The 144179-nt window shown below is 33.9% G+C and overlaps 5 protein-coding genes across 5 annotated transcripts; 2 read left to right on the top strand and 3 right to left on the bottom strand.

Moving 5' to 3' along the window:
* Positions 1-28902: 28902 nt before the first annotated feature.
* Positions 28903-84492, top strand: LOC148309939 (G1/S-specific cyclin-D2-like). Its single transcript, XM_088259304.1, has 5 exons — positions 28903-29611; positions 44815-45036; positions 68954-69116; positions 80077-80222; positions 81015-84492. Exons 1-5 carry the CDS (start codon positions 29354-29356, stop codon positions 81207-81209), a joined length of 984 nt encoding a protein of 327 aa, XP_088115430.1. The 5' UTR covers positions 28903-29353; the 3' UTR covers positions 81210-84492.
* A 6007-nt stretch (positions 84493-90499) lies between these two features.
* LOC148309938 (uncharacterized) lies at positions 90500-107124 on the bottom strand. Its single transcript, XM_088259307.1, has 11 exons — positions 106996-107124; positions 106517-106694; positions 104674-104836; positions 103085-103249; positions 102165-102346; positions 101847-102045; positions 100542-101759; positions 99616-99723; positions 92502-99489; positions 92144-92298; positions 90500-91901 (listed from the first exon to the last, which is right to left on the bottom strand). The coding sequence occupies exons 2-11, from the start codon at positions 106661-106663 to the stop codon at positions 91822-91824; spliced, it is 9405 nt and encodes a 3134-aa protein (XP_088115433.1). The 5' UTR covers positions 106664-106694; positions 106996-107124; the 3' UTR covers positions 90500-91821.
* A 1553-nt stretch (positions 107125-108677) lies between these two features.
* On the bottom strand, positions 108678-112522 carry LOC148309937 (uncharacterized). The gene is made up of 3 exons (XM_088259296.1): positions 112141-112522; positions 110126-110311; positions 108678-109832 (listed from the first exon to the last, which is right to left on the bottom strand). Exons 1-3 carry the CDS (start codon positions 112342-112344, stop codon positions 109383-109385), a joined length of 840 nt encoding a protein of 279 aa, XP_088115422.1. The 5' UTR covers positions 112345-112522; the 3' UTR covers positions 108678-109382.
* A 684-nt stretch (positions 112523-113206) lies between these two features.
* Positions 113207-120152, top strand: LOC148309936 (uncharacterized). Its single transcript, XM_088259274.1, has 6 exons — positions 113207-113381; positions 114825-114985; positions 115228-115364; positions 115449-117282; positions 117371-117556; positions 118289-120152. The coding sequence occupies exons 1-6, from the start codon at positions 113345-113347 to the stop codon at positions 118529-118531; spliced, it is 2598 nt and encodes an 865-aa protein (XP_088115400.1). The 5' UTR covers positions 113207-113344; the 3' UTR covers positions 118532-120152.
* Positions 120153-122165: 2013 nt separating this feature from the next.
* Positions 122166-143821, bottom strand: LOC148309935 (neurotactin-like). Its single transcript, XM_088259305.1, has 7 exons — positions 143652-143821; positions 128750-129037; positions 127729-127933; positions 127156-127403; positions 126403-126484; positions 126136-126286; positions 122166-125995 (listed from the first exon to the last, which is right to left on the bottom strand). The coding sequence occupies exons 2-7, from the start codon at positions 129017-129019 to the stop codon at positions 124585-124587; spliced, it is 2367 nt and encodes a 788-aa protein (XP_088115431.1). The 5' UTR covers positions 129020-129037; positions 143652-143821; the 3' UTR covers positions 122166-124584.
* Between the last annotated feature and the right edge of the window lie 358 nt (positions 143822-144179).

Genomic DNA, 144179 nt, shown 5'->3' with positions numbered 1-144179 from the left:
TCGCGGAACATATGGACGTCACCATTCTGCGATTGGGCTCGGTTACACGATACCAAACCAACAAATTGTAACTTTATTTTCTGACCTTTTAACAAATGAAGAAGAATATGGATGTCTAGGCATTTATGGGGCTTACGACAGTCGTAGGCTGGTTTAAGTTTTTACTGTACACACGTGTAATATTTACCAGTTCTACCCATGATTGACAACCACACTACTCAAATTCTTGGAAGTTTTAGAAATATTGATTAAATAGAATAAAATAACAGCTTTGTCGTTTTTCCACAAGCAACCGGGTTTTGTCTTAACCGACATCATCATACTGGTACGATAATGATGTCGGTTACGACGGAAGATCATCCAGATTTTGGAACACACTCAAGTTAGTGTCAACATTTTACTTTTTTTTCAAATAAATAATTTAATATACTTTTTTGATATTTTATACAGCGCCATTTTCGTTACATAATACCTCAAGGGCGCTTTGTAAACTATATACGTGTTTCACTTCCATGCATTAGGGTTGATATCAGGACTCCATTGTGCACCGCTAGCTTAGCTTCTACTCTCAGGCTTTTATTTTACACAACTGGTCCCAGTTTTTTTCATTTCTAGATAAATAAATTCATACATATATTGTTTATCTCATATTGGTCTTATATTGTTTAACATCGTAAAACATTGACACATACTCGCCAATCTGGTTGAATCCAAACAAGAACAACCTCCAAGAAAAAGCTCCAAAGATATTTGGCACGTTTCAGCTTAAAGCTCACTCTGATTTCTTCCTTTTTACCTAATCTCTGCTTTTATTTTATCGTGTTCATTTCCTCTCTTTAATAACTTTTATAATTTTATATAAAACGAGTTAAGTTAGAATGGGTTTTTAATAATCCAACTTTCAAAGCAATACATTCGATGTATTGGGAATTTAGAAATACAATAATATATATTTTTAAATATGAAAATACGTGAACAAGTTTTATAAATCAATAAATTGTTAATATAAGTAGAGTGTGGTTAAGCTTTATATTATATAAATTGTTAAAATTTATAATAAAATTATATTCTTATTATTCTTGTTCAGTAATATTTTTTTTAATAATTTAACCCTTACCAGTTGTTTATATTTATGGATTTGGCGTTCAATTTGTTGAACTTCATTTTAATTTATATTTTGAATGTTGAAATCAAACACTGATTTTTTTAAATTTACTAAGTCGTATTTTTTTATTAAAAACGCATAAAAGATAAATTTCATTTTACATTACCAGTTGGGTTAATTCTTTAACTGTGTATGGACAAAAAATCTTTACCCTGTTGATTATATGTCGTAACCCCATAGTAAAAATACAAGTAAATGAATCAATATTTAATTAAATTTTTACTTGTTAAATACCACTATTTCTTAAAATTTATTGTGACTATCTGTAAAAATGTTACGAAACGTATAAGTCTAAATTTAAGAGTCATGTCCTTGGGACGTTGAAGGATGCAAAAGGGGAGGGGGTAGGAGTTCCTTAACCCGATGGTTGCCAGAGACGAGATATCTCGGCAAATGGCGGAGTGCCCGTATGGCCAGAGACGAGATATCTCGTCAGTACTTTTGATGACGTATTACTGCGCAGTTTTAACTCATATTGACAATCTGTCAAAAACGGAACATACATTGCCATCAGTTGAAGTTGTCACAAAATATTTTATAAAGTTTTTAAATACTTTTAAGTGATTTATCGGTATCACTTTCAGCTGACAGTTGACAGATGTCATTAGGGCTACCACTCAAACCACTTGAAATATTGATTATTTTAATCGATTGTTTTGAACGCCAGGGGTTTTTATTTTGCTCAATTTTTTTTGTGTTTTTCTTATTATTTTAAAATATTCCATTGATAAATAATAGTTGTGTGTTAATATTAAATTTAATAAAAACTTGCGTGTGCGACTTAGTGTGACAACCCTGAAAATTTGAAACTGGTTTAACTTCAAGAATAAAACTCTAACAATCGATGCGGGATATAATATTTGGTAAGTAAATTATAATTCAATAAAAACAACAAAAAAAAAATCTTTAGACAACTTTTTTTTTTCAAAAAAATACTTGGCCTGTTGAGCACTGCCGCGTAATTTATTTGCGGCTATGAAAAGGTTAATTTTGTTTATCACTTATCACAATCGATTTTAAAAATAATTATAAAAAAACTAAAACTTAAATTATTACTAGTAATAAATGTAACCCTAAAGAGGGCAACAGGTTGTTGCCGAAACTAGTTGGTTTAATAAAAATGTGAGTGGATCAGAAAACAAAGTATTTTTATTTCTCGAAATAATATATCAATATGATCCACAAAGTTAATGCTTTCAATATTCAAAACATAAAAATTTATAGATATTACCACAAAGTGACTGCCGAATCAATTAATAAAAATAAATAAACGAATATTGAAAAATCTAATGATACTATTAATTACAAAATTTGGGCATATTATAAACCAATGAGTGACGTAATGATATGTTTTTAGTTCGATGATGTTTATTTATAACAGACGGAAAAATACCTTTGACTAAACAAACTTAATAATTATTATTTACAAAGATTATTTTACTATGAAAACACGTTCTAAATTGAACATGCTCTCACTATTTGAGTTTTAGATGTAATGTTATGGTATTGTTTCCATAACACAGGGTATTTCCAAGATAACTAGAATTTATATATATATATATATATATATATATATATATATATATATATATATATATATATATATATATATATATATACATTTCAAACATCAGACAAATTTCATAACCGTAAATAAGATTTTTTTTTTTTGTAAATGCATGTTTTTTAACGCAATGAAAAATCCCAAAAAAATAAAACAGAAAAAATGAGTTTCCTAAAACAGTGATTATCAATTTCCCTCATAACAAGGGGTTGGTGGTCCTAAGGGTGAATAATAAATATAAAGTATTGTAGAACAATATATAGTTCCGACCATTTTTATTTTGTTGCCGGCGAAGGACAATCAAAAATTGTACCAAAGGCAAAATAATGGAATGGATGAATTATCAAGACTGAATGTTGTAAAAATTGCGCTACAGTTTTTTTTCTTTTCTTGAGTTGATTTAAAAAATATAGTATTTAAAAAAACTTCACCGACAAGACACATAAGGTGCCTTGGTGGGTCTCAGCAAAAACAATATGGTTATTATGTTCATGAATTTATTAATGCATTTTAGTATCCACGTGTACCTGTATATGTATTCAACAAATAAATTAAATAATTTTAAAAAAATACTAAATAACTAACTAACAGAAGGGTTTCCAAAACAAAACCAAAATAAATTAGCCTGTTTTTTTTAAAGAGATCTCTATTTTATTACGAAAGCAAAAAACAGTGGAAATAGCCTATAGATAATAGTAAACATGGTACATTCCCCAATAACCTCGACCTTTAAAAATAATTCTGTATGAAAATCACACATTTCGCCATTGGTCAATCTGCCACAAGAGTTCATTGACTGATCTCTAACTTGGAAATAATCTACTAGGCATAAATTTATTTTATGTTTTTTTTTTTATTTCAATGTGATTTATTTATATGTATGTACATTTGTATACATAACTTAGAAAAATAGCTAGAGCTTTTTAATGGCTTTAAAAGCTTAACCAATATATTACTATATATAGTTTTAATGAGGAGGGAATGAATCATATCATAAGTTATCATAATTGCTAACCAAATGTATTTTTAAATGCTCCGATTTATTTAATTGAAAGATTTTTATTTTACTAACGTTATTTTTTATCTGTTTATTTTTAAAACAGAAACATAATATTAGTTAAGACCACACAGGTTTTTTTTTTGTTAATTTGTAAATTGTAATACTCAGTTTTCTGAAGATAAGTTCTGATATTCATGGTGTTTAAAGAGATCTCTGAATTTATTAAATAGAATGGTCGAATTCATAAAATAATACTTTGTTTGGTGAAAGACTTAATTGTACCACATTTTTGAGCTTATTTGAATATCGGCGAGTACCTATGTGAGGAAAATGCATGAATGTGAGGCGAATATTATTTTTAACGATAGATTATGACAGATTATATAACGACAGTATGGTGTTCTATTCTCTCTGCTTACCCAGGCGGAGAACTGGTTTATGGTTAGTTATTTAGTATCGGTTTAGTTATTTTAATCCCTTATTTTTCCTTTTTGCTCAAGTTTGGAAATAATAATTATTATGTAAAATTAGAGTGTTAACCAACATTTTCCTTATATTGGGAATAATAATTAAAAGTTGATAAGTTTCGATTGGCCCACACTAGTTTTTCCCTCCTTTACTATATATATATATATATATATATATATATATATATATATATATATATATATATATATATATATATATATATATATAAATGTGTGTGTGTGTGTGTGTGTATGTATATACATCATATACGAAATATGTAAAGGAATATATAAAGGAATAACAACAAATCGATCCATTAATTAGCAGTTAGGGTCAGCCAGGACTCCGGACCCCGATGTTATGCATTATGCAAGTCACTTGACTTACAAGGCATAGTGTCCTGTTTCCGCAACATTACTGAGGTCGTTTCTGCTTCCTGCCAAGCGAATATATGAGCGCACTTCCGAGAACTTTTTGACCGTTTGGGCTTTTTCAAATTCATGTAAACACGTCGGCGCCTGTGAAAACAGAAATGTTGACATATAAAGCAAACGCGTATTTGAATTACGCCAACTTGAAAATATGCGGAGATGATCTTAGGCAACTCTTGAAGCATTATAGTGATCATTGTACGCAAATGACAACTTCCGGTGAAATGGTCGGAAACGTTTTACAATATACACGACTTTAAAATCATCAATTTCAAATTTATGGTTTTGAAAACATGATTTCTTAATACGTTTCTCCTTTTTACTTACGGTATTCGACAATACGCAAAACTGAACATTTTAGTTCAGAAATTTTTGTCAAAAATGGTAACTTGATTCATCTTAACCCTGAATATTTTTTACTATTACTACTACCATTATGCCGTTTCACTGCAGGGATATGCAGAGACGATGGAACGCTACACTTAGTGTACAAAACTTAGTACAGTCAACATAAATTTGACACATTCGAAAAATAACTGACACATAAAATAAACTGCCTAAAACATAAATGAAATTTTAAAAAATATTGAAATTTTCAGACGTCTCTTAGTGTGTAAAATAAATCAGGAAACACACGTATGTAGGCTTTTGCTTATGTATTTTTTTATATTATAAGAAAAAAAATTTCAACAATAGATGTCACCGAAGATGTAACAAACAGAAGATATTTTTAATTGAAGCATGAAATATAACTTCCGAAATTTGAGAAGTGCTGTCGTAAATAATGGGTAGAATGGTACACGTATATTAAGTTAGCCCTGCAAATGACTAGATTTCCATAATCGATGTTGGGATATCAATAAAAAAAATCTTTCAATAAAGTAAGATAATTTAAATAACACAAACAAAGCAACCAGTTTTACAAGAAAATTGGTGGAATATACAATCTGTATAAAAACTTAAATACACCATGAATACTACACGCGTATTATAAAATAATCTTGATGTTGGAATGAACGCGAATAAGACCAAACAGGAAGTATGAAGACGACCCCACGCAGAGTCTGAAAAAATGACACATTACACAGCGTACATCTAAATTCGTCTAGACTTTTCACCTTAACTACTGAAAATGTAAGAACCAAGTATTAATAGTACGATGCTCTTTTAAATAGATGTGTCAAATTTCGCGGAAAATCGCGCATTTTTTTAGTAGCTACTATGCTAATGTGGGTCACTCTCACCAATGGAAATAACTCTCAGTGGAAAGGTGCCAACAGTAATATAAACATCGCACGTTATGGAGGTGGGTTCAAAACCGAGTCAAAGAATAATAATTAGAGCTGGATAACAATTCATTGTGCATTGGCTGGATTTGTCGTTCAGACATGACAGTTCAGGGCAGAGGCAGTGGTGGCGAGTGGGAACATCGTGTGTAAAAAACATTCGATCGTAAATATTGTTATCATTCTATGTTTCAAATATAAGTTTAACTTGGTATGTACCACTGTTTTTTTAATCTATTGTGACACGTGTTACCATGCATTCTGCATCATTTTCAAACACCGCATGTGAAGCTGATTCTAAATTGTATTGTTTTGTCTTTGGGATTTTGAAAGTTGAAGAAGATGTGCCAGCTGTTTCTTATTTTATTTATTTTTTATCAGTAGGAATAAAGACAATAGGGGTGAAACTTTAGTCATTGTCATATTGTTAACTATGGGTTTTTTAGTTTTTTTATTTTTATGAATTTCTATTGTTTTAAAATGTTGCAATTTATGACTTTTCGTAATAATTGTTTTAGGATTTCTACGTTATTTTACGTCAAATTTGTGGTCAATATCTATAAAATGGTTAGCGAATTCAATATATATATTTTATTATAAATGCATCCTTTGTTATTTGTGTGAATAACTAAAGAACTAAAAACAAAGGGATACTTATACGTATACATATTATAAAATACGGTAAACCCCCATAAAACATCTCGAAGTTTTCGAACACGATTCGTTAAGGAACCTATTGTTTTTACACTTTTTTTCAAGGCGCTATTTATGGAGCAGAAAGCAACGTTCACAAGGCACGGCGGCGACTGTCAAAAAGTTTTGACTTAATAAAATATCAAACATTTGCAGAATGTCAACGCATTTGGCGCGCCGAGCAGCTGCCTGCCACGCGGATAAATTGCCTTTTTAGCTGCTCATTTTTTTCAGGCGCGCGCATGTGAGACGCCAATGCGTAGTATTGTACCCTTCAGACGTACAATTACGATTTAAATGTCCCTCCAGATATCACGTGTTATTTACGAGTGTTTCGTACCCTTTAATTTCCAACTATAATCTCTGCACCCCTTCAGCCAGGGATCACCACTTCGGAATACATCAGTATTATATGACAATGTCAATTTCAAACGTGAATTACTTGGGCATACTTAAATACATAATGTGTTTTGTATTTTAATGGCATTATTAACATTGTGGTATGGCAATTTAACACTCTGATTATCATCCTTCGTTCACTTTGTGTAATACCACTTTAAAGCTCTTACTACAGGACTCCCTGTTTCGGAATAACCAATCCCTTATCAGGTATAGATTTTAAAGTTCACCTGATGAGGAAACCGGTAGTCTTGAAGAAGAATATCTAAGTGGTATAACACAAAGGGAACAAAGAATGATAAGGAGAGTGTTAGATACATATAGTATATATTTAAGGCCCGGTATTCATTAAGACGAATTTATTTTTGCGGTGATTGAATTCTGTATTAGTGAGTAAAGCCTTAATTACAAAAAATATGGGAGAATTTATAATCATAAAACTACATATATAGTTTTTCCCACTTTTATTTTATTTGACCTGTGACCAGGTTTCGTCGTTACAGACATTATGAATGGCAAGTCACTAGTGAAATTGAACGTTTTTTTTTTTAATTAGACAGAGGATATTTGTAATATCTTGATAAAATAGTCAAATATCACGAACTATTATATATATATATATATATATATATATATATATATATATATATATATATAATTATATATATAATTTTACTCTCGAATTTAAAAAAACATGTGTGTTAAGGTTTTAGTTTTTAAATATTATTGAATATTTAGAGTATAAATTTTTTCACTTTAATTCGAATTCTCATAAAAAAATTGAAAAACTGCGAAAAATTTGACGTTGTAGATGTTAACTTTTAACGGTACTATTGTCAATGAAGTGTCTTTTTTAACATATTAAAGATTTTCGATGAATCCTAAATGAGTCGTATCAAAGATCGCTGTATGTCAAAAGGATTCTTATAAGTATGTTAGAGAAGAAAAAATCTCGAAAATGTACTCGTACTAATCTTTTCAGGTTTCTTAACTCATCGGTAGACAGATGCTATTATCTAATCGATATTAATTACAAAATCTTTTCAGTTTTAACATATGCTACCAAAGAAGCATATTACATAGAAGTACGCACGTGTTTAAAACCACGCTTTGCAAGAACGCCAAGAGGATCGTTGAATATTGACCCGAATCACGATACGTCGGAATCTGCGTGGATCGCAGAGTAAGCCTTTAGTAAAAAATAATTATAATGAATAGTTATATTTTCGTCAATCGGCCGCCAGGGAATGTGATGCCTCTTGTTAATGACCTCCCGAAGGCCACCGGGGCCTGGCCTGACCGACGTAGGGTCAGGGTTCTAATTTTTACTAGTGTTTTCGAATAAGGCTCTCGCCGGGAGGGAAAATGACAGGACACCGGAAAAGGCGGGGCCGCTTTGGAGATTTACAAACGAGAAATATTTATGTAACAATTGCGTCATTCGATCATCAACATCTTAATACTACACACGATGTGTGATAAAGCGACTGGGGAAAAAACGCCAGCACATTATCTAATTATCTTTGTATGTCTTAATGATCATTGTACGCTCAGTACTTAACCTTTATCGTATTATGTGGCTTTATTCTTTTGAATTTAATGTTTTTTTTTCTTACGTATATCGACTAAATTAAGGTTAATTAACATTTGGCATAATTACTTATGAGTTAATAAATTGCCTGAAAATTATTCATATTATACTTCAAAATTCAAGTACATATCGATCTCTATAGTGTAACACGAACGTTTATCTATGATTTTTGATGCCTTGGTTTTCATTCTAACCTCAATCAATACAAACATATATACATATATACATATATACATTTATATATATATATATATATATATATATATATATATATATATATATATATATATATATATATATATATATATATATAGATATTTAAATGTATAATATATATTTATATAAATAAATTTAAGCTTAGTTGGATGTAACTTATAACTTAGACGCGGTTCTATCTTTTTCATTCAAAACACTTGTGAGAAAAAACCAGTTTTGATTTTAAACGTTTGGGCCTCCCGATAAAATTGTTGTAGTATTTTGTGATTTACGATAGCCGATATCTGACATGTAATACGTTTTGTGAAAACGAGAGTTCCTAGCAGTTAATAGGCTCTACATAAAATTATATAGCTAAAAGCTATAAAAATTCCAAATAATCTATGAGAAATTTTGTTTCAGGTCGAGTTATACAACATACGTAATACTACTTAATTTTTAACATTTTTTTATCCAGGGTAGTAAGAATTTGGCCTTAAAAATTATTTTTTATAAATAATTATAAAATGTCAATATTCACCAAATTGCATATCCCTTGAATTAAATTTTATAACCTTTAAAATCACAATTAATAAACCTCGTTCTTCATTTTTTTCTCTCTCTGTGGTGGAATTAATGTATGTATTTATTTGGGAATTATACAGCTCATACATTAAAAAAAATAGTGAGATTGACAATAATAAAAGCCAATTAAATAATTCCACTTTTGGTAAATGTTATGAATACTATGTTGTATATTATGACAGAAAATAGTGCAAATATTATATTTTACAAAAAAAATAGTGTAGAGTAATTAAAGTACACAGTATAACTTACTAGTGGTATGACTCCGTTAGGAATGAGGACGTGAAGAGATCAACCCAACAGCCCCTCATACTGGAAATCATGAAGAGGAGAAGGAAGACATGGTTGGGACATGTCCTTAAAATGTCACCTGAGAGCATTAACCCCTCATACCTTTTCTATGACGACTATACTCAGCGGAACTACGGTATGCTGGACTGACCTGGGAGGGTCCAATGAGATGGCGTTAGCCATATGCTCCACCTATGGAGCGAACATGAGAAGAGGAAGAAGTATAAGTAACTAACTAACTATCACGCCACGTACCACGTAGGCAAAGAGAAAATAACGTCACCCCACTCCAGTCTCCCAGTCTTTGCAAACGTACTCCGCCTCTTCCAAATTCATGCACCTCCTCACTCATACCCGATTATTATTCCGACTCCTTACCTGAACACTTTCAAATATTTAAATACTTTACCATGCCAGGTTTTCCTCGGTCTTCCTCGGCTCCCTGATCCAACAACATTCGCCTAATAAATTTGTTTTACCGTTCTTTAATCACTCATTCGTTCAAACCTATCAGCCAATACAGTGGCGCAGTGGAGTAGACGCTCGGCTACAAATTTGGCGTCGCGGGTTGATTCAAAGAAAAATAAGATCATAAAAAACTTGGGTTTACACGAATCCATTTAAAAGTTAAAATAAAGACTGTCTCCCAGACGGAAGGTGGTGAAAGCAGATATTGGAGTCAAGTTTATTATTTCTCGGAAGCTGGGCTCAGATGAATGAAAAATAGCATAACCTTGGGTAGGTTTGTTTTGGGCAATATATCCGGACCCATAGGAAGCTTCAATAAAATTTGCCGGCACAAACCGAAGTTACCGGCTAATATAATATTTCTTGAAGCACGTGAACCCTTAAAACAGGGGTTGATAATTTTTTATTTTTTTGTTACAAATTTAATATTTATTTATTTAAACATATTACATACGTAAGTCACATACATAATATTCCTGATGAGCAATTTCCATTACTTATTTTGGAACATGGGATTTAGGTTAACAAGACTAAAAAACAGATAAGAAAGTAAGAAATAAGAAAACACAGGGCAAAATGTTAAATATAAATCAATAAAAGCTACGGTAAAAAGGCATAAAAACGAAAAGGTAAGAAGTTTGTTTGGAGGAAAAAAAGATACAATTTAACTTATCACTAATACAAATATCGATCCATAAAGTATTTTTTCAGTTCAATTATTTTGGATCCATGACTAAGAAAGATTTAAATATCAAGATTTTTACTGATAAGTAGAATGGAATTCTGGGCACTTACGGAGCTGAAGAACTGTAATCGGCTGATTTAAGTGATCACTTTTTACGCCTTGTAATATTCACCATGTTAGATGTTAATGTTTATCTTAATGTATTCAAATAATATGTTAATTTTAATGTTTATAAACGATTACGTTTTTAAATGTTTATCTTAATTTATTATTAGATTAAAACCAATATTTTTAGCTTTTCCACTTTTTTGATGATTTGACTCTATCAAGTGGTTTGCAAAAGTTTACACTTTTGCAAACCACTTGATAGAGTCAAATCATGATTTCGATAAAAATTTTAATGTAAAAATCTTACACAAATGTAGTAAAGGTAAAAAATTAGATAGGCTCGAAATTTTGGAAATAAATAGATTAAAAAATTGTCATAATAAAGACATATTAAATGATCAAGTAACACACATTCATTCTCCCTTACTTTACCCATTAGAAAAGAAACAATAGATGCCTTAATGTCTTGTCGATAAGAAATGACTGCCGGGAAATTTACATTTCAGAGAACTTCGGACTCCCCCCGGACAACTACAGCTTAGTGGAAGGAGCCGTCAACCAGCATTTCCTGATACCTCGTTACATAATTTAAATTCATTTACAAAAAATACAAATCTATTTTAACTTTATATAAAATCGTGCTTTCAATACAAAAAACCTTTATAAAAAAATATTTAAAATATCATACAATACTTAAATTCACTAAAATTAAATTAATTTCTCATAAAATTATATCAAATCATGGTTAACAACTCCTGCCTTCTTTTATATATAACATACAAATTTGTAAAGCCTCTCACCAGTCTGATGATGTCGGTAACGACGAAACCCGGTCGCTGGTCAAATAAAAAAGTGGAAAAGCTAAAAATATTGGTTTTAATCTAATAATAAATTAAAAATGCAATTCCATCACGAAGTGTCAGTGGATAATATAAATCTATTAAAAAGTTTATCTTAATGTTTATAAACAATATGTTTATCTTAATGTTTACAAATAATATTTTTTATCAAATACTGCACGGTGTTTAATAATGATGCTGAATGCAATAAAACGCGAGTCACAATAAATTTTAAGAAACAGGTTTTTAGGTATATACCAAGTAAAGTTTAAATTAAAAATGGATATATGTTACTACAATGTAATAGGCGAATAAATTCACGAAATACCTACTTAATGTTTATACAATTTATTCCCTGTTTAGTCACACCGTTTCTCCGGAGAGGTAGGCAGAGAGGATGGAACGCCACACTCTTCTGTCCTAACATACACTCCTCGCTTCCTTCACATCCATACATCTAGTCATACTTGCCCTCCAATTACCAAATCTTTTTCGCCCGTCTTCGTTCTGTTCTCTCGCTCACATTCGCCACATATATTTTCATAGTCTTTCTCTCGTTATCCATCCGCTCCACATTTTTTTTGTTAATGCTGTTAGCAAATTATCTTCGTCCTTGCATTACATTTGTTTGTACCGTTTAAAATCATAAATATTCACTAACAATATTTTAGGACCATTGCAATAGTTGTTATTTTATTACCAAAATGGACTCAAAGTTTTGAGATTTTATGAGTTTAGAAATATGGAATATTAGGGAAACGGCTTAAGTTGTCTGATTTAGTAACTTGTCTGGCAGACAATTCGGTAATTTACAGAATTCCCTGATAATAGACAATACATTTTTCTTCTTCGTTTATTTTCTTTATTTTTCTATGGCTTCCATATATATATATAAATTTCGGACAATTTACATAGCGCCATTTTTGTAAGAAATCACCTGAAAAGCGCCGTGCAATTAATGGTGATTTAAATATAACAACAATGAAATAACTTAATAAATTATTCTTCATTATCATAAACCATATTATCCTATAATTTTTAATAATCTTTTGAAGATAACAAGGTGCTTGTCAAAACCGACTGGAAAATAGTACCAAAAATGGAAGTGATTAAAAAAAAGAATTTTATTTATTTAATAAAGTTTATAAAATATGCCACAAAAATAAATATTCAACAAATTGTACTAACACTTAATGAAAATTAATAATCTAAACCTAAATAGACTTATTGTAAAATTTTGCGTTATATATTTGTATATCATATCGCTCACTCCTTTCAAGAACGTCATAAATCAAAAATCGACAATTTTGAGTTATGTTTTCGGAATGCTCATAAAATGTACTATATCCCAGCAAAAGCGGCATATTTTTAACTTAATATTTACCCGCTACAGGGCAGAAAGTGTCATTTTTGCATTTTGAAGAAAAGGTATTGCTTAAATATTTTTTTAAATATACTAAATATTTTTCAAATACAGAAAAAACCTTCAGGGTTTACTTAAAAAGATCTGTTGCACAGTAAAAAGTTCAAAAAATGGATTGATATTTATTTTTAATACATTGTATTATATTTTTAAACTTTAAAAACGTTCTCCTGAAAAATCAAATTGTTTGATTTATGACGTTCTTGAAAGGAGTGAGCGATATATAACATAATGCTTTACGATTTAATGCTTTGAACATTATGTAAAGATAAACTAATAATATACATAGAACTACCAGAAATAAGATATTCATAGGAAACTATGTAATTTAATACAAATTATTTATTGTGTATTTTGCAGCCAGTATCGGCGTCCACCTTTCAAAACTTATTAATTTTATGACCAATATAATGCTAGTAGGTACCAACCACGTAATGCTATTTCATAGTACTTTTTAAGTCACGATTTTTATTTAAATCTGCTAGCTCAACTTGCTAGTTTAAGTTTTTTTCTTAATGAAAAGTAATAAAAATATAAAAAATCTACAAAATAATGATGCAATCAAAAACATGCCAAGTGATAGCAGCTGTCACGTTGTCTACCAAGAGCAATGTTGAGTATTGCGTGTGTTGCTGTTTACTCAACAGATGGCGCTGCCATTACGGTAAAACGTGTTTTCATTTATGTTCTATATAAAAAGCATTCTTTACCTATCATTACTTTTTGTGTCTAAATTTCAAAGCAATCGGGTTTTTTGTTAATATCTCTTCAACACAGATGAAGAAGAATATGGAAGTCTGGGTATTTACAGGGATCAATTATTAGCTGCTTTATGTGATCACTTTCTGCATTGACTAACATTCACCGTACTGCTCATGATTGACAACCACACTTTAAGAAGTTATATTTATGTTTTAATTGAAAAGATCTACCATATGCTTCCATACTTTTCTTCATCTATGTTAAGATATCAATTAAAAATATATTATATATATATCTCCTAATTGGAATAAATCCATAATTTGTAAACAAAAATCTAGACAAAATCAAATATTGTGAATATAGAACAGAACACAACATACTATTTCCAACAAAATGAACACAATCGTGTTCATTTTGTTGGAAATAGTAATTTTTGTTGAATTATTAAGGTATGTTAACTCCCTAGTACGAAAATGGTCAAATTATAAAATGATTTATTTATTTGCTTCCTAGTTTGGTGGTCCAAATATCGTTCTATTGATCGGGCGTTCTAATAACCATACTCGTATAGCGCCATCTCAATTCAAGCGGTTTGTTACCAAACACCTTACAACAAAAAATCTCACATCCATTTTTTTTAATATTAATTACTCATTTTTTGTACTTCTTTGTATATATTTTTTTTACTAATATTTATTTAAATAAAAAATTATTTATTACTCAAAAATATATTTTTTGCCCAATATGTACAAGTTTCAATGAAAATTTAAGAATAATCAAACTAAATCATGGAATTTGTAGAAGTCGAAATGCGATCCCTCAGACGAAATTTTAAAATAATGAAATGAGGAAAGAATGCAAAGCTAAGATAAGCATTATCGATTAATAATCGCTTTGACATTTTTTGCCTTTTACTTGCTTTTACAGTCCATAATTCTCCACAGTAAACCTTAAAGTGATGCCCTTATTACGATATATTATAAAAATAATAGAATGTGAAAAATGCTCAAGTTTAAAGTATGTATTTATGTATGAGGAGATAAATGAATGTGGAAAAGGCTTAGATTATTTGCAAAGACAGATTGGTTTGGCGTTTTAATCTCTCTACATAACCCTGCTGGAAGCGACGTGACGGTTAGTGTATGGAATGTGGGTATGTTGGTGACACATTTGTGACAACAACCCGCATACTCTGACAAGCGCACTCTAGATTTGTCTCTCCAGTAGTAACCAGTCACTCACTTAGAGCAACCTAGTAATACTAAATTATAATTTACTAATGTCAAATTACTAGCGAGTTATTACTGATCACCTTAGTACATACATAACAATTGTTGGGTAATATTTCCAAAATTAAACACGGTTATTGGATTGAATTCTACTTTTATTTACATGTATATGATAAAATGTTACGCGTTTCATCTTATTAAGACTCATTATCAAAAACTGACTAAAAATATTTACAAAATGTCCTTATATACTAACAATCGCGTCACATATTATCATATCCATGTATGTAAATAACGCGTCACATATTATTATATATTCAACAATTAAAAATGGAATTCTACCAACTGTCTGCAGTTACAATAAATACATACATAGTATAAAATATTTTAAGAGAATCGCAAGAAAATAATGGAGTAAAAAAAAACAGAAAAGGGCCTTTGTCCAATGCTATCTTCAATTATATAATGCCAAGGCCCGCAGATACGAGTGTTGCTTGTAGAGGCAAAGTATAGGTGGCGGTAATCGTAGCTTTGATCGTCCCGGTATAACACGATATTCGTTCATATTTACCCTACCATAATTCCTATCGATTATATTGATCGGTGCGCGGTGTTACATCGATTAGGTGGCGTTCCACTTCAACATTGATCTTGAATACCTGTTTTAATTAGATCTCTTTGATTTAGGCCTCTGTCGAGGTACCAAGATTCTTTGAAAAATATTTTAATTGGTATCTTTGTATGATAATAATAATAATAATAATAATAATTTTGGATAATTTATAAAGAGCCATTTTGTTAAAATACTACCTCAAGGGCGCTGATACAGGCGTGAATTATGACATGAAAATGATAATAATGGATAAAAAAATATATACAAAACTAACTAACTAATTACACGCCGATTCTCAGGGTAAGCAGATAGAATAGAACGCCACACCACTCTGTCTTTGAAAATATCACGCGCCTCTTCCACAGTAATGCACCTCCTTATACACACCCTCTGATTATTTGGACTTCTGACCCGACTGCTTTCAAGTATTTGACGTACCTGATAATGACGAATTTTCCTCGGTCTTCCTCTGTTCCTTTTTTCAATTACATTTGCCACATAAATTTGTTTTACCGTTCTTTTCTCATTCATTCTTTCCACATGTCGTGCTACCTTTTTCTGTTATTTTGTTCGTGGTATATTTTTTCTGCATTCAAATATTTTTTTTACGTTTGTTCTCGTTTTATCAGATGCAAAATATTAACGAATCATTGTTTGACAACTCATGTCACCTCCCCTCCGGGTGGGGCAACTTTTTTACTTTCGGGGTTACATTCAATTAATAATATACATATTTATCATAACATATGGGATCAAATGCAGAGCGGACACCGCAGTAACACAAAACGCGCTAAGAGTGTCAGAAATGAAGACTCTAAGGAGTATATCTGGCAAGAATCTGCCAGATAGAATAAGGAATATCAGGATAAGAGAAATATGGGAGATCGAAGATGTCGTTAGGTGGGGAAGGCAACGAAAGAGACAATGGTATGCGCGAGTGAGGAGAATGGAACCATCCAGACTCCCCCACATCGCACTAACAGACCACCAAAGAGATGAATTGACAGCTGGGAATCAATACCTTCTTAAAAACAGGCCACAAGGTTTACACCAAGCAGAAGAAGAAGTGATATATGTACATGTTTAAAAAAAACTGATATGCGGATGGGTTAAACAAAGATATCTATTCTTACAACCCATAGTGCCCCACAGTAGTACGATCAGTTGTAAAATGATGTGGGTACACGTTTAATTTGGGGCCGCACCGAGACGTGACGGTAGCGATTCGGGGTCAACGTCTGGGGCCCTCGCGCCCCGCGTCTGGGGGCCCGTCTGGGGGCCCGTCTGAGGCCCCGTCTGAGGCCCCGTCTAGCCTTGGGGCCGGGGCCCAGTCCACCCAAACATGGCTGATTCACAAATTCACATTCCCTATCAGCGCAATTAGATACAGTCTATTGTTTACTTACTCCATAGGTAGCATTGTCTTATTGCGGACAATTGGTGGCAGAGATGCCGACTTCCAATTGAACAAATCACACTCGGACGACGTACGACAACTATCAGATGTTTAACGGTATATAAAAAAAATACCGATAGTAAAGAAGACCTGCAGCAGCTGGTGTCAAAGGCATATGTGGAGACCCTCACCAAAGCGTTACATTTCCATTATATGTAAATTATTACATTTCCATTTTAAGTAATCAAGAATTCCGTTTTGATACGTTTAATGATTTTATATTAGTTTAACACAGGATTGGTCACGTTTTGTCGTAACTTTAATTAAGATTTCAGTAGAATATAGACATATGTCGCTCACTCCACAAGAACGTCATAAATCAAAAAACTTGATTTTTCAGGAGAATGTTTTTAAAGTTTAAAAATATAATACAATGCATTAAAAATAAATATCAAGCCACTTATGAAACTTTTTACTGTGCAACAGATCTTTTTAGGTAAAACCTGAAGGTTTTTTTCTCCATTTGAAAAATATTTATAATATTTAAAAAAATAATTAAACAATACATTTTCTTCAAAATGCAAAAACAACACTTTCTGCCCTGTAACGGGTAAATATTAAGTTAAAAATATGTCGCTTTTGCTGGGATATAGTACATTTTCTGGGCATTCTGAAAACATGCACAACTGAAAATTTACAAATTTTGATTTATGACGTTCTTGAAAGGAGTGAGCGATGTGGAAGCTGTCACCAAAGCGTTACATTGCTATTATTAATTATTTTAAGTAATCAAGAATTCTAGCTTGTAAAATTGTTACGTTTGGGTACGATTTAATGATTTCATATTGGTTTAACACAGGATTGGTCACGTTTTGTCGCAACTTTCATGAAGATTTCGATATAATACAGTAAACAGTACAGATTTGTATTTAAAGGATTTTTCGTGCAATATTGGAAATGTAACTTTTTGGTTAGGACCTCCACATATAATGTATGCAAGGAAAGTGATTTGCTAGAATGTTCAAAAATCCAATCGTGGTTTTTTTAAGAGATAGATGTAAAATAGTAGCAAATGGAGAAATTTTAGAAAGAGTAGGTATATGATTTTGTATATTTGGGAAGTGTGCTTATTAGAGATGAAATATTGATAAAGATATAGAAAGGAGAGTCAATTCTGGTAACATGGTGAATGGTGCACGAATCAGTTATAGCAAATAAAATCCTTACAGCTTAAGATAAACTGGCAGTGCAAGATGGTTCCAATCCTAATGTATGGAAATGAAACATGAAATTGACAAAAGAAGAATGAAAGTATGTAGACTGAATGCAGTAGTAATGCGATCTCTGGTTAGTTAGTTAAAAAAATTTGAGAATATTTTTTTTTAGTTTGATGTATTTTTTTTAATTGTTGTGCTTTAGAATAGAGCCTTCAATAATTTAATTGATGTAGCACACATTATATCAGGACTCAAAAATACATTACCTGAAAACGTTAATGATTAGACGAAAAATGTAGGCTTACATAGTAGGTAAGTATGGTAAAAAATTATCAAATGATTACTGTCAGACTAGTGTTTAAATTTATTCATTATTTAAATAAATCCCAATAACTTTATTGGGCATTAAACTCTTGCAGTTACTAAGTAGTACGCTATTATTACCATATCAATGTGTCCTTATCACAATATGCTATCTATGTACACATCTTAAACATTTGGAAGAGTCATCGGCCCGGAATGTATAGGGTGTTTTTTAGAAGTAGCCAAATTCGAATTTCCCGCAATAACTTGATGGTGGCACGCATCGTGTGGCATGTTGCGCCATCTTGTTGAAACCACAGCTCTGTCACATCAATGCCATTCAACTGAGGTACGGAGAAGTCTTTAAAAGTGGTTCAGCTTCATGAACAGTAGGATTCTGGCCGGCATCGTCTTTAAAAATATATGGGCCAATGAGTCCAACTGCCCAAAAAGCACACCAAACAGCGACTTTCAATGGATGTAAGAGCGTCTCGACAAAAGCTTCTGGGTTTTCTCCACTCCAAATTCGGCGGTTCTGCTTATTGAAATAGCCATATAACCAAAAATTTACCGTATCGGTGAACAAATTTTTGCGTTGAAAAGATGTTCAAGCTGAATATTGTTTTCGGCCCATTCACGAACCTACGACGCTCGTAATGGTCATTCTGTCTATTCATGGTGATATGGCAAAACGTACTGACTACAAATCAACTGCCAACTGCCAAATTGACAGTCTGTAGAAATACAGTTGATTCGATTTGATTTGACAGAAATACATAAATATAATATTTTATATACTTATGTATTTTTAAATATAAATATATATTATTTTCAATTTATTTTACTCAAACAAAATATATTTTCAATTCATTACATTGTGTTATCATCACAACATTTCATAGAGGTCTCCGCTAAACAAAAATGCTTGCTTAACTCAACCATTTTACTATATATATATATATATATATATATATATATATATATATATATATATATATATATATATATATATATATATATATATATATATATATATATATATATATATATATGTAATAAAATAACTAGGTACCTACCTATACATTTTATTAAGTACTTACAAATAGTACCTACATAAAACAGTTCTACCACCAGATGCCGCATGCGTCGCTCACAATAAAACAAAAGACTTCCGATAATATTATTAACTGTCAGAATCAGATAGATAGATAGATAGATAGATATAAAAATTATTATAAAGATAAATTAAGAATAAACTTTAATTACAAAGCAACACATTGTTTATTTTATTATTATACACCCACTTTACATATTATTTACACTTAATTTTCAAAAGGAAAATATTACCACGTTATAAAACGACAATTTTGTTAATTGGAAATGGATTATGAAACATTAGATGTATTAAAACAATTACTACAATATGTTCGGAGTGAGAGAGAAAAATTAGAAGATGATCAAAGAAAACAATTAGAAGATAATCAAAGAAGACGTGGAAATCTAAGAGCTAGTGATAAAATTAAAGATAAAAGTCCATGTAAGATTTGTGAAAATTTAAATAAGGGAACTCGATATCACCCTGAAGCAACGTGCTGGTTTAAAACAAAGGAAGATGATAAGATTAATAATAAAAATGAAGATTTACAAATTAAACAGAAACAGTGCTTGAAGAATGAAAATAAAAATAAAGTAGAAAAAAATACTACAAAATATAAAATAAAATATACTCCAGAAAAGAAGAATTTAGAAACAGATTGTCTAAAAAAGAATCCAGTATTAGAATCGAAGGAAAATGCAGATGAACAATTAAAAGTTGTTAATTTGGTTATATTAGAAGATATTTTAAAAGATCAGAATAAAAATGAAGACATACAAAGAACACAGAAACAGTGCTTGAAAAATGAAAATAAAAATAAAGTAGAAAAAACTTCTACGAAAGATAAAATAAAATATACTCCAGGAAAGAAGAATTTAGAAGTAGATTGTCTAAGCAGGAATCCAGTATTAAACTCGAATGAAAATGCAGATGAACAATTAAAAGTTGTAAATTTGGTTAAATTAGAAGATATTTTAAAAGATCAGAGTAAAAATGAAGACATACAAATAACACAGAAACAGTGCTTGAAAAATGAAAATAAAAATAAAGTAGAAAAAACTTCTACGAATGATAAAATAAAATATACTCCAGGAAAGAAGAATTTAGAAGTAGATTGTCTAAGCAGGAATCCAGTATTAAAATCGAATGAAAATGCAGATGAACAATTAAAAGTTGTAAATTTGGTTAAATTAGAAGGTATTTTAAAAGATCAGAATAAAAATGAAGATATACAAATAACACAGAAACAGTGCTTGAAAATTGAAAATAAAAATAAAGTAGAAAAAACTTCTACGAAAGATAAAACAAAATATACTCCAGGAAAGAAGAATTTAGAAGTAGATTGTCTAAGCAGGAATCCAGTTTTAGAATCGAATGAAAATGCAGATGAACAATTAAAAGTTGTACATTTGGTTATATTAGAAGATACTTTAAGAGATCTGAATAAAAATGAAGGAATTCAAAAGAAAAAAACAAATGGATTGATAAAAACTGTGTCTACTTTAAAAGGGTCAAGAAAAAAAAATACAAAAAAAAGAAAGAAAAAAAAGAACGGAAAAAAGAAAAAAAAAGAAAGAAAGGAAAAAAAACAAGAAAGAAAAAAAAAAGAAGGAAAAAAGAAAGAAAGAAAAAAAAAAAAAAAAACTTTATCACATCACTAAACTTATACCAGTCCCTTCACTACAAGGAGATGATCCGGAGGACGAGTGAAAATTTTACTATGAATTTTCTTCCCCAAGGGGGGAGATGTAATAAAATAACTAGGTACCTACCTATACATTTTATTAAGTACTTACAAATAGTACCTACATAAAACAGTTCTACCACCAGATGCCGCATGCGTCGCTCACAATAAAACAAAAGACTTCCGATAATATTATTAACTGTCAGAATCAGATAGATAGATAGATAGATAGATATAAAAATTATTATAAAGATAAATTAAGAATAAACTTTAATTACAAAGCAACACATTGTTTATTTTATTATTATACACCCACTTTACATATTATTTACACTTAATTTTCAAAAGGAAAATATTACCACGTTATATATATATATATATATATATATATATTTTTATATATATATATATATATATATATATATAAATATATATATATATATATATACAAGGTCCAAAATTTTGAATAATGTAAATTTGTACTAAAATTTAGTTCTCAATCATGGTTAGAATGGTGAATGTTACACGTGCATTATAAGTGATCGCTTATACCCGCCTATGATATGTCGTAAGCCCTGTAAATGCCCAGACTTATATATTCTACTTCGTCTGATGTACTTCACAATAGTTTACATAGTTTTATATAAATTATATTTACTATTTATGGGCGCATAAATTAATATTACATAATTCTGAATAAATTATCTTGTTCGCATCAGGTTACCAATTCACACGATTTTTCATTATTCCAATCAATCTTCTTGAAACCTGATTACCAGGCATCAAAATAATTTATTGTTCTTTTCAGACCTATTTAAAAGGTGAATCTATGGCGAAGAATATCTCTCGCCTACGCTACTCGTAGTAGGATGTTTACACCGATGGAGTTCATTGTTTTGATTTGAAGTCAAATAGCCTTCATACTTCATTTATTTCCTGATAAATAATTATACATCTTCAGATAATTTATATGACTTTTCACACTATAGTAATCACGCGTACACCGCACCCACAGTGCGTAAAAACGATAATTAACACATAGCTTGGAGGGATTATTTAAATTAGTTTTAATGAAATATGATTACTTTAAATATACAAATAAATAGGGGAAAAGACCAGGGTAACAGATGTGACTCAAAGAATCTCGGAGCTAAAGTGGAACTGGGCAGGTCATGTGACACGTACGAGTATGTCTGAAGATAGATGGATGAAAAAGGTGCTTGGATGGAGGCCTAGAACGGGTACATAAGCGTGGGTAAGCCCCAGATATGATGGACCGAAATGTGGAAGTCCAAGAGGGAGGCTTTTGATCAATACTGGACACAAGAAGAAGGCTGAAGTAAGTAAGTATTTAAAATACTTAAAACGGACCGTCAGACAAGCGTCTAGCTTTATTTGAGACCTTTAAAGATAAAAGCTGGAGACGCGTTGCAGGATCCGTGTTAGTTCATAAGAAACTCTCACAAGAAGTGGTATCAAATGCGATAAAAATAGTGAAGGACATTGGTACCATAAACCAAGCTAGGACACAAAATTCCAACCCGTCTTCTAGTGGAACAAAAGGACTGTTGACAATAGTCAACAGGACGACATCTCTTGAGGAGTTTTACGTGGTTTCCTCTCAGCAATGAGCAAATGCTGAGAACTTCATGATTGGCTCACACTAGTTTATCTCTCCTTTTCCTAACACAGATTAAAATAAAACATTTTTTCAATAAGAAGAAACAAAAACACTTAATGATCTATAAACCGTGTACATAATAAGCAAGGTAAATAATAAATCCGACTGCCAAATAAAAAAGGTTTTGTTCATAAAAGTGTTCTTATTACTCTTCAATAGTACATTTAATGTCAACACGACATTTTAAAGGTTGCATTTTATAATTTTTAGATGCATAGTTTTGTATGAAAAATGCAATCAGTCCAATAGATCAACAGGCAGGAAGACATTTTTCATTTGTCTATATCCACCTTCATTGTGGATCATGCGGAATCTACTGTCTCCAGACTTTTCTGTTGGCTGCCAAATCCCTTTCATCCTTTAAAGTCAGATCTGCATCCTGAAGTTCAAGCTAGTACTGCCGACGGATTGTCAGCTGTGACTATCCCGGGTAGCGGAAACCTGATGCCTTGTAAAAGAGGCAAGCTTGATGGCGGCTCTCGGGAGGCGTACGAAGCGCATAGCCTAGCAAACTAATCGGCTTTTCTTACAGTTGTGACCATGGATTACTGTGTCCTCGTTAAAATTTAAAACACATCAAAATACTATTATATTAGTAATTTATCTTATTATTTGACCTAACAAACCGCAAAGATATAAACCTTCTGCATGTCAATTATTGTTCAGAGGCAATTTCGGTACACAAAATGTCGCTTGTTGGGGCCCCTCAATTTTGCTAATAAGTTCGCGGTCAAGTTTAAAGGCACAACGTGGAAAGGAAACGAATCATTAGAGCTGAAAATTTCGCAAAAATTCAAAAGATTTTCATTTTTTACTATGATGTGTTGAATTTAGTATTCCATTTCATCAGTTTCATCAAATGCTAGTGAACAGTGTGCCCATCTAAATATAGCACTTTGGAAGAAATAAAGTGGCGTCGAACTATAACTGAATGGATGATGTAATTTGAAGTCATACGCAGGCGGATATATATTTGAATAAAGATATTAATTTTGTACGAAAAAATCAAGAGGTCAAACGCTACTTTTCCTTTTAGTGCTACTCTTGACTATCACACACACATGTATCTAATCCTCGATCATTCCTGTAATGAAAGTCCTGTAAAACGCATCACTCCATCCAAAGGTTAAAACATTAAATCCAATATTTTCTTCTGCCGTCATTTTGAATTGGGATAGTAGTCTTTTGTGCTCTTAGTAACATATGGTGAACAGAGAATTAATTAGGGTAGGCAGTAGGGGTAGGTAGTAAGGTAAGCTAGGTACTGCTTACTAGAGTAGGCAGTAGAGGTTGGTAGTAAGGTAAGCTAGGCACTACTTACTAGTGTAGGCAGTAGAGTTAGGTAGTAAGGTAAGCTAGGTACTACTTAAAGTAAAGTAAAGTAGGGTAGGTAATGGTTGCGTTTTTATGTCACCCGGGTAAGTAAGGATAGGCACTGCTTTTCTGCCTATATTGAATTCACACCCTTGATAGTGAATGACCTCTCCGTATTTGAATGGATCCTGTGTCATCTTCAGAGCTTCCAGAAATGAAATCCTATAACTAACGAAATGGTGCGCATTAGATAAATTAGTTACGACTTTTACTCTCGATCGTCTTCCTTACCATACCGGTTACAACTCTTTCTATGTTGTCTGTGGAGCGTCTAGAACCTAAATCTTTTCACTTTCGGTGTATAACAATTTTGAGGAACTTGAAAAATAGGTCGATCAATGGTTTACCTCAAAAGACAAACAGTTTTTCTTACAAGAAATTGATAATTGATAATTTACCTTACGTATTTTGAATAAGCAAAAAATACATTTCCCTTGAAAATAACGAGTTTTCTTCACCACGAAAACCGCCAAAACCTTGCATACATGTGGTATACCTATATAGTATGGTATGGTTATGGTATATATTTATTTATATATAGAATATACACAATTTCTTTATAAAGCCTTTTGAACTCTACTTTTTCCTAAACCTTTATGATGTAACATTATGAACGACATAAGTGCCCTTGAGGTAGTATTTTAAGAAAATGGTGATATATAAACTACCCGAAATTATTATTTTTATTATTCAATAAACGCCGAAAATATTGGCATTAGAAATAAATTTTCTTTTTTATTGGAAAATACAATATTCATTGAATAAGTAAGATAATAACGACAGCAGATGATTGCGTATTGCTATCAAATGATCTAAAAATATAAGGCATGCATCTAAATAAAAAAGAATTTACTTTACTATACTGTAATTTATACTGAACTTTTTTGCCAGTTTTGATGAAAGCAAGTTAAATTAATTTTCATATTTGATTTTACACGCTTAGTTAAACAAATAATAAAGAGAGTTTGGAGTCCATAAACTAGGTTTAAAATAATCCTTTTTTTATTTGGTTCGTTAGCTTAATATTAAAACCGGTTATCTTTGAAATTTCATTGTATTAATGGAGAAATAAAGAATTTCATAAAATGTATTTACGAAGAATCCCAGCAGGAACATACGATATAACTACATATACGCTATATAAATTATTACTTTTATAATTACTTGGGGGGATTAAAAACAGTAAGGCACATCATAAAGTTTTTTTTTAATACCTTGTAATTAGTGAAAAAACCCTCCAAAATCAGCCGACAATGACCTGTCATAACAAGTTTGTTTCGGTAATATACTACTACTACTACCATCACACCGTTTCCTTGCAGGAGTAGGCAGAGATGCACTACTAGCTTCCTTCACGTCCTTCCGCCCATTCATGTATGTCCCATTACGTAGACTTTTAAATGCGTTCAATTTGCTTACTTTTAGCAAAAAACGCCAAAAGACATTGTACCGATCGGAATTGTTTCTTGTGATTAGTATCTTCAAGCCCCGATGGTGCATAGGGCACAGCATCATATAAACACAGTGTTATCTTGATCGTTAACAAATGAATGACCTTTCAGCCCTCCGCTTCAGGTAATATTAAATAAACATTAGAGTGAAAAAATCATTTATATTTATTTAGCCCTCCTGGGAATCGAACCCAGGACCTCCAGTACGGTAGCCGAATGGAGTAATGTACTGAATTGATAAGTTCCAAAAATCAGAATCTGCAGCGATTGTAGTCGAGTCGTTTTATTAGGTTAAACGTTAAGGTCATAGAATAAGTCCATATTAGTTTCTCAATATACTAAGTAGCAGCAAACATATTGATGAAGACATTTGAGTGAAATTGAAATTACTACGATACAGGAATTTGTAATAGATATCATGAATGAATGACGTCTAACGATGATCGAGAATTTGAAGAATTCACAACACAAATGCACTCCTGCTAACCGGCATAACAGCTGATTCAGTAACCGAGCCACTGCAGTTGAAATTTGTGTCGCCTACTTTCAAAATCCGCCAGATCCATGTAAGTCAATTTTCCAATAAATGCAAAATTCTTTGGGTAACATTTATGTTTCAAAGATTTGTCTATCTTTAGATAAAATATTATGAAATAGAGAATTTTCCCATTTTTTTGGATTTTTTTCAGTATTTAAAAAAAACACGAGATACAAACCGATTTTGACTTCATCTTAATGTTTGACCTTTCCTCGCTCTGTTATTGGCCAATATTGGTCACAAGGCAAATTCCACGAATATAGAGGAATTTGAAATACAACGCTATTTTTTAGTATTTTTTTAGCAGGATTTTTAAGTTTATAAATATTTTAAACAATAAAACCCACAATTGGCATTTCGATAGAGTACCTTTTTTTAAATCTTATGAAAATGGATCTGGCGGATTTTGAATGTAGGCGACACGTTTTATTACTTGTAAAACGTCCGGCATTGGTAGAATATTTCGCTTATGAATCACGAATCTTATGGGAATTTCATATTTAACATTTGCAATGTCACCATTATGTTACAGACATGCAAGTTAACGGACAAATCATAATTCGTAATTGGTTTGATTAATAATTATTGACATATTTGATTATTTTTTATTACTAACTCAACACAACGTAGAGCCCTTGAGGTAGTATTTTGCGAAAATGACGCTTTGTAATTTTTCCAAAATAATTATTTTAAATAATATCTAATCCAATATAAAAATATTTTTCACATTGAATATAACTCGAATTATAAGAGTATATTTTATTTTTTGTTATATTTAACTTAATTTTAAAGACATAAACATTTTCTTTGACTATCCTAAAACTACAAAAATGTTTTTATATTAGTTTAAATAGTTTTTCAATGGAATTTTTTTCCATTGAATTCCAATTTTAGCGTCATACCTTTAAAAACAAAACAGCAGAAAGATAACAATTTGAAACATAAAAGTCTGTTCCAAAAATAACAATATTATAAACACTATTTTTTAAACTTTAAAAAACTATATTTTAGTTTCAATAATTGAATAATGGTAACAAACAGTCAAATTGTTTTTTTGCAGGATTCATCAGTAAATAACTTTCCTCCCTTGCACACATTATACACTTTTGTCACCAACATTTGCAGGTCTTCTTTGTTATCGGAAAAAAGAACAGCAAAATGTAAGTCAAATTTTTCATTCTAGCTCCAACATTTAAGCCTTTCAGCTCTTTCATGCAGTTATCCATTTATAGATTAAACAGCCAAAGCGACATTACACATCCCTGTTTGACACCTTTTTTGGCTAAACCACGATGAAAATTAACCACTTACCCTAATGAATGCACGCAGTGCTATCCTCGTATAAGGCTACGCCTTGCCGTGAATAAGTTTACTGCTTATTCCATACTCATACAAAAAAGTAGTTATATTACTTTTAATAAAAAATACTAAAGTAAAAATGACTAAACACAAAATAAATGCTTCAAACATTAATAATATTCAGAATAAAATAATTATAAATTAGCTTGTAGTTCTTTAAGGTGGTATGGACAAGTGGAGCGAATGGATAACGAAAGAAACTAAGAAAATAAACGTGGTGAATGTGAACGGGAGAACAGAACGAGGACGGCCAAAAAAGTCTTGGCACGATCAGATCTAACAGACCTTATCTTACAAAACAATTATTTTAAAACTAATTTGCGAAATGCATGTTAGCACTGAAGAGTGCGTTTTTTTTTTAATTACCTAACGTCCAAGTGACTCTGAAATCTAGCTACGGGTTATGCAACACCGCTTATCATGACCTTACTCAGGCTTCATCTTTTTAAGTTTCATAGCCTATGCCTACGAGTGGATTTACTCTTTATGTTTAAACTAACTAACTAACTAACTAACCATCACGCCGCTTCCCCGCAGGGGTAGGCAGAGAGAATCGAACGCCACACCACTCTGTCTTTGCAAACATTCTTCGCCTCTTCTACATTCATGCATCTCCTCATACATACCCGACAATTATTACGACTTCTGACCCGGCCGCTTTCAAGTATTTGATATACCTGATTGTGCCAGGTTTTCCTCGGTCTTCCTCTGCTTCTTTCTCCAACTACATTCTCCTCATAAATTTGTTTAACCGTTCTTTCCTCACTCATACGTTTTACATGTCCAAACCATCTCAACACACCGTTCTTAATTTATCGATAATACTTATCTCAACCTTGCATTCTTTCCTTATTTCATCAATTTCATGTAATTCACGAGTGAAAATTCTAGGCAAAAACACTCGCGACAGAAGAGTGCGGCGTTCCATCCTCTCTGCCTACGCGACGTTAGTCGTCCCGAGCCGCGGGCCGCGGTTGGTCCTGCCCGCCGCTCGCCCTGCCCAGCCGTGGGGGGGATGGGCCCGAGTGGGGACCGTCCGCACTCGTAATACCGCCGTCGAAATCATTTGTCAGAGTCACAACTCTCAGAGGGGATAACAGACGCTTACTCGTTCGCAACAAGAAAACAGCTGCGAAGAAACACGTAAACTGTTCAGCGACAATATTTTTACTAATGCAACGAAACTACTTCTTCCGTAGCTTTAAGTTTTATTTCGAATACTAGTTTAATTTCGAGTGCTTTACTAATTTTAATTTATCGTACTTATTTTTATTAAATTGTCAAATACGCGCAACTAGTTATAGTTATAATAAAGAGATCACCGTTTACGAAGTATTATTATATCTCCAGTACGTAGACTTCGACTGTGTTATCGTACCAAAAGTGCATTTAATTCGTTAAAATTAAAACGAGGACAATAAAAAAGGACTATTGTGAAATTATTGTGATAAACTATCGGAGATTTTGGTCATCTGTGAAACTGAAGGACGCGTTAGAGGTACGTTAGAGTTTGTATCGGATGTGCAGTCGGGTCTCTGGCATGGATCTGCTGTGCTCGGAGACCGTGGGGCCCAGCTCGGGCGCCGGCGGCGGGAGCCCGCGCGCCGAGCGGCCCTCGCGCCGCGCCCTGTGGGACCCCGCGCTGCAGGACGACCGCGTGCTGCACAACCTGCTGGCCGCCGAGGAGCGCCTCGGCCCCGTCTCCTCCTACTTCGGCACCGTGCAGACCGACCTCACCGCGCACATGAGGAAGATCGTGGCCGAGTGGATGCTGGAAGTGAGTACCGCTTTACCATTACCGTGACATTACCCGCGGCACCTCGGGAAATTTACCCAACATTCTCGGTCATCTATAAAAATTGACCGAATATTCCCGGTCATCTTCAAAAAATACCAGATATTCCCGGCCATCTAAAAAAACTTACCAAATATTCTCAAAATATTATTCCATGGTCCTAAAAAAATGACCGGCTATACTTGCTGTAATTAAGCAATTATATCTAACAGAATTTTCTATATTGCTGTATATTCTGTATCTTCTATTTGAGCGTTGAATTTTGAACATGCCAGAAACATTTAAACGCCACACTGTATGATATTTCCACGCGAGCAATTTATACGAAATGAATTAATTTATTTTACTCAATATTTAGTGATACATTTGTGACCCTACGTCTGAAAAAATTAATAAATAAAATAATAAAACTATTTATAAACACCTCGTGGCGACCACTTGTAGGTTATCCTGCGAAACGTGGTTCTAAAAATTAGCTTTCGTGCAATCTGTAGTCTGTAGCCGATAATCCATCTACCAATTTCCAATCGAGATTCACTGAGGAAGAATGAAGGTCGTTAACCCATCAATATTCAACCTGGGATGTATTGGAGAATCGGACACATAGACGTTTCGGAATAGGTAGCGACATTAATTTCGGCTTTCAATGTCCCTTTTTCTTGTCGTATATAATAACAAAACTATCACGCATATGCAAACGTTTAGGAAAAAATGATAATCCTTATACTCGTATGCCTAATTTCATTTCATTTCGTAAATGTAAGTTTTTTTAATATTGTCTCAATAAGAATATCTCAAGAATAATGAAATTAATCACTTTAAAGAAGATCGTGCTCTGAGATTCCACGTTTCAGCTATTACGGTGTATTTATGGTTTCCGCAAATACGTGACGATGGCAAAATTAATAGCCAAATATCTTTAAGTATAATGTCATTAAATCGAAATGTTCGCTAATCACTAACTGGAGAAGCTCGCTATCAAACCGCAATAACTTCATACGACTATTACCCTCCGGTGGCTCTCATGTGTGATAAAAACCGTATTTTTGGTTGTACACGAATTCTCGAAGATCTCCACGCCAACGTCGTGTTATAAAATTGCCGACACGTCACTGTGGCCTCTCCTTTTGAGACGTTCGTCCCGACACTTACCTGTCCAGCTGCTCGGGACACCGCGGACAGGACTGTTCCAGAAGTTTGTCATTCGTAGACGGTGTCCGTCGAGTTCACTAGACTTTAATCGTGTAAGTGCGATTACCATTACCCACAGATACTATCAATCGTCAGAGGAGCTACTAGTAATTTCCTATTCCACACACGGCTATTTTCGACTAAATTGTTTCCTTATAATAGGTAAATACGTATATTGATATTCATGTATACGCTATACATATTCTCGGAATGATAATACCTTCTTTACTTTGGATATTATTTGACTTTGACCGCACGGCTTCGGCGAGAAGATTAATAAAATTTACAGTTTAACTTCAGGTTATCGTACCTAGCTCTTGTAGAACCGGTAAGGGAAGTAAGATCGAATATCTTTCGCGAATGTCGCGATATATTTAATTTAAAGAAAATAATTATACAAAAAATCCTAGCTATATTTCCTGGCGGTCATATCAGACTCGCACGCTCAATTCTGTTGACGATAGCTTTATCAAAACATAGGATGTGGTAAGACTTTACCTCCTCTTCGTAATGTTAGTAATGATATTTCACCGATTTACCCGTGGCTATCTCGGGACCCGGCAACACGTGACTGTCGAGAAATGCGCCACGTAATGAAATCCGTGAAAACTTGAAACTGAAAAGTGAAAACGCGATGTGTGGCTCCTTTTAGTCCGGGACCGATGTCCGCTGGCGACCCGAGTGCAACCACTTCAGGCTGATCCGACCACCGGCATAAATATTAATTATTTTACCATAGGAAACATCGTGTTCTCTTCGGGCCTTTGGATAAGGCAATAATTCTCATCGGTGCGGTTAAACGAGGATTCTCTATACGAGCTTGAAACGAATCAAAATTCTGCAACGTGTTCTGGTATACTCGAAATATTAGTATGTGTGAACTATTCACTAAGTTTTAGGTGTGTAGTTTTTCGATGTTATATTTAATTAGTATCGTTCTTCTATCAAAACCGCAATCGCTGCGGTGTGAGTCCATTTAGGTATACACATTAGATCATATATGTTTAAACACCTTGGCTAGAAAAACCACTAAGTATTTTGGCAATACGCACCATTCAATGTTTAAAATACACATAAAACATTGAAATACATATTATTTACATCAGGTTTATCCTTTTGTGTAAATCGCCGATTCACAGCGTGAGATATGAGCGATTAGAGCGTTGATATTCAGAATTTGATTATTTCAACTGTGTAAAAAACCTATTATGGATGTCGGTACGGTCAGTACCCCGGTAATTACGCTCGTTATTATTAGCGTATACCTACACGAGTTGTAAAAATGCAGACAGAAAACTGTAAAAAAAGTCTGCGAATAATATGTATATAAAACTTTATTTAGAAATAGATCATTGCTTGGTTAATCACAGAGTCATTGCGTTTCTATGACGTTTTGATATTTTAAGCTGTTTTAAGTTTTTTTTTTATATTTAAATAAAAACAAACCGTACTATTAGCAACACTGGCCTCAGAACGTTTCTTAGTGGCGTAGCAACTGATTCGAGAGGCCCCACAATTTTCCTCCGCCACTTGTGTAGTTCCATTTCAACTTCAGCGAACGAATCGAGAGGCGACCACACGATTATACTGCATAAAAAATAGTGTACTCCTACGTACCTGTATTATTACAGAATAAAGAGATGTGGAATCTATTTAATTTACATGAATGCACACATTCGCAGATATGTGCATTATGATGCATGAACCTATCATATGTTTATCATATGTTTGAGCAATTTATTCAGTGGTTAGGTATCAACACCTCTGTTTATCTATTTTTGCAGAGGTTATTTAAATACTGATGTAAGTTTATCGACTGGTCCAATTATAAAATAGATTTAGCGATTGATTTTTCATGTAACGATTTTATTTTAAACGTACGCTCGTCCTAGTCATCCGATAGTCAGCTGGTACCCGCTGTGGAGGGTCATTTTTTCATGTGCTACATGATATTCGTCAATGTTCGATGCATTTTGATAATAAAAAAATATATGTGTTTCATCAAATGTTTGTCAATAATCGAAAATAAATTAACATGGGAATTAACCAAAGTAATTATTAATGTTTAAACGTATTTTCTTACGATACGCACGCCATAAACCTTTCGTTTGGATAGTAAAAGTAAACTAGAATAAAATCAAGATCAGGTTATACCTACGTAGAGTGATATGATCATAAATTTACTTATAGAATAGTGCATACATCATAGACAATTCATTGAATGTTGCACAAATTAAAATGGAGATAAATTATTATTACTATAACTAATCGTCATCAGTAGCCATATTGAAGACACATTTAGTTCTTATTTCGTTTATTGCACATGGGTTTTCACAATTAAATTAGTATTCTAAATGGATGGGAGCTGTATACGGGAGGTCAGGGATGTTTAGTCTCTTTTGTTGTATTTTTAAGGCCAAACTTATCCAAAATAGCCCCATTTATCCGATATACATTTCTCGTTATCTTCTGTACACACTGGCAAATCTAACCTCATTGAACTGAAATTGGAACCGTTTTACAATGAAAATGAACAAGACGGAGAAATTAGAATATTGTCTTCAGACACACGATACTATTCAATCTTCTAAATAATCAATATATTTTTTTCAAATAATTTGGTGTGAAAACGACGTACTCGTATATTTTCGTACAAATATTTTTTCAGGGGTTAAGTGTCTGCACTATGATATAATTTTTTGCGAAAATTTTGCAGCATTGACGTCAAGCGACTCTTTTTCAAGTCATAAGATGAAACAAATGCAATTTAAGTCATTTTATTGCTTCAATATTTACTTGCTGCATATTAGTGCATACGTGTCGCTCCGATTTAATTTCATCTAATTTCAAATGAGCTACGATTCTGTTATATATCTGATGTATCTATTGAAAGATGATTTCATGAGGAACACCTACATCGCCATTTCAAGAAAGAGTGTAGTCATCGAGACCATCTTAATATTCATGCAGATACTATAAACCAATATAAATATCAATATTTAAGATAATTTATGTTTGTATTATTATACACTTTTCTACATCCCACTAAATTAATTTATGGAAATAATTATAATCGTGTTGACTTATTGTGGCTGGGAACAATCGCGGCTTTGTAGATACGTCCTAAAACCAATGTTATTATATGCAATTGTTCACGAGAAATCTAAGCCTTGTACTTACATTCATTAAAACTTTTTAAAATTGAATTTAAATTAATTAACGAACAGAATTAGAAATAAGTGCGACGAGTAGATGATTTTGTAATATATTCAACCAGCTTCCAGGAAGTGTTTTTGTTCTAGATTTAGGTCGTTTCATATGTCCGACACCTTCTCAAACATTAGACAAAGACATGTTTGTAAAGAGTATAAACAACCTGCTTTTAATAATGAAACAATAAAAATATTTTATACAACCCTAGCTTCATTAAAATAACGTGGATTTGTGAAAACAATCTCGCAACATTGCAAAGGACAGAATATTTTGCACGGAAAAGAATAAATTCAGTAGCACACATTTAATTTCGCATACTTATATACATTATGTTTACTTCACAAATTTCTCAACTGGTGGCGCCCATGGTATAAAATTGCTCCAACACGTGGAAGGTAACTGAGACCATTGCATATATACAGGTTTCAAAAATTAATCAATTTGGATGTTAAATAATGGGATGAATGGTGAACCTTACACGAGTGTACAAAGTGATCGCTTAAAGCAGCCAAATGCCAGGTCGTAAGCCCTGAGATGCGCAGACGTCCATCTTCTTTCATATATGTATTTTATGAAGATCGATAGATGTTTCATATACTGTTAAGACACCTATACCTAATAATAAAAAGTTGTTTTAATTTTAAATACACGTCATTTTCATATACATAATAAATAATATAAGTATTTGTACATTTACCGTTATCAGAAAGTAAAATCAATGAGTAGAAAAGCACCTATTTAGCGTATCGAGTAAAATGATTAAAATATTTGACAAGAAAATCATAAAAATCTCGGTGTGTGGATATATACTAATATTTCTAATAATTTTGTAAAAAAAATAATATACAAAAGTAAAAATGACTAACCACAAAGTAAATGCTTTAAATATTAATAAAATTGAGAAGAAAAAAAATAATGCCCGCCGTCCTTTTAGTATAATAAAATGGTACTATGTATAATAATGTGCGAGTCCAATACACGTATTTCCATGCGCCGTTTGCGCGGTGGCGTACCCACCGATAGCGTCACTAGTCTGAACACCCAATTCCGCCTCATACAAAGTATTTTTAAAACAGCTGATTTTGACATAAATACAGGCTGAGGCGGTAGATTAAATAGTTCGGCAATCTGCCCACTTGTCAGTACTGGGCGAGCACTCTCCGCCAGTCATCCTTGCCGTAACATCGAAGTAAACAGAAATGAGACCTGCTGATAATGAAATTAATTTATTAATGAGTTTAAAATGAACTCTTTGACGGATAAATTTATCAGCCGGCGCTACATCGTTTTAAATCTTAGCAGGGCCGGGATTTCTAACGGAAGATAGAGACTTAACAACGTAGTGTAGATAACTTGAACTTCAAATATGGACTTTTATTTCTTATGAAGTATATATACATATATATACATATATATATATTTATATATATATATATATATATATATATATATATATATATATATATATATATATATATATATATATATATATATATATATATATATATATATATATATATATATATATATATATATATATATATATATATATATATATATATATATATATATATATATATATATATATATATATATATATATATATATAAATGATATCGGCAACGCAACGTAATATATTTTTAGCCGGCGACTTAAATTGAATGATAATGATATACATATATATATATATATATATATATATATATATATATATATATATATATATATATATATATATATATATATATATATATATATATATATATATATATATATATATTTATATATATACATATATGTATATATATATATATATATATATATATAAATATATATATATATATATATATATATATATATATATATATATATATATATATATATATATATATATATATATATATATATATATATATATATATATATATATATATAAATGATATCGGCAACGCGCTAACAAGCATGACGTCAAGCACATTTTTTGAGGGACCGTTGGGTGAATAAATTGTCATCGTATTGCATACCCAACCATGTTATCAAATCTGCATATTATTCCCACGAGAGAAGTGATTATGCTTGCTTTTTTATTATTTTGAATTAGCTTATTTTAAAAACCCTGACACATTTTTTTTTATAAACTGCATTCAAAATAAGCAACACTAAATTAATATTTTGAATTATCAAAAACATTAATTTATTTTTTCGATTGATGTGTTTTAAGCACATTATACGCCAGCGTTTAAATATCGTTTTAAATTTTGGATTTATTTCTTTTGTAAGGTTATTTCTACTTGTTTAAACGATAACAGTTAGTCATTGTGGCATAAATTATCTAGAAATGTAGCAAAAAATTGTCAGTCGACATTTGAACAGATGCAAGTATCTAATATTTATTTTTTAGTTTTCTGGGGACACACGATAATAACTCTAGCGGTCATTCGATGTGCTGTCTGATATTTACACCAGATTAATACTATATATATATATATATATATATATATATATATATATATATATATATATATATATATATATATATATATATATATATATATATATATATATATATATATATATATATATATATATACATATATATATATATATATATATATATATATATATATATATATATATATATATATATATATATATATATATATATATATATATATATATATATATATATATATATATATATATATATATATATATATATATATATATATATATGTATATATGCTCCGATTAAACTTAATAGCTCGTAAGTGGAGCAAATCTAACATTTGTGAACTAAAATTAGAACTTATTAAGAATCTTGTGTATAAAAATATAGTTTAAATACCAAATCCATTGAATATTTTTAAGTGTATCCGAAAATGTTTCTTTTATCTGAAAATATGGGTTATAGGGGTTACACAAATAATTGCCTTTCTGGCGACAGTATTATCACAACCTGAAATTCGGCATCAAATTTTCAGCGTTGCGCTGAATGTGTTTGAAACCTAAAACTGGTGATTCATCCTCTGAGCTGTGAACATTGACTCTTTCTAGTACCCGCGACAGTTAAATAATTTACATAAGTGTTCAGGTGGCGCCTAGACTAAGTCACTGGTATTATTAAACTCGAGTGTGAGTTTTCCTCACATTCACGTCGTCAAACGTCACAGCAATGTCACATTTCTTTCTATTACTAAAAATTTTATATGAACAATAAATAAGTGTCTGAAGAAAATAAAGATAAACAAATTTAATCGATTGGCAATAGGAAGCAGAGGAAAAACGAGAAAAACTTGGCATGATCAAGTGTTTCAAATACTTGAAAGTAGTCAGAAATCGGCTTAATCGGCGTGTATGTATGGGAAGTTATATGAATGTGTGCGAGGCGAAGATTGTATGCTAAGACAGATTGGGGTAGCGTTCTCTTCTCTCTGCCTACCCCTTCGGAGAAGCGACGTAATGGTTAGTAAAAAAAATAAAACGATTATTAAAAATATGTCATATAAACTTACATACTTGCATGTTATCTTGTAGGTACTCTCTTTTTTATACCATCCTTGTAATAACTGAATATGTGTATTACGTAATAAACCAAATAAATAGGTACAAACTATCGATTGTAAACATAAAGAAGAATGCAAGTGTAATATAATTGTATGGATGTTTATTAATATAACTTTAAATTCAATTGAATATAATAAATGATAAATATTAAGGAAGTTCAAGAGGTCTACGATAACAGTGCATACCTAAACTTTCTTTAAATATCTCATCACTATCTGAGAGAGAGAAAAAACTATTCACTTACCAACAAAAACGCTTTGTACAGTTCCTTGAACTCGTTGACAAAAATTTGGCTTGGGAAGGATTATACATTCCTAAAAATAATAAATACGCTTCGTGTAAAAGAGGAACGCAGGTATGTGAGATGTATAATGGCAATGAGACAATGAGGATCATGCAGGTATGTAGTTTGCTGGCATTAGGAGTTGAGCCAACGCCGCAATGTCGGCTAGATAATTTTATGCTGACTGAAATAGCGGAAACAGGTCTGATTCTTAATTGCAAAACTTCTATTCCCGAACGTTTCCCCTCCACCGATTTCTGCCTACTTTTCTCCGTACTTTGTACTCATTTAGTATTCTCTACACCCTCCTTCCACCGCACATAGCGTCACGTGTCGGCCTTTTAACTCATCTCCGGCGTTTTAAAGTGATATTTTACATTTTTTTCCACCATACCCAATACTTACCTGCACATAGCGTTGCATAAACACAGATAAATACAAATATTAGCATCTGTTTTTATATTCTATTGTTATTCGTTTTCACCTAAAATATTTGCACATTGGAGTCAGAAAGTCGGCTTTATATACACGAGGATTCTTCAGATGCAAGTAATATAATAATAACAATAATAATTTTTATTCCAGCTTGACTAAGTGATGGGTGAAATAATTAGTCACCTATATATGTTTCACAACTATAGTATTATATTATGAAATTAAAATAATTAACAACAAAAATAATTAAAAGTTAGAAGATAAGCTCGCTGGCAAACGCAGCACTGTGCTCCAGTGCTGCCACATGTCCAGCCCCCATCTGTGCTCCACAAGCAGCTTTATGATGACGTTGGAGCTCTTCATCAGCCTCATCAGGAGTCATTAATTTTTTTTTAAAACAATTACTACTAGAAAAAAAATTAATAAATAATTATTTTAAATATTTTCTTGATAGTTTCAAAAGAATTGCGAGACTGAATTATTAAGCGGGTACGCGGTTTCTTGAAAGAAAATTAAGTGAATATACCAACAGTCGTTTTAAAAAAATGTAAATTTGTGACATGTAAATTTAATTATCATTATCATTAATTATTTTTTACTTAAAATATTATAATATTAAGGCAAAAACTAAGTGCTATATACATCTACGATATGTTTTAGTAAGGTCATAAAGTACTTGTATTTTTTTTTAGTAAAAAGCAATTAATTTTCCTCAATTTTCGGTCAAATGAACGTTTTCTTGGAGTATTATAAACTCACATGGTTGCATCGTTATGCATCGCTCATACCTACATATTTATTATAATATAGTTTCCAGCATGACGACAGTACTTCTTATCATCACGAGGTGTCGGGTTGAAAAATATACATGTTGAATCCGTGTGAACATTGTACTCCAAATGCACCGAGCTGAAAAATGCGACTGTGGGTAGCGCGCTATAATATTACACCTTATATGTAATAGCGTCATAAAGATTGTTATATCGCAGTAGGTAATATTTTAACGCCTGTTATCAAACACTCCGAATACCTACGAGCTGTAGACATACTGCGGCTCTATAGGCGTCCTGAAATATTGGGACATCAGAAAATAAACAGGATGAACAAAAATACATTAAGAAAAAACTTCTTTAAACCTTTATCCGCACCCTTATGGTGCATAGGGCACTACGTCATATAAACCCAGTGTTATCTTGATCCTTAACACATTAATGAAAGGTGATCAGCCCTCCACTTCATGTATCAGTCCAGGGTAATATTGAATAAATATTAGAGTGAAAAATCATCTTTATTTATTTTTACCATTAAAATCGAACCAGGGACCTCCAGAACGGTAGCCGACTATTACACTACGGAGGCGGACAAAACATCAAAAGAACTATATACATCGCTAAATTAAAACACATTAAAAATATTTTTTCAACTCTAGATTTCTAGTTATATACTCACATGTATATTTTATTATAATAATAACATTTTTTAGCATATTTTCCAAGTTCATTATTTTTAAGTTATAATATTATTTTTTTAATCCGAATAAAACAGATTTAAAAAAAAAAACTGAATAAATTATATTTAATTTTATTCCGATTTAATTTTCATAAAAATCTATAAAAGTTGAAAATGCCTGGAATCAGTTACTCAAGTCCGCTCGGAGCGCTCGTAGCGGAGCCCGCGCGAAGCTGTTTGACAGATATCAGCTGAGCAACCGTGTAGTGAAGCGCCTAGCGCCAGTATGTCAGTGTCCCGCCAAATGTCAGGCGGAGATGTCGTTCATGAGTGGGTTTTGCACAATTTTTTTTCACTATTAAAAAAACATTAAAAAAAATATTTTTTACCCATAAATAAACAAATTTATGTTAATTTTAATAACGAGTCGAAGTTTTGGATTAATTAATTACATTGTAAAATAATCCTGTTCGGATATTTTGAATAAATTATCGTTGGTCTAATAAATTAAACGTGGTCTCTCCTTGCTCTTCAAATACATCACAAACTGAAAACTTGTTCTTTTCTCACAGGATTGTATTTTTTAAATGAGTATTTAAATTTGTCATTTTATTATATTTACCTTACAATTTACATTAAAAAATACGGAACTAGGAAAACAAATTACAAAATTTATTTGATACATGTATAAAGAAATTGCAAGATTTTTTTTTCTTTGACCTCTATCCACACCTAGATGGTGCACAAGGCACCGTATCTGATCGATGTGGTGTTTGCTTGATCCATATCAAGGTTATTATCACTCCTGCACTCTAAATTTTTGGATATAAGAGTGGAAGATATTTGATCGAACACAGATCACGCAATAAAATGACATCAGTACTAAATGGGGAAGGAAATGTAGGAGGAATTGTAGTTATGAAAAATAGTACATCGGCGAGGTCTTGGGCGCTCGGGGTTCCACACCCGCACTCGTACAAGCTTGTATAATATGATAAACGGTTATTTTTTGAGTAATGATATAAATATATATTTATTTACCTATACTTCTTTAGTATGCCTTTTTAAAATGGGATTTATACATCAATAAATAAACTGTAGAGTTTATATAAATTAAAAAATAAAAACAAAAAAACAATACAATATGAAGTTAGTACGAGTTGTCTTATCAAATACATAATATATATATATATATATATATATATATATATATATATATATATATATATATATATATATATATATATATATATATATATACACATATATATATATATATATATATATATATATATATACATATATATAGTGTGTGTATAATATACATTTATGGTAAATGTTATATTACTTTTGCAACGAGTCTGTAGAACATGAAAAGGAAATCAGTGGGCGTATAATTTATAGGTACCTACACATAGCTACGGTTTTTTAATGTTTGTTTTTTTATAATCTATGCGTGTTATTGAATTGAACTCCGTGATCGATGGTTTGGAAGTGTTTAAATCCTCTATATTCATGAGGTGAAGAACGTGTATTGTTTTTTCGTCATCTAGATCTGTGATAGCCGCCAGTGGGAAACGGATTCGCGAACTGCCAGATTTATTGCCGAGCCCGCGAGGGCGCGGTGGTCACGAAACGTTCTCTCGTGTAAACCCATTCCGGTCCCTGAAGAACGAGCTTTGTCGAAGTGACTTCTTAAAAAGGGGGTTGGCAAATGGGTCTGGAATGGCGGGGATGCGCGAATATGACTCGGGCTTTTTGCACGGAGCCAGCCTACTGGGAGGAGGTCTGGGCTGAGGACTTTGCGCCCTCCGAAACGGATGCCAAACGAAGGCGAACAATGGACCGATTCATATCGGCCGCCACATAATTGCGGCCCGATCCCTCGTACCCGAGCTCCGTGAGACTGTTCACCGCTCACTCTCTAGCCGGGACTCTCCATTCACTTCGATCTCCTCTCTCCTCGCCTCCCCTAGGAAAATTGTCGCCAGACAAACGATAATTTTTTAAGTACGCTTTTAAAATAATATTTATAATTGGCCACTTTATCGCTCGACTAAGACGAGCGCCTAGCAGTTTTTATGAATGAGATCATGCTAATTTGACGACATTCGGTCTTCGTTATTTCTTTCATCTCATTTGACCTCCTCGATATGATAATAAAGAACGTAGTATATACAATTTAATATATTATACATACCCACATGTTAAAGGCGAACGAAAAAAAATAAAAACATTTAATAATATGTTATACTACGTTTGATACGTCAGCGATCATTCTTTAGTGAATGAATTATACGTTTCGGCAACGATAACTTCGAGATGAAAAAAAATATTCTCAGAAAACCCGCATCATTCGCGATCGATTTTCAAACAAAGAAACTCGTTTTTCTTCCTATTTGGAATTTTAGGCGCGCATAAATTCTTTACATAACGACACATATTTTACATATTGCGACATTCGCAGATTGCCGTTTGGCAGTAATGTAAAATAATGCAGGCCGCGACTCGAGCGCCCATTGTGAAATGTGAAGCCGGCGCAGTTTATGCTCGAAATAAGAGAACGAGAAAAAGTGCAGTTTCGAGCGAGCGTCTGGGCTCGCGCTGATCCGGGCTTTGTGATAAGGACGGATTCGGAGAGCGGCTGTCCCGCGACCCCCGACCTCTGGCGCACGTGGGCGCCTACCCGGCACCTGCGCCCTGCCAGCGCAGCGCACTCCTGCGCCCTCCTGCGCGCTCCTGCGCCCCGGATACCGACCCCTAAACGCTTCCTCGTCCCAGTATCGGTGACCGGACATTTGGCAAATTACTCACTTTGCTGATATTCTCCGCGAGCGCTGGTGATGTCACCGAGGCTGGCTCCCAGGCCGCGAGTAGCTCCGATAATTCCGACTCCACTCGGCATCCTGTCCGAAGCAACGCCATTGTTATTTATTCGCTAACGAGATTAAACGAAATTGCGTTCCTCTAAAGTGAAATGACCCCTTAACAAGATGTTCCGAGAAGGATTTTAATATTGCGACCGACCGCTGTTGATGTTGCTCCGAGATCATCCGAATGAATAATGAAAATTTTGTAATAGCGGTTTTCATATGATTATAAGGATGTCCATGTTATATTAATGTAGTTTAAAAATCATACTTATTATAAAACGAGGAAAGAACTCGTGATTCGACAAGTAATCTAACATGTGAACGATCTTGCGAATTGAAACGAGGTATAGTTACATCAATGCGATAACGTCCAGAATGTATTTTGTTAAAAGCGAGAAGAAAATAGTGGAAAAGTATTCCAAAAAAACAACATCGCGACGCATCCGGTTCTCCAAATATCTTTATAATATAAGATCATTTCGTCGGAATGATGCGTATCTCTTCTCTAAATTCCTTTTCGTTCTGGAGACGTTAGTGGCCTTGTTACGAACTCCTCATGACCCGAGGGTGCGGCACCTCTCAGATATACCGCCATCATCCTCCAGACGTTATTCCCGAGAATCGGTCCAGCCCTGTCGGGCATTGCGATCTCATTTTATCTTTTAACATTTTACGAGCAAATTGGAAAATTTTCGCAATATTCAAAGTTCAATAAAACTCGGATTTGGCTGTCTTTCATAAAATGGGTTATAACATGTATTACATTGTATTTCGGACCAACAAAATTAGAATCGAGCGTTTTATAATTTTTACGATATCGCGTAACCGTGGGACGATTGTCACGTTGATTGTTATCGATTATTCGGCACTGACACCCCAAATAGCCTCATCATTTCCATCCTAAATATCGTTTCTACGCGATTCGGAAGATAACATACCTACAAACATATTAAGCAAATTGCTCGAAAGATTTTATGGTCTGATTAAAAATAATGATCGGTTTATTTAGGCGAGCATTATACTTTAAACCATACAAAGATCAGCTAGCATTCATTCCGTTTTTTATTCACCTACTCCGAATAATATGGTTCACAAAAACCGAACGAAGCATTCATAAGCCACAAAACAACAACAAAAAACAAGTTCCCGAGATGAGAGGAGCCGTTTAGATCCCGACTTTATTTTTAACTACCAAAAATATTAAATTAGAAATATTTTTAAAAATATATTTCGAGAACAGAAATCGGATAGTAAACTTTTTTAATTGTATACAATATTAACGACGACTTAAAATCATTGAATCCATCGAAAGGAAAATGAATGGCACTAACAAATTAAGCTCAATTATTGGAATAATTAAAGGGTAGGATTTAAATACCCCACACGGCGTTATTATTTGCAAAAAATACGAATAAATTATCTCGAGCGTCGTGCGATAGAGATACCTATGCGAAATATTTGAAAAGTCGGTTTATGCGCGCTCCGCACACTTCGGCTGGACGCGTCCGCATACGAGATGTTCTCATTACCCATTCATGGTGGGCCGTCTCCGGCGGATAAGTGCGGAGGACAGCCGCTGGAGCGCTTGATTTCTCTCTCCTCGACTTACGTGCATGTCCGTAATTATTGCTGATCTCCCGAAGACAGGTAAATGTTTACGTTCGGCCTTCGAGCCTTTCATCCCCCCTCGCCGGAACCCCCACTTCCTACCCCTCGCCGCCCCCTGGGCGTTCCTCTTGTTCTCGCCTCACCTCTCGACCGGCGCGATCTTCAAAAAGAAGAACTGGCTCTTTTGTTTCGAGAATTAATTGGATAGCCGGCCGCTCTCTGTCAACCGAAATACTTAGCAGATTAGAGGTCTCGGGTTTAAATGCGCTCTGGAACACACGAGTGTTCGTAATGGTCGTTATTAATTAATGGATCCTCGTATGTATCAACTCGGCATTCACTATTCCGAACTTTGCCATGAGCCTTAAAAGATACACACAAAGAATGCTGTCGACACTGTTACAACACGATATCTTATTCGGTGAATACAATACCCGCGCGAAAGATAAGGTTTCCAAGTGGTTTCGGACGGCACGTTATAATATAACTTTGCAAGTAGAGTTTTAAAACTGCAACGAAGATATCTCTAAAATTTCCATGAAATCTAATGAGGACTGTTTTTTTCCTAGGTGTGCGAAGAACAGAGGTGCCAAGAAGAAGTATTCCCCCTAGCCATGAGTTTCATGGACAGGTTTCTCAGTACGTGTCGCATAGACAAGAATCACCTGCAGCTCCTAGGAACCACCTGCCTCCTTCTGGCTTCCAAATTGAGAGAACCCAGTTCGAAAGGTCTTCCTGCCGATATCCTGGTCTTCTATACGGACAATAGTGTCACAATTCCCGACTTATGTGTAAGTAATGCTTATAAATCATAATATTAATGTTACTATTATTTACGATTTATTTCGGTTGTTTTTCTCATTCATTAGGCGCTTGGTATATTTATCAATCTTTGATTGTATCTTATTTTTTCGCTCATGACCATTCATCATCGTTTAATCCTAAAACCTGCTCACTACCTGACTAAAGTGTTCAGTATACTATCTTATAATAGTACGTATATATATATCGAAGGATTTTTTACAAGTTGAATTCCTCCGCAAGATAAATGATCCGTAATATTGTCACCCGTTCCGTATCCTAATGATCCTAATGTTTATCTTATATTCGTGAGAAAATACTAGGACTCTTGTTTTTTCCGCCACCAAGATAAATATAGCTAAATCTTCAATTAATTTATGTAAAGCCTAGGGAAAGAATAAACCATGTATTATTTGGAAATATAATTAACACGTAACATGAAAACAAACTCAGTACCGTGACCTTTAAGCCTTGAAAACATTTCATTCATTCTTTGCTCTCGGTCCACGTCACCGGTACAGGAATGCTTTTGAACAAAATATAAAGAAACAATCGGCACTCTTGCCGTGTTGCTTTATATTTATTGTAGCAATATATCACGGTGATTGATTTGAATATTGTGTTTCTACGGTGCGAACGGATTATACCTACCTGACCACTGCCTCTGGCCTGTGACTAGCACTCCCATTGATTAGCAAAATGACGGTTGGCGGATATAGACATTATACGAGTATTTGAACGAGTTTTTTTTAGAGATGTTCTACCTCGCATGTATGCGGTGGTTTGTAATGATTTGCACCTAACATCTGTTTACTTTACAACACTTAAGCATTTGATAGTCGTACGAACATTTTTAATGCATCGACCAAATAAATTACACGAATTGAATTTATTATTATTTTACACTAAGGGAGCGAACAATCCTGAGAAAAATCCGGAATTTACATCGCTTGTCTTTGTTGAGCAACGTAACACAAATTTACGATTTTGTTAATAAAAATTCATATTATAAAATTAAACCTTTTTTTTCAAACTGATTCATTTCTTTGGTTAAATCCACTTTTTAAAAGGTACAATTCTTGTTTTCTTCATCTACATTTTATACATTATCTTTTTGTTATTCTCTTTTTACAGTATTTGTAACTCCGCATAAAATTATTTATTTATTGAAAAAATTATTCATTTTAACAAATCATTGAGAGTATTATGTATGTACAGAAATACATATGTGTAATATGTTAATATATATATTTTTTATAAATTCGTAAATTAAAAATATGATTGTTATTGAGATGACTTATATGCCAAAATGTATTTTGCAAGTTTTTTTTCGAATTTGACATTTTTGATACCTCACACTACTTATGCCTCCCTGGTCATGTACTCTTCCTAATGCCTTGAAGGCTTGCACGAATGATTTTCGCAAGAGTTGGTTTACAGTGAATATTCATCTTCTGACTATCATAAATTCCATTCTTTGTGTTATATCTGTTCGATATCTTTTCTCTCGCTCTTTTTCTTTAAACAAGGTAGAAACTCAACGTTGTGGAGCAGTAAAGACTAGCACCGACAACGTTTCAATTACCTCGATGTAAGAATAGCCGACATAACTGGAGAGTCATAAAACTGTGTTAAATACTAGACGCCTGAAAGCCCTGTAAAAAACATTTTATCACGTAGTTCGTGTTTATCGAAAGTTTAATACCACTAAATAATAATGTTATCAATTCGAAGAGGATTTACGATTTGATCTCAGTCAACCGTCTCGATTATATCGGGACGCCTTCGTAAATAATTATAATACACACATATTTGATCAGTGGAAACGTGAGAATGCTACGTTGTTTATACAACTTCTCCCTGCTCGTGGGCGTAAGGCGAAAGAACAAAGTATGGACATTATTATGTGTTAATTGTACAGTCTCTCGCCTTATGCAATGAAGCTTCGTCTCCCGCTCCACGTGGCAAAGGTGATGGATCGCGAAACATACTAATTTGCATGGACGGTTGGTATGCCCGCGGATCGTGCGGCGAACTTCCTGTGCAGTGGCGCCTTGTTGCACGCAATATGCATTACACCTCTCTACGCTGCACGATCTACAATACGCATTCGGCGTAGACCTAACTGAAATATCAACGCAAAAGGAATCTCCCCAAATTAATCGCTATTCGATACATTTTACGATAAATTGTATGCGCTGGCGCCATATCAGTTAAAGAATTATGTCATGCAGATAAGATAATGATACGACAGTAACTGATAAAATATGTGGGATACATAATTTAAGAGAAACGGTACATAACATTAATCACTTATACAGTCAATTATATGTTAAATGATATTTTGAGATAACATTGTTATTTAATATGTCGGCTTCTTCGTTTAAAAGATTATTAACGATAAAATTATTTATAGTAAAAATACTTAGAAGTCATTTTTGTTGTTATTTTTGGTCCCAAAACTTCATGAAATAGTCATTCAGTATATATTACACTTCATCTCCGATTGAGAAAAGAAACTGTTCACTAATTTAAGACATTAGTTATTTTATTCTATCTATTGTATATGGATCAGAGACGTTTTTCTGGTATTTTAGTAGTAATCAATTCCCGCGATGCTATGAAATATCGCCGAAATGACATCTTGTCTCGAATAATTTAGTTAATGAGTCGCTTCTAGCCGGCTGGTTCCCATCACCTCTGGGGCGACCGTGACCTTGGCAAATGACGACATCTATTCATCTGTCACTGGCCGCGCGCACAGCCATCTCGCTTCTCGGTCCAGGCCGCAGGACAGTCGTGACATGCCCATTCCTTCCTATAGCAACTCGGCGACTAGACACGCGACCTCAGACGTGAACCGTCATTCACTAACAACTTCCATAACAGCGACAATTTTTACATAAATTTTAATGGCTTGTTTTATTTTATTTCTCTGATTTCCATCGCGCAATACTTCCATACCGAATTTTTTTTTAATTTTTTTTTTCATTAGCAATTTTACAGTTTTATACCTTTAGGTTAATTATTTTAGTACCTATCAACTTTCACAGTGTTAAAGATAAGTTTAACAATTTTATTTTATTTACAAACACACACCCGCGTTCTCATTAAGAAGCATTGCCTTTAGAACCCCTTAAATGTCAATTATGTGTTTTTTTTAACCATCTGTGCTGAGAGTCGATATATCGACTCTGTTATAATTTCCTAAACCGTGGCCGTCAATATACCGACGACGACGCTGCTATATTTTAGCGGAACGTGCGCGTTTCAAAGTTCCGACTCGTCAATAATATTCACATAAAATTACTAATTGTAAAACGAAAAACAGTATTAAAAAAATGTAAGAACCTTAAAATGTCCACTTACTTTGAAATGAGCGATTTAAAAAAAAAAGTCTTCGTTAATTGGGAAAAAAATCTAAGCACTTAAAAGAAATCCATTACCGAATAATAAAAAATCAACAAAACAATTCAATAAAATTTTCCAGCACTGGTTCGAAGACCAGCCTGTTAAATCGCAATATTCCCCCCCCCCCCCTTTCTCGTCTCGCCCGAAAGAGACTCCAGCTGATATTAGTACATACATACATGTATATAATACAATGTGTAAACAGCTGTGGCCCGAAGTCCCGACGCGGCGAGTCGCGGCTAGACAGTAAAAAAGGCACGATTTTGCCGAGTTAGACAAATACTTTAGAAATAATTATACATATTTACACACAAAAAAAAATATTTTCTACTTTAAGGCTCAGTAATCGTTAAGTCGCAACATAATTTTCTCTAAATCCAGGTAAAATTTTACGTAATAGATTTTTTCTCGAAACACCGTTTTTGATTGAATAAAAAAAATTTCTTCGAAATATAGTTTTGAAAAGAAAAGAGTTATTGAAAGGTAAGGAGTTAAAAAAAATATATAAAAATATTTTTTCAATATGTATTCTAAAAATTTACAAAATACATTCTTTAAAAAACATCGGGCGTGAACAGACATGTGACCTCTCCATAACATAACATATAATTGACACAATATGTGATATGGATACGGAAAATTAAGTAAATATTAATATGGTGTAGTGAAATCATGAAAAATATACCTTTTTTATAATTTGGTAGAAGAAATTATGAGTACATATCTGAAAATTTGATTTGATGCAAAAGTTGTATTCGATTGCAATATGCACATTGACCGGGTAAATCCGCATTTTTCCGTCAAGCAAGTTCCCAGCGAAAACCTGAATTTCAGAGAACGCGTTGCATGCAAAAATAAAACGGTTAGCCGAGGATTTCTCGGAACCGCCAAGAACTACATATTTTCGAAATCTAATCATTGGCAATGAATCTGCATTGAGGAAATTAAAGGTGAGAAATAGCTTTTAATGTTGGTTTTAGCACCTAATAAACGACCATAAGTCATATGGTCGAAGGGTTGGATGATGATGTCAAAATATTTTATGAATTAAAAAATATTCTTATTTTTTGTTGAAAACTGTCTCTTTGTGCCTTTTACATATTTTACGTTGTAAAATTTCCCTAAAAATCGATTGCTTTTGTATGGTAATTAAATCCCATATATAACTATTAAAAATTATTTTTTATTCGATCTTCTTCTTTATACATTTTAATGTATAATGGTACAGAGGGTATCATATTTAACTTTAGAGGTTTCGTTTAAAGGTGAATTGTGAAAATTTACAAAGTCTTTTGTTTTACCAATTAGAAATCAATACCAACAAAAATCTGCCATATTAGCCAACATGCCAACCATCATCCCAAGATGAGGTTTTACATGTAAATTATTTTTAAAATTTTCTTCACACTTGTAAAAATATTAGATTTATTACATCCTCTCGTGTTTGTTAAACAATCAGACCATTTTACTGGCGCCACGGTCAATTTATTGTACCGGCATCAGAATTAGACTCAACTAACTCCGATTCCAGGTCGTTAGAAATGATTTGCTGGGCGTCGGTCACCAGTCAAAATATACATAATCATCACCTCTAAGGCGACCATAAAGAACTTTAAACTTTCATAAAAGCCAATGACAAATTTCAGCTACAAGTTTAAATATCCAAGCTGTTTTGTCCGTTAACTTGCAGATTATCCAGGATCGCGTATAGAATACCAATTATTTAAAATTAGTATACATTTTTATCACGTCTGCTTATATTATGTCAATTTCTAAGAACACCAATAATGTGGCGAGCAGAACATACGATTATGTCAAAAAAAAGTCTTTTTTATTGAAATGATACCCATTTTACTTAAAATTCGTGTGACATTTTCCACATTACTATTAAAATCTAATAATCCGACTATCGGCTTTTTAATTAACTGCCGTTTTAAAATGAATCAAACAAATCGAGAATTTAAATAATATGGATATCGTATTTTATCATTCCATAACATTTAGCGATTCGAAGATATACTGATTTATCTCGGAAAATACAAAGTGGACATTGAAATCATGATAATTATACTAATAGTAGTAAAAATTGTTAGTATTTTAAAACATAACGTAATAATAGATAAAGCAAATTATATGATGTCCATATCTGCTAACTAAGAACATATCTAATTATTCTCTTTGGCAGCTGCCATCGTGGTTTTTTAGTCCCATTAATTAAAATAACCATGTATTAAGTATTTGATGTCCCTCTATTTTAAGAACACTTAGATCATAGACAATATCAATAAGAAGATATACTTAATGACGTACTAATACATTATACCTATTTTAATGTATAAAAATATAATATGACAAGAGTAAGTCGCTCTCCATAAAAGTGGTATAAACTCATCCCGTTTATATTTCGGTCAAATTACTTGTTATCATAAGCAATATAAATTTATCATACATTATACATAATTAATTCATAAACCTGAGTCAATTTATTAATAAAATCCATTCATTTATTTTTATCTGGGTTATTCAAAATTATTATTATACAGATTGCAATAGACCTCTAACCTCTTGTTAGAATGAATGCTTTGTAATAATTTTGATCATCAAATAATACAAAATACCCCACTAAGTGAAGACAAAAGCAATTTCAATTAAAATTAGAAGTAAAATTCTTAACTTAGTCCCCTATCTTCCGTGAAGCATGCGGGATGTGCAAAAAACGACGGCTTATCGCTTCGGAATAATAATTATTATCGTTGCAGAGCTCCCCTTCAAAGTCTGAGCTATCATTTTTTGCACGCCACGATAATGTATTTAAAAAATAAACTTGGAGTTAGTAAATAGCACAAGTAAATTTTGCTGCATAATCGTAATAATAATTACTTCACTATCGCCTTTTAAAGGTGTTTATTTTAATTTTCTGGGTAACCTTTTTATCATTTTAACTGATAGCATACAAGGTCTCGCGGGAATTAATTGAATTATAAATTGTAGCAATTTTTGAAGAACGAGCGATACTATAAATTCCTATAATAATTATAAATATATCCATTTACGTTTCTATTCATCAGTATATATCAGGGAACCACGCCGGTCGAAGAGATCGCTCCGAGCTCCCGCGGGTACGAGTGCGCATGCACCGGCTGTTGATGAACGAACCTTCGAGGATTGCGTGACGTCACATCCTGCCATCTCCTTGAATGGCCAGCCCGTGAAATATGAAATATTATTGGCCATGTCATTTTTGCCGGTCACGTAGATGTTTACTTACATATTATAATATGTTCGAGAAAGACACGAATCGTCGCTGCAGCGATGCCACAACTTAAACTGATTTAAAAAAATCTAACGTTCATTTTTTATTGAATGACAAGTGCATATTATTATTTTTTAAGCTAAAAATCAAGCACTCGATCACGATATACTCGTCGAAATCACTTATGTTAATATTTTTTACTACACTATGGCAGTATTGTATATCGAGTGCGATATTTCACGTCTTTGCCGATCGCAGACGCTGAAAAGTTTATTATCGCCGGCATGCGGCAACAGTGCGGTTCTGGGGCCCCTTTGGGGTGGTGCCCAGGCCACCAAAAGCGCTTCTATTGGCGCGAGGCGCTCACCAGGGCTGCCATAAATATACCCAATGAATTCAAGACACTTATATCATTAAAACTAACTCGCACAAATTAATACTTTTGCAGTGCAATGATTGGGAATAATAGTCCAAATTACCCTGTAAGTTTCTGGGAATTTTATAATTCGCCTTTTTATATAATTTCGATGGGTATTGCTGATCTTTAAGCGGACCTATCTAACTACCGCTCAATGTCCAATCTTCCCGTAATATCTAATTTATTAGTGATAATATTATAGATTCACTTAGTAAAAAGGCGATATCTGATTTCTTTTTCGGACGTTACATAAGTGCTGCCTTCGACTCGGTAAACCGCAATATTCTGCTAGCAAATTCGAATAAAATACGACAAAGCCCATGCTTGGTTTTGCTATAATCAAATTTAATCGAGGTAATATTTTACGAAAATTTCGCTTTGTAAAATATTTATTTTTACCAACCCTAGGACGGTCTATCGTGTAGACGCCTTAGTTGAAAGTGAAAACCGTTCGTCTGGCTTCGCCGTCTGAATCCACGTTTAAGCTCGACCATTATTAAAGTGTCACGCTTAACGACTTTTTTCGCGTCAGCGTGAGGTTTCGAAAGAATCCCATAGAACCGGCCATCAGATACAAAATGTAGAGCTCGCGATGTATCGTCCCGTTGTGATGACCCTCGACAGTTCGATATTTCTGCAAGAGACATATTCGCACAGCTGTAATCAATATTGATGCGTTAATTTGAATCCTCGCATATATCGGAATTCTACGAATTCCCAGCCATTAATTAATCTTTTAGTTTTAGTTAGCTCACGCGAGAAATAAATTGGATATTGTAAAGGAAACAACCACATCCGCCGTGTTGCACGAACTGGCGATGATTACATAACTTTATATCAAATTAGAATATAAGGATATTTTATGTGGGATTCTCCTAGATATATTGAAAGGTAATTTTCCCGAGGATAGTTGTCCGATGTCAGTTGTAATTCCGGCCGTGTTCCGCATGCTACCAAGAATGTCACATATCAGCATCGAGTGGCGATGACATGAGCGCACTTCTCCAATTTAGATTCTGGAATGTTTGCAGACCGAGGCGCTTTCGGCGACGGCCTTTTTGACCGGCAATTAAGCTCTGTTAACCAGTTCCACGCGAGGAGAGAAAAAAACGAAACCGCCCCAGAGTGGGCAAGCACCGCCCGCCTTTATCGAATGTGGAATTCCACGAAGAGATATCGATAGCGCTGCTCCGTTGGCGCTTCCGAGCTCGGGATCCGACCCGCCGACTAGTTTGGTATCGTTAAATACGACCTAACAGGAAATATGTTTGGCGACTTTATGGCCACGAATAGGGGATACAATTATTCTAGTTTCGTGAGTGTTACGGCCGCGGAGATAGTTCCTCGCTATCGGCTCTAAAATAAAATAAATAAAGAGCTTATCAAATTCCTTTTATCGGTTCGCTGCTATACATACACATCTAACGTCGACGTATCTAAGTCGCGACGGCAGAATAGATTTACGATGTTATCTCGGAAGTTTTTACGGCGGTGCGGAGCCTCTGTCGTCTCGGCGGAGTCGCGAGGTGGCTGCCCTCGTTCGAATCCCGAAAAACCAGCCCTTCGGGCCCGCTTCTTCTCTGACGCGTTTCGGGAATTCCTCTTCGGCCTCTCTCCATTCCTAGTTTTTGTTCCGAGGAATCTCCTCGCTCGAACCAGAACGGAATTCTCGATCGATCGAATTCTGAAAGGGTTTACGAACTTTCACCCGACGGTGACTTTACGCCCTCTGTAATTCGTGTTACGAATCGCATTTCTCTCGATTTTTGAGCTACTCGAACTAGATCTCAAATCGTCGAGCTGATGACTTCCCGATTGCAGAACTACGCTCGGATATATAAAAGCGCTCCAGACGAAGATGTATAAAGCTCTCCCAGGGACGACACCTCTCAACTTTAATTCCGTTCCTTCTCTTTATGCCGGGGCATCTTTAACACTTGTCGCAATATGCAACGCAAATGTCGCCAAGTCGCATTTTTTAAACTTCGTTTTGCATTCTCCGACCGTTTCTTTACATGTTACTCGCTTGTGCATCATGCCCCGCACCCATTCTCGCTGATGAATGAATGACTTTTTGTTGCCATTTTGTCTCCGACACTTTTGAGTGCGCCATGACACGTGTACCTACATACTGAAGAGACACTGCTTGTGTAATACATTCGAACAGCCCTCGGATTCCTCGCTTCGTTGGTGCAATTCAATGGAAATGTTTGTGTTGAATAGTAATTACAGCCTTCGGAGAAGAATCCTACTCTGTCCAATGCGTAAATATAATCTGTCTTGTAAAAATACTAAAAAATTGTGGCGTTTTGGAATTCATAAGTCGTATGTTGACGTAATTTTGCAATTCACAATTATTTTCTGAGAATACTAAATGGGCGGTCTTCTTGTATATTTTCACTAACCGTTTATAAAATTTGATATACCCGCAAACAAAAGTATCACTTCTTTAATTTAAATATAGCTTAAACAAGAAAAGAAACGGAGGAGATAAAATAACACCGAGTGCACAGAGTTTCATATTCCACAATACATCACGGCCAGTAGGTGTGCGTAACACATATACCGTACATGTGTACTATGTACGTACATAGCTGTATGCGAGTCGAGTGTTATAGATTGCAAGTCAGCTGTGAACAGCTGATCACACTGAAGGAGTCTTATCACCAATGTTTACATAACTGTCAGCGGTATCTCGCTAACTAAAATGTAAGAACAGATGAAGAATACAGTCTGAATATTCTCGAAATACATGTTCCCCGAACCGAGATATATACTCGTATCTACCTACCCGACAACAAAATAAACTGGAATTACATAATTTAAAGATAAGCCGTATTTATGAATGAAAACATTATTTCATTCAAGAAATAGAGTAGTAAATTTATTCGTCTACTGTGTAGTTTCGTAACAAATTTCTATCATTTAAATTTATAAAATGAAGCGTATTTACATATCAAATTTTTTAGCGTATCCTACAGAGACTCTTGTGTCTTACGAAAACAAATTACCTTAATAATCATTAATAGCTTCCTGTCTGAATAAAACCGATGCAGACTTCTAATTAACATTTTCCAGACATTGGTTTTAAAAATCGTTAAAATTAATACGTTTTCCGAGTTAAATTATAATTTCTGCAGTAATAAATATTATAGATATACTACTTGCGCCAGTGTGTCGCCATGTGAATTCAAGCAAGTATTTAGGACAATTGGTTTATTTGCTTTTTATATCAGCTGTTTGATGAAGTAGTCAGATAAATATAACATAACCCGTTTTTACATAGTGGTAACTTCATATATATTTTACATATAAAAATACACGTTTATAGCTAATTATTTTTTGACACGTCAATTTAACGCCTTAAAAAAACCTAATTTAATTTTTTAAACAAAAACGTATGTTGTATTACTCTGTTGACTTAAATCTCCCAGCTGAAAATCTATGGGGATGTTATAGAAAATTCTCTAAATAATACTCATTTACAGAAATGGGCGATAGAATTGAAAAACAAAATTAATAACGAAGTGTTTACTTAATTCGTTTTTCTTTATTCCATAATTTTATGTTAATCATATCAATATGTGTACAAATTTGATTGCATATTGCGTATTTCTAGTTCCTAATATATTGGACAATTTACATCAAAAACTTAGGCTGGAAAAAAAACTAAATGTAACGAATACCATCCCAATCGGGTAGCTGAAAAATCAACGATTATTTATTACTTACATACATGTCTACTCATTTTACCAACATTACAAAAAAAAACTTGTGGTATCGATAAAAGTAACTTATTCTTACACTATTTTTTACGCACAGTTAGCCATAGATTAGGTATATACATAAAGGAAATAACTAACTTATCTCCCTGTGAAATATGTATTTTTCCCTTCGTCGTGGTTAGGAATTATGAAAATAAAATTAATGAGTTATACTCCTAACCAAGTACTATAATAACATTGGCGTGCGAGCGCGGTAACCCATAATACTGTCCAGGGCATTGCCGTCCGCTGAGGAATATTTGCGCTTACTGTGGGATAACTAAACACGCGGGTAGGATCAACAAAGTATTGTCAATCTCTGGAATTCATTGTAAGCAGAACGATTCGCTAAGCTTCAAAGATTCGTACATTGTATATTGTTTCTATACAATTATGAGATGACTGAACTGATGCAAAAATGAGCTTACAAACAACGGTTTCCGATTACATTAATTGAATCTCTTTGTGTATTATCTAGCAATATCTTATTCAACTTTTACTTGGTATATACCTGCGCATATTTATATCTATTGTGATACGTATTTCGATGCATTTAATATCGAAACACGTGTCAAAATAGATTTTAACAATTTACATGACGTACTAATTTATATAAAAATAAATTTAAAATACTTACCACAAACGACTATATTTATTTCAAGTTTCAAAACTCTAATTTTGTGTGTTTTGTCGCTGAAAAATAACCGATAGAATTATAGTTTAATTTTTTTATATGTTTTTTGTAGTATGACCACGCATTTGCTTCATCAATGCAGTTTTCCATATTTTACTAAAAAAATCAGGTAGGCACTGCATACGTTCTGGATAAGTACCAATAACGAGGAAATATAAACAGTTTTTAATAAAAAGACGGCCTGTATATTTCGATTTTTTTTGTTTTTGAAAATCCCTTCAACGTGAAGAGCGTGTGACCTAAATTTGATTTGTGAAGCCTCCTGCGTACTCGCCACTCGCCACCAACCTCCGGGTAACAATGGCTGCCGTTTTATGTGATATCGACCTTTATCGATTCAGGAAACGGCTGCCATAACATGTGAACGTTTCACAATTAACTATACCTTTTATGGGTGAGTAAATTGTGGATCTTATTGAGTTCAACTATTACACAAGTGCAGGTAAAAGCGACAAGCCCTGATAATAAATGTATACACACGAATAACTGTGAAATAAAACAGCACCGATTTCCTTTTCATTTTTCTTTATTGGTACATGCCACCTATCACAGCTAACATTTCTCTAGTATAATTTATATGTTTTCAATCAGTAGTTTTAAAAGTATAGTACCTACTTTTTCCGATCCGTTTAAAACCCGTTTTCTTTGACCCCTATCCGTTCTCAGATGGTGTACAAGGCACCGCATTGGGTTGAAGCGGTGTCCAGTTGTTCAATGAGCGCTACTCTCAAGATTCTTGGATCTGGAGTGGAATATATTTGAAGACGTACAGATGACGTAAGTGAAGAAGTTTCTAACTGCTGGTGCAAGAGCATTAGGTGGCAGATCATGCAAGATCACTTTGCCCATGTCAATTGTTGTAGCCGATCGAATGGTGAGATCTCTAGCAATAAATTCGTCTTTATCGTCCCATCTTTATCGGATCCCCAATCCATAGGAACCAAATAAAATCTAAATTTTCACCTTAACTTGTATCCGTAGACACTCATTGCATTGCGCAACTAATCTAGATGTGCTCATAAATTATAAAATACCCTTAAGGTATTTTTCACGATATCAGCGCTTTGTAAATTGGCCATTCTATGTATAAGTATCGATTGAAGGCATCGGGAGGGGAACAGTAGGTAATAAATTGAGAGTTATAATACGAATTTGATATCCCAGCGGTTCGATGTCGTTCAACTTTTTATGAATGGGGAATATTATACATTTAATATTCACAGCTGTGATATGGTACCGGGCCTAACACTGGTAATAATCGGATAGATAAGGTTTGCGGTTAGTGGTTTGGTATAAAAATATAATTATTAACGTTTCCGCGGCCGACTTCCAAATTAACATTTTTATCTCGGGATAACTTCCCTCAGTTGTATTTTCCTTCTTGCTTCACCTCACGTTTATCCTGTTCTGTTTGCTATTAATTCACAATATTCTGATTACGTTTGTAATGATGATAGACATATCCGCTACACAACTGGAACGGTAATGCAAAGTAAAATGCAAATTACATATGCATATTGTAAACAACGAATCAATCTCCTAAATAATTCTTCAGCAACTCTAACGATATGTACAACGGTGTTTAAAAATGATGCGAAATGTATCGAAGTAGATTTTAAGAAATAGTGGTATTTACTACATAAATAAAACTTAAATTAAAAATAGATTGATTTTATCACAAAGTGACTGCCGAATCAATTAATGACATATTTTTATAATTTATATAGCACAGTTGTGCAGTCGCATGGTTCATTTCAGGTACCTACATAATGTATTATCGAAGTTGATAACTATAATACATTTAAAGTCATGATTTGACCGGTTTTATACATCTCAATCTTTCTCGCATTCCTATCGATGCTGCGATGGTGCAAGTAAATAAGTAAAATGTTTGTAAAATAATCGGGTTAGTTTCCCAGAGAGTTCATCGTACTCGTTTGAAGGAATGTTAGCAATGCAGACTTTTCGAGAAGTCAATTATGTATGCTAAATTGAAACATACCAAATCAAATAATGGCTTCCATTACCTCAGCCTTATGCATAGGCATGTGTGATTTATAATTTATGTCATAATATACTTCCATTTGAAAAATTAAATTAATAAATCAATTTAATTATCATGCTTTATTGTGACACGTGTTTGAGTGAATTAAACATCATTAGGAAACACCGGTAATATAAAGGACATTTCGGTACAATAATTAGTGGTTTTTACCAATTTAACGTTAATTTTTAAAGTGATTAATATAATACTAACATTTTAAAGCAAGCAAAGCGCTTGACGACCGGTAATAAAAAAATATATATATATTTTGAATATTGTATACTAATCACAACAAACCATACAATAATTCACTACTACTCGATGACAAAAGTAGTCGTTTATGAAATTATAGGCTCACATCGAAAAAACATGCTGACTATAAAATATTTTAAAAAGTGACAATTTTGCAGTGGAAATTCGGCTCAAATTAATCAAATTTTAACCCTCTTTAAAAAAAGATATTTTTATTTGAAAAATTAATGGAATATTACTGTTTTTTGGTAAGAATAAAATTTTAAGCATGTTTGTATGTACATATATATTAGCATTAATAAAAATATATTCGTCTAAAAACGTTATCACTATTCAAGAGTATAAAAAAATATTGCATCAACGTCTATAATTTTAAAGACAAATGCTGTTAATTTACCTAGTCCAAAAACTGTAAAAACAAACATAAATACGTGTAATATTTTACCAAAATGTCGTTACATAAATTCCACGAACTATTATTATTTCATATTATTTTTTGACATCTCATCAAAGATGAAGAAGAATATGGAAGTCTGGGCATTTACGGGGCTTACGACCGTCATAGGCTGGTTTAAGTGATCACTTTACACACGTGTAACATTCACCAATTCTACCCATTATTGACAACCACACTACTCAAATTCTTGGGAGTTCTATATATATGAACCAATTTAGAAACCTTGTTCACGAATAACTAAAATTCACTAGAGACATCTATTGGTGAGATTTAAAGAAGCTTTTAAAGAGATAATCCAGATTTTGTGAACAAGTATTTGGACACACTCAAAATGTTGTAAATAAATTATCTGGTCAAATTATAAGCTTAATAATAAAAATGAAAATGGTATTTTCTGGCGTTTCTCATGTGTGTGATTATAATCCGGGATTCGGATCTCACATACTAATATAAGAGTTTCTGCTTAATAAAAAGCTTCTTTAAATCTCACCAATAGATGTCTGTAGTGAAGTTTTAGTTATTCATGAACAAGGTTTCTAAATTGGTTCATATATATAGAACTTCCAAGAATTTGAGTAGTGTGGTTGTCAATAATGGGTAGAATTGGTGAATGTTACACGTGTGTAAAGTGATCACTTAAACCAGCCTATGACGGTCGTAAGCCCCGTAAATGCCCAGACTTCCATATTCTTCTTCATCTTTGATGAGATGTCCAAAAATAATATGAAAATAACTCCTGTAATTGGAGATAATCCAGATTTTGTGAACAAGTATTTGGACACACTCAAAATGTTGTATTATTATTTCTATGAAAAGTATACTAATATTAGCTCTCGAATATCTTGTAGTTTTTTACAACATGCCAAATATCCCATTTGAATATAGATTTAGATTAGATTCTCTTTGGTTCTGATTTTTCATTCCGAACTTAAAGTACACCACACACGATGTTGAAATTTCAATTCATACTACCTAATTTAAAGTAACAATAATAAAGGACTTATGTAAAAACACGGCACTGGAAAACATCTATAAGGTAACAATGACTTTTTTATGTTTGATTAAAATGTATAGGAATGTTTTGAACATCATGTTTATATTATAGGAATATTTCTAAGCATAATTTACATACGAATCTAATGTTGGAGAATATATTCATCTCACGTTCAAGGATATTTCATTTAAATTTGACGTAGTATTAAAATTATAATAATAACATTCCTGTCGAGTAGCAGATACGAGTTCTGAGATCTTGATTGTATTTTAATCTTATAAAAAATATTTAAGTCATGCAAAAAGATTCATAAACATCGTGTATCATTTTATACACACAATTGACTGAAATGTGCTTATTGATATTAAAGTCATTTTACGGGAAGAATGCTTTTTTTATTTATTAAATTACATATGTATAATATGTATATGATACTTGATAGTATTGTATAATGTTTTAACGAATCTTTATCCTTCAATGATTCGTATTAAAACGCTTGAATAAATTAATTTCTCGACGTTTATATTCTTAATTATAGTTTAGTCCGTGAGAATATTTTATATTGGAATGAAGTGAACATTATATGATAATGAAATTATTTTATATAATATGTATAGGAGAATACATACATATGAGTCAATTAGAGCGGCAACACACGTAAGACGTTAAACCAATAGGTAAAATTTTAATTAAAACCTGTAAATATTATTTTAATTAATGTTTTTTTGGATTGCGATTATATATATTTATATATATATATATATATATATATATATATATATATATATATATATATATATATATATATATATATATATATATATATATATATATATATATATATATATATATATATATATATATATATATATATATATATATATATATATATATATATATATATATATATATATATATATATATATATATATATATATATATATATATATATATATATATATATATATATATATATATATATATATATATATATATATATATATATATATATATATATATATATATATATATATATATATATATATATATATATATATATTTGTATGTGTGTGACTGTAAATGAAGTAATCATATTACCTACGTCATTTATTATCGCCATAGTAAAAAGAAATGGGAGAAAGTCCAAAGTGTTACAGTGTAGATATACGTAATATATAATGAATGTAGATAAAGGAGACATCTCGCATACGTAATATTGAACACTTGTTTGTTTCCCTCCGCTGAACAGAGATGGAGTCACAAATAACGATCAGCTGGTTCATTAATGAATGCGTGAACTTGCGCGGGTAGGACGAGAGACGAACTCTTCTATGCGCAACACTCCATTGATGAAAAATGTGATCCCTCTAGTTCAATAACGCCTTAAGCCGCAGCGGTCCGCGCGAGCGAGTATGAATATTAAAACAACAGCGCCGACACGAGCTTATGGCGTGCCAGCCTAGGTAAACAGAAACCTGTTTGAGGATTATGTCAAGATGGTAAGGGTAAATCCGGAGACTATGGCTATGCAAATATTTTCACATATTTTATCAACAAAAAAAAAGAAATTCTTCGTACGTACTCAAACGTTTACTGGTTTCGTACATCAGGTTATTAGTTGTGAAGTAATATCAGTATTTATGTGTGCTACATTTTATTAACTTAATTTATTATCGACCACAAAGTTGGTGCGATGATACACTAGTGAACCTATTAGGCGATATATGCGATTGGCACTATCCGAATGTAATATTCGCGCTAGAGGGAAATAATAAATTATCACGAATACATTTCAATTAATGGCCATTCTTAAACCTTTGTTAGGTTTGAAAGCAACCAATAAATTTCCTGTTATTAAATTTAATTCAATTTAAACTGAATAAGGACGTAATAATGTTTTCTGCGTGGAACAGAATGGCGCGAGTATTTTATCAAAAGATTCTTTATTATTCGTAGCATCGTTATTTTTGCATTTCGCGTTGCTTGTAAGATTTATGGCTATAGAATAGCGAAGTACCTCAAGGGTCGTCAGTGGGACCTTTCGCGCCTTGATTTACTCCGAGGAGTACTCATCGCCGTGTTGGAAGAGCTTCTATGAAACGAGGTGACAGTAATTATTCATACAAGAGAACCGACGTGCAGGTGATATTACAAAACACGCTGCAATCGCGAACGGATACACAATGAACACACGAGGCCCTGTAGCGATACACCAGCGCTACGCAACTACATGCTTCGCATACCTGTACACCGCACACCGCCGAGTCATCCCTCTTCTCCGCTTTGCCTCGAATACTAACAAAGTTCTCGAAATAAAACTAACTTTATATTCCTCGCGAGAAGAGTAAGAACCGAGAACCGCCGTCGGTTTGATCCTTTCTCGGAACACATTCCTTTCTGGAGGTCCTTGGGCTAGGATGCGAGAGATGATAATATACTCGCGTTTCCTAGATTTATAGGTGTTTTTCGACTCTAATTGTGTGAAATTCAATGCGTAAAGATAACAAATTATAAGACGGTTCGGGTAACTTGTTTTTGTACTCTTTATAAACTGAACAGGAAGCAATAGTGGTTTGTCCAGACCGGACAATATCGTCTGTTTTTATTATTCCTCGTAAATTGCACTTTTTTTACCTAACAAGTACATTGGAATATAATAGTCTTTTAGCTTTTTGAGTTCACGAACAAAGGTACTAACTGTTCAATTGCTCATTTACAATAACGTTTTGTTTCCAGTTAAATAAATCATGTACAATGTAAAAACATTAACAATTTATTAACAAAATCTCCGTACATTCATTCATGATGCACTTTGGTCGTACGTATATCTATCGATTTGGGTTTGTGTTTGATATGTTCAACGTCCAGCAGAGGTACGTCATTTATTTATATTTATTTTAAAAGGTGCATAAAAATCTTACCAAGATGAAAGATTTATTGCTTTAAAAATAAGCTTTATTTATTATACCTATTTTGCCGAAAGATAACGAAAAGTTAATAACTTCGTATACATTTTGTTAAAAACCTCGGGGGTGAAAAAACTAATGTACCGTTGGAATTGGAAAGGTTTTCTTAGAAGGATGGTCCCGTAAGGGCAGCACCACATAAGGGTAGTGGCGGCTTCCTCCTCTAATCTATTTCAGCCGTGCGGCGACAGTGAAGGCTTTACGCTAACGTTCCCAAGGCCTTTTCCCACCCCTATTTTCATAGAGCTGGAATTTGGGGATTATTTTGACAGTCATTCGCTTCATTGGGCTCTTGGAATTTTAAATTTAAGAACGTGTATCATATTTTCAAATATCGTCCAATCATTAGTATCGATATCAGATATTTGGAGCCATATATAAATACATAACGATACAACCACAGTACTTGCGTTCTCATTTCACTAATGAACAAAGGAACCGATATCCAAATCCAACGTATCGAAGTGGCTACATATTGAATGACCACACAAATCAATACCCATTATGGATTGCATTTCCATTGGAGCCAGACAAAACCCCTCCGAATTAGTGACGCCATTTTTCAAATGTTTAGTATTTTGCGAAGGAATGTGTCTAGGGGGTTTATTGATGGTTTAGCGCAGCATCTTCTGGAAGAGAGATAGTGTATCATTAAACAATTCTCAAAAATGTATTTATCATAAAAATTTCTACCTGTTTGAAAAAAAATCCCAAGGACCATAGTTTAACAAAGATTCTGCTCGCGATCTCCGCTACCTGCCAATTGACTTTATACGCCTTTGTTTGCCCAGACTGGGAATAGTAAAGGCCGGTCGAGATTACAAAAGTCCGTTAAATCTCCAAAATGGCCCTACGCGTTCGGGTATGATTTATTAACCGCGCTTTTTAATCGGAATCACCTGTCGGGCCTTTATCGGCATATCGGCAACGGCAAAAAACGTAAAGATTGTAATTTCCTAAAGCAGCTCCGGCCTCGGAAAATTCCCAGGACTCGCAGTAAACCCCTGAACCGCGACGTTTTATTACTCGCTTTCATTTCCACTGTAATCTTTTTTTGTGTCCTCGATCATAACATCCATCATCACCGCGATTGATGATATCTTACCGCCACTTTATGCTCTTCGCAACATACACTTACTTGCGCTACGGGCGCATACGTACCCGTAGCATCAATCACGGGTCACGCTGTCTCGAGCTTGTTCTTCATGGCTGCTCTTATTGGTTATGAATACGTACACGGTCCCTGCGTTTGCGCATCTGATAGAAAGGTTCATATTTCGGCTCACATTTCCCATTTTACGTTCGATAGTACGTCCCTGCCAGTAAATACGTCGGGAAGCCTCTTCATCTCGAGACAGAAAACACGATCACCGTATAACAAACCCGTTCGGCATCCTTACGAGACACAAAAAGCTGCGGCGGAATGGATCTCTGTTTCGAACCGATCGTCCTCGGCGAATCGTGATCGCCCAACCCGCGCTCCTCTGTTTTCTGTTGGCGGACTGCGCGATGTTGCATGTTAACCGTAAATGTCCTCCCATGAAATATTCCTTCGGGCATGAAATATCTCTTCACCTCCTGCGCGCCTGATACCTGATGCGGTTCCGACCTTTTCGGTTCTTTTATTTCAATTACATATTCATGATGTCAATGTTTTTGTTCGATTATTATCGATTACTATAAACAACTTTGCAATAATTCATCACACAATGAATTACGACTGGATTCCTTTTTGCGTGTTTATATTTTGAAATACTGACTGTTACATCGAAATATTTCGTCAAACCGCCGAAAGTGCGTTCAGATTGCCATCACGATGTGCGGTCTGTTACAACTTTCGTCCGGGACGCTAAAATACCACACGCGAGTTAATTCCCTCCAAATATTCAACATCTCAATTGCGAGGATTTTTCGCTTCGTGAAGAATTTCCAGCATCACTTAAGTGGCAATATGGTGGGATTAATATATTTATCACTTCAGAAGTATTAACCTCACGAGGCGGCCGAATAATATTTACAAATTTTCACGATTGCACGTTTTATAGCCGGTCGCGAAAATGGCATTTGATGCTCAATAATTTATTTTAATTGGTATTTTATACATGTTCACGTGTATATCGACGTCTCTCCGGCGGGCTATTAGCCCTTTCTCTCTTGCATCGCGTCTCCGCGCATTTCCCGACCTGCCTCCTGCTCTCTTGTTCCCCCGTTTTGTCTCGGGAACGTCGTAATCATTGTTCGTTATTATTGCAACAAATTTTATAGCCGAATCGAGTAGTCGTTAATTGCTACTTTGGCGGTGCTTCTTTATTTCGCCCTGCTGCGTGCGTATCGGATCCCGATCAGGTATATAAATATGGAGGCGGTGATTCGAAAAGTGCTTTCTCACCAACTTACATTCCGAGCGTTAAACTATCGAAGTCGTCTCGTACCTGGATCCTCGGAAAAGAGTAATCTCCGAGTGAAAACTCAATATTGGCTTTGGGGACAGTTTTCGCGAATTCGCGAAAATTACAACGCCTCAGCTGTGCGCCTGTGCTCCTATCGTGGAAAGGTCGCCTTGCCGGCTTTTTGTGTTATTATTCATTTGCGACACTGTAGAAAAACGCAAAACAAGCGAAATCCATTCACATATGTTGGAAAAATAAATATACTAAGCCGTTCTCCTTGGTGTCGGGCCTCGTTAGGTTAGCTGAGGTAGCGAGTGACCTTGCCGCCATTATCTGCACCACTGTCCCACGGTGTCTACTCGCCCCCCCCCCCCTCGCCCCTCCCCCGCCCCGCGCCCGCGCCGCCCACCGGGCTCCTCTCCGACTACCGGCGGGGTACTTCCATTCCATTGCGCTGCCCTTACGGCCGAGGACGTTATACCCGAAAATATCATTACACTAGAATACTATTTGGAAATATCACTACGCAAGAATACCACTTTCCCAAGTATCACTTCGCAAGAATACTACTATTTGGAAATATTACTACTCAAGAATACCACTTTCGAAAATATCACTAAACAAGAATACTATTTGGATATTTCACTACTCAAAAATTCCACTTTCGAAAATATCTCAACAGAAAAAACTACCACTTGAAAATATCACTATGTAAAAATACCACTTCCGAAAATAATGTATCTGTATTAATTTTAATGGATGGTGAGAAATTATATTAGAAAGGGATGCAAAGCTGAGTGATAATTGAAAATATTAAGATATCTTCTTTGTGGTGGTATGGACATGCAGAGCGAATGGATGGAGAGTAAATGTATGTATTTGGTAAATGAGAATAGGAGAACAAAACGAGAAGGCCAAGAAAGACTTGCCACGACTAAATCAACCAAAACCTACAATCTAGTCATGTTTGACTGTAAAATTATAGTTGTGGCAAGGAGCATACGAGTTTGGCCTTCCTTTTCTCTGCCTACCCCAGAAGAGAACGATAATACTAGTTGTAGTTGTAATGTTCGTGTATGTCTTATAATATTCCATCGTAAAATATTCCCCCCTGGGCGAGAGAAGATAAAATTTGCGAAGTGCTTTTAACGCATCGCCGGTGCTGACCCGGCGTTTACAAAAATGGGGATTTTTTCAATCAAATAAAAGCTCTGGTATTCTCCCACTAGTTATTATTTAAGCTACGTTAATTATTACTGTCGTCATCTATCATTTCTTAAAATAAATATAACGCACTACCATATAATCTTTTAAATTTTGTATGTACGTGTTAAATTAGAACATCCGTCCCTCCCATTTTGCTTACACATCTTACTCGCCAGAATAATATATTTTCTCATTATAACTTGTATTTTTCAGTAATAATAATAAGTTATTATTTCCAGTAATAGTAATAAGTAAAAATTTCCAGTAATAATAATAATAATAAATTTCCAGTAATAATAATAATAATTTATGTAGCACCATTTTCGGAAAATACTACCCTAAGGGTGATTTAACAACTGTTAGGGTTTCAGCTACTTTTTTCTCTTAAAATATTATATTTTCTTTCCTTCCACAACACATTTTTGTATTTTTTTTTTATTATAATTACTTTTAAATACTCCTACAAATGTTTTTCTCGACAATCTTTCTAGATTGTATAAAAAGCTCTCAATATTAGCTATTTTTATATATTTTAAAGCTCTCGCCAGTGATACCTTACTCGACCCACGTAGTACACATCATTTTAAAATTTAAAAAAACTTACCTACTTTCGATTTATGCCGGAAAATATAACTGTCTCAATAAATACTTAAATGATATTTCTTAGTTTTGTACTGACAATTCCTGGTTGAACTGCATTTTATATAATAAAACATCAACTGTATACTGTTTTGCACTTTTCTGTCATTGGACCAGTGTCCGAATTTCTTCGAGACTCAGATCGGTAACGATGAAACCCGGTCATTTGTCAAATGAAATAAATGTGAAAAAAAACATATTCTTGAATAACTATTTAATACATGTAAGGTATAATTATTTTTTTCTAAGCATTTGATATTTTTTATTCATAAAATGAAAACTGATGAAGTAAGCAGAATCTAGATCAACCTGTGTATGATAATATCTACTGATTTTTAGATGATGATTATTTCTTCTGGTATTTTAAATTAAGGCACATTGTTGCACTTTCCAACGAAGCTGTTCTAGCCGCAAGGAAGTGTCCGTTGACCCCAGTTTTGCGGAAGGCCTGGATTTATGTAGCGCATCACCATTACATGAATAAAAACCCATCACTGCAAAATAAGAAGTAATTAAACTTAATTATGCGCATTCGCTTAATGCGTGTTTTATGGGTAGGAAATCTTTTTGAAATAACGAGGACTAAGTACAAAAGTACACAAATTGTCTTGTACCTATGTCTTTCAGCGGAAACGCTTTTGTCAGCAATAATACTAGTAATATTAAATTTTATGTTGTTTTTATTTCGAGCCGAGAATCCCAGTTAAGTTTACTAGCAATTAGCTTCCGCTTTACATTATTATAAAATACCTAATCAGTACGCTGATTATCAAAAGCATTATCACATATTGCGTGAATGGGGGAATATCTTACCATTTTTTATAAATATATTTGTATTCAGTTCACTGATTTCCTTTGTTTCTCAGAACACAATCTTAAATTAAATCAAACAAAAGCTAATCCAAATATGATTGCTTCATCACATGTGTATCAACCATACATATTTCTGCGTCAGTAACTTTGCACAAATATATAGTTTTTTCGTGGTTGGCAGTCCTGGTACAAGCTCCAAAGGAAACCATGGAGTTGGCAACAGAAGCGTAGACTGAATGCACTCAGAATGCGATATCTCGGACGAATATGTGTCAAAACCATGTATGACAGATGTTCGAATGGTGAAATAAGAAAGGAATGTCAGATTGAGATAAGCATTATCGATAAATTAAAGGAAGGCGAATTGAGATGTTTTGCGCACGTGGAACCAATGAGTGAGGAAAAATCTTTAAAAAATATACTAGGCGAATGTGGTCGGCACAGGAAGACCGAGTTAGACTGATTAGAGAAATAATCGGCGGGTACGCGTGAGGAGATGAATAATGTTTGCAAGAAAGGGTGGTACGGCGTTATGTTCTCTATACGGAGAAGATAGTAAAAATATATTGTTTTTGTACTAACGGGCAGTTTTTGTTATTGTTGCAGAAATGGGAGCTTTTAGTACTTTCCAAACTGAAATGGGACATGTCCGTGGTGACTCCTCAAGACTTCCTCTCCCTGCTGGTAGCCAGATTGCCTCTGGGCGGTTTTGTTAAGACCAACATGGTCATCAGACATGCCCAAACCTTCATCGCGCTTGCAGCCAAAGGTAGGTTCATTTTCCACTTCTTCGAGTACCTGAACGATATATTTTATACATTTCTGCTGATAAAATTATCTCATGATTCAATTATTTAGATATAATTCTCTACTGAAATCAATTTTGTCCACATTACCCTAATTTTCAGTTCACTGTGTCAATTCCATCCCGATATGCACATTTCAACGAATACATTAACTTTTATTGCGTTATTTTAATAAAAGTGTATCCACGCGTTCTAACATGGCCCGAATAAGTTGTCACACTTGTTGAACACTGTTTCTCGATATGCCTACAGTCTCGCTTTTCTTTAATGATAAAACTTCGGGTAATAAAAAGGCGAGTTTTACGAGACTGTTTTAGGCATTTTTGTGATGTCACCATCCTTAGCTGGAATACTAAATACAACTCGCTATCCGCTCGGGTTGACCGAATACAAGGCCATTTGGCTATGTGTTATTAGGTACCACTGCACTGAAGGATGTCATCTAAGCTTTATTCTATAGGCGATATAATGGGCGATTGGTCACAACAAAGCACCGAGCATTTTGCGTTTATTTAAAGCGACACGTGACAATTCTTAAGGATAACGTGCATTATTATATTCTGCAAATTTATTTGCTTTTCCCTTTTATCTAGTCACTTTTTGAAATTAAGTTTAATGATAACTTATACATTTTACTACGCTTTTTGAAAAATTCCGCCCTTTTATATATTTTCCAGAAGCAATGGCCTCGCAAATAGCATTAAATCCAACTATTTTAATATTGAATAGAGTTTTGTATTCACGCAATACTCGATACATGTGAAAACATTTTCAAATAACGTTTTCGATACGCCGGCGTTTTATAGAAGCATAAATTACAAACAAAATTAGCTCGTAAATTTTATGTGCGGAGAAGAAATTAATATAAACGTAAAAATTCTACTATAACCTTAAAGAGGCCATCCGAAGCGCGGGATTGAGCGACTATCGGCTATCCACAAGCATAACGCGCATACCCATATATAATACTAAAACCGAAAGTGTTTTTATAGCACTAGATAATTATATTAACAATTTGATTGTATCGACTCTCTGCCGCCATTCGAAGGAACATCGGAACGTCCCAAAACGTTAATAATAATAATAACGTATTCACTAATAACGAACCCCCTCTCCGCGGGCCGCGGTATATTCCCAAAGCAAACTTTTTGCTCTTGCTCGGAGCGGAGATAAATAAACCGAAAGGATTTGGCACCTCGTTATTGGCAAAGGCCATTACATGATGGATTGTTCAGATAGCGATATTTTACATTCGGACGATATATCCATTCTTCGGATCGGCGTTACATAAACTCAACACCTCTAGAATCCTAACCACGCTGTTACATCGCGGATAACGAATGACATTTTAAGCCAAACACTTCATAAATGAGACCAAAGAGACATGATTTCACAAATTTTGAGATAGTAGGTTCACTTTGCTTTTTTATGCTTTCTCAAGATAATATCTGTCAATATCCTCAGTAAGTCCGTAAAAATTGGAAAGGCTCTACGGGGTAACATACGAATTACTGATAGCAGTAACGCGTTGAATGACTACCCAGCGAGATGAGCTACATCCTGCGGCCTGTCATTACCATATTATTAAACATTGCCTTAGGCAAACGGATCCATTGTTTTGATAAATATTTCCTTTGTATTAAACTTAGATGTGTAACTTTCGCAGTTATCTCCAGCTGTAACCGATCATTCGGAATATAATTATATTATTACTACATTTCTAAGTTATTGTTTTGTTGAAGATGCGCCGTAACAAATATAAAATAATATGACGCAAGTGTTGCAGACTTATTTATTACGTCTTGGCCAAAAGCCTGCTGCGATTTCCCACACGGCTGAATGCATTCCTTCAAGAACTGAGTAGGCTCGAACAACAGCCACGGGTATTGTAATACTGCCATTATAATGCCCGGTGCAAGTGAGAAATGCCCATTCAATAATATAAATACATCGACAAACCGATTCTGTGCGATCATAACCCAAACACAATTACTTCTTAAAGAAAATTTGTTTGAAAATACAAATAATGCGAACACGACCCAATGCCAAAAAGAAGGAAAACCAATGCTTATTAACTTATTAGGTTAGAATACTCCGGGGTTATACTCCTTAAATAAAAGACATAGTTTAGTCAGTTATGATTATCCTACAATAATTAAAGAAAACACTTCGTTTTTTACCACTTGAGTTTAATTATAGACTACATGTTTCAGAAGCTAAACTTCCATCATTCAGGTCTGTATAATAACTAAAATATAAAATATAAAATTGTTCTATAAATAAGGATAGGGGGAAAGTAAGGGGAAGGGGTTAGTCAAGGAACGGAGTTTGAAAACAAAGGAAAAATTGAAAGCAATGGCGAAGAATTTTGAAACAATATATTATTTAATAAATTATTATTAGAATTCAGGTTTTTTTGTATTTCTAAATTTTCAAGATAATTCATAATTTGGCCTTTATATGGAACAAGGTGTAATAATTTTAATTTATGGGAGTGAAATGAGTGATTAGTATCTATTATATGATTTGCAAATTCCGAAAAATAATTACTAACAAGACCGCTTTGACGTTCTTTAATTCTAATCTTTAAATTTCTCGCAGTTTGGCCAATATATTTTCTATCACAATCTCCACACGAAATTTCATAAACACCACTTTTTTGTAATAAATCAATTTTAGATTTTGAGTTATCGAGGATTTTATGTAAATTATTATTTGTATAATATGCAGGTTGGATATGGGAGGGTAAGATTTTCGAAATATTTTTAGTTATTGAACCCGTATATAAAATTTTTCGCCAAGATTTATTTTTTATTGAATCATTATTAGGTGCTGAATATATGTATTTTTTGGTAAAATTATTTTTAATTTTATTTTTTAACATTTTATCTATTAGCGCGCTATTATACCCGTTGTTTTTTGCTATTAGTTTAATTGTGTTTAATTCACGATTATAATTTGAGTTACTGAGGGGGATATTAATTAGTCTATTTAATAATGAATGGAAACTGGCCATTTTATGTGAAATGGGATGAATGGAATCAGCTGGAATGACTGTGTCAGTGTGTGTTGGTTTACGATATATATTAAAATCTAATTTATTATTTATAACTTTAATCGATAAATCAAGAAAATTTAGGGTATTATCGTCATTTTTTTCCACGGTAAATTTAATATTACTATGTAAAGTGTTGATGTGGGTAAGGAATGAATCTAATTGTCTATCAATTGTAATTATTTTTCGGAATTTGCAAATCATATAATAGATACTAATCACTCATTTCACTCCCATAAATTAAAATTATTACACCTTGTTCCATATAAAGGCCAAATTATGAATTATCTTGAAAATTTAGAAATACAAAAAAACCTGAATTCTAATAATAATTTATTAAATAATATATTGTTTCAAAATTCTTCGCCATTGCTTTCAATTTTTCCTTTGTTTTCAAACTCCGTTCCTTGACTAACCCCTTCCCCTTACTTTCCCCCTATCCTTATTTATAGAACAATTTTATATTTTATATTTTAGTTATTATACAGACCTGAATGATGGAAGTTTAGCTTCTGAAACATGTAGTCTATAATTAAACTCAAGTGGTAAAAAACGAAGTGTTTTCTTTAATTATTGTAACATGTCTTACCACAAAGTTAATGCCGAAACAATAAATAAAATATGATTATCCTAAATATTAAATATAAATCTGTACATAGCTCGAGGATAATTAATAAACCAAGTGATGAACTGTGAGAACGTCTCGCTCGTTCTGTAATAAATTTACATAAATCTCGGGCAGGACTAAAGGGACCCCGAGGAACCATTCATATGTCACTCTTAACGACGAACAAAGTGCGAATAAAATACCATATATTCAAATACAAAATGCGATGCAACACAACAAAGCCGAGCCGCCCTTACAACGCACAAAAATCATCAATTTAATATACCTATAATATTCAATTAACATGTGATTAATAGTGTTTTACGCTTAATGAGTTTTGACGTAAAAAAAATTAATACGCGGCGCCAATCTAAATGACTCTTATCAATTATCTTAATTATAAGCGGGCAAAAATATTCGGAGTAATCACTTTTCATTAATATCCGACGGTTGATGTAGTAGACATCGATCGTACGACTGTCGCGACGTGTGACTGAAATATTTTGATTGAAATATTAATTTTCATTCTCGAAGAGATTCGGCGGAAGATACGATCTGTAATGGAAAATTTTAATATTTGCACCAGGGTAAAATTGTATAATTTGTCGGCAACCCACAATGGGCCGCAACCGGCAATCTGCAGCCTCCGGGGCCCTCTTCCCTCCCTGTCAGTTTTCCGAGGCTTCTCGTTCATTCATCACACTATATTTATGTGCACAGACTCGCCGCCCGCCCATACTCAAATTTGTTAAGAAAATTGCGAAATCGCTATTACACGCCACCGATCAACGAACCCGGCCCGACGAATTTGCATCGGGGAGGTTCGATAGCTAAAAAACACTCATTTTATCTTCAATCAGAATCGAGATGTGTTTATAACTTTACGTTAATCTTGCTTACGTTTTCACCGCTACAAATTTATAAAAATTATTGGGGCCTCAAAAAAATTATCAAAAATCTACCAATTGTTTTTTTTCTATCCGACGGCACAGTTAAATTTGTCACTTTAAAATACACATAAGATTTTGTAGGTTTTTGGTATTTAAAACCGTAGATCTAACTAATTTTCCTTTACGTGGTTTTATAATTACGAACTAGTGGTCTAATAGAAACATCTCAAAGGCCTTTCGTAGAGAATGTGACGTGTTGTAGGCCTGCGCCCCTCCACAGAGTGCCCCGCTGGCACGCAGCCACGGAGCGCATGCCCCAGGAATGTTGATAATGCGGTCTTCACGAAGAACCAGTTTGCTTCACGCCCGAAATTACTTTAAATTACACGAATACTTAAACCCTCACATGAAGCACATCTCCAATGATAGACCTATTATCTCCCTCCTCCCCAGGACGAGCGAATCGAATTTGCCAAATTGGATCCTTGACGGGAAACATACGCGAAAATAGCCGCAATTAACATTCAAGTGTAGTAAATATTGTTAATAAGCTTGTTATGACAATTAAGTAGAAAGCGCTTGAAGGATTGGAAACACTATTTATTCTACTTACTTATTACAAGAACAGTAGGTACGTAATTTTCAGAAAATATATTTTCTCGTGAAAATCTGAAAAATATCTAACCTGCTCAGTGTCGTGTTACTAATATTCCATTAAACGATAATTAATAATTATGAAAAAAATAGCATTTTTACTCAACTTTCTTTACACTGGCGATTTCCGCCACAGGCTTGGCGCCGCGCAGATACCAGGCCGGCAGAACTCGCAGGAGTCATCAGGCATTCAGCTCGCCCCACGTAGACTGAACAGCGCCAGAGGAAATAATAATAGTGAGAAGATGCGCAAGCGCACCGCGACCTGTGTACATTCCTGCTCTTCTGGTACGAAACTCCTAATCTCACAACCCGAACAGAACGCCGCACACCTCACCGAGAAAGCTCGGTAAAGCTCGTAAAGACGAGAGAAAATATTTTATTTTTGTGCTGATTCTTTTAAAATTGATGTTGCTTATAATTACATATCTGTATCCAGGTATCAAGTAGTATTTGCTTTCTCCGTAGTGAGAGCTTTCGTTACCACAGAAAACAATGCTCTCGAGACCTCCGTGTTGCCGACGCCGACGGCTATGCCACATATGCATTTCGCTCAGGTCAATGTAACTCGGGTCGACTTCACGGTTTCAGCTTTACCATTCGTATGTGCACATTAAATTATTTCATTGAATAACAATACCACCGTCCTGCAAAGTCAAAGTATTCCGATACGTCTCGACTTCATAACAACGCCAGTTTGAATTCTTTAATTTTTCATGTTTCTTGCCACCGTTCTGGAAGCAGTATATTAAAACTCCCCTAATTTGAATCGCTCCCACATGTTTCGTATACCTTTCCGTATCTCAAATGCAAAACCGCGTATAAATCTACATAGTTTTCGCGTTCATTCGCACATTACCTACTTATGTTCTCAAAAATATTGCGATAGCTATGGTCCAATAACCTTAAGACCTCACAAAACAATAGTTTCGCAATAATTGTAACCGAGACTTGAATAATTTTACGAGCAAATATTTTTTGTAAGTAGTACAATATTATGTATTTGTAGCGTCTGGATGTTATTCCCCCCGAGTCATTAAAATTTTTACCTCGAATGTCTATTGTGGTTCTTCCTTTATTGTAATATCTATTGTATACAGTTTATTGACTCTCAAATACGTATTTAAATATATTTAAACTTTTATAAAATGGTTCAGGTTTATTATTCAGTATTGCACATCGATACCATCCTCTCGACATGTCGATATTACGCTTTATTTTTTCGTGAATTTAATCTTTAAAAAATCTCATATGCTTCGAATATGGGCTTATTTTTTCGATCTCGCATTGTCGCGAATTCTTAGGTCATGCTCTTTAGGGTTAACGTGAACCGTTGCGTCTCGAGCCGACATCCGGTGCCGACTGTTATCTGTCTGCCGATGCAGTTTGCAAATATTTTGCAGATGAAACGAGATAGCGAAAGTCATAGCGAGGATGTGTTTCCTCCGTGATGTTACTTTAATTGTATCATACGCATATGCAACATCCTGTGCCGAATAATGATACGTGTTTAGTAACCTATTTTCTTCAAACAACGATGTCATCTTATATAACCTATCTTTTCTATTTACACTAAGTATGTACTTTCGAAAAAAGTAAACATACTCTTTTTTGACCCCCAGCAATCTTGCTATCCAGTAATGGTTAGCATTGTTAAGCGCTTATCGCTTATTACCTTTAGTAAATATGTTTAGTGTATGTACGACCATTGCACAAATAATTATTTACCCTACATGTTGGTATGCTACTCACTGCGAAACAATTTCATTTCGCGATCGATGTTTTATTAAAAAAATTGTTAAAATAAAATAAAGTAAATACAAGTCATCGGTTTTTTGTTTTCGTAAAATGTTATTTTCTGTTTCATTTTAATGGCCGTCTTTTGATAGTGCGAGGAAGAAGGTATTGTCTATGACAACTGACTTAATAACCGACGCGTCGGTCGTCCCGAGCATACGAGTCACACATTTCTTGGCATTCACTAAACTTGTGAATAATGAATCTGTCAGTCGGCCATGCTAAAAGTTCAACGAACTATCACAACGAGGACCGGTCGCTAAATAATACTAAATAGATATTTTCCTATGGCGCAAATACTTCCCGGTTTTTATCTTAAGTTTTAGGAATTTTGTGCCAAGCACTTTTTTAATCGCTTAATTTATGTAATAACGTAAGCAAACGTGACGTAAAATCGGTCGTTAAGCGAAGCTTTCCAATTTCATAAGGGTACATAGTAACTACATAATGTGTGCTCGTTGCAATATTGCGAACATGTGTTCGAAAGCCTTCTGTATGACAGATTTCAAATGTACTAATTTTAGGCTGTTTAATTTAACGCCCAGAACTGCCCAGCTCGGAACATGTCTGGCAAAATATTACGTTATTGTTTAAAATTTGAAGGTTATACAAAACATAACATGTGGTAGCCTTGTGCGACCATTTTTTACAGCTGAGCACTGAATAAAAAATTATATGTTTTAAATATTATTCTTATGGTATCATATTTGTACCTATAGACTTATTTTTAATTTAATTTACTGCGCTTTATATAATACGTATTTCATATAAAATCGAAAATCAAACGAAATTCTGAAACGAGCTTTTGAAAACACCTAAAAAATATCAGAAATTTATATTACCGATGTAAGGACAAACATTTTATTATCTGTTTTGACACAAGAATGATGAATTTCAGCTTAGAGTGCCTCTGTATTGTTTTTGAGCTAATCTCAAATTACGCTAATTCCTTTACGATATTACATTGATCTTGAAAAATTGTGGCATACATTTGGGCTAAGTTAAATCTGTTCGTGTTGTTGCAACAATAATATACTGCCTGTTTGTGTATATTATCAGTGAATTTTAAAACAATTTTGTTCTGTCGAAGAGACAGGACAAAGGAATGGACCACCGTTGACGTTTATTCCGTGTATAATCCGCATATTTAAACTTCCGAATTAATATAAATAACAAACACATTTTGCTTTGCTTTTATCCTTAAAACGTATATCTATAATTGATTTTTTCAACTGTTTCTCGTCGTAAAGTTTTTAAGAACCTGCAGTTCGTCGGAGGTTCTGCAACGCGGCGCAGCTCGGAACGTTGCAACTCCAATAAACATAATTTAGCGTTACATTCCGCTGGCAACAGTCCGCCATAAAAACATCAGTCATAACTTTGCCGAAGCAATGTGAGAAAAGTGTTCGCTCGATTCAAGACCGACGGCGACGGTCGAACGATGAGAAAATTCAACGTAACAATTGTTTATTATCGTAGAACTAATCCTAACTTGAAGCGAAACGTTTCACTCGTGTTATTATGCAATATTTGACAAACCTTTTTGTGACATAATACGCGGTGGCTTATGACGAGTAGGTACCATTTATTTACCGCGATGCGTCGATCATGAGGTCCGCTAATAACGCGATCGAGTGCCGAAAGTCGCTCGGGCGCTCGCCGTCTCTGCCGTACTTGGTCCGTGAGAAATATTCGTTCGGCCGCGGGGAGGGACAATGGCGTCTGGTCCCGAACATAGGGAATTACTTCGCAAAGGACCCGACGGCGATCATCCACTTCTGCGGCCGGTTTTAAAATCATCTCCCTATACCGGCATACCCCCTCCGCGTATTTATCTACCTACGTCTGCGCCGGCAATCATAACACGACCGTTGGAATCGAGTTTCGCAATCCACAAAAAAGGCGAATCCAATCTAGAGCCCATTCGGCGTGTAGATAATTTCGGATGTAATAGAGCTATCGAGGTGGCACATAAATGCGTAAGGATAATGACTGTTGCCTTAGGTCCGGATCTCGTGGGCGCATATCGCAAACTGCGCCTACGACGTAACACTTACTTCCCCTCTACTGCATTCGCGCGTAATCTTCAAACAGTATTAATAAATTTTATTTTTAATATTATTTAATATTTACGTGACAAATAAGGTCAGTCTACATTTGTAAATAGACGAAGGTGATGGATGTGGCGCCACGAATCTAATCGCGATACTTAATACCTTCATATTGTGGGTACCTATACATATTAAGGTGCTATCGGTGTTTGCACGAATGCAAGTTGCATAAACATTGCGGCTTATTTTCTCGAAAGTTCTAATTTGCCGTCAGTCAAATATAATTCCACATGCATGCGAAGCTAATAGCGTTATCGATTCCTCGTGTTTTAAAAATCCTTAATTTTGAAAATTCGCGTGCGCCTTAAATATTGCGTGAAGTAAGTTTCGGAACACCGGGGATTGGATGGCGGTATCCAAATTTATATTAACCGCGAACCTCGCGGTTAAATAAACTTGTTCGAATGGACACCAATATTTATTATAGTGTTAAAATTATATATTGTTTTTAAATCAAACACTCTCGACATAAAAGGGTCAATTTGTCATTTAGCTTGAAAAAATTGTAGGTCAAACTTTATACTGACAGTGAAAATTCATTTTAATCTCAGGATTGTTTTAAAAATACGACATTTTGGACGCAGGATGGCAAGAGATTGATAACAGCGAAGGGCTCTCAAGGGCGGTGGAAGAGATAGTGGTATCTGAGGAAACCACTATCGAAAAAACTATTTCATTCATAACATATAAATACTCTGTTCCTCTAAGGTTATCGCGTGTAAAATATCAGTGCGTAGGCGAATGTAACATAATGCACATTGCGTTTTATTGGTTGTAGCAATCGTTGTTTAATAGTGACTTTTAGGTAAAACAACAACGATCGGACAAGAAACAAACTTAAATCCTCGGATAAAACTACCATATTTATGATAAAAACTTCCACTAATTCTACCATCACGCTGTTTCTTAACAGGGATAGGCAGAGAAGATGGAAAATTACACTCGTGTGTCAGGACATACACTCTTAGCTTCTTCTACATCATTACAATTAGTCATATATGCCCTCCAGTTACGTATACTTTTGACACTACCAGATTGTTTTTTGCTTGGTCCTGCCAAATCTTTTTTGGCCGTTTTCATTTTGTTCTTCTATTCACATTTTCCATATATATCCTCTCAGTCATTCCCCCGTCATATATTCACGCAATCAATGTAATTCAAATAAACATGGAATTATTTATATGGCTTTATAATATTCACAAATAACTTGCCATCATTAGTAGTCAGTACATTTCCTGAAAAACTTTTTTTTGTCTACCTACGGTTTAAAGCTTCGTATGTGGAAAAACGTATGTATGTAATAAATACGTATGTACATTCATAATACTATCTACGTTTGAAGACTGTAATCGTATTGTCCCCAAAGTCACACCTTTATTTGAAGTTTAGTTACCAATCTAAAAGTACATCGGTTCATACATTGTAATGATCTAATAAATTTCGTAATCCAGTGATAAAATGATACCTCTGCGCATTTATTAAATTACCACTCATTTTCAAAATATTATTTGGAAAATTAACAGAATAGTTACATTAAGTTATAGGTACACATATACGAGTATTAGAAAACAAGTACGTGCAATGTTTCAATTACAAATTCCATATTTGTAAAAATACCTGGAAGAGGGTCGTGAGGGAAGAATTGGGGAAAGATCAAAGCTCAAGTCAAGGTCAAATTATAAATATAGGAACTTTGTTTAGAGTTTGTTATACTCGTGGGAAGCGCTAAGTTGTCAGTTGCCCTGGTGATTCGACTGGGAGCTCTGCGAGCTAAACAGTTTCAAATAATTTCTTTCTTTTTGCCCACAGATTTCCAATTCACAATGTATACCGCGAGTACATTAGCCGCCGCCAGTATTGCTGCAGCCCTCCAAGGCTTGGATTGGGGGACCAGAGCCAACGTTCCTCTGTCCGACTTGATGGCAAATCTCCATCACCTCACTGGAGTCGAACAGGTAATTTTTGTCTCAATACTAACTCAATACTACCATATTAGCTAATATTTTAAATAAAAATACAGAATTTATTTATTTAATGACCTCCGGCAAGTGTTAAAACTGATGTCATCTGAATTTAAAAAAAACACCCAACATGTGTAAACCACTGGTTCCTATTATTCATTCTTTAAAATGTCGCCTTTTTGACAAGCGCCATCCCGCATCTGTTAAAAATTTAATATTTTTTGATACTTTACTTCAATTAATTTGATTATTTAATAATAATAATTTAATATATTGAAATGATTTATATGGCGCCATTTTTGTAAAATACTCGTTCTAATAAGCACCTCAAAGGCGCTTCGTTGTAAATGAATTAAGGAAAATAAAATTGTGGAAGTGATTTCGTAAACGAATGCGCGTTTAGTTTTTATTTTCTAATTATCACCTCGTTCTTGCTATTTCTAATTGCTGGTATTCTGAGCATTCTATACCATCGATCCCGTAACAGCTACGCTTAGAAGCAGATAAGAACATTTTGCCTATAGCAGTTACTATATAATATGTCTCAATATATATTTTCTTCTTCTTTCAACCCCTATCCGCCCCCAATAGGGCACTTAATCAAATAGACACAGTGTCTTCTTTATGTACAAAACTTTTTTTTTCATCTTGTTTAACAAGTAACAAGATTTTATTCCATACATTGCAGTGTGCATAATGTTTTCGTAGATCATTATTTTTACTCAATTTTTTTCGTTTAAAAGTTGAAATAATATGTTTACTTATATTTTTCTCAATTTGTTTTAGGATTATCTTCAGGCGTGCTTAGAACAAATCGAGCAAATGGTGCAGAAAACTATCGAAGAAGGCGTGAATGACCCAAACGGGAGAGCGCATGTGGGGAACAACACGGGGATGGCGTGGACTCAACCCCACAACACTCCTGAGAAGATGGTGGGCAAAGCCGGCACACCCACCGACGTCAGAGATGTGCACTTCTAACCCCGACATCTCTCCAGTCGGTTCGCTTCTGGCCACACCATTCCTTCAATGGCAACACCGTGACATCTAACACTGACAGTTACTATTGACAGTTCAAATTTTCGTGGTGTAATGAAGAAGAAATGCGCAGTATTATCGGACACGGGCTTTTGCCTCGATACGATCCGAATGTGAGTCAAAGTGAATAAACGATAGCATTGTACTGACATTATGAATAAATTGCCTATAGTGCCTCAGTGCCAAAAATAACTTTCAAACTCGTACCTAAAAATATACTAAAAATGAAAACGTGACCCCATGCGTGTCAGCGGATCACCCAATATTTGTGTACCTACTTGTGAATGTTTAAATCAATTGTTTTAACTATTATATAGTTTTTTTTTTATAAAATGAATAAGATTTTAGTTTACATGCTTAATTCGTTAAACATATAAATGATTTATATATTTCCTATGGAAGTGTTGAAACCGATAACAATTATATTATTTAGTATTGAGCTCCCAAATTCATATTTTTTTAAATATCAATATTAGGGACTACCTTCATTGATTCTGTTGAATGTTATTCGTTTATCTACTATTATTATTTTATCATATTACAGTAAGTCCTCTATTGGCAGTATTGTATGCCCATGTCCAACGGTTTAAATCCATTCAAATTAGTTTGATATTCTAAATTGCAAAAGAATCTCTAATTTGACAATAGTTTGTAAGGTCAGTTTAGCTACGAAGCTGTTCGGTGATGCGAGGAGAATTGTGATGCTACAAACTCACCCCTGGGTAGCTCCAGCTCCCGTCACTCATTTAAAACATCCTCGTTTTTATTGTGGTTTCTCACCTACATCACAAATTTGCAAAAGTTAAATGATAAACAGACATCTCCATTTGTCGCACCCAGCAGCTTCATAGCTATTAGTTTGTGGCTCCGCCACTCGAGTCAGATGTACACAGTAGTATTTTTGCATTTTACATGCAGTATTTTTTAGCAAATTTATGCCCCGTTCACTGCCATTATGTTTTGTTAAATTGGATCAATTGATTTTAGCTTTAGCTTTTACTACATCGATGCTAAATGAGAGGGCAGTGATGATGGAGCTAGTATCGCTAAAATTTTTAACTTAGCAGTGCAGGACTATATCGGGAATAATTTTGTATTTTATGAATAAAAGTCTAAGCGAATGAGATACTTTTGTTGGATCGCTAGAAGCCAAGGGCTCTTTAGGGGCCCAATTTCCAAACCCAGTAAGGACGTTTTGTGAAATTGTTCATAAAACAATAAAAATACTTTTTTTGTAATGCGCGAATCTGCAAAAATCCAGTTTCGAAGCCAGTAGAGCACGGGCAAGTTCGAAGCGTCGCGGGATGCTATTAAATTTTATAAAAATGTAAGAAATGCCAGGTTTAAGTTGTAGGATTAGTCGGAGACGGTGAGAAAAAGGAAACATCTCCAAAATAACCCCCTTACTTAGTTTTAAAATTGGGCGGCTATCTTGATTGATGGTTATCGATAATCAACCTAAGGCCGAGAATATGTCCAGCGATAGTCTGACCTACTTATAATTTAAATATTATTCGGATAAGTTTGAACAAAATAAGATTCGTATTTTGTGGAATGATCTAACTTGTGATAGCCTGTGGATAATATTCTTGGCATTGTATTCTGAAGATAATGTAATGAATTGGGGGGGAAGCAATACACTACGCTTTAAATCTTATCCATGTTATTTTTATACTTGAATATCTGAGTACGGATACTTAGATAATTCCAATAACTATTAATGTAGGTGTATTTTTTTACCACTTTCTATAGGACTATGAATATTATTATATAAGACAGTTGCGGGGCTGATAGTTGAAATATTCAACCGGTACTCGAATTATACAAACAACCTTTAAATTTTGTTCTATGAAATGTATCACAGACTCGGAGAAACTCGGCGCGCCGCTTTGGTTTGAAAAGTTCTTCCGAGTATAATTATTTTTGTATTTGACATAGAAACCGAAGCGATCTATAACGAGATATTAAAAATCACTCCGGCTATGTCTAAAGTCTACATAATGAGTGTGACACTCAATCCTCTCTATCTCTACTCCTGCAGGGAAGCAGTGTGATGGTAGTATGTAGTAGCAACAAACCACATGGCTTGTTAAACTTTACATCTAAAACCTAAGCAGTGTCCGAGTTACACAAGCTACTAGTACGAGCGCGGGCATGTAACCCCGAGTGCCTTTGCCATTAATCTCCTTTTCCTACCTACTATTCCATTCCCATATAGCAATAATAATCTTCATCCTGAGCTTTGGTTACATCATCTGTCTCCTAAATCCGAGAATTTAAAGCGCAGGACTAATTGCCATGCCTTTGTATAATTAACGACCAAGTTAGCACTGCATCTATTTGATCCAGTGCCCTATTCATCATCGGGGTGTGAACAGGGGTCAAAAAATAATGATTTGTACATATGTTCTTTATATATTCATGGAACAAAGTTGTAGGCTGTGCTTATTTTTACATTGCACTGCATGCCAATGTTTTAAATTTGTATGAGTATAACCTTTTTAAACAATAGTTTACTAGTATGCATGAGGACCGGGAGCATTAGAAATAAGTCAGTTTTTTTATTAATATCTTCAACGATTGATTGTTAAAAATATGTGTTTTCATAAACATATTTATTAAAAATGTTTGTGTGGACACCTGTCGGTTATTGCAACTCTGCATACTTTGAATTGTAATTATGTTATTGAAAGAATTATTCTACTTATTTAGTTTAATTAAAGTGCCCTTAATATAATAATAATATACTTGATTAATTTATATAGCGCCATTTTCACAAAATTTTCTTATTTGCTGTATCTTATTCTATATCATATTTGTACAAACTTAATTCAAACCTTTTAGATAGTATTTAACGTAAATGGCACTATAAATTATCCTATATTATTATTTGTATCGCTCCTGTTTTTCACTATATTTTAATTATAATCACTAAGTTTTACTATCTTACCTCGTACCTAACTATTTTTTCTTAAATTTTATAATCTTCGTATTTGCGTTGTATATATTATTACATTGTAAAAATTTGTAAAAAAATTGGCTTCGGCCGTGAATAAAAAAAAATGTTACCCTGAAATAGCACCTGAAGTGTAAGACTGATCACCTTGCCTTCATGAAATTTACGATCAAGGTGCTGCAATGATACAATGCAGAGCCCTATGCACCCTTTAGTGCGGATGAGAGATGAAAACATCCCATAAACATATTTTTGTAAGAAGAAAAAAAACTAGTTTTATTATTACAAATTTATAAATTAAATTCAAGATCATGGTGAAGTAATTCATTTGATCAGCTTTTTAAAAAATGTGTTTAAATACACAAGTTAACTTTATGTGTCTAAATAAATAATGTGTATTTAACTTGGTCTTCACGCTTGTTTTTGCTTGGTAAACATGCTTGAAGAATACTCTAATTGAGCAAAATATTTCTTAACATATCGCTCACTCCTTTCAAGAACGTCATAAATCAAAAATCGTTAATTTTCAGTTGTGCATGTTTTCAGAATGCCCAGAAAATGTACTACATCCCAGCAAAAGAGACATATTTTTAACTTAATACAATTTACCCGCTACAGGGCAGAAAGTGTTGTTTTTGCATTTTGAAGAAAAGGTATTGTTTAATTATTTTTTTAAATATACTAAATATTTTTCAAATGCAGAAAAAACCTTCAGGTTTTACCTAAAAACTTCTGCTGCACAGTAAAAAGTTCAGTAAGTGGCTTGATATTTATTTTTAATACATTGTATTATATTTTTAAACTTTAAAAACGTTCTCCTGAAAAATCAAGTATTTTGATTTATGACGTTCTTGAAAGGAGTGAGTGATATGTATCTGCTTTTTGAAAAAATAATTACAAAGAAAGCTAAGTGTGAGTACCTTTATTATTGTGCATATTATCTGCATCAAGATGGTGCTTATATCGACAAAAAAAATGTAAATACAGTTGAAATATTTTTGTGGAAAAAAAAAAAATTTTATTCGTTAATTTGTGTGAACTCCGAAATTGTATATTCATTATTCATACTACAGTAAAAGCTTTTTACTTCAGATTTTAGGGGCTAAAATTCTTAACATATTTTGAATTAGCAAATTTGAAAAAAAAAAAAAAATGACAATTTTTTCAAATATAAACTAATGCACTGCGTTGTTTCCAATTCGTATTTTTATATTAATATGATAACAAAAGCTGTGGATCAAATTGGAAATATGCATATGTATTTTAAATCTGTAAAAAAATTGGATCTTACTGAACATTTTTTCAAACTATCGTATGAAAATTTGTTAAAGATTGTCGAATTATGGCTAAATTTGAATTATAGTTGTTTGAATTTATGAGCTTTTACTGTATGTAGAAACTGCTTGTTTATAAGATATATTAAATTTAAAACAATCGAGCATTTTTGTATCTGACTAACATTTATATAGTAAAGTAAATTTCCATAAGTTGTGTATTCTTTGAGCCGATAACACGAGCACAACTGTGAAAGGATGAGAATAGTCTTTATTACATAATTGTAAATATATATATTTGTCGATGTTGACTTTGTATCAAATTGGCTTCTGGTCTTAATAGATAGAAAGTAAATGATTTGAAGCACAATGTGTTCCTTATTTTTAGCGGCATCGAGTGTAGTTATGTAATTTTATATTGAACTGTGAAGTGAGAACCAGTTGGCATTATTTGTTGTAAGATTGTTTATCCTAGAAGGTCATATTTTGAATGTCTATAGTCATGTCCAGTCATAATAGGTTAAATAATCACCTTCGGTTTGTAAATAGAGTAAAGAGTAAACCTACCGCTTAGTCTGAAGTTATAACGTAAGAACTAACCTAATTCCGGGTTCCTATATAATCTAGACATAAAGGGATGGACATGCAACAATAATGTTCAACGAACACCAAGTAAGCTTTGTAAATGTGTAGAGTTAAGTTAGCACATAGTTACGCCACAAACCTAGCTAAGTTTTACACCTTAGTGTTTTCAAACAAGACTGCCATAGCATCGTAATTCCTCCTCCCTCATCTCTTCAAATAGAAAACCCACGATCTAATAAATAATTATATATTAATATTCTGTCTTCCAATGTAAATAGCAAAGTAAAGAATACACACTCGCACACATATATATGTGTGTGTGTGTATGTGTTTTTTTACTGAAATATTTTAGTCATTCTTTTATTATATTATTATTAACATTATTAATACGCTAGATTAACAATCTTTTAAAGTCCCGTTCAAGAGGGATAAATCTGTGACTTTTATATTTAAAACATGTGTAATTATATTTATAGTAACTAGTTGTACAGACATACATATCACATTATAATAAACCATAATTACAAGTAAAAGGGTAATTTCATAAAAAAAACTTTTATTATTTTATTCCTTGTATCCCCTTTTCAGAAGAATGAACGATCCCCTTTTTTGAAAAGTGAAGTATCCTCATTAGAAACAACAGAAAACAGAAAAGAGGGAAAACTTAAAACTATACCAGGAGAGTGTAAACATTTGCTGTAGAAAGTATATGTATTGTACTTTAGCCAATGAAATGAATGAAACTGTTTCTTGGTGATGTTAATCTACAAACCACACATACACACAAAAAGGTAACAAAGTGTCCTATGCACCATTTAAACGCAGATATGGACCAAATAATTTACCAAAAAACACACTTCAAAAAATAATTTGGCCATCAGAAAACATTCTAAATGTCGTATATATAACGTCAGCATAAAAAATCTAGCTCCATACATCCTAGGAGAGAGTAAAAACATTGTAATTTTAGTTGTGTACTATTGTAAAGCTCAGATGGAATTTCATTTCATATTCTAATGTTATTAATAGCAAATTTGCTGAATTACTCCTGAAATTCTAGATAATAATTTTTATCTTGTTCGAGCCGAAACAGCACATTGTATTTATGTTTGTAAATACACAAATTTATTATTACGTAAGGGGTCTACAATTCAGTAAAAATGTTATCAATGGATGTCTCCCTAAACAGCTGAACTTACATATCTTTTTATGGGACTGTAATATAATACAGCAATTAAATTATGTACAACCTCATCATTTTTTAAAGACATAATATAACTCCCATTCAAACATCAGATATAAAATGAATATACTCCACATATAAAATGATTTTGTCTTCAGCACGCTCGGCTACCGTTCTGGAGGTCCCGGGTTCGATTCCCAGGGGGGGGCAAATAAATATAAGTGTTTTTTTCACTCTGGACTGGTACCTGAAGCGGAGGGCTGATCAACTTTCCTTCATGTCTTAACAATCAAGATAGCGCTGCATTTATAAGATGCAGTGCCCTATGCGCCATTGGGGTGTGGATAGGGGTTTGAAGAACACCTCATCATTTTTTAACTCCTACCACTCTGTAGGCCAGACATTCTGGCCCGTATGATTCTAGTAGGCAGCTCCGTGGGGCACAATGTCTGGCCCAGCGCAGGTATAACTTTAATCACTGATTTCTCTATCACCCAAGTATATTCTACCAAAAAATATTTCAGATTAATATAGTTAATATTATGTAACGTGGTCAGACGAATTGCCAGACAGAGTGTCCCAAAATTAGGGAACCAAAATATTTATTTTAATGGTAGAAAAACGTCGCATTTTTTTGATCAGAGTAGCTGATCAGTTATGAGAAAAAATGATCAGAGTGGAAAGGGTTAAAGATATAAATCATATAACTCCCATTCGAACATCCGATATAAAATGAATTGCAGCAAAGGTATCTCAGGTATTCTAATAAATACTAATGTATGACTACATGTCTAACCAGAAGTTTCTGGAGAGAGCGGGTTGTTCTATGCGAGGGCTCAGCTCAGATGGGCGGGGAATGTCATTCGTATGGATGACTCGCGCCTGCCCAAAGCTATTTTGTTTGGTGAGCTTCTCGAAGGAAGGCGAAAGCGAGGAGGGCAGTACAGGAGGTGCAAGGATCAACTGAATGCCACGTTGAGGTTGGCTAGGATTGATTGTGACTGGGAGTCGTGGGCTAGTTAAAAACTAGGCAGTTTATTATTTTTTGACATCTCATCAAAGATGAAGAAGAATATGGAAGTCTGGGCTATTACAGGGCTGATGACCAAAAAATAATACTAAAATAACTCCTATAATTGGAGATAATCCAGGTTTTGTGAACAAGTATTTGGACACACTCAAAATGTTGTAGGCAGAGTCTGCTTATGGCTCCGGAGTATCTAAAAAGCTGCGTATTCCAGAGGAATAAATTGATAGACGTCTCACGATTCGATCAGCTACAACTGTCATAAGTAAAGTGATCTTACCGCGCACCAAACATTGCAATCATGCCTTTGCTGTTGCGGGATTGATGACATGGAAAGGTCTTCCACTAGCAGTTAGAAACAGTGAGAGTGAGATTATCTTTAGAAAAAAACTAAAAATGCATTAGTTTCCTAAATCATTTCCACAATTTTCTTTTCCTCGATTTATCACAGAAAAGATCCCTTGTTGTAAGGTTGTATTTTAGGAAAATGGCAATATACAAATTATCCAAAATATTATTATTATAACAAGGGATGCTAGTTTTGAAATTACGATTCTTATAAATGAAAATAATGATGTTGTATATCATTATATACATCATTATCTCAGAAATCGTTAGTTTTTCTTCCAATTGAAATATAAATAAACTTAAGTGATCACTTTATACACTGTGTAACATTCAATGAAAATGATACACAAATAAAACCAATTGAATATTTTTTTCAATTTATTGTTTTTATTTTAAGTAATAAAATTTATACAACACAATAAAATACATAGATAAATACATAATGTGTATAGCACTTTTTCTCCCCAAAATTAATTACAACACAATTTTTCATAAAAATACACAGGAAAAATATATTATTTGACACATACCATAAAATAATAAAATAAAAATTGCAATTGATAAACTTGAAATCGAATAAACCTTTTATATGAATTAAAATATATACATAATACAGTGGATTTCCTTATTGCGATCACTTTGATATTGTTTTTTTTTAACGGCCAGCTGATAACATTGAGAAGATAATTTAAAATACATTTGTAAACAAATTATTTATAACAAAAGTAAAAATATTCACAAAATAAGAGTTGGCAACTTTTGATTGCAATAGACAGATTATTTTGAATAATTAAGCATGAGGGTTTGAGATAACACTGAGCAACTGATAACATTATCTGAGATCATATAAGCGGGTTCCACTATATTATTTAAAAATACAAATAAACTAACTAAAATGATTTTAAGATTTATATAAAATGGTAACTTAAACATCTTTATCCATAATACTATTTTTTTTATCAAACTCATTTCACTTTATTACAGAAACTATTAACACACTAAGGATGGGATAGGTATTTCTACCCGTTTGGTCGATTGATGCTTAAGGACGGGAAGGGTATTTATACCTTCTGCATCGGCCTCAGTCATAAAAGAAGGAATTATTTCATGTTTTTATATAAATACATATTATGTACCAATCTCTTTGTTAAGATCTCAACTATATGTCTATATTATCGAATCCTGTCGCTAGCGGTCCGCATGCGTAAAAAAATACCCGTCCGAAATGTGTTAATACACCTGTAAAGGAGCCTAAAAAAAACTTTTTCACATTGCTTAAATAATAATATCTAGCGACAAATTGTTTTTTAGAGACAACAAATGCTTTTCTTCCATTTTAACGACGATTGAGGCTTTAGACGCACAAGATTTACTGCGTGATTAGTGTGGTTGGTGTGAAATCGTCACCGAAAGAGCATCTGAGTAGAATTCAGAAGAGAATGTGTTGGCAAAAGTGGCATGCACATTCCTTTTAAAAAAGGTGACCTTAAAAGGTGACGCTATGGCGCTCCCCTCACTAATAGCACTTCCATTTAATGGTTGAAAGTGTTAAATTTTTATTAAAAAAGTTAAGTAATAACAGTTGCCATATGAAATAAACAGGCTTTTGACAGATCTGTATCCATCAAGTATGTATGGAGTAATTTTTCCTGGAATTTTTTCAAGAAATCTATTTTATACAAATAGTGCAGTAAATACAAGAAATATTTTATTATTCTTTTGAATACCATACTCTATTCGTATTATGTATAAGAATATGGATATTTCTTTCACTATTTAATATTCTCAGAATACTGTTTCTATAAATGGTAAATATAATATTTTAAATTGAAAAAAACAACCATTTTTGAAATTTTCTAATTTTTTTATTTGAATTCCTATTTTTTTTTACTTGACACTAACACCTGTTATACTTTCATGTATTGTTGTTTAATTTAAATAATGTATGTATTACTAACTTTAAAATTTCATTCACACATTTTGTCAAAAAATATACATTTTTATATATATACCGGACATTTAATTATTAAATGTCTGTATATACCGGCTTGAAAATAATACTCCCGAGATGAAAATAATATTGTGCCAAATATTATTTTAAATAAAAATTAAGTTAAGAATGGTCCTCCAAGGGGGATATTCATTCCAATCATAAAGACACAATTCAAAATAATTTCAGAATTCACAACTAAACTGAACACCGTAAGCCTTATTTTACGAGAAGCCAGAAGCTCCTTTTAAAGTAAGAAAGGCATATCAAAGTCTGACTCATTAATATCACTAACATACAGGTATAATAACGTCTTCAGTACGAAATTCATCTTTAACAGCACCATTTCAATTGTTGTCAACAGGTATACACAATTTTTAGCCAAACATACTTTTTCCCAATCCATTACAATATGTTAAATGAAATCAAAAACATTTGTATATATGTACAGATAAAAAAATAAAAATCTAAATGCGCCAGTTTTATGAAGTTATATAGAGCATACGAGACTTGGGGATAAATACTAAGACTCAAAATTAAAATATATTTTTATTTAATTTTTATTTCTAATGCCTACTATCACAAATGTTAGGTAATTTATATGGCATTTTTAACACTTCCGCGATTGGCACACGGACTGTGTCACTGTCGATAATATCCATCTACAGTTCGGCACACAGTTGTGCCAGCGCAACACCCCAGATTTATATTGATTTTCGATATTCTAATCCTACAGATTTAAAGCTCAAAATTTTTATTATTCTTCTATTGACATCTATCTTAACCATTGTTGTCAAGCAATTTTTTCATCAACCCCGACCCTAATTATACTCGGACAGTCTGCCTCATAAAATAATACGGGAAAATCCGTTTGAGCTATTTCTCCGCCGTGGTGTCCGTACCACATCCGGGCAAAGGGTTAAGTTTGATTAGTTTAGGATGAGAATGATCAGACTAGGAACCGAATTTGCGAAGATTCTGAAAAATATAAACAACTTGAAAAGTTGCCTAAACTATGTAAATGTAGATTCGTTAGGAAACTAAAATATATGTTTAATTTCCAAAAAACAAAATGAAACGAGTATTTATCCCCAAAGCGGTAAGTCAATATTAGCATAAAGTAAAATGAACAAAAGTGGGTACTTCAATACTTTGAGTAGGAATGCTACAGACACATTGGAATAAGCAGCTTTTACATATGCACCACTTTCGGAGTTGTTTTGCCCCACAGCCAGTTTAGCAGCACGGTGGACGCACTCTGGGTATCTCGAGCTAAAAAAAGTACAAATAAAAACATCAGAATTACGTAATTTTTAATTATTTATTTATTCTAAAGATTCTTCTTCTTTTTCTGCTTGGTGTAGGCCTTGTGCCTGTTTTTAAAAGGGATTAGCTTCCTGCGACGTTGATTCCTAGCTGTCAATCCATCTCTTTGGTGGTCTGCCCGGGAGCTGTCTACCATGGGGTTAGCATTATTATAATTATTATTTGTAAAGAAAATGTTTCGAACTTACTCAATGTAAAATGGGCTTCCCTTAATCTGGCCGCTGCCTCCGGCGGGAGATTCTGGACATCTCTCTGGAGCAATTCCATTTGTCTGTTTCGATGTTCCCTGTCATCCTTCAATCTGATGTCTCTCATATGTCCCACCTTGTGTAGCTGAGACAATCTACAAAACACATCAATGTAAATTTTAAAAATCTTTTCAAGAATCGCGACAAGACAAAGGACGGTTACTGAGGCGTAAAAATAATAATTAATAATAAGTACAATTCATTACTTAATGCAAAAACCTCGCTAATAAACATTTGAATCACCAGGATTATTTGAATTTCAATACTTACAGAAGATCAAAGGATGTTTTTCACTTACTTTGTTTCTAAGGACTTGGCGTCTTCCGGAGATTCCCCGGACCTTTCTTCCGAATGTCTTTCGCTCGGCAACTGAGGTTTGCTCGAAGCTTCTAAATCCGTAACTTCCGACCTCTGTCCTTCCTTATCCTCTGCGGTGCCGGTTTCACTTTCCGATGTTCTCGACTGGCTGGAACTTCTCTTGCAACGTAATTCCTCATTGGCCCTGATCGCATTAGACAATTTCAGTTGTAAAGTATCCCTCTCTTCCAACAATTGCATCAGTTCCACCGTCAGCTCCTCGCAGCGGACATCTCTCTGGTGTAGCATATACAGAGCTAGATCTAGGTCGGCTCTCGGAGTCTTATCGAATGGATCCGAAGGAACTGAGCTTCTAGCAGCGGGAATTTCCGCCCCGGGTTTTGTATCTTCCGCAAATGTCACGTGACGCCCGGCCTTATTCTTGTAATTTTCTTGCAAATGTGAAATAGCTAGTTCTTCGTACGCTTCGGTTTGAGAAGCCAAATTTTCTCTCTGGGTTACAATTTCAATTTCCTGAGTCTCGAGAGCTTTCCTCATCCCTCGCATTTGTGCATCGCTTTCCGCAATCTGCGATTGTAGTTCTTGAACTTTCATATTCGCGCTCTTGCATTCGTTGATCTTTGTCTCCAATTGAATTTCCAAAGCCTCCGTTTTATCCCTCAATTCGGCGATGCTCTTTTCGTAAGATGTTCTCTCTTCGTGGAATGCCAGCCTCATGTTGGCAAGTTCCGCATCGTGCTCGTGGACCGTATCAGAAATCTTATTTTCAGCCTCGAACAGCTGCTGCCGAATGACCTCATAGTCTGAATCTTTATTATTTATGGTAACGTTATATTCGTACACTTTTCTGTTGAAGTTTTCCTCCAGTTGTTTTATATGTAGAACGGTCTCTTCTAGACTTTTATCTTTCACAGATATTATGTGTTCGTACTCGATCAGTTTTTGACTTCCAGATCTCAGTTGTTCCAACTCCCGATTCAACAGAACCACTTCACTTTCCTTATCTTTCAATAAACTTTCCCAATGTTCTTTATCTGTTAAACAACTTTCCCGTTTCTCTTGCTGTAAATCATTTGCACTACACAAGCTCAGGTACTTGTCCTTTTCGTGAGTAACTTTCTGTAATTGCTGTTTAGTTTCTTCGAGAACTATATTGCACTCCGTATACAAGTCGTTGGAATGTCCGAGCTGAGTTTCCAGTATTTTATTCGCTTCCCCGAGTGACTGTTCAACATTGGCAAACTCAGCTTCGCGCATAGCTAAATGTTGTTTCCACATCTCCGCCACTTCTGCTCCCCTTTGATCGATAGCGTCTGTAACGTTGTTTCGTAATTCGGCCAAATTTGAAAGGAGTGTCGCATTTTCCGAATTGAGTTTATCTATATTGTCTCGCAAATTCTTAGCGTCGGCTTCGTAAGAGTTAACCTTTTCTTTCAAAGAAATTATTTCGACAGTTTTCTGATCTAATTCTTGGGTCAAATTGTGAATTTGATCTGTAAATCTTATGACTTGCTTCGTTTCGTCGCTGATATTTTTATCATTAAGTTTCCTCAAAAGATTATCATATTTTTCACTGAGCTCTTCATTTTCGTAAGATATTTTTATTAATTCAGCTTTACAAGCGGCTTCTTGGGCAATTATATCCTTATGAATCATTTGCAACTCTTCATTATCTTTACGAACAGAACTGAGCTCCAACTCCATTTTATCTTTTTGCGTGGCCATTTCGTTGAATTTCTCTTGGAATTCATAGTACTCTTTCACGAGAGATTCGAGCTTTTCTTTTAAATCTGTATTCTCGAGTAAGAAGTACTCATTTTGATTTTTGGACTTGAGCGAGTGTTCTAGCTCCTTTTTCAGTTCTGAATTTTCTTTTACGCCGGTCTCTAGGTCGGCTTTGAGGATTTCGTGGGCTTTATTCAATTCATCTAACTGTTCTTTTAAGCTACTAATTTCCAAAGACTGAACATTATTTGATACAATACCTGATTTCAAATTGTCACAATATTCTGTGATTTCTTTTAGATTTGCATTCAAATCATCGTTTGCCGATTTTAACTCTGACAGTTGAAGCGATTCGTGAACTTTTAATTTTTCGATTTCTTCATTAGCCGCATTATAGAGTTCGTTGATTTCGGAAAGTTTGACTCTCAAAGTTTCATTTTCTGACTTCATCTCGGTTAATTCGTTCGATTTTTGATTTCTGAGTCTTTCTAAATCTAACTCCAACGATTTAGATTTGTTTATCGATTGTTGCTGTTCTTCTATAAAGGCTTGCAGTTCTTCATTGTCACCTTCGAGATCCTGAATTTTTTTATTCAATTCATTTATTTGACTAGGCGAGATTCCAAAATCTACGGCGTCTCGAGACTCAGGTTTGGGAGCGGACTCGACTTTCGGTCGTTCGACAGTATCACCTTCATCAGAAAAGTTGGAATCCCATTCCAGATTCTTAATTCTTTCATTTAAACCTTTATTTTTAGACATGCAAATATTCATTTCAATATCTTGTCTTTCTTTCATTTCCATCAACCTTTCATTCGCTGATGTGAGAATATCGATTCTTTTCAGAAGGCCATCTTTTTCAAGTTTTTCCTTATTCATATCGGCATTCATTTCTTTAATTTTTTCTTCGAATTTTTTTATTTGAGACGCTAGTTCATCTTGTATCGTCATGTCCAACATATTGAAGTCAGATGTAGATTTCACATTTTTCAATTCTTTATTTAAAATATCATTTTTCGACTTGAATTCTTTTAATTTTATGAGGGCTTTTGTTACTTTTTGCTGGCTCAGATTCAATTCAGTTTTCATTTTATCATTTTCTTCGGTTAAATATTGGATTTGGGACTGTAGATCGCGGATTTTACCGGAATCTAAAACAGCCGTGTTCTGACTCGAAGTAGTCTCCGTTATTTGGTCTTCAATAACCACATCTTGTCCTCCCCATCCCCACCCGTCTTCTTCTTCATTCACATCTGGTTTGACTGGCTCATCAGCATGACACAAAAATGTTTTTCTGGGTTGTAAAATTTCTTCATTCACCGGGATTGTATTGTTAGAAGGTGTATTAAGTTCCACCCTTACCGGTTCGGCGGGATCATGTTCAAAGTTACGAATCATGCGTTTGTCTAGATCAGACGGGCCTTCGTATTGCAATTTATCTGCCGGAATAATTTGGTCTTGTAAGAATTTTAAAGCTTCCGCATCTAACGATCGCTGTGACTCGACAGGACGTTCAACATTAGCGAACGTTTTCTGCACGTGTGAGGTTGTAATTTCCGTCTCTATTTCTTCGGGCGGTACAGCATGTTGAGATAGTGACTGAATTGATAGATTTAATTGTATTATCTCGCTTTGGAGCTGTTTGATCGCTAAATCTTTTTCGTTGATGGTATTTGTCAACTGTTCGCAAGTCAATCTGAGCAGCCTTTCAGCCTCCACTGCCTCTGATAACTGAGAGAAACAGGTTTTGAACTGACTATCGAGCTTTTCGATTTCTCTATTCTTATCTCGCAAAGTCGGATCGAGATCCTGCAAACTGTCTCCAAAGTAATTCTTCAGTTGTACTTCCGAAGGTTGAACGACTGCAGCTGCAGTTTTTACTTCTTCGAGACTAGAAATGAGTCTGACAATTTCGAGATCTTTTTCTTTCAAAACTAAAGATAATTCTTCCAGTTTTTTCTCCAAATTTGAAGGTGGAATATTTTTAGTTTGCGCGGCTTCTTCTAACTTGATGAGCGCACTCTCATGCTCCGCCTTGAGAAAGTCGTATTCCGTTTGTAAATCTTTTAGAGTCTGCGACTGCGCGAGCATCTCATCTTGAAGCCTGTCATATTGATCTTTGGACATCCTTCTTTGAGTTTCATAATTACTTATCTGAGAGTGGAAATCCGATTCCATCAATTCTAATTCTTTACTTTTAGTTTTAGAGGCATCGGAATACTCGGCAGATAGCCTTTTCAGGTCATTTTCTAAGTATGCGATGCGTTCATTAGCTTGAATTCTTTCCTCTTCGATGACTTGTAAATTAGTAATGTCCGCCGTTAAACGATTCACCGTGGATCGCGCACTTTCCAATTCGGACTTTAAAGATTTGTTAGATTCGGAGAGAGAATTAAGTTTTTGAAGGAAATCTTGGTTCTCATTTTGGGTATCTCGGAGTTGCTTTTGAATAAGCTCATCGTGCACGATGAGAGCCGCAAGTCTCTTTTCCAACTCGTCTTCGTGTATCGAAGATTCGGAACAAGCGGCATCTTTCTCGTGAAGTTTAGATACCAAACTATCCGTCTTCCTCTCTAAAGACGATCTCCTTTCTTCCATCGTGGACACGCTCTCTTCTAATCGAGATATTCTATCTGTGTGCTTCAGTATTTCAGCTTCGAGATTCTCAATGTATAAATCTCTCTCTTGTATCTTAGCGTCGTGAGCGCATTTGAAATGATCGTACCGTGTTTGTACATCATCTAGTTTCTCGAGTAAATCTGTTATTTCTCGCTGCTTCTCGTGGATTTCATTGTCTAAAATCTCAATTTTAGACAGTGCCATCTGGGTATTCTCTAATTCCTTTTCATACAAACTGTTTTTAGTGATCAAATTCTTATTTTCAAGCTCAATTTGGTCACATTTGGAATCTCTCTCCGAAAGTTGTCCAACTAGCGAGTTATTTGTTCTCTCTAATTCTTGATTACGGAGTACTACAGAATCGAGTTCCATCATAGCGGAAGTATACTGAGACTGCGCAGCTGTCAATTGACTTTGTAGTTCCGATCGCTGTTGTATGGAGGAATCGGTACTCTGTTCGATTGCGGACTGAGCCAAACTAAATTGGGAATTTGCATTATGCAAGTCCTGTTGCAATTTCTGATTGACAAGAGTAAGTTGTTCGTATTCGTTGACTCGCTCGGCCAGTTGACTCTTCAAGTCGGCCGCCTGAGTTTCGAGTTCGGCGCACTGCGCGGCTTTCTTTTTGATGTTGGCGGCAAACTTTTTCAATTTTTCAAACTGTTCTTTGCACTTTTTATCTAATGAGGAATGTTCTTCCCGCAGCTTCAGCTCGTTGGCTTCGTGAGCCGAACAAGTTTGTTCCAACTGACTAACTTTACTTCGGAGCGCATCCCTATTGTCTTGTTCTTCTTTTAAACTGTTTTTCAATTTGTCATATTCTATGGATTCCTTGCGTAATTGTAGTTTTATTTCGTGAATTTCTTCATCTTTACTGGAACACTCGGCATTAAGGCTGAGATAATCTTTGTATTTCTCTTCCTTTTCAACCAACAACATGTTCAATTGTGACTGGTTACTGTTTACGGTCACTTTCAAGTCTGCAATTTCAGATTGATGATCTAACAGCCGCTCGTTTAGTAATTCTTCAGAAGCGGATAATTTTTCCACTTCTGATTGCAATTCCCTTATTTTGATTTCATTTTCTGAAATAACGCCTTGCAACTGAAGAACCTTATTCTCGAGTTGTTTAATCGTATTAAGATATTGCGTACCTCGCGTTTCTTCATTTTCAAATTGAGCTACACTCGATTTGAGCGTATTGATGACAGAATCCAATTGACTTATTTGAATTGTGAATTCTTCTATTTCTTTATTTTTATTACTGATAACATCGTCAAATGTATTAATTTTCTTTCTCAGTTGTTCGTTTTCCGAACTCAAATACGAAACATCATTTTCTTTCGATTTTAGCCCATCATCTAGTAATTTGAATGTAGCTTCCTTGTCTTTTAAGTCTTCAGAGAGTATTTCCCTTTCTTCGCTCAGTTTAGTGAACTTTTCCCGGAAAATAACCAACTGTCCGTCTAAGGAATCTCGTTCTTCTTTGATGTGTGTCAACTGTTCATTAAGAATTTCATTATCCTTAAGCGCTTTAAGCAAATCATCTTGCGAAGCAACCGTACTCGGAACCTGCTTATCTTTTAACTCGGCTAACTCGGAAGAGAGACGATCAATTTCAATTTCTTGCTGTTTATTAATATTTTTTAATCTCAAAATTTCTTTTGTCAATTTCTTGGAGTCCTTAGCTGTTAATTTAACATTTTCTGATGATTCTAATTGAGCTGATGACTCTCTAACCTGAATGTCTATCGGACGATCCGAATCTTTCGATAATTCCGCAGTTTTCTTTTCGGTGGTAGGCGGACTCTCAGCAGTTTTGACATCAGTTTTCATATTTTCGTCAGAAAACAGTTTCTTGATTTGCTCCAATAGAGCGCGATTTTCCTGTTTCAATTCATCGATATTGTTGCTAATGGCCAGATTTTTGTCTTCCTCGGATCTCAGGGCTTCGGAAACATTTTGGCATTTTAATTTCAAAGCTTGGCAGTTTTCTTCCAAATTATCTTTTTCTCGGAGAAGTTCTTCTAATCTCGATGATAGTGAAATATTTTCGTTCTTCAATATGTCCAATTTCTGCATCACTTCGTGTCTCTCTTGGGTGAACAGATCTATCTTAGCTTGCAGTTCGGAGCTTTCGGCACTCAGCATCGCAGAGCTATCTCTTCTGATGGCATTCTCGAGAATGTTAGAATGACTCGGGAACTCTTTATTTTCCGAACGAGCGCCATCCAAACTCTTCTCGTACTGTTCGATTTCCATCTTTTCTTGGGTGGTCAGCGATTCCACCATTTCGATAGATTCGGCGGAGCTCACCTTCTCGGCGCTCAGTTTTTCCAGTCTATCGATCAGGTCCATATTTTCTTGGATATAGCACTCTAGCTTATTGTTGAGTTCCGTTTTTTCTTTGTTTAATTCTTCTATATTTGACAAAAAATTGTTTTTCTCCGCCTTCAAACCCTCAATTTCTGAGAGAATTTCTTTATTTTTATTCGACAGCACGTCCAGCTCCTCTTCTAACTGCGCAGATTTGAGCTCGGCCGAGACATGCTCATTTTCGAAGAAGGTCAAGTCGGACACTTTATCCTCCAGGGCAGAAATTTGTCGTTTTAGACTATGGAGCTCTGAAAAAAAGTACAACATTCGTAAGTAATAAGCGCCAGAATCTTCGATTTGCCACTCATATTAGAAAATACAAATATTATATTTCGAGTGTGTCATATTATGACCAAATTAAAATGTCCAATTACCTTGCACCATGTCAAACTTCTGAGTTTCTAGATCTGCAATCGCCTTCAGTCTTTCCTCGGCAATATTTTCCATTTCCATAAGCTTTGCATGCAATTGTGAATCAGAAACTGTAATAGGTCAAACAATTTATAAAATGTTGAAATTTAGGGATGAGAATCGGAATCGTAACCTTAGTAGTCAGTATACCCTCCGCAAAATATTTTTGTTTTCGAATAAGCCTCGTAAAAAGAGTTTTTCACTATAAATAACAATGCCTTTTGGTTTTTGCAGATAATCTACTAAATGAAAAAAAAATAAAGACCTGTTCTAAATAGTTACTGACTTTAGTTTAAAAACAGATTTTTATTATATCCCTTCCTCTATAGTCGACATGTATGTTAAAGGTGATAAATAAGGCTCATACGTGACCCATCGTGCATGGTATACATGTTCTCAGGTTTATGGCCTTATATCTTAACAAATTCATACAATTTTTAATTGAAAATAACTCAAACACATGGTCTAAAAACATATTTCGAATGACATCTCACAAACATTTATAAAATAGTTTAAGAAATCAGATCTCAGAATGTAACATTTCCACAATCCGAGTTTTAAGTTTGTAATCCACAGAGTAATTGATCTATTGGCAACGCAATATAGAGCAGACAGAGTGGTTTGTTCAGTTTGTAAGGAGCAATATTATTATAAACAATTATTTTTTTCTCAGTACATATGTATAAATACTGAGGTGTTGACAAATTTATTCAAAAAGATATTGAGGGACATTGTACATTGAAATTTTTTAAATATTATTCTCTGGCACAGCTCCTTAGCTATTGCGCTTAAATAAAAAAGACAGAGAAAACTTTAATCAATACAATAATGAGATAAATAAAATCCTTAAAAAATTGCTTAATTTTGCAAATAATAAAAGGTTTATCACCTCTGCCGCTGTCATAGTCAACCAGGTGCAGCTGAAGGTTTCCCTTCTCTTCTTCCAACTCGGCGATCTTTTGAGTCAACGCAGCAACGTCACTTTGCAAACGAACCATTTCAGAATTGCTATCGGAAACTTTACTAAAATCATCGATACTCTTTTGCATCTGCTTCACCTTGGCTTTATGGGAAACTTTGACCTTCAGCATGTTTTTATTTGCCTCGGCCAGTTCTTTAGTAAGCTTGGTAATTTCATCGCCGGCCACTTGGAGCTGTTGCTCGACCGAATCTTGGCTCGTCTCCGAATTTCCCGGTGCGCTTAGAGATTCTTCTAGAGCCAGTGATGAGGATTCTATCATTTCTTCATCTTTGGATAACTCTTTTTCAATAGGTTTATCTACAGATAGAGTGCTAGCCGAAATAGACGAATTATCAATAATTTCTTCATTGCTAGTATTAGCTATCAGTCCTTTTAGTTCGATACATTCGGTTTCTTTTTTAAAGAGGAGAACTTCTTTTTCTAGAACTTGCTTATTCAGAGATTGAATTATTATTTCCAGGTTATGGAGAGAATCGTGCAATTCTTTGTTGCTCGGTTCCTTGGCATCGCCGGGTTTTGCTGTAACATCGGTTTTGGGTTGAGTTTTGTACTTCTGGGAGCCTTTAGGTTTGGGGACAGCTTTTCTTTTCTTGGCCGGTTTAGGAGAATCATCTCTAGCTTGTTTCGATGGCGACAGACTCTGTTCTTTATCTTGGATCGCAGCCGGGTTCATTTTTTCCTGCAATTCGATGTTAGACTGTCTGAGGACGGAATTGAGTTTTTCTAATATTTCTATTTTTTCACTAAGAGCGTTCATTTCGTTTATTTCAGCGCTTCCCTTCTCTTCGTGCGCCGCAGAGTCACCCTCGGCAGATTTGATTTTCAAACTTAATTCGTCGATAGTTTTCAAATTGTCCGCGAGGTCTATTGTCATTTGATTTATTTCGGATTCCTTTATAGCCAGCTGTTCTTCTAATTGGTTATTATGAACACTAAGATTGAATCTTTCAGTTTCCAATATGGTGTTGGCTTCCTCCAAATATATGACTCTATTTTTACTAATTTCTAATTCATCCATTATTGCTTGTTTTTCCAATTTCATCTTACTTTCCATGGACGCAAAGTTCTCTTGCATTTTATGCATTTGTTCTTTGGTATCATCCAACAAATCGAGAGTATTTTTGCCTGAAATTTCATCAAAAACATTCAATTAAACAGGCTTAAATCAAACATAGCTTAAATTATAGATCAATGGTAGGTCTATGTATTTACCTTTTTTACTAAGATCAGCGGACATTAGGGTTATCGCTTTAGTTTTGGAATCAATAACAGAGTCCTTTTCTTTGCATGTTTCTTGCAGATCAAGGATGTTTCCCTCCAGGAATGTGATTCTATTTCTTAGTTCATTAATGATTTTAGGTTCGACAGTTTCTTCGAGTGGCGTTGATAATTTTACTTTAGTCTGGGTAGTCTGAAAATTCACAAAATAATGATCGAGTTGAAAAAAATATACATAAAAGACAAAATCAAGTTTACTTTTTCACCAAGAGGACATCCAAAAAGAGATTTTAAATAATCGGACCCGCGTACCTGCAAAATTTCAGCAGATTGATTTTGACTCTCTTCGAGCTGTTTTTGAATTTTGGCTAAGGCTACTTCCAATTCTTTTTCATTTTTAGCTCTCTCCGCAATCATCGCTTTGCGTTCCTTTATCTGTTGATGAAGCATCTTCGTAACCTCTCGACTGGGAGTTTTTACTTTGGTTCCAACCTCTGATATAAAGAAGGACATTAACAAAAAATTAATTCATTTCATTTTTTAAAAAAACAACAAAATTTCAAGTGAAATATACAGCAAAATCTAATTGTTACATTTTCTAACTTCTTACACAGAAAGATTATATTCCCACTTAATCCTTCAAATAAATCAACATTTTTATACCTCGATTTCACATCACCCGTAGAATATGTAACCATGTTTTTACAACAGTAACAAAAATATTTACTCATTCACATTATGGTAATGATTTTGTCTATGCCAATTTAAAACTAGTGAAAAACGCAGCTAAACAGACTTTCTTTACTTGAGTCTCAGTAAGATAAGCAAAAATAAAATGAATTATCAAACATTTTTGGAGCCGTAAGTTTAAATTTTACCGTGACCCAACTCCAAAACAAAATAATTGCAAAAAAGTTGTGTTGACCTTTTCAATGCACGGCTTCTACCATATTTTATCAAAGACTGATTTTCATTGAATCATTATATGTATAAAATCGACATATTACAATTGGCCCTGCGAGCACAATCCCTTATTGATGTTTACGCTTTGCACTTATTTACCAAGTAACAACTCTCAATAAAAATGGATGAATTAAAATTACAGATAAAAATTACAAGTGGGTTCAAATTGTAATTTTATTACATGCCTTTTTCTGTAAATTGCGCGATATTAATGATATTTTTACACGTAGTTTAGTACCATCAGCAGTAGTTATGGGCAATACACTTACCGGCAGACTTGTGTGGAACACTCAGAATAGTAGGGGAAGCGGTGGATATGGCAGGATTCACTTGGGTGGTAGAGGTAGATGATACAACATCCGAACTAACATCGGGGACAGGAACATTCATGGCTTCAAGGGGCACTTCAGGAACTACTACAGGTGCAGTCGATACTGAAAAAAATAAAGCCAAGACATTAAAACCACAAAACATGTAGAGGTAAACCTTGTGCAACGCCGGCATCTCTCGGAAGGGAACCACGGTGTAAAAAGAACACAAATACATATAATAGACGATATAAGGTTAGGTTCCGTACCAAAATTCTAATGACAATCTAGCATGTTTATTTAATACATAGCCTATATATCGTAGTCGTACAGGAGAAAGTGACCAAATAACAAAACGTAAAATGTTCAGGAGAGCCATTTAAGTCACTTCTGCTTGGCAAGAAAATAAACATCAATGCAGTTAGTCATTTTTAACAAGTCAATATAATACTTCCATGTTTAAAATCGCTTTGGGATTTTTTCCAGGGCAATATTAAGCTAGTAAGATATTAGATAGTTAATAATCACGTTTTTGTAAAAAATGCACTTGGTCACTTTCTCATGCATACATATCGCGCAGTCCTTTCAAGAACGTCATAAATCAAAATATGTACTTGATTTTTCAGGAGAACGTTTTTAAAGTTTAAAAATATAATACAATGTATTAAAAATAAATATCAAGCCACTTTTTGAACTTTTTACTGTGCAACAGATCTTTTTAGATAAAATCTGAAGGTTTTTTTCTTCATTTGAAAAATATTTAGTATTTTAAAAAAATAACTAAACAATACATTTTATTCAAAATGCAAAAACAACACTTTCTGCCCTGTAGCGGGTAAATATTAAGTTAAAAATATGCCTCTTTTGCTGGGATATAGTACATTTTCTGGGCATTCCGAAAACACGCACAACTGAAAATTGACGATTTTCGATTTATGACGTTCTTGAAAGGAGTGAGCGATATATATATATATATCCAAAATAAATTGTAAATGTATTTATCAAATAATGTTTCAATACGTATACAGATTGAAAAATCTCTTGATATTGTTAATGATTATTTTTAAATAAATATTAATTCACCAGTTCATCGGCACAAAATTAAATTCTCAGTCTTTTTTTGAAAAAAGTATATAATTTCATTTGCTTTGATTATTACTTATTTTTTTGCCAAATCATAGCACAAGGGTGAATGGCAGCAGTGATACTACGTATGACATTTGCTCTTCGATTGATATTTGTCTCGCAGAACTCATCTGTTAACTTTTCTATAGAAAAAAGGATACGAAACAGATCGGCCATCGGTTTTCCCTGCATTTTCTTTCTAATCCTCTTTTTCTTCTTCTTTGGGATTTTATGATTGCGATCTAATTCCTCCATTAACTCTTCAAATTCTCGATTAGGAAAACTCAACGGCCGGCACCAACCTAATTACGGCGTAATTGTGAATTGGCGTAAGTCAAACCAACGCAAAACGAGGTTCACCTGCACATATGTTTTTGCATTTGAATTGTTTGGTATTTTGAAAGGCTTTTTAAGTTAAGGAATACCTGATGGAACGGGGGCATTCTTCAGTTTAGTGCCTTTGGCACGATCGCGAATTCGGGCTAACTGGGAAACGCACTTTTCCATCTTCAACCGGGATGATGCGATTTTCTGCGTGCGGGCGGCTTCCTCCGCTATCACCATCTCTTTTAAATGTGAGATCATCACCTAAAACACGACAAGCCCGGTTGTAATGCATGCGCCAACAGGTTGAGATAGGGAATATAGCACTAGCTTGTGTATTTGTATCGGGCTGTGATCCCGTGGTTAGTATCGTGGACTCTTGAGTCAGAGTTTCTCAGTTTGAACCCACTCTACCACAATTTGATACCTATTTCTAATAATGAGCTGCGTAGGCTCACGGAAATACTATGAAATTGAAGTATTTTTGTAAATAATAAAAACATAAGAATATTTATATTTTTTTTAGATATAAAAAAATGAGACAGTGCTAATTTATAAGAGTTTGTCGAGACTAGGAGGGCGAGGTAAAATTATTTTATTAATTTATTCAGCAGTCACTTAGTAAAATTTATCCATGTTTAATTTAAGTTTTGCTTGGTAAATACCACCATTTCTTAACATCTATTGTTACACGTGTTTCGATGCATTCCGCATACGGTGTTTGAAAATGATGCAGAATGCATCAAAACACGTATCAAAATAGATTTTGAGGTAATTAATAGTGGTATTTACTAAGTAAAACGTAAATTAAAAATGATTTTTCTCTGATTTGTCGACTTCTCACCATGGGAGTTCAAACTTAACTTACTAACTAGTTTTTTTTTTATCATTTAAGTTTTTAAAGTTGATACATATGTAAATAAATATATAACAGCTAGGAGAAATACTATAAAATGTGCATAGCGATCAATGGAATGGCAAATGTTTGGCATAAGTCTGAGAGATAAAATTAACTGAAAACATAAAAAAAGAGGAGTAGGTTGATCATAAAAAAGATGGGCTGATGACATAATTCCTGTCGCCGGCAAAATTGGACAAGAGTGGCCCAAGAAAGAGAAGCGTAGAAAAATGTGGAAGAGGCATCCAGCAGTGGAGAGATGGCTGAAGAAGAGAAGAAGATGAGAAATACTACAGTAAAACATTTAGCCTACATACAATTGTAGCACTACAAACATATGCTACGATTGTAATATTCACACAATTTTGTTGTGGTAGGTGTTAAATGTAGCGTTCATTGATATAATTGAACGATACATTTCTATGATTATATTGTGTGAAGTTAACTACAGGAAGTATGGAAAATATAGCCAATGTACTGGATGTAACATACATGGCAGCTCTCACGACCTTCAGACTACCTAATGTAGCATTTTACTGTGTTGAGCCACACACTACCTTCGACACCTACATAGTTTGTACGAAAACTAAAACGAATCTAATAAATATAAATCTGTGTAACTTCATATGAAACAAAGCGCTACATTAAGCGACCTTGAGGTAGTATTCACGGAAATCATCTTCTTCTAACCCTTATCTGCACCCATTGGTGCATAGGGCACTGCATCATATAGATGCAGCGCTATCTTGATCGTTAACACATGAAGGAAAGGTGTAAAGGATCAGCCCTCTGTTTCAGGTACCAGTCCAGGGTAATAATATTAAATAAATATTAGAGTGAAAAATAACTTAATATATTTATTGAACCCCACCCTGGGGATCGTACGGTAGCCAAGCGTGCTGACCATTACATCACGGAGGCGGATTTCCTTCACGGAAATAGCACCGCATAAATTATCAAAACTTAATATTATTTTTAATTTCATTTCATGGTTACAAACTGTGTTGACTCATCGCAAACTTAATGGGATAAAGAAAATCACTGACCTGTTGCTGAGAAAATCTTTCATTAAGATCGTCCATTTCAGCGACGTGAGAACTCTGAGATGACATCGCAGAACTATGGGGGTTCGGACTTTTATCGACTTCTTCATCCTCGCCAGGCCCAGGGCCAGCGGGGTCGTTTTCGGACATTGTTATCGAATCAATCTATTACCGGAAGACACTAGAAGCGAATTCATAAAGAAAAAAACAATTAGAAATTCGTTTCAAACCTCAGAATTCGGTGTAGGTGCAGAATAAGGTCATTGGTGTTCACATTTTCATTTTAACGTAACCGTAATTGTATACATTTCAAACCTTACTAAACAAATCATATTTATACACACAACAAAACGTATTCTTTTGTACAAAACCTAAAAATACAGTATTTTTCGAAAATATATATATGGAATGACGTAGTTCATAACATTGCGAAAATACTAATTGAAGCCATTCAAGCAACTAAAAACAAGATAAATACTTACAAATTTTATTTTCTAGCAAAGAAATTAACATATTATCAATATAACAGATAGAGTTTAAGCGTTTAAACGCATAATATTTTCCGATCATTTGTTATTTTACTCTGTCAGATTCCATATTGCCAACACGTCAGTGTAATTCAGTGTTGCAATATATTGTACACAGACTAACTATTTATATAATATTGTAGTATTGATATTACACAATACTCATTTTCCCCTGTTCGTATCACAAAATCTATCCCATTTTTTTCACTAATATCCAGGCTGAATGGGGTGAATAGATATGATAAAAAATGATTTCGATGAAAATAGATGAATTCTATTTCAATGAGAATGTGCTATAACATATTATGGTCATCAATACTAGTTTCTGAAATTTAGTACCGTTTTTTTCAATCATGGGTTGAGGTGTAAGCACATTAAATATAACAATTTTAATAGCCAAGTGGGGTGAATAGAAATGATATATTTACATACAGCAGACCCCCCTATAACGTTAAGATAGGTACAGCGTTATCAGAAGGGACGTGATAGGGAAGTTAATATTCTTAGATTGTATTTAAATTTTAAATGACTTATTACATTCATTTCCGCTAGTTAAAATGTAAAAATTAAATTTAAGACATTAACCCTTTATAAAATTCCTTAAGATAAAGAGGTACCTATGTCAACGTTGTAGGGGGTGTTACTGGGAATTAATGTCCTCCCCTCAACGGGCCACAGTAAAATAGTCAAAAATTGACCGGTCCGCGGCAATTAAAAGGTTAAAGACAACTATTTTATGTTTTGCACATAGAGCGGGAATAAAACAGCAAATAGGTTTTAACCGTTTTATTGTTTTTTTCCACCAAGATTAACGTATTTCTGGATTTGGTCGAATCAATTCTGGAACCAGTTGTTTCACTTGTAGTGATGCAGTCGAAATTACGTTTATGAAGACGTTGACTGTTTCTTCTGGCGACTGCAACTTTTGACCATGCTGCCCATTCTTGATATTCGGGAAGAGGTAAAAAAAATGTTGAGACTTCGTTTGGGTTTAGGTCGGGACTACAGAGAACGGCCCAGCAATTTGACGTTTTGTTATTCTAAAATTCAATTGTCTTGCGAGCTGTATGCCAACTTGCATTTTCTTGGTGGAGGATGTTTCTTTGTTGGTTTTTAGAAACTCTTAGATGACTTCCAGCAAACAGATTATTGTTTCCCAATCGGCATAAACAATTCTTCAATTTTGCACAGGAATTGTTGGTACATAACCTACTTTTGAGACTTATGTCGCTACCGTCTTTTTGGACAAACTTCGAGAACGAATTAATATTATAAACTTGGAATACCCAAAAGACTATCAAAAGTTTATTTTTGGGTTCATGAGTAAATTTAAAATTTACCATCATCACTGAAGATGCTGTACACATTTTTAGAGATTTCTGCGTTGAAACAGTCAGGAGTTTTTTTAACATCAATAGACTCTAGCTTCTTTCTTTTCTTCGGTCAACAGATGCGGTATTCAAAGAGAATAAAAATTTTTTAGTAGTGAGAAACAATTCTTCATGTTTTTTTTTTCAATTGGGTGAAAAAATAGATTTTTGAGAAACAAAAAACATTATAATAAATAAATAATTTATAATAATAAATAATTGATAAACAAGAAATTATACTAAATAGAATTGAAACAAAAATTCTTGGAAGCAAGTTTAATTTATTAATGCATTATTATTATTTACTTAAAATGAAATTATAATGACTAGTAACTATATAAAGATATTTATAAAAATTTAAAAACTTACACATGTACAATGAGAAATAAATAAAGTCACCCAGACTGTCTGATCCTGCGATGAAACAAAAATTCTAGTGATGAAATGAATACATATAAATTAAATACACAACAAAAGTATTTCAATTATTTCATATTTGAACTGTTATTTTGTGCTCAATTTATTGAAAAACTTTATTTTCCTTTATATACTAAAATAACAAATATATAGATTTTGCCGCATTTATTTTATTTGACCAGTGACCGGGTCCTTGCCCAAAAAATATTGCCTTGCTACTTTTAACTATTAAAATAACAAATTCTTATGTATTTAAGAACAGTGTCCATAGCTGGTTGCTCTCATTGGTAGAGACAAAGTATTGTATAATCAGGGATTGGTTAGACACCGGGTTTGATGTTTATAGTTATTCATGTTCTATTATATAATGAAAGTATTGTAAGTACTTATTAACATATAACTGCATATTTCAGCCGAATATGGCTTGGCCTAAAGAGCTGAAATACACATTATAACAATGATGTTAAAAAACAATATAAATAAATAAAGGAAGACTTAAATTTAGACTAAGATGTATAGAAAAGAATAATATATATATTTTTAAATAAACAGATATTATTTATTTGACTCTTCCTTAACAGAATTTAATTTCAGAGCAGCGGGATTATGACCATTTTGTAGAACCGCCGTAAAATTATTGATGGCATCTGCCAACCTCGTGTTGGTCAGGGCCACTTCGCTTAGAACATTAGAAATCTCACCGCTACTAATCTGTTTGGTTACTAGACTGTTAATGGCCGTGGCCACCGAGCAATTAGACCTGGCCACTTCACTCAGTGAGCGCACGAGCGCCTCGTTGCTTCGAATTTGTTTCTTGACCAGAGCGGAGTGGTGGGTGATGATGTCGTTTATGGCAGCCACCTTCTTGCGACTGGCATCGTTCTCCGATGTGGATGACGGCGGATGGACGGGGCGGAGAGGCGGAGAGTCGGGTTCGTCCACCTCACCGGCTCCGGATACAGCGGGATCCTGATGGCTCACGGGCGGTGGAACTACGGAGGGCATCTACGGGTTCAACACACAACTTTTATTATCAAATCAATCCATTCTCCAAGACACCGTATAAGTATGCCACTTTAAGAAATTTCTGTAAATATTGTAAAATACGGGTAGGGATCAAAAATTTAATCTTGAAATATTTTCAACTCCAGAAATAATTTACATTTCAGTTTACTTATTTAAAATGGTAAAACAAGTAGAAATGACACTGTATAGAATGAGGCAATCATACATTATTATCAGATTTTTTAAAGATATGTGCGATAATCAGAAATCATTTAATTACAAAGCAATGTTACATTTGTTTTTGAGAATCCCGGTTCTAGTAAGGCCGGAAGTCCCGAGACGACACAGGGATCCAGCAGCGCCAGGAGCCGCTCTTCGGAGCCAGTCAGGGCCGGCCGCGTCGGTGCACCGGCACCACCACCCGCGTACAATGCCTCCCTGGCCTTTTGCTCAACATTTGCTTTAAAATGCCAAAGTGCCTGAAATCAATACAAAAATTTTATAAATTTGTCAACCCTTGAAACTTGCTACGTTTTAGGAATAATTTTACTTATCCACAATAAATTGATATATGTACAGTAGAATCCCTTCTCATCAGCCTTTAGCTAGTCTGCTACTCTGGTACATTTGACCATCAACAAAAATCCATAGCCGACTTTTTTCAAAGTAGTTTTTTTTTTACTATAGGCTACCTTTAATTTTAAATATATGTATGTATGATTTTCAATAAAGAAGAGTATTTCTCAAATTGGGTGATGATCGCCCCCTTGTGGGCGTTCTAGAAGACTTTTACATGGCATAAGAAGCCCAAAGAGAGAGATAGAAGTACTAAGAAGTAAGATATATATTTTTATTTCTTCCCTCTTTCTATGATGGGACATTCTGGTCATTTTATTTTCCCCTTTGACGAGAAACTTTGATAGGGGGGTGCCAGACTAAAAAAGTTTGGGAACCTGTGATGTAGAGAATATTACATTATCATTTTTGATTTGAGAGATTGTTTATTTTACTGCAAATCTGTATTTTTCTGTATTTTCTGATAATCCAACCTTTTCGACCATACCCCAGTCCCAAAGGTGACGGATTAGAGCATTGTTCCACAAACTTTGTGCCGCGGCACACTGGTGTACCGTGGTTATTATTTGTTGTGCCGCGGAAAAAAGTCTAGTTTTGTGAAAATAACACAATTGCTCCAAATTTTGATTGCCTGTTCTCAGTTAATTAGGCTCACATTTCGCATAAAACATAATATGCTAAATATATTACTAATATGGTAAATATACACCTCTGAAATTTCTTAATTTGGTAGGTGTACCTTGAATAGAAAAAGTTTGAGGAACACTGGATTAAAGAAGTTCTACTTTATATGCAACTACATTAAACATGACAATGAATTTTCCGAACTATTTTATGGTCTTCCTAGCAAGATAACTTTAAGATTTTTATTGTTATCTCACAAAGATGAAGCCTCTACTACGGCGGGAATATAGAAATTTGGCAGTGACCCTTTTATACACCATTCTAGCCCTGATGGTCAACCACAACCACATCTCTCAAATTCCAGGAAGTTATGCATAACTCATAAGTGACCAAACACATTTATTCCAGACAAAATTGCACAAGTGCCATCTATGGTTATAGTTTATAAGTTTATTTCTTTACAAATTATTTTACATAATAGGAAATACCTGAAAACATGATTTGCATTTATATTGCAATTTTTATTCAAACCAGTTATTATTATTGTCAATGTAGTGTCAATATTTAATTTTTTGTTCACAAATGCTGGTTTTGCTTCAAAAAGACTTATTTGTATGAAGATTTTTATTGTACTCTCAACATAAATAAAGATGTCTATTGGGATGGGAATATTGAAGACAAACATCTTCATCTATTTTAATAAAAATCTTCTTAAAATATACGTAATTCCTAAGCGAAGCAAATCCAGCATTAGTGAACAAACCGTAGAAGCAGACACATTTATAACGAAACGTAACTAACTAACCATCACGCCCTTTATCCGCAGGGGTAGGCAGAGAGAATCAAACGCCACACCACTCTGTCTTTCCAAACATTCTTCGCCTCTTCTACATTCATGCATCTCCTCATACATACCCGACGATTATTACGACTCTTGACCCGGCCGCATTCAAGTATTTAACATACATTGTGCCAGGTTTTCCGAAACGTAATAAGTATTAAATTGTTTCTTACTGCTGCAACGAGCAATTTGAACATCCGGTAACATTTTATAATATTTTTATACAATTCATAATAAATACATATTTAAAGTGAAATGGAAGCTTACAGCTTTCCACTCCCGCGCTGATTTTGTTGGCCCTACACCATCATTGAGAGCCCGCGTTATGACATCCCACTTCTCTTTGGAAGCTCTCGGTGCACAGGAACGTGAGACAATGCTGGCGAGCACCAAGTCCCGATTTTGCTCGGCGAATTCGACCAGCATTGCCTCTTGCCGCTTAGACATCCGCGCACAAGGAGAAATACTCATATTCAGCGATATTATCAATAAGAACAATGCACAATATGCGAATAGACGACTTCTTCTTTTTAAATTATGGCTTTTCACCCTTCAAAAACGTTCTGATTGATCAGCCAAATGTCATGCGATGTTACTACATGGCCATGTCAAAACGATATTAGATGTTCGTTTGACGTTTAATCTTTAAATCAACCAATCAATAGCTAAGTAGGAGTCATAGACAACAGAAACATTTTTTTAGAAATGAATTGGTAGGTATTTAGTTTTTTTTATAGGTACCTACATATTTTTACACTGACCAAAACAAATTTCCAAAGAGGCTGAAAAAAATCGACACTAAAAATGGCCGATCTGACAGATATCTTTTCTACTTCATAAAGCTTGACAGATGAGTTCTGTGATTTTGCAAGAAAGGAAGCAACAATAAAAGCAAATTAAATTGGATGTTTTTTTTCAAAAAAGTGTGAGAATTTTATTTCGTACCAACGAACTGGTGAAGTAGATTTTTTTTTAAATTCATTCATTTTATCTAGAGATTGTTAATTTTGTAAACGAATTTAAATTTCATTTATTAAATACATTTACAATTTATTTTATGTATATAGGCTTGACCCTAACCCTATAATGTCTATTTTATTTTAGTTCATTTCACTCCGATTCTTTTCGAGTGTCTCTCGGAACGGAACCCCGGTTAGTATTCCACCTGAGTAATAATACTTTATACCGATTTAGAAATAATAATTTAAAAATCCGAAAGAAATAGCCAGTAAGAAACGTTGGCTGAACACTGGCTTATACCTACTAAATGTGACGACAGACTTATAGTCTATGGTTATAACCGTTACGCAATTCAAATAGTTCGTTGAGATTTATCTATGAAACCGTTAGACGATAGAAGATATTGCGCGAAAATTCACGGTTTTAGTTTAGCTAGCTTATGTGTTAGGATTAGTGTAGCCCAATTATTTTAAGTAAATTAGAGATTTTTGCGTTATAAAAATCCAGTAAAATGTTTTCAAAATCAAAGAGATTCAACACCCAAGCAGGTATTTTTTAAATATTTATTAGTTGCCTTAGAAAATTCATCTTGCCTATTATGTACAAGGATTTATACCATATTTAGTTTATATATCTTAAAAATGATAGTGGATGTGAAATAATTCATAATATTATTAAAGTTACAGATAGTTCATAATAAGTTATTTAAGATGATCCATAAAAACGATACAAAAGATACAACAATACAATAGATACAATGGATTCGAATTCTCATACCAATCAAGATTTGTCACATAGCTCATTTATTTGTCTTATACGTCTGTCATATTTCCTAAATATGACACCATTATTTTATTTATTTTATTGGCATTTACTTTGTGGTAAGACACGTTAAAATGATTAAGGAAACACTTGTTTTATACCACTTGAGTTTATTAATGATACTAGTTTCGGAAGCTAAACTTCATTCATTCAAACCCTTATCCTCACCCCAATGGTGCATAGGGCACTGCATCATACAAACGCAGTGTTATCTTGATCGTAAACACGTGAAGGAAAGGTGATCAGCCCACCGCTTCAGGTACCAGTCCGGAGTGAAAAAAACACTCATATTTATTTGACCCCCTGGGAATCGAAACCGGGACCTCCAGAACGGTAGCTGAGCGTGCTGACCATTACACTACGGAGGCGGACATTAATAAACTCAAGTGGTATAAAAATAACTGTTTCCTTAATCATTTTATGTCTCCATTAAATCCCATAAATCTTTATGTCCTATTGCTTCAACAATTTTTGCCATTTGCCATACCCTTTTGCACCTTCTGTTTCCAATTTAAATCTTTCTTTTTAAAAAATTGGACATACCCACTCTAAATGAAGGACATCTTGTGATGATGTCATCACATTCACAAGTAGGGTTTTATCTTATTTTAAAACGGAAGAGGTATTCCCGAAATTCTCCATGACCTGTAATTTTTTTTTAAAAAGTCAATATTTTTAATATCACAATTTCTCATTTTAATAACAGGAGTAGCGGGTTTCCTTCTCGATCTAAATAATCTCAAAAATATGTCCTTCCACATTTTGGAATTACGACTAGCATATCTATTTTCCATCTTCATGGAAAGTATTTTAATCTTAAGGTGGGGACTGACCATTTTAGTCATTTGGTCATAACGTAACACGTTACAATGCGAGCATTCGTATAGTCAGCACAGCAAGCCGAGCCCCATCCGAAGTCGGATGCCCGCCGCGAATGTTACGCTACGACGAAATGTGGAGGTCAGTCCCCACCTATAAACAAGCATTATACATATCTTTTAAAGGTTTTGAATCATTTATATACATATGCAAGCATATATCCGTTGTAAAATTGTCATAACCAGTCTGTTTATTATAACTAATAGCGGGTAATATAAATTTAGATGCCTTTTCGTAACTATTTCATATTTTTAAAATGTGTTCCTGAATCATTATTGTATTATTTCCAGTGGGTTGCGGTGCTGATGCGGTGTATAATCCGAAAGATTTGGTAAAACCGATTGGAGGAGTGATTCCTAAAGTTGATCGTTTTGTAGAAATCACATCCACTGAATCCGTTAAATCCGATAGCGAATCTGTACACAGCGACAAGTCAACAATATTTCGCACGGTAATGAATTGACTTGTTATTAATAATGATTAATTCCTGAAGTATTCTTAGAAATAAAAATAAAAACTTACATGTGAATTTGGACGTGTAGAGAGATAAATGAATAAGTGTTGCTAGATTTAGAAACTGAAGGAGGGGATGGAAACACAATTTATGCAACAACAACAAAATACATAATTGCACCATATTCCCAATAGCTTCCGTCTCTTTATTACAGTTGCTTGTTTTATATTTTATTTTAGCCAAAAGCTGTGAAACGAATTCCTGGTAATAATTCTACATCAAAAAAGCAACCTGCATTGAAATTTGGTCCTATTAGATCAATTTCCACGGATAGCTTTACAAAAGATATTCTTAACTCTAAAAACGTAGAAATCAGGTTTGTATATTTTTTTAGAATATGATTTAATTGTATTTGCATTTTTAGCTCGTATTTACATTCTAACAGTGTTTATTATTACAGGAACAAGAATGAAACTATTTCAGAATATGAACAACAATTGAAGGAACTGAAGGATCTTGTAGAACATTTATCTGCTGAGATAACGACATACAAAGTGCAGATCGATGAAACTAACAAAAATAATTTAAGATGCAACTGTAACGAGTTGAAGGAAGATTTAGCTCTGGTTAAAAGTCACCATTCCTTGGCTCTAGAAGCCAATGAAAGTATTCGCCACGAATATAAAATGGAAACTGACGCCCTTAAGTCCAAACACGAAGAAGAACTTGCGTCAATTGAAAATCGTCACAAAAATACTATCGATACACTCAAGCAACAACATCGTTCTGTCCTCAATACGGTGACACTGGAATACGAGAGCAAATTATCAGACATGAACGAGGACTTCGCCGCTCAAATTAAGCACATCGAAGAGGATTCTGCTGAAAAACTTAAAATCTGCGATATTCAGTTTGAAGAACGTTTCCAAGAAATGACGGCCTATAACGAAACTGTCCTAAAACAAGAACGTCAGAAGATGTTAAACGATATTCAGAAATATCAGGAACTGACCGAAAATGAAATTATGAAATCGGAAATTCAAATTGAAGAGTTCAAGAAGAGCCACAGCGCTATCTATGAAAATGTGAAGGAACTCTCCAATAAGATTATATCCCTAGAATCCACCATCTCTTCCAAGGAAAATCAACTGAGAGAAGTACATGCCAAACTACAGATCAGTGAAAATAAATTAAACGAAAATAAATTACAATATATCAATGAAATAGAACATATAATAATGGAAAAAGACATGATTAACAAAGAAAAAAATAAATTCTCTCTTACTTTAGAATCTACCCGCAAGACTGTCGACGTATTGGGCATGAGATTGCGGCATTCCGATGAAGATGTAGAAAAACTCAAAACGGACATTGACAAACTTAATACTGCTAAAAATGCCGCGGAAGATGAACTAGATCGAGTCAAAAATGAATTTAAGAACTTCAAATCGGAATATAACGAGCTTTTACTTTCCATCATAAGCTCTAAAACTATTTTGGACGAAAGTCATAAAACTATTCTGGAAAATAATACTCAATTTAAAGAAACATTAGCCACGATGGAAGCAGAGTTTGTCGGAGATATCGAAAAAGTAAAAGGCGAACTGGAAATGGACATCAGTATGTTCAAACAACACGCCTTGAAGCAGGTGAAAGAATTGGAAAATAAATTGGTCTCGGAGCGTAACAAGTTTGAAAATATGAAATCAAATTGTGACAAAGCGTACGAAACGATTAAGGATTGCCAGAATATCATGTTCGATGCGGAATGCCAAATGGAAAATAAAGATCAGGAACTGAACGAACTGGCGACCGAGAATGATCGCCTCCACGGAACTCTCGCCGCTTTGGATCAAGAAAAAAGAGAATTGCAAGTTTTAATAGATGAATTCAGATATTTAATGGAGGAAAAGGACCGAAAACTGAATGAATTCGATAAACAATTATGTTTAAGCCGCGGGGAGACACTCTGCTTGGAGGAACGTCTGGGGAAAGTAGCTCACTTCATCGAAGCTACAGAATTCATTATCAAAGAAAAAGACAAGGAAATCACTAAATTGAATGAAAGTATTAATATATTAAACACCAATAATGATGAAATCACAGCTTTACAAAATGAACTACATCATTCTAAAGACTTAAACTGCAAGTTAGAACTGGAAAACTCCGAGATCTCGTACAAATATACGGAACTGCAAACTATGTGTGATTATTTGAAAATCCAAATCGATAACCTTCACAAATCCGAGGAAACTAAACAACTAAATGAAACAATCTCATCTCTACAAAAAAAGGTACATAATCCAGAAAAAAAATCTTTTTTTTTTTATTTCTTAATGACTAATTTTGCGATTTCTCATAATCTCTTTGTTGTATGCGTAGGTATTGGAATTTGAGGCTCACTTGGAAATGTGCGATGAGGAATTACTTCGAGTGCAATGTAAAAATCTAGAGGCGGATTTACAAGACATGACACTAAAATACACCAATCTCTTGGGACATCAGAATAATATGCAGAAAATCAAACATGTAGTGGATTTAAAATCGGAAAATTCAGCATTGAAAGAAGTAAGATTAATGATTATTTTAAGAATAGAATCGATATTTTTAAAATTTATTATAGTGACACCTATCGGAGCAAAACAATAAATTAGATATTTAAGATGTGTTTTTTTTTTATATAAAGTTGAAGATAACCGAAATACACAAAAATGTGCACACCGTCGCAAAACAAGGTTAATTAAACAAATATGCGCATCAATTATAGCTGTACCCGGCCTACGCTTTGCTGTGGCTCAGTCTAGTTTAGTGGAAAAGAAAGCATATGTTTCTAATATGTTTGATTTCACAATCCTTGTGAAGCTATGAAAATATTTTTTTTAAACTATGAAATAATGCAATCAAAAACATTGAAAATGCAAGTGACAGCGGTGTCAAGAAGTGCGTTGCCCACCATGAGCAATTTTTATTATTGCGTGTGTTTCTGTTACGTTCAACGGATGACACTGCCATTGCGGTTAAAAATCAAATACGTTTTTAAGTATCACAGTTTTATAAAAAGAGGCACATGTGATGAATGTTACGCATTCATAGATTTGGCGTTTAATTTGTAGAACTCCATTTTAATTTATATATTAAATGTTAAATCAAACACTGATTTTTTTAAACTTAGATTTAAAAAAATCAATGTTTGATTTTACATTTAAAACAAAGAACAAATGTTACGTTTTTATTTTATTTTTCAACTCTGTTTAACCTTTGCTTATAAAATAGAAATCACATGATAACATTATGTTTCAGGAAAAAGAAAAGTTGACCTTCACAATACAGAAACAAGAATCCATTATTAAGAAGCTGAAAAAGGATATGGCCGATTTCACTGGACCGAGATCACCCATCTCATCGAGAAAACAGAAACATAGTATGTCCACTCCTCGGGGGAAAGAAAATATCACAAGTCCTATGGGAAAGTCCCCTAAATTTATGAGCAGCCCCAAACCAGCTGACAAGCCCCTGACACCTTTAAGAGATCTCAATCGTTAATATTAATTTTTATTTAAAAAAATCTAATGCACCTTTTTTATTGTTACAAGTATTTTTATTAAAAGTATATAAACACATTAACTAACAAAAGCCGACTAGTCGGTTTTTCGCTGCCAACTGTAAACGACCAAACACCGATTAGTCGGTTTTCTACCCTACGTAATAATAATAATAATAATAATTTGGATAATTTGTATAGCGCCATTTTCGTAAAATACTACCTCAAGGGCGCTTATAAAGACATGGATAATAATAATAATAATAGGATGATAATGATAATGATATACAAAAAATAAATGTATTAAAACGTCGTCAATCGGTACTGAAAATATTTCTCACAATTATGTACATCAATATATCGATTTCAAATTTTAACTTTTCATTGAAGAAGGATATTTACTAGGAACTAAAAATTTTAAAAATAAATTTGCATAATTATTTGTCATCAAGTTACACGTTAAAGACAATATTTTTGTCTTTAACGTGTAAATTGATTTTTTCCAGTACGTAGGGTAGAAAAACCGACTAATCGGTGTTTGGTCGTTTACGGTTGGTAGCAAAAAGCCGACTAGTCGGCTTTTGGTAGTTAATATAATAAAAATCATAATAATCAAAAGATTGGTACGGAAATTATGAATGTATTTGTTAATTGCTTGTATTTTTTGCTATTAGTACAAATTTGCTTAGTTTTTAAGGTAAGTCTTTCAAAAATTCATTGGCAATTAAATTATTAAGTGAATATTTGTAAGAAATAAAACACTTTCTTTTTTTACATTGTATTGATATTAAGTTTTATGAATTGGCTGTCGTTATTTTATTTATTTATTTTATAATTATTGGAATGTGTTACATGTTATTAAGTTATTGGTAGCTTAGAAATTATTTAAATATCTAATTTCACCTGACATTTGAACTTAAGTAATATTTTAGATTTTAATTGGATATTTAAAAAAATCCGCCTCCGTAGGGTCAGCACGCTCGGCTACCGTTCTGGAGGTCCCGGGTTTGATTCCCAGGAGGGGTCAAATAAATACATGTGATTTTTTCATTTTAATATTTATTCAATATTACCCTGGACTGGTACCTGAAGCGGAGGGCTGAACACCATTCCTTTGTGTGTTAATGATCAAGTAACACTGTGTTTATATGATGCAGTGCCCTATGCACTATTGGGGTGCGGATAAGGGTTAGAAGATTTTTAAAAGTACTAAACAGTTTTTAACGTTGATCGTAATTATATACTTACACCAAAATTTATACAAACTGTTTTGTTTAATTTACTTTTTCTTGTAAAACATATTTGTAAGTGAAGCCAAAGGTTATTTTTTTATGCATATTTGTAACATTGTTGTGGAATGAAATGAAAGAAATATTTTGAAAAAATAGTTTTAGATTGAATGTCCGTCACGTCTACGAGTCATCACCATGTTATTTATTAAGTTTTGAAATTGAATCAAATAGGATTTTAAAATTGAAATGTTTTTTCCAAATTCGTCCTTTATTACATTTTAAGATATCCAAGTATAATCCGTTTTAAAGTCTGTCTGAAAAAAATCATTTTTAAATGTTCAATTTTAATGTTAAGTATAATCATTCTGCATGTTTATGTTTTTTGATTAAAATTGTGTGTTTCAATAAAGATATAAAATTTCAAAGATGTTATTATTTTCAAATGTATTTATTTTGTCCCTTCACAAAATCAGTTTTATAAACAAGGATGATTTAAAGTTGTCAATATTTAATAGTTAGATAAAATATAGCGGAACAAATAAAAGAAAATTTTATGCAAATGGAATAACTACATTATAAGAATAGAATTAGTTAAACGATTAATTGAAGAAAGAAAGCACCTACTCGCGAATGGATCGGTCACGTGTTGAGACAAGAGGATTTCCTGCACATATAATAGAGGAGACGATCGAGGGCATAAATCCATAGGACGCCCACGCCGCCAATACCTAAGCGACTTATACGAGGACATGGGCTGCTCGACATATTAGGAGCTGAAAAGGGTTTCGGAAAATAGACTAGAATGGCGAAGGAGATGTCATCTTTATTAAATGAAATAACTTTGTTATAACCACTTTTTTATTAATACAATTAAACCTACCGGTTTCAACAAGAACCTTGTCATCATCAGGGTTTATATTAATTCAAAAACATTATAATACTCTCACCAAAAAACTTCCACACACTCCATAAAAAACATAAATTTTTACGGAGTGTGGAAGTTTTTTGGTGAGAGTATTATAATGTTTTTGAATTAATATAAACCCTGATGATGATAAGGTTCTTGTTGAAACCGGTAGGTTAAATTGTATTAATAAAAAAGTGGTTATAACAAAGTTATTTCATTTTATAAAGTTTATAAAATGTGCCACAAAGTATCTGCGAAAAACATTCAAGAGATGTCATCTGTTGCTGCAGACCAATCCGCAGGATTGAGACCAGAGAGAGAGAGAAGAATAGAATAGATATTGAAATGATAAATAGTAGTGATGGGCCGAGTACTTGTTTAATACTCAGTACTCGGCTAACTCTGCGTTTTTTTACTACTCCTACTCGACCGAATAACTCGGTTCAAATGTCGAGTATACTCGGTTTAAGTAAAGTAATAATTATATTTTGGGAAATATAATGAAAACGGGAGGATTAAAATGTTGCGTTTATTAAAATTTAATTTAAACATTTAAAATTTAGCAAAGGCAAGTTGTGATGTAAGAATATAAGACTCTCCACAGGTTCGGTAAGAGCCTGTTCTTTTTTTCCTCATAGACGTTACCTGATTCTGAAAATAAACGCTCGTTATACACGGTGCTTGCAGGTGCACATATAAATACTCTTGCTAAATGTGCTATCTCTGGACATCTTCTTTTATTGTTGGGTAATATATCCAAAATAAAACAAGGTTTGTTGGACGAATTTTACATTTATTTATGTATATGTTAAAACGTGACGCGTTTCGTCTTCTTAGGACATTATCAAACACTAGAGTGTTTGATAATGTCCTAAGAAGACAAAACGCGTCACGTTTTAACATATACATAAATAAATGTACAATTCAATCCAACAAACCTTGTTTTATTTTGGATATATTACCCAACAATTCAATATGGAATTCTACCAACTGTCTGCAGTTACAATAAATCTTGTTTTATGTCTTACCCACCACTCTAAAGGAATCTTATCTTTTGACAACAATCCTTCATTTACATATCGATCCAATTCTAGAGCGATGGGGCTTTTAAGATGGTCGCGCTCCGGTGGCTGGGTAGAAGCAAGTTCTTCCAAGCAGTTCCAAAATGATGCATGAGCATCTTGTGACTGTCTTAATTGGTTAAGGTTAGAATTAGATTCGTTGTCTTCACTGCTGCTGGCACTCTCTGTAACGTCGCTTCTGTTACGGCGCAGTAATCCTAACAACCTGAAATATGACCCAAAGCGCCCGCTAGGGGCAGGGTAGCAGGGGTGTACGGGGAATGTTAATCATAAAAGTACAATCAAATAGTAACAAGTTTCGGTATTTAAATAAGTTGGAGGTATGCACATACCAAAAAACTTTTGAGTGCAAAGGGTTAAACATTTAGGAAAAGTGGAAAATGTTTATTGGCTCGGGTAAAGAAATAAAATTAGATTTTTACACAATCAAATATTTATTATTACAGACATAAAAATGGGACATGATACATTGACCCGACCATACAAGCTTGCAAACGGTGTGATTAATCAAAAACATATTTACTTTTAAAACTATGGGAATTTGAAAGGACACTATTATACAAAATTACAAGTATAGTAATATAAAGTTCATTCACTAAACATGATGTGAAATATCATTTTTGGATTTGTTAATGTACTTTAAAAATGGCAGTAAAAATGTAAATAGAAATACATCATAATAAAAAATATCAATAAATAAATTTACATGCTAAAATATCACTTATAAAATATTCATTGGGTTACAATAATTCCTAATGAAGTATCAAAAGCAGTATTTATGATCAAAGGTATACATTATATCAAATACAATTAAGTTTTGTAAGTAATTAAGCCTAATGGCAAGATTATAGGATTACAGAGAAAAATTGGTGAAATATCTAAGAACACAAACGTTCCCGTAGAAAATTACAAAATCTGTTTTGTATATCTACATGGATCTTGGTTTTCTAACAAACTATCGAGATAAATTATATGTATAGAGGAAATCATCTACTACACCGGGACTAATTATTTCATATTGTCGTAATCATTTCCTCTATTAATAATTTGTTGGACGGGAAATGTTTAGCATTTTGGTAAATTGAATGTATCGGACACGAGATGAGATATGATTCTTTTTAGCCTATGAGTATTTGTCAATGATTTAGTAACTTACTGGGACACATTTGCATCCAAATTTAAATAGCTGTAGAAAATTCACCGAACAATAATTGAAAACAAAAGACAAAACTCTATTGAGAACTCATTATATATCATACACTCATTGAGAACAATGAGACATTGTACCATAAAAATACTAAACAAAAAGTGGTACAATTTTTTTCTGACAAGTAATTGTCCACAACATTAAATGTACTCAAAAAAATACATATACACATGATGTACAAAACATCATACACTTTGGATAGATCTCTACAAAGTGTGCAATATCTTTAGAAACATCAAATACAATTAAATAGTTTTATAAGTTACAGAATTTGATTGAGTTGGCAGTATGCCAAAAAAACTTGAGTGCAAAGGGTTAAAATACAATTTTTATATAGCCGGCGTTAAAGATAATTTGGTATAACAAATAATTTTTAGAATTAATCTTTCGGGGATGGTATATGAAATACTTTAAAAATGTAAATGCATATATAAATGCGAATTATTACTATGCATATTCTTTTTAAAATTTAAATAATTGTACTGTGATAAAATTATGTTAAATGCAGGTACTAAGAAAATATTTAACACTTTCACAAATAAAGAATACTAAAAGCAGAAGTCTAATATGGTTCAAATAGCATTTGGTTGATTGAGATCAGATAAGAAATAATATCATTTTTAATAAAGTGTGTTACAAAGGGTGTGTTTTTGGATGTACTTAAACATGTCAATGTATGCATATTCACAAACTTTCATACATTATATAATTTGAAGAATACAGAAACTATTTCGTCAAAAATTATATTGTATGTTATTTGGTGTAAAAAGTCAAGAAAATAACAATTATCTTATAATTATGAAATTCTACAATTCACTTATGTAAATAATTTGCGTTCATTTTTGGAGCCTGCTAATATTTGGTTTGCGTTTTTCTTTAAAGCGACACAAGACAATCTTGTTAATGATATAAAATAATGAACGTGTGATTTGTTAATGTCAATACTTTGTAATGCATTATACGTGTATATGAATTTGTCTAATGAAATTTGAGATTTTTAAGCAAAATCAGTCTTAATGGGATTTGGTTGGGCTTAACTAAATTAAATACATCACAGGCTTTTGTAAAAATGTTCCTTAATTAATTTACAAACTTGTAAAAAACAAACGATATATTTTTGATGAAATTCTCCAAAATGAATAATAATACATTATGCGTCCTAATTACATTTAATGTTGTTTCTGATATGCTACGGCTAACTCGGACAGATCTCATCCTCCGTATTTGATCAACTTTTATACAAACTTGTTTTTGCATTTCCATCAGAAAATAAAATGTATACAAAAGGATTAAGAATATAAATATCCATTTTTCTCGGATAAAAGTTACTACCATTTGTACCCAATAGTATTTACAGATCACTCGCCACTTTAAGCTCTCGATATTATCTCCTATTCCTCGTACTCCCTTCAACTTCCCCTCTAACTATGATCACATTTTACGTTTCCTTTATCTCCTGTCAACACGATAAATGCGTATTTTGCAGCAGCAAAATATTTTAAGATTAGTTTAACCGGTGTATATTTGGTTTTAATTACTACACATGGACATAATACAAAAGCGGACATCGCTAATAATAATAATATCATACTCGAGGTGAAGTCGCGCCAATATAAATAATGAAAAATTAGTCTTGTCGAGCGAAGCGAGGAACTACATCCTTAGAAATCCACAAATCGCAGTTGGGATATTCTCTGATGGGCAGCACGTCCTGGCCCACCTGCAGGATGGAGAGCTCCCGCTTGGAGTCGGCCTGCGGCACGGCGCCGTGCCACACGTAGTGGTAGAAAAGCTGCTGCATGGCTGACACGTACCTGCGCTGCTCCGGCGTCTTGGGCTCGTAGCGGCCCAGGATAGCCGACACGTCCGAGTCCACGTCCGCCACGCCCTCCTCCCCGCCAGGCTGCGTTACCACGTAGAAGGGCGTGGCCGGGCGCAGGCGCGCCAGCGCCAGCAGCGGGCACACCGTCCGGATGTCGGAGATCATGGCCGCCAGTCCCGAGTATGTGGCGTTGTACCGGCGCAGCGCCTCCTCCGCCAGTTCCAGCCGCCCCAGCTTGCTGTCCCGCACGTGCTTGGCCACCAGCTCCGAGGTCCAGTTGGTGTGACGCAGCAGTAGCTTGTCGGAAGCGCCCACGTGAGCCGTCGTCCCGATCACCAGAGGTATCTTAGATTCGGGCAGCGCCTCCATGACGTGCGTCGTGAGGATGGAACCGTCCAACACCATCCACTCGTGTCTCTTGTCGGGCTCTTCGTCCGCAGCGGGGAGGTCCGGAGAATCTCCCCTCCATATGTCGGGCACGGAGTCGAGCGCCTTGTCGAGATCGGTATCGCGAAGGCATTTAGCGTCCTGGCAGTTGACCAGATCCATGTAGCGCCGATTTGCTTGCTCGCTCTCGGGCAGCGGCTTGCCCGGGAACAGGGCCGCTCCGGAGGACACCCACGCCCGGGCAAACAGAGTGTCGGCCTTCTTCAGGTTGGTCAGCGCCGTCACCAGCGTGCCCCCGGCTCGGTGACCGAACAGAGTGACGGCCTTGGGATCCCCCCCGAAGTGCTTGATGTTCAGTTGCACCCACTTGAGGGCGGCGATGATGTCGCTCAGACCGTAGTTCCCGGAAGTAGGGGGATGGACGGATTTGGACAGAGAGTCGAGAGCGAGGAATCCGAGAACGCCGACGCGGAAGTTGGGGCGGACGAAGAGGACGTCCTTGGACCTGGCGTAGCGGGTGGAGGGTCTCAGCTTGCCGGGGGAGCCCCCCGTGAGAGTGTTGCTGCCGACGAGTACGATGACGGGGAGCGGAGTGTCGTAGCGGACGTGAGGGGTGATGACGTCCAGAGTGAGACAGTCCTCCACGCCGTCCTGCGTCCCATTGCCGTATATCTGTCGACAGACCGAAGTGGCGTTGTGCGCCTTCAAAGTGCCGTTCCAACAAGCCTCGATGGAGTCTAGCGGTTGAGCGACTTTCCAGCGGTTTTCTCCAACCGGGGGGATAGCGTACGGAATACCTCTGAAGGCAAAAGCGCCATCTTCCAAAACTCTATAAACAAAAAAATACATTAATACCCGTACATTATTCGATTCCAACGCGAGACAGATATTATCTTTTGAATCGACTATTTTATATTTATAAAAAATTTGGGAAACTCTTAATAAAATAAATTCGATTTACAAACTTACCCTTCGACCAATCCGCAAGACGTAACCGCGTCGACGTAACGACCATCTTTAATAGGAGACTCCACCAGCCCGCTTCCGCCGACAGTCACGGCAATTATGATAATCAAAAGAATTATGAAAATTATAATGCCTCCGATAATTGCCAAGTCATCTGGAAAAATAAAGGATGACTTTATAAACAAATTATATTTATAAACTGAAATATTAACTCATCTCATTTGTGAAATGTTTTAAGAGAAAATCTTTATAGAAACGTGGAAATCGTACCGATTATGAATTTCTTTTGGCGTATTCTCTCTCGTAAAGTCAGCTTTTCTTTCAGGGCACCGTTAGCATCTTCAGCTTTGTCCTGTAATAATATAACCAAAATAATTTTTAAAAAACTTCTAACGAAATATTAGTCATAGCGTGAATTATAGTAAAAACTCATTAATGCAAACAGTGGTAGGTAATTAAAATTATTAACCCCTAAATGCTAGGGGTTTTTTCACAAAATATTAGATTGCAACAAGCAAGTTTATATAAGGAAACTATTTTTAAAAAAAATTATAAAATAATAAACCACATACATCTTTATCAATAATACTTTTTTATTTAAATCAATTTAAAATAAAAAACTCATTTCATTATACATATTACAGAAACTATTAACACACTATGGATAGGAAAGGTATTCCTACCCGTCAGGTCGATTGATGCTTAAAAATAGGAAGTGTATTTTTACCCGGCCTCAATTCAAAGTCAGAATAGCAGGAATTACATGTTCAATGTTTTTATATGAATATTATGTACCTATCTTTGTTAAGCTCTTAACTAAATTTATATGTACACATACAATAACTATAAAATCCCGTCACCAGCGGTCCGCAGGAGTAAAAAACACCCATCTGAAGTGTGTTAAAAGAGAATATTCATTTGTCTAAACATTATTCAGTCTGAAATCTGTTATTCACCGATTGCTTTGAAATTTTGACACAATTTTGCATTAGAATACGCGCCTGTTTTTAAGGGAGTACTCACGTCAATATCCAGTTTTACATTTTCCATGCCGTCCTCATTTTGAGCGGCTACCTTCTCGGTGCTCTTGTTGTCATCGAGGGTCTCCATGGAAGCGAGTTCCGCGGTCTTGGAGGAGTCCAGTCCGGCTTCAGCGTCGACGGGGGCATCTCCGTGGCTGCGCAGTTTGCGAGGGATCATGTTTACTATCGGCAACCGAATGGCATTGAGCAATCCCTTCTTCTGTGCTGTATTTTCAGTGTTTGCGGTTTCTGAAAAAACATTTTTATTCTTTAGTAATGAATTACTTATACGTACAGTAAAATGTGGTTTTGATGTAATTAAAGGAATATTTTTTGACATCTCAATATAGATGAAGAAAAATATGGAAGTCTGTGTATTTACGGACCTTACAACTGTCATAGGCTGGTCTAAGTGTTCACTTTACACACGTGTAACATTCACCAATTCCCACGATATTATGTACTTATGTAAGTAGTAAGTTGCTTATCATTTTTATGTCATAAGATAATACTTTTTTGAAACTTTGAGAAAGTTTTTTATTTTTTATTTATTTATTTTGATATTCTTTTTTACCTGGTTCCTTTGGAGCATCCTCGGAGACTGGTGCTGCGTTCTTTGGTTTCTTAGCAAACGGGTTTGGAATTTTGATAGAAGACAGACGACTTTTCAGCGTCGGTTCGGTGGACTCCTTGTCTCCTGTGTTTTCTTTGGTTGGCTCCGTTCCTTCGGCCGATGGCTTCTCCAGCAGTTCTCCCTGGGCACCATCATCAGCACCATCCTGTCAATTTAGTCGAGTGTTTCTTTAGCAGCAGTTGGCAGTAAATTTTAAAGGTGGAGATGAGAAAAAAAAAGTTAAAAAGGAAATAATATACCGCTGGCAAAACTGTCTTAACACTTTATTTACTTAGTTATCGCGGGTTTATAAGTAGTCAACTCAATGACATCTATTGAGTAAATCAAGACATTTATTCATTCGAAAATAAATTCACACTACTTAAAAAGGTTTGTGTCATGGCTACGAGTTGATTTCATGAACGTTTGTATCTTATTTCTAAAATGTTACTCGGATTCGGCCCTTTTCAAATCTTGTCTCGAGTATCCGTGATATTTTTTATGGTCCGACCGAATTTGTTTGGATATTAAGTGACAGTGAAGTCAATAGTGATTTCGATAGTGGTTCTGAAATAATTAGAGAAGCTATAAGAGGTCCTAGGGTTATGCGAATGGTTTTGAGTGATTCTGATGATTGTAACGGGGATGTTGATGATATGAACTGGTCAGACACCAACACTCAACGAAACTATCAGAGCTTTTGTGGAACTCAAGGAGTTACAAAAAAATATCCAGAAAAAAATATAGATGGTTGTGCCTCTATGTTTATACAGATGAAATTTTGGATAAAATTTCCAACGTGTGCAATTATAGGCGTATATCTCACATTTACATGCGGTTGTTAAGGTTATTTCAAACAAATCATAGTTTTTAATTGAAACTTGAAATTGTACGGTTTAGGAAATGAGCTTATTTCAAGACTTTACCGACGTGGTATATATGGCATTTTAGTCTAGTCCTTGCAGGTAGAAGTATTGCATACCTTGCACTTTTCCTTGGATTTGCTTCTGGTGAAGAAGCCGGGCATTTTGATCCCGCCGATGGGGATGTACTTGGGTTTGACCTCCCTCCCCTCCTCCGTGATGGATTCCACAGCCACCTTCACATCTTCCGCCGCCTCTGTCACTATCTTGGCACTCTCCTCCTGAAGTTTGTTCCCGGCATTGAGCATCTTCTCTCGTTCTTCATCCTCTATTTCCTTCTTGTCTAAGCTTTTTTTCTCTTCGATCGCAATCACTTCGCTCTCACTCATTGTGACTTTTTACTATTCCTGAAAAAACAAATAAAAGTCCCAATAAATATAATATAAAGTACTGTTAAAGTTGGAATTAAACACTTGTTATCACAACTAAACACTCTTTTATTAAATAAAAGTAGATATGTATAAAACATGTATTGTTTTGAATCATATATGTAATTCAAAAGTGGCATTTCCCTTTCTATTGCAGATAAAAAAACAGAAATGAGTCATAAAATAAATATCAATACAGTCGAACTCGGCTATTACGAGCACAGATATAGCAAGATGTCGGATATAACGAGGAAACATTACTTGGCGTTTTGGTTAGTGATTATCTCCATACATTTATGCACGGTTATAACGAGCTACAATGGTGAATAGGGCACCACATGGGCGCATCGTTTTCTTAATTGTTAATTACGTAAAGACAAGATGATACAAGTTAACAGTCCAGTGTGACATAATGTAAATTATTATAATTAGAGTGAAATATCACTTTATTTACTTCGTTGGGAACTTTAAAATTTTGCTATGAATGTTTATTTTTTAAATGACCTTTATGCCATTTTACTTTTCTAATGTTAATACAGCGTTATCTAAACTCGCGCTTGAGATTTGTGTTAGACATGTTGCGTATTAACAGGAGTAGAGAAAAATTTGAATTATTTCGATTTCGAAGATTACAAAAAAAAAACAAAAAAAGATTGGATAATTTTTTTAAGTTTATGTATTAATTTTTAAATCAAGCACAGATTTTTTGAGTCTACTAAGCTGTATTTTATTGAACAACACATAAAATTTAATATTGTGACAATTTTTTCGCCTAGTTATGGCATTTTCAAACGAAAGACATTCGTTTGAAAATGCCATAACTAGGCGAAACAACTGTCACAATATTAATTTTTATGTGTTTTTTTAATATAATAAAAAAAAATTAATTCATTATATTCTAAAAAGAAAATTGTGCGCTGTCACACGTGTGGCTTCTCGCGCAGCCGGTCGCGTAATGAATTTGTACGTACGAGTACACCCTTTAATAATAAAACCATAATTTATGAACAAAGATTTTTAAAACACTAAAATTAATGTAAATAAAATTTATTCTTGAATGAAAATGATTGACGTGGACATATTTTTTCCTATGAAATAATGAATTGTACGTTTAATTTGTTTATTTAAACTTGAAGTACGGAAAATAAATAAGAGCATTGGCGGGCTTATTGCTAAAATGTACCCAGAGGGCGCTTGTCCACTACCCGGAATTCCGTGTAATTTTACTGTCCGGCACGTCAGTTAACGTTTTAAAATGACGATTGGCTTGGATTGGCTTGTGCTTTTGTCCATCTTTCTTCGGATCGGAGCTCTTGATCGGTGCGTGAACACGTTGCGCGTAAATTCGATCGTAAAATCGTCGTTTTAAAACGCTAACTCACGTGCCGGACGGTAAAATTACACGGAATTCCGGGTAGTGGACAAACGCCCAGATAGTTTATTTGGAGTGACAGTAACGGTTATTTGTGGGTTTGTTACCTGCTACAAACACATAACCAAATCATTCGGTGTTATGGTTCGCAGAACAGAGATATTTACTATTCTTTTACTTTTACATAGCAATGTGGCAATAAACATAGCATATTTCGGTATATTTTACACGTGTAGATGAAAACCGTTAGAGTACTAGCATGTTGTCTTACTGACTCATATTTTCGCTACATTTAATGCATACTTATGTTTTTTTTTACATTTTCTTACTTTTTTATACTGCATTATTGTTATTACATTTTGTTTTCACTCCATATCGCTCACTCCTTTCAACAACGTCATTTATCAAAAACTTGATTTTTCAGGAGATCGTTTTTAAAGTTTACAAATATAATAAAATGTATTAAAAATAAATATCAAGCCACTTATTGAACTTTTTACTGTCAACAGATCTGTTTAGGTAAAACCTGAATGTTTTTTCTCCATTTGAAAAATAATTAGTATATTAAAAAAAAAAATTAAACAATACCTTTTTTTCAAAATGCAAAAACAACACTTTCTGCCCTGTAGCGGGTAAATGTTAAGTTAAAAATATGCCGCTTTTGCTGGGATAAAGTACATTTTCTGGGCATTCCGAAAACATTGAAACTAAAAATTGACGATTTTTGATATATGACGTTGTTGAAAGGAGTGAGCGATATGTTTGATACATTTTTTTCATTGTGATATTTTCTTACTTTGTTAGTTTTAGTTCATTGTTTCCTACTACATATTTTACATTTTTCCTAAATTTACTATATATATATATATATATATATATATATATATATATATATATATATATATATATATATATATATATATATATATATATATACACACATATATATATATATATATATATATATATATATATATATATATATATATATATATATATATATATATATATATATATATATATATAAATTTCTTTCTTTTAAATCTTTTGCATTACATGACATAAACAAAAAAATATGAATAAAATATAAATATAAATAAAAAAAAGACAATCAAAGGCATGACCTGTGTGTGGTACAATATAAATTAGGTCATAAGAAAGGGTATAGGTATTATAAGAAGAACTAGAAATACAAAAATACAAAAAATACTTGAGTGTCAGAAAACAATTTTTTTTTTATTATTTTTAAATAAAATTAACTTAAAAACATAAAAAAGATGAAAAAGTAAAAGGTAAAAAGTTAGCAATCATGTACTACAAGAAAAAGTAGCTTAAATCTGTCTCTTCAATAAACAATCTCAGCAAAATTTTAAATCTACACAAACTTAGGTAGTTAACATCTAACAAATAGTCTTTGTGTTAGCAAATATGTTTGGTACTTTTTAACAAATATGTTTGGTACTTTTTAACAAATATGTTTGGTACTTTATGAAATGATTTTAATATAATAAATAACTAAATAACCATCACGCCGCTTCCCCGCAGGGGTAGGCAGAGATAATAGAACGCCACACCACACCACATCTGTCTTTGCACATCATTTTCGCCTCTTCCACATTCATAAATCTTCTCATACATACACGCCGATTATTCCGACTCCTGGCCTGACCGCTTTAAAGTATTTGAAATACGTGATCACGGTGAAATAATTTTCCTGTCTTCCTCTGCTTCTATTGCCAACTACATCCGCCTTATAAATTTGTTTATTCCCATTTTTATATATTATAACGTATAAATTGAAATATTTTGTCCAAATATTCAATTCAATTTTTATATTTCAAAAAACGTATAAATTAAAATGTTCCTTTGCCCGGAATCTGTCCGTATATCGTCTACGTTTTTATATTAAACGCATCTCTCAGATTGAAATTCAGGCATTGATTATACAGCTTTATTATCCTGGTGCCTATGTTCAAATCAAAATTTAATGTAAATAATGTTACAAATAAATTCTAATAAACATTTATATTTTTTGATCATGGTCACCCTATGGGAGTTGGAAGGGTTATATACCGATGTCTATACCCATGGCTTTTTTTAAAACAAAAAAGGTCTCAGAACTCACTTCATTTCAAGCTTTTTAATAAAAAAAATAAATAACTAACTAACTATCACGCCGCTTCCCCGCAGGGGTAGGCAGAGAGAATAGAACGCCACACCACTCTGTCTTTGCAAACATTCTTCGCCTCTTCCACGTTCATGCATCTCCTCATACATACCCGGCGATTATTACGACTCCTAACCTGACCACTTTCAAGTATACCTGATCGTGCCATGTTTTTCTCAGTCTTCCTCTGCTCCTTTTCCCAATTACATTCGCCTCATAAATTTTGTTTTACCGTTCTTTTCTCACTCATTCGTTCTACATGTCCAAAGCATCTCAACACACCTTTCTTAATTTTATCGATAATGCTTAGCTCAGCTTTGCATCCCTTCCTTATTTTACTATTCGAAACTATCGTTTTTCGCACATTCTTCTGAGAGATCGCATTTCGACTGCATTCAGTCTACTTTCATCCTTCTTTTGCCAACTCCATGTTTCACCTCCATACATTAGAGTTGGAACCAGGACTCCGTTGTGTACCGCCAGTTTAGCTTCAGCTGATAGGTTTCAAAAAAATATATATTCTAATATCATTTAAATATTTATTACATTAGCATTTCGAAAATTTATATTAATATAAATTGTAATTACGTAAGCGCAAACATTGTTTCGTCAAATTGATTTTGAAAATTTAAAAAAAAATGTAAAAATGGGTGCCGGACGCCGTTCCACCGCGTTACATGAAAAAAGCCCTGTCTATACCTATGTATATTCTGACACCCTCATCTCTCTACGGTAAACCCATGGAACGTAAATATTATATTAATGGGAAACGACCAAAGCTTGTACACAAATCGGTTAAAGGAAACATTCCGTTCTCGGTACCGCTAGTTGATGATGGTAACGTTTATCATCTCGTAAATATTTTTTATGGAGGGTTCTATAAAGAGAGATATACATTTCAACCATCGACGTGATAAACATATCGCTCACTCCTTTCAAGAACGTCATAAATCAAAAAATTAAAATTTTCAGTTGTGCATGTTTTCGGAAAGCCCAGAAAATGTACTATATCCCAGCAAAAGCGGCATATTTTTAACTTAATATTTACTCGCTACAGGGCAGAAAATGTTGTTTTTGCATTTTGAAGAAAATGTATTGTATAATATTTTTTTAAATATACTAAATATTTTTCAAATGGAGAAAAAACCTTCACGTTTTACCTAAAAAGATCTGTTGCACAGTCAAAAGTTCAATAAGTGGCTTGATATTTATTTTTAGTACATTGTGTTATATTTTTAAACTAAAAACGTTCTCCTGAAAAATCAGGTTTTTTGATTTATGACGTTCTTGAAAGGAGTGAGCGATATGCTAAAGTAAACCGTGGGTAATACTTTAAGGGAACGACCATGTTATTAAGGGGATATTCGCTAACACAGAATTCATTCCACCGGAGACAACCGGAGAGGTCACATATCTGTTCATGCCCGATTTAAAAAAAAATGTATATTGGAAACAAATGCATTTTTTCAATAATAACTACATATGTATTTTTGTTTTTTCTTACCCTTATCCGCACTATGTAAATTCTAGAAATTTTCCATTTATCTATTTTAAGGCTCAGCATTTGTTAAGTAAGTTAATTTTCTCTAAATCCAGGTAACATTTTACGTATTTTTCTTTTTAAAACACCGTTTTTGCATTGAAAAAAAAAATTCTTCGAAATAATTATATGGTTTGAAAAGAAGAGTTATTGAAAGGTAAGGAGTTAAAAAATAAATGTATAAAAGCAATTTCTTTTTGCTCGCTATGGCCGAGAAGTTACTCATTATAACCGTGAATGTATGGAGAAAACAAGAAACCAAAATTTAACGAATGTTTCCTCGTCATATCCGAGATCTCGCTATAACCGTGCTCGTAATAACCGAGTTCGACTATATAAAAATATTTTTCATCATTGGTATGTTCCTAAAAACAAAATAAATATCCAATATTCATTCTTTAGAAAAATCGGGCGTGAAGAGACATGTGACCTCTCCGTTGGAATGAATCGACTTAAGTAATGCTGGGCCTTAATACTAGCTGTAGCAGGCCAAGCATTGCTGTGACTCAGTCTGGTTAAATGAAAAAGAAAGCAAAGAACATATAAAAACACGCGCGTATTCGAATGCAACGCAGTGCCAAAACTTGAATAACTTTGAACAAACGAACAGTTACATTTTTTTGTTAATAATTAAAATGTAACTTTGCTTTTAAAAAATAAAGCCACTTGAGATCTTCCCAAGCTCTTTTGCCTAACCGACAAAATATTTAAAATTTGGTTAAGTAGATAGTGTTAAAGATGCGGTTAGCTTCGAAACCGGTAGACATTATAATTGAATTATAATAAAATATTTATAGTGATTTTAAAACAAAGTTACATTTTAATTATAAAATGGAAAATCACAAAGTTTGTGCGTCAAATATAAATTATAGTTACATTTTTATTTATATAGGTTCAAGTTTTGTACTGACATTTCTTGGTAGAATTAAATTTTATATAATAAAACAACGACTATGCAGTTTTTTCCCAAATTTTATAGAAACAAAATATTTAAAAAAAAAACTATACAGTTGATGTTTTATTATATTATGTGGGTTCGTTGTCCAAGAGTCTGGTAATGAAACTGCGCTAACAAAATCGCCCTCCATTTAGTTGGTTGATTCGACACGCACAGTTACGCGCAAAGGAACCTATTTTTCACAGCAGCGGATGTAACGACGATATAATTGGATTTCCAACACAGCCAACAATTTAATACCGAAACGATGCTCCGAAGTCGCGTACCATAAAGTTGGGAATGGATCTTTGTCAGACGGGAGGAATATCTAATTTAACATACTCAACCTATAAAGGATTTTTTCTATAAAGGAATATTTTCATCCATCATTTTCTTTTGCAAAAATCGCCTTCGAAAAAACGTTATTTTCGTAAGTAGGCAATGAATGACGTCACAGAAACGATGGAGTTATTTTAATGTTGGTAACACTGATAAATTATTGGCGGCTCTATTTGTTGATGTCTATGGGCCCGGGATCGATTCCCAGGGGGGGGGGTCAAATAAATATAAGTGATTTTTTCACTCTAATATTTATTCAATATTACACTGGACTGGTACCTGAAGCAGAGGGCTTATCGCCTTTCCTTTATGTGTTAACGATCAAGATAACACTGCGTTTATATGATACAGTGCCTTTTGAACCATTATGGTGCGGATAAGGGATTGAAGAATTATTACTATTATTATCAGCATCGTAAGCATTTTGAAGTAAGGCACATAAAACGTGTTTTTGGCTAATTATTTTTTTAATCCTTTTCGGTGCGTCGTAAGCCTTTGTACTCGGGCTCTGTAGGTAGATAGGTACCTGGGGCTATCGAGTATTCTCAGTATTCCCAAGGTCTGGATATCTTCTCGTTACATCTGAGGCTGCATTGTATCGCGGAACACAACACGGCTGTCGGGCGAGATGCGAGATGCGTGATGCGCTGTAACACGCACACAGCGCACACAGTCCGAGATAAAGAAAACAGGCTCGAAGGGACTAATTACACGAATAGAATCCAGAGCGCCTCTCTCTACAAATGCTCGAGTGGCACGAAACCTTTTTCAGGAAAACAAATATAAATGCACAACGTAAGTCGCACATTCGTCTGAGAGAACGCATTTCGACTACATACAGTCTACTTTCATCCTTTTGCCAACTTCATGCTTCACTTCCGTACAATAGATTTAAAAATGCCGTAACGAGGTGAAACAATTGTCACAAATTTAATTTTTGTATTTTTTGGTTAAGTAAGACTCTAAAAATCGTTGTTTGATTTTAATATTTAATATATAATTCCATAAAATAGGTTTGGAACACTGTGTACTGCCAGTTTAGCTTTCGCTGATACGATTTTATTTGCTATAACTGTGGTCAGGTCAGGAGTCGCAATAATCGGCGGGTATGTATGAGAAGGCGAAGATTGTTTGCTAAGACATATTGGTTTGACGTACTATTCTCTCTGCCTACCCATGTGGGGGAGTGGCATCATGTTTAGCTAGTAAGATAGTTAATCGTCAAAGCGAAATATGTAACCCTTAACACTTTTATTTACGTATTTATTACTCCTATTGAGTTTATTACTTAACGCCATTTTCCCTAAATATTGTATAAGGGGCGAAGCACCTAACATTTTTCTTATAATTTTATAGCTCATTTGTTATACTATGTAATATATACAACCCTAATTATATTATTGCATATGCAGATTTATGTATTACATAAATTACACTTCATAGAAAAAAATGTTTTGCGCCCCTGCAATATGACCCCGAAGGAACAGCATACAAAAGCTAAGACACTATTCATATTGTAAACAGGCTGGTTATAACAATAAAAAATTAAACCTTTGCTCGTACGACTCTTAAAATAAAATTCATAGAACGTGGAGTAACTAATACACAAGAAATCTACGAACACAAAAGTGAATATGTTCCTTTATGCGAGTAGATTTACACAAAAGTACAGATAATGGATCCTCAAATCGATGACAATGTACGTTAATTTTGAATACAATTATTATAATATATTGTAATTAACGGTAGTAATAAAAATACATTAGTCAATTTATTTTTATTTTTTATGAAATACAGTGATGCCTCGCATAACGGACGCCGCTGCACACAACGAACGTTCTGTTCCTTCATTACGCGACTCACAACGAACCTCGCTTCGCACTTGAAGTATTCGATACCACCAAGTTTTCCTTGGTCTTCCTCCGATTCCATTCTGGTCAGTTTGTGGATTAAATATATATCACAACGCTTTAAAAATGTCAATATTTTTTTTTATATTATAAAAATACCAAACTGATTTTTCAAACGGCTCACAATCTTATATTTCAATTCACGACAAAAATTATTTAGGGTTATCTAGTAATAGTAATTATCTTCTACTAACTCTTATCCGCACCCAATGGTGCAAAGGGGAATGCATTGTATTGACGAAGCGTTATCTTGATCGTTACTTACATAAAGGCAAGTGATCACACCTGCGCTTCAGGGACTAGTCTAGGGTAATATTAAATAAATATTAGAGTGCAAAATCACTTATATTTGTTTTCAACCCTCCCCCTGGGAATCGAACCCGGGACCTCCAGCACGGTACCTAAACACACTAACCATCAAACCACGGAGGCGCACAAAACTAGTTTGGGAGGTAGTTATTATCCCGCGATATGAGATATATTCGAGAGTGGATTACCCCTACATATAATTATGTATCCTCCTATGCAGTGTAATTTACACATATACGGACATCGGGAACATACTGAATAAATTAGTGCAATTGCGATAGACCCTAACAAGATAACCGAATCACGCTGGCAGAAATAAAGCTGACGTCAGATGACTAACTAACGAGTACTGAGGAATGTCCGATGAAATTACAAGATAAAATACATTGTATCTATCTTTCTGATTTACAATGTTAAAATGAAAACACAAGAAAGAACTTTATTAAAATATTCGCAATATGTATAGTAAGAAATATCCAATTTTTTGTTCACTAATGCAGCATTTGATCCACTAAATATTTCATATTATTTTTTGACATCTCATGAAAGATGAAGAAGAATATGGAAGTCTAGGCATTTACGGGGCTGACGACCGTCATAGGCGGGTTTGAGTGATCACTTAACACACGTGCAACATTCACCAATTCCACCCATTATTGACAACCACACTACTCAAATTCTTGGAAGTTCTATATACATATGAACCAATTTTGAAACATTGTTCTTGAATCACTAGAACTTCACTTCACTTCATTACTTAATATTTGACCTTGCATTCGTTTATCTAGTAAATTACCGTCGCTCTGTATCCCACGTGCTTGAAATCAATGGAAACGCAGCCCAGTATCGTTAGGCTTAACGAAATTCCCAATAGTTTGGAATAACTATCTTTTTATTGCACTTCATCTTTGCATTTCTTCGTTTAAGAAGCGCCAGTTCGAATATTTTTTTCTTCTTCTTTTATTCATGACCAATATAGGACTAAAATACCATACATGATTTCACTGCCTGAAAATTTAAAACATCCAATACCTTTGCCAAAATTGAAGGTACGTTAATAGATTGAAGATAAGTGATAATATCGCGTTGGTTTTTTTTTTGTTTTTCGGTATTTATGAACAATTTATGGAATAAACCTGCCAGTGTGTGAAATAATTAGAATCACACGTGCATTCGTGAAAATCTGTATTAATTAACTCAAAACATAAAAAATTCAACCATTGGTTCATAAAATGACGTGTTGTCACTTACAGCATAAGTATATACAACATTCCCAAATTTAAGTAGGTAATGTGCGTAGAATGGCGAATGTTACACAGTGTACTAAGTGATCATTTAACACAGCTAATGACAGATCGCTCACTCCTTTCAAGAACGTCATAAATCAAAAATCGTCAATTTTCAGTTGTGCATATTTTCGGGATGCCCAGAAAATCCACTATATATATCAGCAAAAGAGGCATATTTTTAACGTAATATTTACTAGCTACAGGACAGAAAATGTTATTTTTGCATTTTGAAGAAAAGGTATATGTTTAATTATTTTTTTAAATATAATAAATATTTTTCAAATGGAGAAAAAACCTTCAGGTATTACCTAAAAATATCTGTTGCACAGTAAATAGTTTAATAATTGGCTTGATATTTATTTCTAATACATTGTGTTATATTTTTAAACTTTAAAAACGTTCTCTTGAAAAATCAAGTTTTTTGATTTATGACGTTCTTGAAAGGAGTGAGCGAGATCGTAAACCCTGTTAATACCCAAGCTTCCCATCTCAATTATATGTTCATCTCAATAGACTTCTTCTATGTTGAAATATCAAAAAATAAGTTTTAATTACAATGTACAACATTCATATTAGTGGTTTTTGGTAACTCGATACTAAAAAATAGAACCCTTCTTGTGAAACTCTTCGTCACCAGAATAAATGTAATTAAGTCAATCAAGAAATGGAGCAATATCACTCGTGACAACACTCGCCCATACACTATATCCTAATAACACTTTACAACTTAACAGAGATGAGTTATAAAATTCCACAGCATGTATATTATTATTTAATAAACATAAATAACTGGCTGGATATATATTTTTAAAAACAAAATTAGTGTCCATAATTAGGCGACGATTCACCGACACTGGTGCTCTACCGACTCTACCCTATGGCGGGCGTACTGTACATCAGTGGTCCCCAAAGTGGGGTGCGCAGAAAATTCTATGTGGCCACATTTTTCTTCAAAATACTTTACAAAATTACAATAGAAATACGAACTTCAAAAATAGCGCTTACTGCAAAAATTTAAGTTCACGATCATTTCTGATCGTATAAGACGGTTTCTCAATTTTTACAAAGAAAGTACGTTTAACCCTAGATTTGTAAACTTTATTTGTAGATACAATGTCATTTGTGGATCGCACAATATTGACATATCGCTCACTCCTTTCAAGAACGTCATAAATCAAAATACTTGATTTTTCAGGAGAACGTTTTTAAAGTTTAAAAATATAACACAATGTGTTAAAAATAAATATCAAGCCACTTACTGAACTTTTTACTGTGCAACAGATCTTTTTAGGTAAAACCTGATGGTTTTTTCTCCATTTGAAAAATATATAGTTTATTTAAAAAAATAATTAAGCAATACCTTTTCTTCAAAATGCAAAAACAACACTTTCTGCCCTGGAGTGGGTAAATATTAAGTTAAAAATATGCCTCTTTTGCTGGGATATAGTACATTTTCTGGGCATTCCGAAAACATGCACAACTGAAAATTGACGAATTTTGATTTATGACGTTCTTGAAAGGAGTGAGCGATATGTAGTAGCTGTGCGGAATAGTGATTTATTGTTAAATGTCTCTTACATTTATTCCTAATAAACCAAACTTAAGTGCCATGTACTCGGTTCTTATTTTTAATAAATAATTTTGATTAAGTTTCACGTTTTTAATTGCGTAGTCCGCCCGACGAATGTTTAGTTCTTAAAGGTTAATACATTTTTGACAGGTTGAGCAAATTTGAATATCAAATGTCGACTTTGCATTTTAGAAACCCAGCAAATCCAATCATATTGTACCCACGAAATTATAATTTATTTTCTAAGTTATCAGTTGTACATACATATGGTATACTGTTTCATTTAAAATAAATATTGAAAAAAGAATTTTTGACACAGAAAATAAATATAAGGGATATTTATTTAATATTATTCTGGTACCTGAAGCGCAGGACTGATAATAATAATAATAAATTTGGATAACTTATATAGCGCCATTTTCGTAAAATAATACGTCAAGGGCGCTTCCACCTTGCCTTCATATAATAAATGATAAAATTGATATATTGATAAATTCGATGCAGTGCCCTGTGCACCATTGCGTGCGACTAAGGGTCAGAAGTATTAGTAGATGCGGTTGAAAAAGTTTGGAGATCACTGCTGTGGAAGAGTTACGATATTAGTCATAGCGATCACATTAATGGATTCTCGCCTCTCTTCTTCCGTGAAATGATCCCACCCTACACTATATATTATTCCACATAGTAATAGTAGGCACCTGCCCACTTTTCGTTATATTTTAATAAAATCAAATAGCGTATCCTACGAACTTTACTGTTAATGATTACAGATGTACATATATAGTGGTCAGTTTTGACTGGCCACAGTATCGAGGGACATCGCAACATCCTGCCAACATTTATTTTTTATGTGTTTTTTTAACAATAAAATACAACTCAGTTGACTCAAATAAATAAGCGTTTGATTTAAACATTTAATGTATAAAATATTTTATTTTAAAGCTCTCTTAAATTTGGAATTAGCTTCACATACGGTGTTTGAAAATGATGCAGAAATACGTATCACAATAGATTTTAAGAAATAGTGGTATTTACTAGAACTTCAATTAAAAATGCATAGATTTTACCACAAAGTGACTGCCGAATCAATTGATGAAAATATTTTAATTTATTAATTGAATTTTATTGTACTCTTAATAACAAAACTGTAATCTGAGAATTTCACTAATCTCCCGCTAGTATGTGAAAAAGTAGGTACCATTTAAAATTCTTCAAAATAAATGATGACTCGCAATTTACATTAAAAATGTATTTTTGAAAAAGTAGAAACATTTTTTTAATAATTCTTCTTCTTCTAACCCTTATCCGCACCCAATGGTTCATAGGGCATTGCATCGAATTGACGCAGTGTTATCTTGATCGTTACTTTACATAAAGGCAAGGTGATCACTCCTGCGCTTCAGTGACCAGTCCAGGGTAATATTAAATAAATATTGGAGTGTAAAATTACCAATATTTATTTACACCTCCCCTTGAAATCGAACCGGGAACCTCTAGCACGGTAGCTAAACACGCTAACCATTACGCCACGGAGGGGGACAAAATAAGTTTTTTAATTAAAAAAAAATTACAACCTATTATTTACAAATATATTATAGTGTTTTTTTTTATTATGATTTGTTTTGCCAAGGATTTATATTTTAATAATAGGCACAACATTTAACACAGAGCAGTGTTATGATTCATAATGGTCGAACATGCGTCATAAAACTAAAAAATAATATCCTTTAGATAAATATTTTCAAATGGATAGTATGGACACATCATACAATAATTATAATTCACTAGCTATGCCCGGCCACGCGTTGCTGCGGTTTAGTCTGGTTAAAAGGAAAAGAAGGAAAATAGAAAACACACACATGTTTAAATTCACAATTTAAATACACATAAACAAAATTTATAAAACAAGTATGCAACCGATAACATTAAAAATGTGACAGCAGATGTCAAGAAGCACGACGTTCGCAATTAGCAATGGTTAGTAATGCGTGTGTTGTTGTTACCTTCAATAGGCGGCGCTGCCATTGCGGTAAAAAAAACTGTATATTATATTTTATTTGCGCCTAGGACTACGCATTTACTCACATGAAATATTTGCACAACATCTTTAAACCCTGGAATATCAAAAATATCGAAAAAAAATATATATTAAATTTTAATATACACGTATATTATCGTATATATCATGAGGGCATAAGGTACATATTACTTACTATATATCGAATAAAGATCAATAAAAAGATGTCACTGCATTTAGCATCAACAGGATATCGAATTATACTGAATGCGCCCTCATGATTCTTTATTCAATCAGTTGCATCAATAATACTATATGAATCACCTCTAGATTTAAAATCATTAAGGATTAAAAACGTATTATACTCAATTACTACGCTTCAAAACCCACGGTGATAAAACATACATTTCAAATGCATCATAACTCTTCGATGACGCTAAAAAATACCCCATGGTGCTATACTATAATATCAAAATTAAATGCAAAAGTGATTCACTTCTACACCTATCATAAAATGTTCCTTTTCTCCAAGTATAAATTGTACATTCATCCCAAAACAACTATCGATTTTCCCATATTTCAACGGATTGCTTTGTCTTTTGTGAATTTGCAATGATAAATGAGCATACGGTTAAACGTAAATCACCTTTTCACGACCTTTCGAGGGAAATATTGAATGCTAAAATATTTCAACCCTAAAGAAACCGATGCCGGTAGCACCCTAAAATGGGTGTCTAGACAAAATCGATGCTAACGAAGTTTATACGACATGGCGTCTAGCAGAAATAAAATTACAGTGATAGTTTATTAATATTGCAATAATTTCTAGGCATACTTCTTAAAACAGAAGATAATAAACATATTATTCTATTAATACCTTCCTACCCAACTACATCTAGAATATCGGCAACGGCGAATTTTAAAACGATTAAAAATATAAAATACCACTGCAAATATTATATTTTCAAAGGTACGTATAATAAAGCAGTGCTCATATTACATTTCCTAACCAGTATTTTTTTTAAATGAATAAATATTTCAATTTATTTGCAAACTTTCGGAATCCATACACACAAAGGCGGTAAAAGTAATCGAAACAATGAACAATAATTACGGTTTAGTGATCATAATAAATAAACTCACGTTTTATTCCAACGCAATATTTAATCCAACGGATATTCAATTCATCACGAACACTATACACCAATGTCACAAATAAAGTTTCCAAAAAACTCACTCCAGAATCAGACGAGACGACGCGACAACTCGAAACCAAACTGCAGAATTGTTTTTGATTGTGTTTGGATTTTCAAGGGGACGCCACTTTAGTGCTGCCAGTCGAAAAAAAAGTAACATGTACTTACTTAATAAATATATTGGGAAACGAAACGTTTTATATGGCAATTCTTATAATACGCATAAATCACGTGACGTATTAACTGACGGTTTTCGTTAACAAATAACTACGCTCAAAAGGTGTGACAGGTCGAATTAATATTATTTGTGATTACCAAACACTGTTTTATTTTTGTATTCCGATACATACATATTTGATTTTGGATTACAATTTTTTTACGGTAAATCGATATATAGGTTAACACAAAAATTATTTTTATGAAAAAAAAAACAAATGTATAACTTTCTGAGCAGAATGACAGCAATATCGATTCT

This window comes from Brachycentrus maculatus, unplaced genomic scaffold (assembly GCF_059751285.1).
Source record: "Brachycentrus maculatus isolate JH-2025_06_01 unplaced genomic scaffold, ASM5975128v1 h1tg000115l, whole genome shotgun sequence".
In the NCBI taxonomy this organism is placed as follows: domain Eukaryota; kingdom Metazoa; phylum Arthropoda; class Insecta; order Trichoptera; family Brachycentridae; genus Brachycentrus; species Brachycentrus maculatus.
The sequence above is the reverse complement of the archived record's forward strand: the minus strand, read 5'-3'. Positions and strand labels throughout refer to the sequence as shown.

What these genes read in the sequence shown, in the direction of transcription:
- LOC148309936 (XM_088259274.1), top strand. Translation starts at nt 113,345, where the DNA reads ATGTTTTCAAAATCAAAGAGATTCAACACCCAAGCAG. An exon ending in AGTCAACAATATTTCGCACG is followed by an intron (nt 114,986 to 115,227) that starts GTAATGAATTGA and finishes ATTTTATTTTAG; the next exon opens with CCAAAAGCTGTGAAACGAAT. An exon ending in TCTAAAAACGTAGAAATCAG is followed by an intron (nt 115,365 to 115,448) that starts GTTTGTATATTT and finishes TTATTATTACAG; the next exon opens with GAACAAGAATGAAACTATTT.
- LOC148309939 (XM_088259304.1), top strand. Translation starts at nt 29,354, where the DNA reads ATGTGCAGTCGGGTCTCTGGCATGGATCTGCTGTGCTCGGAGACCGTG. An exon ending in TGGCCGAGTGGATGCTGGAA is followed by an intron (nt 29,612 to 44,814) that starts GTGAGTACCGCT and finishes TTTTTTTCCTAG; the next exon opens with GTGTGCGAAGAACAGAGGTG. An exon ending in ACCTCACTGGAGTCGAACAG is followed by an intron (nt 80,223 to 81,014) that starts GTAATTTTTGTC and finishes AATTTGTTTTAG; the next exon opens with GATTATCTTCAGGCGTGCTT.
- LOC148309938 (XM_088259307.1), bottom strand. Translation starts at nt 106,663, where the DNA reads ATGTCCGAAAACGACCCCGCTGGCCCTGGGCCTGGCGAGGATGAAGAA. An exon ending in GAATGCCCCCGTTCCATCAG is followed by an intron (nt 103,250 to 104,673) that starts GTATTCCTTAAC and finishes TATTTTTTTCAG; the next exon opens with TATCGACTGCACCTGTAGTA. An exon ending in TGTTCCACACAAGTCTGCCG is followed by an intron (nt 102,347 to 103,084) that starts GTAAGTGTATTG and finishes TCTTTATATCAG; the next exon opens with AGGTTGGAACCAAAGTAAAA.
- LOC148309937 (XM_088259296.1), bottom strand. Translation starts at nt 112,344, where the DNA reads ATGAGTATTTCTCCTTGTGCGCGGATGTCTAAGCGGCAAGAGGCAATG. An exon ending in CAGCGCGGGAGTGGAAAGCT is followed by an intron (nt 110,312 to 112,140) that starts GTAAGCTTCCAT and finishes TATTGATTTCAG; the next exon opens with GCACTTTGGCATTTTAAAGC. An exon ending in CGGGATTCTCAAAAACAAAT is followed by an intron (nt 109,833 to 110,125) that starts GTAACATTGCTT and finishes TTGAACCCGTAG; the next exon opens with ATGCCCTCCGTAGTTCCACC.
- LOC148309935 (XM_088259305.1), bottom strand. Translation starts at nt 129,019, where the DNA reads ATGAGTGAGAGCGAAGTGATTGCGATCGAAGAGAAAAAAAGCTTAGAC. An exon ending in CCAAAAGAAATTCATAATCG is followed by an intron (nt 126,287 to 126,402) that starts GTACGATTTCCA and finishes TTATTTTTCCAG; the next exon opens with ATGACTTGGCAATTATCGGA. An exon ending in TCTTGCGGATTGGTCGAAGG is followed by an intron (nt 125,996 to 126,135) that starts GTAAGTTTGTAA and finishes TTTTGTTTATAG; the next exon opens with AGTTTTGGAAGATGGCGCTT.